The 144179-nt window shown below is 37.6% G+C and overlaps 3 protein-coding genes and 2 pseudogenes across 13 annotated transcripts; 3 read left to right on the top strand and 2 right to left on the bottom strand.

Annotated features, from left to right (window-relative positions):
• The first annotated feature begins 21172 nt into the window (after positions 1 to 21172).
• On the top strand, positions 21173 to 48820 carry BRIZ2 (zinc finger (C3HC4-type RING finger) family protein). 6 transcript variants are annotated; one of them, XR_016082491.1, is made up of 12 exons: positions 21173 to 21544; positions 21733 to 21848; positions 21958 to 22066; positions 22178 to 22292; positions 28364 to 28461; positions 30395 to 30501; positions 30623 to 30872; positions 30990 to 31043; positions 31311 to 31454; positions 31626 to 31685; positions 48253 to 48307; positions 48424 to 48820. XR_016082491.1 is itself a non-coding variant. In XM_010246561.3 (12 exons), the coding sequence occupies exons 1-12, from the start codon at positions 21323 to 21325 to the stop codon at positions 48541 to 48543; spliced, it is 1455 nt and encodes a 484-aa protein (XP_010244863.1). In that variant the 5' UTR covers positions 21173 to 21322; the 3' UTR covers positions 48544 to 48820. The 6 variants fall into 6 exon arrangements, 5 of the variants coding, with proteins under 5 accessions (XP_010244863.1, XP_010244864.1, XP_088754182.1 ...); XM_010246561.3 differs by having other exon boundaries at positions 31621 to 31685; XM_010246562.3 differs by having other exon boundaries at positions 31621 to 31685; positions 48429 to 48820.
• A 5607-nt stretch (positions 48821 to 54427) lies between these two features.
• On the top strand, positions 54428 to 57749 carry LOC104588572 (F-box/LRR-repeat protein 14 pseudogene; annotated as a pseudogene). Its single transcript, XR_016082230.1, has 3 exons — positions 54428 to 55263; positions 55340 to 55455; positions 56114 to 57749. The product of XR_016082230.1 is annotated as an F-box/LRR-repeat protein 14 pseudogene (transcript).
• A 12808-nt stretch (positions 57750 to 70557) lies between these two features.
• Positions 70558 to 85246, bottom strand: LOC104588571 (hydroxyproline O-arabinosyltransferase 1-like). Of its 2 annotated transcripts, XM_010246558.3 has the most exons (8): positions 84653 to 85238; positions 83280 to 83347; positions 82956 to 83157; positions 82773 to 82870; positions 82617 to 82686; positions 71484 to 71555; positions 71254 to 71367; positions 70558 to 70899 (listed from the first exon to the last, which is right to left on the bottom strand). In XM_010246558.3, the coding sequence occupies exons 1-8, from the start codon at positions 85055 to 85057 to the stop codon at positions 70840 to 70842; spliced, it is 1089 nt and encodes a 362-aa protein (XP_010244860.1). In that variant the 5' UTR covers positions 85058 to 85238; the 3' UTR covers positions 70558 to 70839. The 2 variants fall into 2 exon arrangements, with proteins under 2 accessions (XP_010244860.1, XP_010244861.1); XM_010246559.3 differs by lacking the exon at positions 71484 to 71555 and having other exon boundaries at positions 84653 to 85246.
• A 13043-nt stretch (positions 85247 to 98289) lies between these two features.
• Positions 98290 to 100528, bottom strand: LOC104588610 (F-box/LRR-repeat protein 14 pseudogene; annotated as a pseudogene).
• A 5780-nt stretch (positions 100529 to 106308) lies between these two features.
• LOC104588570 (uncharacterized) lies at positions 106309 to 121983 on the top strand. 4 transcript variants are annotated; one of them, XM_010246556.3, is made up of 6 exons: positions 106309 to 106905; positions 108254 to 109243; positions 109795 to 109968; positions 120597 to 120739; positions 121381 to 121491; positions 121620 to 121983. In XM_010246556.3, exons 1-6 carry the CDS (start codon positions 106786 to 106788, stop codon positions 121699 to 121701), a joined length of 1620 nt encoding a protein of 539 aa, XP_010244858.1. In that variant the 5' UTR covers positions 106309 to 106785; the 3' UTR covers positions 121702 to 121983. The 4 variants fall into 4 exon arrangements, 3 of the variants coding, with proteins under 3 accessions (XP_010244858.1, XP_088753909.1, XP_088753910.1); XR_016082432.1 differs by lacking the exon at positions 120597 to 120739 and having other exon boundaries at positions 106310 to 106905; XM_088897783.1 differs by lacking the exons at positions 120597 to 120739; positions 121381 to 121491; positions 121620 to 121983 and adding an exon at positions 114264 to 120579 and having other exon boundaries at positions 106310 to 106905.
• Positions 121984 to 144179: the final 22196 nt, after the last annotated feature.

Consider the following 144179-nt stretch of genomic DNA (forward strand, 5'->3'; position numbering starts at 1 on the left):
GTAATTGAATAAGAATTAATTAAAGAAATAGGCATTAAATGCATTATTTGAATTTAAATAGGGAAGTCAGCATTACATAAGTGCAATTTAAATGTCTTAAATGGGATGGGGGGATGCAATAAGGAAACAGCGGGATTGTATCAGTCCATATTAGTCAATATAAATCAGTAGTGGGTGTAGAGTCGATAATGTGGATATTGTCGGTCGGTTCCAATTCAGATGAGTTTGTTGGTCCATATGGGCTGAACATGCAACAGAGATTCAAAGTATCATCAAGGCAATTTCAATAGATGTATGGGGATAAAGCGTGGATGAGCAGAATGCTGGACACACACCAGATGTAATATTTTCTGTTTTATGAATTAATATATGATGTTATGTATATGCTTACAAAAAATGATTAAAATGAGTTTTATATTCTTTATAGAACTCCATAATTGGCATTGTTTTTGGTAAATAATAATCTTACCATTTACATCAAAGCAATTAGGTTTTGGATCTTCTTCAAACAAGCCTCTCAACAGGACACTATTAACCATCCATCGGGGCATTACCATAATACCATTTACATCAAGGGAGATGTTCCTGATGGGCAGCTGTAGTGGTTTGTTGGAGCATATCCGGCTTCAACAAATTGAGAGGAATGGAAGTAGAAATTTTTCCATCTATTATACAGGGAAGCAAATGCAGCCTACGCCAAAATATAAGTGTAAGAAACAATTTTTTTTTTTTTTTTTGGTATCAATTTCACAATGTTCATATGCTTTAGTTACTTCCAACAAAAGAGGTGGAAGGTATTTGCACTGTACATATTTGTAGAGTGAGTACAAATACTTCACTTAGGCTCAGTTTGGAGTGAGTACAAATACAAATTTGTAGAGTGCAAAACCTTATATTTTGCATTATTTTATATGTATTTGCACTGTACATATTTGTATTTGTACTCCTTCCAAATGGAGCCTTAGGAAAAATTTAATTGAAAAAAATCATTAAAAGGAAAAATAATGGAGAAGGAAGTAAAGCAATCTAAGTAAATAGCTTGTCCCTAGAGAATATGAGCGAAACAAACAAGAGAGTTATTACAACCTAGAAGAATCCTATAGATCATCTAACAACTTTCTCTCCCATTCATATATGATATATCTAATGTGGAGTAATGACTGCCTATAAGGTTGTAGAGAACCCTTCCTTCCCAATTGATGTATATTGTGTCCCACTTAGTGTCTCCTTTCCAACTTGTGTACTACGTCCATTATTTGGTGGTATAAAATCTTTCAGTACAATCAAGTTGTTATCATCCTCTTCGATATTCTTTATGTTAGGGAATAAAAACCTATTCCTAGCTTAAATGCTTAAGCTTTTAAATTTCATGGATCCTTGATATGGTATTAAAGACTCTTTGATCCCTAGTGTTCAATCATCATTGCCCCCATTATGATTAATTAAATTTCGGCACTAGGTATATATGATGGTATGGGGGTCATGCTTGTTCACGCTTCTACCTCGGTGGGCTTTTGCATAAGGGGGCATGTCAGGGAATCAAAACCTATTCAATGACCTAACTTAACAGTTTAAGCTTTTAAGTTGAATGGTTCCATGACACTTTGACGATGCTTAGTTGTTTAGCATTGATTCAACATTTTTATGGACACACAATGGAAAGAAAGTTAAATTTTCTCATGCTCATTTTTCTTTTGCATTTTGGAATGTTTTCTTCCATTGTTTTATTTTTTAATCAGTAACATTTTGGACAGGCTGGGCTGGGCCAAGCTTAGGGCCAACACCTTAAATGTGAAACCTGGTAAATGAGTTGAATGGGTTATTGATCAAGTCAATGTATGATACCACAACTAGGGTGTCAATGGATCGGTTTTGGAGTGGACCCGTCCAATCCAAAATCAATCTGGATGGATTGGATGAACCAACAAGACATATTGAATTGGACCAGTCCAGACTTAATGGTCCAAAGTATTTATTGTATTGGATTAGACCTGGTCCATTTGCGATGAATTTATTGGATTTAGTGTTTTAAAAGAGCAAGGCAGGGGTCAATTTGCACTTGAGGCGTAAGGTGCAAGGCGAGGCTTGTGCCTTTTTGAAGCAAGGCGCAAAAATACAAAAAAAAATGTCAGAAAATTCAAAAGAAATGTCAAAAAATTCAAAAAATATAAAAAATATAAACTTAAATTTTAAAATAATGTATTAAAAAACCTATTATCTAAAATTAAAATACATAAGCATAAGATGTAAAGCATATTCAAATGAGAATTTAAAAAAAAAATCAAACATAAAACATTTTCAAGCATGTAAAACCTCTATTCTCTCTTTATATTCAATTGCATTACTTCAAGTAGCTAATGTAATGTAAAACATATTACATTCCTGATTCTACGAGCTCCATTTGTGTCACGCCCCTCAAGGGAAGCCCAAACAAGTCCATGTTAAGTCTTAAATTCTTAGGGCATGTTCGTTTGCTCTGACGTTTGACCTCTGAAAGTGCAATAATTACATTAAGATGTATATTGGTATTGGTGAACTTTTCTTTCCTCTGAACTCTGAATGTAGAGAATATTGTTCTGAATTTTGAATTCTGAAAAAAGTCAAATGTCCAATTTAACCCCATATAAGAGAATTTTTATTTATCTATATAATTCAATAAAGAAACAATATTAAAAATTATTATAATAAATATTACCTAGTATTAATTATTAATAGTAATTAATTAATAATAAATTAATGTTTAATTCATTAATTATTAATCACTAATTAACTGATGAGGGCGGATTTGGCCCTCCAGTGACATTATGACATCTTGTCACGGTCTAACACAGGCTTAGCCTTGCCTACGCTTGGCAAGCCTACGTTAAGGGGCACCATCGTCATTTTCGCCTGTAAGATTATTGGGAGAATTGATGTCATCTTCAAGTAGACCTCTAAAAGCTTAACGTACTCTTTGAGGAGGGGTGGTCGACCTCCTTGGGTGCCTAACCTTGGCACTCCTAGACCAACTTCCCTTGCGGGACGGCCCTGGTTAATGGCTAGCGTGGCTACCAGGGTTCCTCATGGGTGCACACATGCTCATGGGGACAGTGCACGGACTGGCACTGTGCCGCCGACGCTCAAGGGAGGCTTGGCCTGCGGGCCTTGCTTAAGCATGACCCTTCACCTCGTCAGCCCTTTTGCCCAAGCTGATCGAGCTATCCCGTTGCCCATAGCACACGAGTGTGCTCCAACCCAAGCGGCTGTCCAATCATCTTGGCACATAGGTGCCCATCATCATCGGCATATAGGAGACCCATTCATATCGGTGCTAAGCCACCTCTTCAGCGCGTAGTCGCCTTGAATTACGGTCGTCCCCTTTTAGCACGCAAGTGGCGCCTCCCATGGACCGGCCAGAGCTAGCAGAGTGCCCCGACCATGCGACTTGAGGTCATGGCCCAGCGCTACCGACCATTGGGGAGCCATCCCTTCGGGCAACTCCTAGCCTCCTAGCATACAAAGGCTTGTCTTGGCCTGCCTTGGCCTGGACGCCGCACGGGTTTCTTCCGCTGTAGAACTACCCCCGTGGCAACCTGGAAATTCATGACAGTAAGTGCAGCCACTTGACAACCAGGCAGCTCGGGGCTTGCCACCAGGCAGCCCACCACCAAGGAGCTTCACTTCAGCCCCTGGGTCACAGGCCACTTGGGGGCAAACGTCACTGACGAGGTACTTAGCCAAATATTGGTACATCACAAAAATACTGATACGTGACAAGAACCGGTTACATCACTAATAATTAATTAACTAATAATAATAATAATTAATTATTACTTAATTATGAATAATTATTATTAATTAATTAAAGAAATATTATTACTAATTAACAATTAATTAGTAATTAATACTTAATATTAATAATTAATAATTAATTCAATAACTATTCATCACTAATTATTAATTAATTCAATAATTATTCATCACTAATAATTAATTAATCAATAATTATTACAATATAATAATATTATGGGGAAAATAAAATATTGGTGGTGGGTCCGATGGGTCTTCATATGAGATGTTATAAGTTAATTGAGCATTAGAGGGGCAATATGGGTAAAATCTATTAAAATAATGGCCTGAGTCATTTGTACTTTAGCTATAATTAGACTTTAGTGTTAAGAGCAACCGAACACCTCTTTAGCGTTGAAAGTGGTACGGAACCACTTCAGCATAAGAGATCAAAGGCATCGAACAGGGCCTTAGTTTTCATACAAAAAATAATGATTTTATAGTTTTAATTGCTTTTTAAGAAATTTTATTAGGATGAATGAATGAACAACATTACCAACTTGTTTGGGATTGCCTCGAGGGGCATGGCATGAGGGCCCAGCCGTTACGTTAAAAAAAAAAGCAAACAAGTGTCAAATTTTCAAAAGGCACACGCCTAGGCACACCAGGGGTGCACCTTTTGAAAGGGCTATGGCTAGGACCTAGGCGAGGTGCATACCCTGAAATGCGCCTCGCCTGTGCACCTAGGCGCGCCTTTTAAATCACTGATTGGATTGGGTTGGATGGAACCAATATCTAGTCCATTGATAGAAGATAAAAAATATAGGTGTCAATGGACTAGGTTTGGATTAGAATTAATCTAAATTAAAACAAATTTGAACAATCTAGACATTGAATTGGACTAGTCCAAAATGGTCCAAAATATACATTCGATTGGATTGGACCTAGTCCATTTGTAATGGACTCACATTGGACCGGATCAGATTGGACCAAATCCAGTCTAATTGACGCCCCTAACCACAACGAATTTATATACTAACAAACATTTTTAGCCTGAATACAATGTTGCTATCTAGGCCCAACCCTAGGAGTTGGATCAAAGGCAGAGCTTAGACTGAGCTTACGGTTAAGCCTGACTTGTCTAAAGGGGCCTAGCCCACATTGAAATTTGATCCATTTGGGTTTGGGTTTGGGCTCAAATTGGGCTTGGGTAGGTTTCTGATTCCATACAATATCTATCTATAGTCAAATTAGGTTGCAAGTTGGTCCAAGAACCAACAAAACTTCGACAATCGACTCTACATTTCAAATTATAAAAAACCCCATCATGTCATCGGAGTCTTATGTGGCTGCCAACATGGGACTCTTAATCCATGTTGGACACAACAAAAAGTTTATACGGAAATTACCTTTAGTGCTAGGTGATTTAAAAATAAAAAAGGTTTCTAGTCTCTCTCTCTCTCTCTCCCTCTCACACACACACACACACACAGTCGTCTTTCTCTGCTCAACGACTATGATTTGAAAATAAACAAAAAATGGTTTTTGGTTTCTATATTTATGTTAGGGGTGTCCATGAAAAACCAAAAAATGCAGTTAATCGAACTGATCGGTTCGGTTTCGGTTTGGTATTTTTGAAAAACCGAAGGATCAGTTCAGTTTTCGATTAACCTACAAAAAATCAACAGTTAACCGAACCGACTAGTATATATATTTATATGTATATTTTATATAAATATATATTCATTATATATATACATATATTATATTTATAATAATCTATTTATAAATATATTATATATTTATAATATATTATATATCATTTATTATTTATAATATAATATTATGCATATGTTATAAATGTAAAAAATTGAAGCCGGTGGATTGGTTAACCGATGGTACTGATTCATTTTCGGTTTGGAGAAATGGAAAAATCAGTGGTACCGGTTTGGTTTACAAAAATTGCCCATTGTTCAACTAACCGAACCATGGACACACCTAATTTGCGTTCTCTCAATCAATCAATCAATCTATTTGTGTGTGTGTGTGTGTGTGTGAATCTACCGTTCTCCCTCAATCTCTCTCATTCTATTTCTTGGTTGATCTCTCCTTCTCCCTCAATCTTTATCGTTCCCCTTTAGTTTCTCTCTCACTCCCTCTCTCATTCTTTTTTTTTTCAATTTCTCTTATACACTTATGCGATACTAATCAAACTATCTAAAAGAACATGAGACCAACTTGGTATGGTTCTAAAATCATTACATGAGTTTAATAAAAATTCACAAGAAACTCTTGGACCAACTTGATAGAAAATTATAACTTGATTGTATAAGTGGTTGGTCTTTTGACTAAATAACATATACGGTATTAATAAGACCATATAAATAAACATCATGCCAACTTGATAAAATTCACAAATCATTATACATTACAAGAAACTCTTGACTAACTTGGTGTAATGATTTTAGAACCATTCCAAGCAGATGTTTTGATTTGGCTATAGATCGAAACTGAGATAGTGGGAGAGACAAAGGGAGTAGGAGATCAAGAGACAATTGTGAGAGCGAGAGAGTGGGAGGGAGGTTGAGAGATGGAAGGAGTGGGAGAGAAACTGAAAACCCTTCTTGTTTATTTTCAAATCACCCAACATTAAAGGCAATTTTGGTATAGGCTTTTTGTTGTGTCCAACATAGATTAAGAGTCCTATGATGGTAACAACCACATAAGCCTCTGATGACATAAGAGGGGTTTTTATAATTTGGAATGTAGAACTTGTTGTTAGAGTTTTGTTGGTTTCTGAACCAACCTATAGCCTAATTTTAAATGTTAAGCCCACTTAGACTATAATTTTCTCTTTATTTATTTATTTTATTATCACAAGAATGAACATGGTTTTGTTGCTTAGAATCGCATTTAAGATGCAAGCCTTTGGGCGTGTTCTAGTGATCCGAGTTTGAATCATCATGCCTCATGCTTGTAATTTTTTATAGTAAAACATGGTGTATTAATGCGTATCAATCGATACAATGCAATACAAGCTGATACACATCTACATTGCTATGATACATATGACTCACGAGATACGCTTCTGTTCGTAGCATATCTTGTACTGCCATAGGCCGACACCGATACAATACGCCCCCATATCAAGTATATCGTGTCAATATTTAAAACCTTGATACTATGTATATTTTCGCATCTGTATCGCTATGATACACTTTTGTTCATAGCGTATCCCGTACCGCCATAGGCCGGTACTAATACGATACGCTCCGTATCAGGCGTATCATTTCAATATTTAAATCCTTGCTACTGAGTATATTTCCTCATGGTTCAAAATATTGATACACACCTAACAAAAAAATATCGATGGACCTCAATACCCATGAAGGTGTATATCGGAGGTTTGAACAATGCACTATCTTTTTTTTAGCTTTTTTCTCAAAATTTTATAGGGACCAGTCTTAGCAAGGACTTTGGATGGGCTCCCCACCCCCACAATATGTTCCCAATTCACAGAGGGGTTGTGTTGTGGGGTGCTTGGGGGCATGCCTTAAAGGGAGCCCTCCAAATTCTTTAAGAAGGCCTTCCCCCTCAAAAATATTAAAATTAAAAAATATATATTTCACAAATGGGGGTGGGGATGATTAAATAAGATGTGCCTGAAACGTGATAAAATTTTGAACCTTGTATTTTATAGAATTATAAATATTCAAAAATAGTATATTAAAACTAATACAATAAATAATCTATCAAATCCATGTTTGTATAAAAGGGTGGTTTTTAATATCAAGAAAATTATATAAATAAAATATTTAGAATAGAATAATTATTTAAATACTTAAAATTTAAAAATTAGCAAATGATATTCATATTAAAATTTTTATAGATTACTAATTAATATTTTAATTTATATTAATAAGTAATAACAACATATTTATTATTTATAAAAAAAGAAAAATATTGTTTATAAAATATTTAAGAATATAATATTAAATTGAATTTATCAAATCCATTAATCTACATTTATTTCAAAAAGTTATTTTTCATATTAGAAAAATTATATGACTAGAATATTAATAAAGGTATAACTATTTTAGTAATTAAAAATTATGAATTTTTATATGATATGTATATTATAAATTTTAACAAATTTGATATACTTTAAGTTAAGATTAGATTTTTATAAATTATTATTTTAATTTGTATTTGAGAACTTAATATTTAGTTGACTTTTTGTTAATATTAGAAATGTAAAAAAGTAAAATAAAATAATTTATATGATTATAAAAATATAATAGATGCATATACTTAGTGCCTTGGACTCTTGAGTGATGCATTATAAATAAAATTATATGATATCTATGCATCATGATATATTAATTATAATATATTTCTTTATATATATCACTAAAATATGCATTTCCTATATATTTATATATTATTTGAAATTATTTTGATCTTAAATTTAATGATATTATTGTATTTACAAAATCTGTATGCATTGTCCTAGCATAAACATGAATTTTCATATTTTTTTTCAGTATCGATACATTTTTAAAGTATATCCGGACTTATTGATTTCGAAGAAGCAATTGTCTTCTATTACATCATACTTGGCACCAACTTCTTCTTCACATTCTCCTTAATCCTTATCGTAGTAGGATTCTCTGGCCAAACCAGCTTCACAAGTTGTAGTAAAAGCTAGCTTTCCAAAAAAAGCTGTCAAATCTGCTACCTCAGACATTGCCCAGACTGCTAAATCTGCAGCTACCAGCGCTATGGGGTGGGTAGGCATCAACGCCCATGCTATTGACTCTACCACGCAAATGTCTAGTGGGTCGATCATCCAATTCAATCTGGAAGCTTAGCTGCTGGTTCTAGCAACCAATCACTTGATGGAGAAACTACCCAATCTGCTTTTGGAGCTATTGCAGCTTCAATTAAAACGCCTGGCGAAAATGGAATACAATAAGCCGCTGGAACCATCGTTCAATCACCTGATGGATTCACCAGCAGCCAGTTTGCTACCGAAGCTTCCATCCAAACGCCGGCAACCCAATTTAGTGTAGAAACCATCCAATCAACTTCCGGAGATATTGCAGCTTCAATCAAAACGCCTGGCGATTATGGAATACAGTTTGATACTGAAGTTGCTGGAACCGTCATTCAATCATCTGACGGATTCACGAGCAGCCAATTTTCTACCGAAGCTGTTGTCCAAACCCCGGAAGCTCAATTTAATTACTATAGAAGCTGCCGTATCTTTTATCCAGACGCCTGATGGAGAAACCGTTCAATCAGCTTCCGGAGCTGCTATTGCAGCTTCCACCCAAACGCCTGACGGAAAAGGAATACAGTTTGCTGCTGAAGCGGCTGGAACCGTCATTCAATCACCCGAATCTACCATCCAATATGCCGCTGAAGAATCGATCGATGGGGATACAACTCAATTTGCCGAGGAAGTTGCCTCGGTTTCTTTTGAAATGCCTGACGAGGAAACCATTCAATTTACTGGCGAAGCAGCGGGGAATTCCATGGAAATAATGCTTGATCAAGATACCATCCATTCTGCTTTCGAAACAGCAATCCAAAGTTCCAAACGCCTTTTGAAGCTGCTGCTGAGGAAAATGTGCAAAATGCTCTCAGAATTGCTGCCGAATTTGTTGCTGCATTTGGCTCTGAGGCGTGTGGGCTCTACCCAGGAGAACCTAACTCATCCATTGCAGCAATGCATTTGTCCATCCATCTGGTCTTAAAGTTGCGCTTGGATAGTTGCTTTATGTGCTTCTCGAACCACAGAAACATGAAGTATGCTTTTATGTTTTTATAATTTCGTAAATATTATCGTGTTTAAAATAAGTATTCGAAATTAAAAGTATAAGTAATTGTTTGGTACTTTAGTTATGTGATGTTGCTTTTGCCTCTAGGTCGTAGGACATTGGTTCCACTTTCTGGGTTGAATGGGTCATATCTAGACCTGTTCATGGGCCGGGTGGCCCGACGGGCCGGGCCGGGAACAGGTATATAGGCCCGTGGGCTTAACCTCGGGCCAAAAAGCCCGGCCTGCAATAAATTCAAGCAGGGCTCAGGATTTATCAAAATAGCCCGGCCCGGCCCGGCCCAACCTATAAATAAACCTAAAAACCCTAGTTGAATACCCCTCTTTTTTTCACCTTTTTCCCTTCTTTTTCCAACTAAATTCTTCTTCTCCACATCCTCTTTCCCTTCTTTATATATATTTTTTAATATAAATAAATTTTGAATTTATATATTTTTTTAATGTAAATAAATTCTGATTTATATTGATTATTGAATAGGGAAAATTTCTAATTTTTTTTATTAGGTCGGGTCGGGCTCGGGCTCGGGCCTAACATATTTCTGTTAATGAAGAGTAGAAGTCCGGCTCGAGCCCGGCCCGGCCCGGCCCATGAACAGGTCTAGTCATATCGTGTCATGATTGTTTGGCATGTTTTAATCTACTATCCATAAACTATTTCCATATTCCTAGATGTAGATCTGAACCCTTGTGGGCGACTTGTGAGTAGGGGTGAGCCAAAAAATTGAAAAACCAAATCGATCGAAAAAATTGACTGAAATTGAATAAAAAAATCAGTTAATTGAACCAGTTGGTTCGGTTTCGATTCGATATTCTTAAAAAAACCAACAGTTTCGGTTAACCATTTAAAAAAACGACGATTAATCGAATTGATCGATATATATAGAGTAATATATATTGTATAATATTATATATATTATATTACATTATATATTATATATTTTATTTTTATTTTTGAAAATCGAATAAAAAAGTTCGTCAATCTCTAGTCTCTTTGAAAACCGAAACCTTTCAGCCTTTCTCTGTTTGTCTCTTCGAAAACTAAACCTAATACCTTCTCTCAGTTCTCTATTTCTCACTCTCTCAGTCTCTCTTAGTCTTCGTATTCCCCAGACGGCCAGACCCCAATCCCACGTGGCCAGTTTGGCAGCCTACGCCACAGTTCCCTTTGCTTTCCTCTGGCGTCGGTCGTCCGACAGCCTCTCCGGCTCTCCCTTAGTGTCTCTGTCTCTGTCTCTCTATTCTCTGTGAGTGTTTGTGTGAGTATCTCTCTCTTCTCGCCTATGATCTCTGTCGCGCGACCCATTCCAACCACCAGCACCAAGCGACAACGCCGGTCGCCGCCTAGCTGGCAAGCAAGCACCAATGCCATGTCTGTATCTCTCTCTCTTCTCTCTCTCTCTCTCTCTCTCATCTATCCTCTATGCGGCTCTGCCAGGCGACAACTGACAACAACCATCGGCACCAACCAATTCGGCACTGGAAAATCGCCACCGACAGTTTTAGGTATTTTTTATTTTAAGTGCATAAAAAAACTGAAAAATCGAACCAACTAATCCACAAAGATGAATCTTAAACCAATGATAACCTAATGGAAGATTAATTAAGACAAAGTTGAATTGGTTAACCAATTGCATCGGTTCGGTTTGAAAAAATACCTACCGAAATGTGAGCACCCCTACTTGTGAGGCAATTGGCATTTCTATTGGATTCTCATCTTAGGCATGGTATTGTTAGGTATTCATTATATTTCTTTATTTCCTCTTGTATTGCTCTATATGTGATTACCATATTTGGAAACCTTTTGTGGTGGTATTTACCAAATTCACCAGGTGCTTTGATTGGTAAAAAATTATCCTATATCATGTTTTTCGAGTATCATAGATTTTCCCTTTGGAAATAGATCAGTGTCTAACATGGCCCAACTACTTTTTTTTGGCTTCTATGTAGGTCCATGTCCTACGATGTTGAACAGTTATTGGGCTGCAGCGAGCATATAGATCCACTCATCTACTTTGTTATGGTGCTCATAGTGGGAGATGCATATCACTTTTATTCCCTATTTGAAGGATTTTTCCCTCCTTGGCATGAACCTAGATTTCCTACTCACTTTTACTACCCACACTCTACCCGCCATGAATTGCAACCACACATCTCATAATTCATAAGAGAGATGTGTGGCTGCTCACAACGGGTAGAGAGTAGTGGGCAGGAAATCCCGTTTGCCGGCACATTACTTGCTTCTTCTAGGATTTTTTTTTTGATGAAAAAGGTGAGCTATGCAAGCCTGAGGGTAGCTCTTCCCCTTACATCCGCTTCACAAATAAAATTAAAATCACATGTCCTAAACTCATTACTACCCTCTCGATTATTAAGAGCTTTATGAGCTAACCAATCAGCCAACTGATTGCTTCCCGATACATATGCTTGAATCTAATATTAAGGTTAAAAAACTCAACAAGGTTTTGACTTTCCCTAATGATACTAGCTAATCTCCACGGAGTGAGACTTGGCCATTGAGACAATCTATAACCAGTTTAGAGTCTCCTTCAATGGTGATTTGTTGATCCTTGAAGTTAATCGCAATGTTGATAGCCTCCCATGCAGCCCACGCTTCCGCACGGTTGATCGTTGTGATACCAATCCCAATCGCTTTGGTCTCGAGGACATAACCTTGATGATTCCTAGCAACAAACCCAATGGCATAGTTGCCATTAATCGAACAGGAAGCATCAAAGTTGATTTTGATGTAATCAGTTTTGGGCTTATACCACTTAACAAGATTTAAACTTTTACCGTTAGTGTTACCCATGCAAGAAGAAACTTCTTTAATTTCATTATAGTAAGCAAAAGCTCTGCCAATGATATTTATTCTTTGCATTATTGAAGCCTCCATTAAAACATTTATTGTTTCTATTCTTCCAAATGAACCAAGAAACACAAGCAATTTTTTCTCTCAGGAAATTATCCTTGGAATAATCATTTGGCTTGTTAAGTAAAGACCATCATTGTCTAACCAACGAGAAAGAGTTCCCGGGAATTGGAAATTCTTCATCTAATATTTGGCATGATTTTTTGGTGTGATTCTCCCCCTTGTTGCTTAGTATTAGGGTTGTATTTTGAACAGTTGAGTTGAACAAAAATGTCTTTTTGACTTTAAAAAATGATTTTTTGGTGCCCATTTTCAGGTAGGTACATTTTTTATAATACTAGTTGGGCGCACGTGCATTGCACGTGTATGTTTATCATATTATTGCTAAAAGAATATATTTAAAGTACGAAAAATAATACATAAAAATAACAATGATTCAATTCTCCGTCAATTTATAAACTAACTTTAGCATATAATCAAATAGTTAAGATTATAAGTTAATCATCAGGGTGGGGACAAGCTAAATTGAACCAATTTGATAAACTACTCATAACCCTACATGCTTTACATGGTTAGACGAAAAAAAATATGATTGAAGATATAAATAACCCAATGAATGCTCATATCAAACAATCACCCAATACAATCAACTTTAAAACTCATTAACTACTAAAAACAATAAAGATCGATGTAGAGAACAAATAAAAGTTCTAGGTTTAGGGTTTAGGAGATGTTGCCATTAACTGAATCTATTCTTAGGACCTTTTGAGCTAAATTGGCTCAAAATTGAAGAATTGCTAGAACATCTTTTTTGTTCTACAATGTATGTGTCAACAACTTGGAGTTTGTCATTCAATCAACATATCATAATCCCATGTTGTGATATCTAACTCGGTTATGAACAAAACACCATCCTCCTATGCCTCTTAAAACAGTACAAAAATTCACAAAAATTGTTAAGAAATTGAAAACCCTTACTAACACCCTAAAAATGCCATAAGAAAACCATTATTTTCTTATCTAATAATTTGATAATTTATAATTATGCTAATTCCAATAATTACTATTATTTAAAGTGATTTTCAATAGTTTTATTATTAGAAATTATTGAAAATTATTTAAATTTTGTTATTCAAAACAATTATTTATAACCATTTTTATTCAATAATTTCATAATTTTATAATTATGCTAATTTTAGTAAATTTTCTTATTAAAATGACAATTATTGATGATTAAATAATATTAACACTAATTTTAAAACTAAAATTGTCATTATATTATTTTCAGTTTTTCTTTTTATCTATTCTCATTAAGCGTAATTATGAGAAGATTAGTAATAATAACAAGAACTATTGAATAATAATAACTGTTATAAAATAATAATAATAATAATAATAGTAATAAGAATAATTACAATAATTTCAAATATGATAGTTACATAATGATAACAATTATAATTTTCCCATAGAAATTATTGATAATTCAAAAATAATAACAATAATTTATAAAATAAATTTTATTATTCAATAGTTTTGTTAAAATTAATTTTTTATTCAATAACTTGTTATTTCAGAAATGTTATAAATATGGAAATTTGAGTATTTACAGTAATTTTGTTATCCAATAACTTGATAATTTTGAAATTATTGGTAATTTCAAAATTATTGAGGTTTTTAATAGTTAAAATTATATATAATTTTTTTTAATAATGACTAATAAATTGATAATAACAATTACTGAAATTACCATCATCATGAAATTATCAAAATTTGAATAACAAAATAATTATCAACAATTATTATTGAATTATCAATATTTTTCAATAGTTTTTTGTAATAATTGTAAAATCATTTTAAAAATTACTATTATTTTTTTAACTATTAATAACCTCGATAATTTCAAATTTATCAATTTACCAAATCATATTGTGGCATTTCTTTCACATCATAATCTCCATAGAGTCCTACAAATACATATGTGAAGTGGGTTTTCACTTCTTTGCATGTGACTTCTGCTCACTATAGAAGCAAATTGACATAAATCATGTAGACTCTCGCTATACACATATTTGTGTTTTTAGGACACCTGTCTTTGTTATATGTAGGGGCAAAATAGAAGGCTGAGAGTTTGGTCGTTAATTCAGAGATATTAAAATGGGTAAAATTGGTAACAAAAATCAGGGTGTTCGACCAAAGAAATTGATTCATTCTCATTTTTATAAATGAGAGATAAATGACGAGATAACAAAAATGGCCCTATGAATGCTGAGTTTTTAACAACAAAAATGAGATAGGGAATGCCAAATGCAACTTTAGCTTAGATGGTTAAATCTTGTGGCCAATAATTTTTTAAATGGTTCTTTCCTTCTTGACTCAACCTGAAGTTTCCAGATCTTTTGGTTAGTTACTATATATATATATATAGTAACCTGAAGTTAAATTTGGTTTGTCCACGTCACCATACCTCTCCTTGCTTCAAACCCCCTTCCTAATTTTCTGTTTTTTTTTTTAATTTTTAATTTTTTTAATTCAACATAATTACCCTTTAAGCCAATAAGGAAATCACATAGGCTTAACTATTTCTAACAACCATTGCTTTCTAATGTTTTGCCAAGTGGCACCACTTTCCCCCACTTCCTCCTAAATTGTCTCTAATTCCTATTTATCTCCTAAATTATCTCTAACTCTTATTTATCTCTTAAATTATCTCTAATTTAGTAGAGAGATTCTCTCCTAAACTATCTGTAATTCCTATTTATTCTCTCCCCCACTTTTTATCTATATCTATTTAAAGAAAGATTCAATTAAAAAAATTCAGAACTATTTAAATGTTATAACGAAATTATATACTAAATTAAAAATATTTATTCAAAATACAAAAAATTAATAGATTTAATAATATTCATATTATTAATAATTCAAAATCTTTACAAAATTCAACATAAAATTATGTAGTAACAATATAAATTATAATTTTACGAATTATTCAATTTAAATGTTATTAAAATAATAAAAATTTAACATTAAAAAATAAAACAATCTTTAAATATTTCAATAGCTAAAAGTCTTAAGTAAAAAACATTAAAAGTAGCTAAATAATGTAACAAATTATTTAATATTATGTAATAACATTAAAAAAAATAAAATACAAATAATGAAAAATTTTAAATATTTTACATATTATTTAAATATTTAAATAAAAATATTTAACATGACAAAATTTTAAATAGTTAAAATAACGAAATTATGTAATAAATTTAAAAGAAAAATCTTAAAAGCAGAAAAATAATTATAATAAAATTCATAATATTCATATTAATAATAATTTAATAGTTAAAATTATATGTAATTATTTTTAATAATGACTAATAAATTGACAATAACAATTACTGAAATTACCATCATTATGAAATTATCAAATTATGAATAAAAAAATAATTATCAAACAATTATTATTGAATTATCAATATTTTTCAATAGTTTTTAGTAATAATTGTAAAATTATTTTAAAAATTACTATTATTTTTAGCTATTAATAACCTCAATAATTTCAAAATTATCAATTTATCAAATCATATCGTGGCATTTCTATCACATTATAATCTCCACAGGGTCCTCCAAATACATATGTGAAGTAGGTCCTCACTTCTTTGCATGTGGCTTCTCGTCATTATATAAGTAAATTGACAGAAATCATGTAGACTTTCGCTATACACATATTTGTGTTTTTAGGACACCTGTCTCTGTTATATGGAGGGGCAAAATAGAAGGCTGAATGTTTGGTTGTTAATTAAGAGATATATTAAAAAAGGTAAAGTTGGTAACAAAAACCAGGGTGTTTGAGCAAAGAAATTGATTCATTCTCATTTTTTTCCAAAGAAATGGATTCATTCTCATTTTTATAAATGAGAGATAAATGATGAGATAACAGAAATGGCCCTATTAACACTGAGTTTTTAACAACAAAAATGAGATAAAGAATGCCAAATGCAACTTTAGCTTAGATGGTTAAATCTTGTGGCCAATAATTTTTTAAATGGTTCTCTCCTTCTTGACTCAACCTCAAGTATCTGGATCTTTATATATATATATACATATATATGTATATATTAAAATTTGTTTGTGCACGTCACCATACCTCTCCTTGCTTCAAATCCCCTTCCTAATTTTCTATTTTTTTTTGAATTTTTTATTTTTTTAATTCAACATAATTACCCTTTAAGTCAATAAGGAAATCACATAGGCTTAACTATTTCTAACAACCATTGCTTTCTAATGTTTTGCCAAGTGGTACCACTTTCACCCACTTCCTCCTAAATTGTCTCTAATTCCTATTTATCTCCAAAATTATCTCTAACTCCTATTTATCTCTTAAATTATCTCTAATTCCTATTTATTATCTCCCCCACTTTTTATCTATATCTATTTAAAGAACGTTTCAATTAAAAAAACTCAGAACTATTTAAATGTTATAACGAAATTATATACTAAATTTAAAATATTTATTTAAAACACAAAAAATTAATAGATTTAATAATATTCATATTATTAATAATTCAATATTTTACAAAGTTCAACATGAGATTATGTAGTAACAATATAAATTATAATTTTATGATTTATTCAATTTAAATGTTATTCAAATCATACAAATTTAACATTAAAAAATAAAACATTATTCAAATATTTCAATAACTAAAAGTATTAAATAAAAAAACACTAAAAATAGCTAAATAATATAACAAAATATTGAATATTACGTAATAACATTAAAATAAATAAAATTCAAATAATGAAGAATTTTAAAAATTTTACATATTATTTAAATATTTAAATAAAAATATTTAACATGACAAAATTTTAAATAGTTAAAATAACGAAATTATGTAATAAATTTAAAAAAATATTAAAAGCAGAAAAGTAATTATAATAGAATTCATAATATTCATATTAATAATAATTTAATATTTTACAAAGTTAATAATGAATTATGTAATAGTAGTACACTTATAATTTTATGGATTATTAAGTTCAACAAATAATTACATTTCAAGAATTAAAATAACAATATTATTTCAATAAGTAAATAATATTATAAATAACTAATTTCACTTATATCAATTAATAATTATAGAAAATAACTATCAACAAAATTATATTTATTAGTAATAATCTTACAATAGTAGTGTATATTCATTATATATTTATATATACTATAATTAATATTTATTTTATTTTCAATAATTATTTATGTTTTTATAAATATGCTTCCAATAATTATTTATAAATCTATTTTTAATTTTTATTTAATATAAAATTATCAATAATTATAAGAGATTAAACAACTATTATTTAACTTTTAAAATATAATTTATTGTATTTTGTTATAAATTTATTTTTAGTAATTATATATTTTTTATAATTTATAGATTAATACTTATTAGAGATTAAACTATTATTTGATATTACACTATTTATTGACTAACTTAGTATATTTTCAGTATTTATTATATTTTTGTAATTATTATATTTTTATTATATATCTATTATATTTTCATTATAAACTTATTTTCAATGATTGTGTACGTTTGTTATAAATTTTCAATAATTATTGGAGATTAAACTATTGTTATTTATTAGAGATTAGACTATAATTTTTAGTTGAAATTAGGAGTGTTCAATGATTGGTTCAGTTTAGTTGCGGGCTATTTTGCCAACCAAATCGATCTGGTCAAGTCCGCAGTTTGCCACTCAAAACTGATTGACCATTAGGGAAATCCCACCAACTCGGGTTGTATCGATTTGGGTTTATTTTCGGTTTAATTTGTTTGTTCAAATGATTTAAACTTAAAAATTAACTTTAAATTTCATAAATTATAATGATATTATTAAAAAATAAATTACAAAAATTAAATCTATGATCTAAAATATTTTAGACTAAGAAATATGGGAATTTTCCTACTTTCCCGTATTAAAAAATTAAATTTAAAATATAAAATCATATATATTTATTAAACCAAAGCCGATATGAAATACTAGAAATTTAAACAACTGAGGTTGAGTTTGATTACATTGTTTATTAAAAAGTAAAAATATAAAACAATTATATACTCTTATGTATTTCTATTGTTTAACTTTCGCTTAACAAAGCTCGTGCATCCGGTCCTCGTCACCATGCCTCTCATTGCTCCATTATCCCCACCCTGCATTCTCTTTGACTTTCTCTCCTCTCCTCTTCCCACTACTCCCATTAAGCCATGTCACCCAACCACCTAAAAATATTCATATAATCTCTCTCCTAATGTATCTCATTTAAACCAATAGGAAAATATCATGTTACCCCACTTCCTAATCAATTCCTAAAATGCATCCCCCCAATCTATATCCACTCTCCCTCATTTAAAATATTCATATTAATTAAATAGTTAAATACGGTTAATATTTAATCCCACCCATATTCAACGAGTATTAAATAGTGTTATTACCCAAAGTTAATAAATACAATTAATAAATATTGTTACTAATTAACTCATTAACAACATTTTATAGAAATTAAAAACTCTTTAACTAATTTATAATTAATAACCAAATACAAATGGGGGGACAAAATATTATAATGTTAGAAAATAAAATTATTAATTAATTTATAATGAAAAATAAAATATAAATTAGTGTAATTTTGTTAGTAAACTACCAAATAAAAATATATAGATTTAATAGCAATTAAAAAAAAAATCAATAAATCCCCATAGTTACACAAATGTAATAAATTTTTTCAAAAATTTTCATAAAACTACATTTTCGTAAAATATCATTTTTGAAATTAAAAGATATAGAGTATTTGAAAGTTTATTTAAAATGTATTAAATAATTATTGAAAATTATTAGAATATTTTGGAAATTTTAGGAAAATGTATTACATTTGATAGATTTTGGAAAACCATTGAAAAATTATGTAATTTTCATTGCAAATTATTAAAGATAAATGACTATGGAAATTGGAAACTATAATTTGAACAAATAATTACACGAATTATTAAGATAAATCAGTATAATATTGGAAAAATGAAATTATTGGCTAGTTTATATTAGAAATTATAAGATAAATTAGTATAATTCTGTAAGTAAACCGAATTGATACCCCAAATTATTCTAGAGGAGGGAGGCACGTTTCGAGATGCCTCGTGGGCCAGTACGACATGACTAGGGGTGTAAATGGATCAAATTCGAATCGGATCAAGCAATATTCAAATTCAAATTTGATTAGAAAATCCAATATCCGAATTCGATTCGGTATCCAACGGATATTGAAAATTAATATCTGAGTTCGAATCCGATTAAATATTCAAATATTTGATTCAATTCAAATTCGATTAATTAATTATTTTAGATAATTAATAAATATATAAAATAAATATTTTATTGATATAAAGTATATAAATTATAAATTATTTATATAACTTAATTATTATATATAAATTATATAAAACGTTTTATATATTATATATAAGAATTAAGTAATCGATCGAATTCAGATATTTAGCGAATCGAATTAGGTCATATCCGAATTAGGTCATATCCGAATTCGAATCCGATTAACTATTTAGTAAGAATGGAATATCCGAATTCGACTGATTAGATATTCGAATTATCCGAATTCGGCTCGATTATGTCAAATACTGAATTCGAAATTGGATTTTCGAATACCGTTGACACCCCTAGACATAACTCACACTTTTTGCGGTCCACATATAGGTCGTGTTGTGCTGACCCAGCATGACCCAATTTACACCTCTACTTGAACCCGCCCAATACTAGGGATGACGCTGGGAAATTCGAGGATTCTCCATCCTTGATGAAGAGTGGGGTGTCTTGCCCATGAACTTGCCCGACATTGAGGAGTGGTTACCTTGCCCTGAACCTGCGTGACACTAGGGACGGGGCGGGGTAGGGAAAGGGATGGGGTAATCCACCCCGTTGTCATTCCTATATAATTGTTAATTATTACTAGAATTAATAAAAATATTAATTTTATAATTATTTTTATTTATTTAAAGTTAATCAAAATTTTATTTAAAAATAATAAAAAAGATTAAAATTACTAAAAATTATTAATAAGATTAAATAAAAAATATTTATTCATATTCAATTAGCAATGACTATATTTTATAAATCAACATTAAATAAAAAATAAAATCATTAAATCTTTTAAAATTTTCCGTGCATGGCATGATCCCTGCTAGTAACTTAATATTATCTTTCACTTATCGAAAAAAGTCTTGTGTTGATTGGTGAGATTACTTACTTGTGGCTCCTCCTTGCTTGAAGTTTAAGTATCCATTTCCTTTGGTTTGATGACCAAAGCAAAGAATTGCGGATGATAGTTGGGTTTGGGATTATTGGCACACATCTGCCACGTGAACTCTGACTCTAATCCAATATGGTCGGATCAGTGCGGGTTTACCACTTAACCCTAGTCTCTCACCCTAATTTTGTTGAAATGAACCGGTTGGTTTGTTTTCTGGGTAAGCCGTCGGCTTAATCGGGTTTTGTGACTTTTGTCTTCTATCAAACAGAAAAGGCTCATTCAGTGAGTTCGGATTGGCTCCCCACTGGCGTCCCACTCTGTACATCTAAGCGTGCATTAGGAGCATCTTCAGTGGGATGTGCAGTGGGCCGCGTAGAAGAGTGCTATTGGCGAAGTAGCTGATGCGGAACACATAAATACTTCAACGAAGTCGGATCCTCGGGAGATGTTTTCAATACACGGCGGAGATGTGCTGTGGGACGTTGTGAGGGGCAGTCTAGTGGGGCTGATTTGAACTCCTGTCTGTTCCTCGACCATGTCAGCCACCTCTACCAGCGGCAGTGCCGCCGTCGGCTCCACTCCTGAAGATGTATTCCGTCCATCAACAACAATCGATCCCGGAGACATGAGTGAGCCTTCTGGCTCCGGTGTCACTCAGTCGTTAGCTTTTTCGTCTGGAAACCCTAGAATCGAAGAAACCAGGGGAATTATGATTCTTTATCGTGATGATATTTCTGAATCCACTTCTGAACTTCCTGTAAGCGTCGACTTCATCTCTCTTTCTTGTTTTGGCTCCATTTCGTCTTGAAATTCCATCCTCTTTGGAATTAGGAAGAAACAAAGAAATTAGGATTGCCTTCATCTGTTTGAAAGATGAAAAATTCCATACACGTTTTGACAGGATTGAACTTATTGCCTCGTTTGGTTTTCTTGAGCTTTGATTAGGTTGAGAGGAAACCACTAGTTTGCGTGCTAGCGGTGCCAAATCACATGACGTATGCGGACTTCTGTCAGTTCTGCGGATCGTTCATTCAGCATATATTGGAGATGCGAATTGTCAGGTCTTATTCCATGAAAATACTTAACCCTCTACAGGACTTATGCTCATTCCGTATTTTTTTTTAAAATTCTTTTCCTAACTGATTATTGGCGTGTTGAGTGGAATTTCAGGAATGATGGAATGGATGATCGCTACAGTATTCTGATAAGGTTCGATGATCAGAGTTCCACCGACAATTTCTACAAGCATTTCAGTGGGAGGCGTTTTTCGTCTTTGGAGGTTTGTTTTTTATTTTTTATTGTGTGCTTTTAGATTTTGATCACACAGAAATTCCTTTCATTGTATAACAAGGAAGCACGTTTTATTTATTCTTTTGGGGATTGGATGCAGACGGATGTTTGTCGTGTCCTTTTTACAGTGGATGTACAGTACACTGGGTTGATTGAACATGCACAGAACTCCTCTGCAAGTTCAACAGAGCAGCCATATTGTCCAGTCTGCCTAGGTAAGGTTTCTCGTGCAGAGCTTGTTGAAAATGGATATAAATTTAGTATTATTGCAGTCTCATTTTATTGCTGGATATGAACACTCTGGAATGTCCATGTAGTTTGAGATATTTTATTAGAGAGTTGAGAGCCTTGGCATCCAGATTGGAATCTCATTCGGATGGATATCAAGGTTTGCAATGTATCACTGAGCCATGGATTAATTGCAGTGACTTGTATTAGGAAAATACTAATTCTGGGTTAGTCTTGTTGTAATTTCATTGAGTTGTGGCCTTTCAAGGATGTTTCTCCCACATCCCTCTTTTTAGGTGGGGACTTGTCACAACCATGCTTAATCCTACTAAGTTTCATTGTTGGGTGAAAAAAAGGAGATAATTTGGAGTGCTATGAAAATTTGAGGATTTTTTTGGCAACATCAACAAAGTGACATTTTAACACCTGAGAAAAGAAAATTCTTGCTTTGAGTAAAACAAAGGAAAAACATTTGTATTTTGTGAAAAAAATAGGCAACAGTCTGCCAATGACATTATCCTGACTGACTGGCTCAAAATAATTAATAAAGGGTTATTGCGGATGAGGACAGTCAAATTTTTTTGGCTGATTCCACTTGTGGTGATAAGTTTATTTTGATTCCACTTGAACAAGAGATCAGAGATTACCATCTATGGGTCTATGCTTTACACTAGCTTGCAAACTTCTTGGCATGCAATTAGTAGTAAATTTACTTTGAAAGTTCCAAAGAGTAAGAAACCATAGTTCCAATAAAATATATGGGACAGGTCTCCTCAAAAACATTGTAAATCAATATAGGAATATAAGGTATAAGTACTCATATATTTGACATTACTTGCATGGTATTATACTACTATTCATGAGCCTATCTTTAAAGGTCGAACCAAAGCATGATTGCTAATGCTATTGCATTACGTCTATGAAGTTGTTTTCCGTATTAGAATAATATCTTGATTCTCAATATTTAGTATTTTGACCAAATTTGTTCAAATGATTTATATCCATGAAGTGTGAACAAGTGATTGAGTTGAACCGGTTTCCTTAATCCACCAAGGGCCCAAAGGTCTAGGAGTCAAAATGAATCACAAATCTTTCATTCTGAGATTTGTAGATTCCATAGCTTTCAAGGTGCCAAGGCAAGGCTAGGTGATAGGGGGGGGCGCCTTGTCGCCTAGGCGATGGATTTTTTTTTAAGTAAAAACATGTACCCTAGGGTAGTTCCCTAGGTTCCATAATTATATTTCCTTAATAAATATCCATAATTTTCACAAGAAAAGTATAAACTTCATGTTAAAGTATAGAAAATCAACATATTCCAACATATTCATGAGAAGAAAAAGAAGAAAGAAAAGAAAATTCAAAAAATATAGGGGCTTAACCCCTATTTCTGTTATGGGAAAAGACGAAAAGAAAAGGTGGAAGAAGAAGAAGAAATTAGTATATAAACACACAAAATTAGTAAATAAAAAGAAAAGAATGTGTTGATTGGACACATTTTATGTTCTTCCTTACTTATTGGTTCAGGTTTTGAAGTCTTTGAGGGTTCAATACAGCATTTAGCAATGTTTGTGTTAACTAAACCCTAACAAATAAGAAAACAATAACAAGAAATTAGTATATAAACACACAAAATGAATATTTTAGTTTAAAAATGTCTATATTATAATTATAACCTAAAAAATTAAGAACATAAAAGTTTTTTATAACACTCTATAGAGAACTGCTTGACGATTAGGCGAGGCGAGCCTCCAAGGGCGCCTTGTCGCTTAGGCGTCGCCTTGGCAACTATGGTAGATGCTATTTATGCTAAGGCACAAGTGAGAGTCCATTGTGTAGTGTAAAGCCTTGGGCTGGAAATTGTGAAAATGTGGGTTCAAGGCTGAGAGAAACCACTTTGTGGAAAAGAAAGAAAAGAAGTTGAAGGTTACGTCTGTATCCAGTCCATCCCTATCAAGACCCTAGATAACTAGGACCCACCTTGGGTAATGGCCTTTCAAGGCACATGTGAGTTGGTTGAGCTTGGGCCTAGATAGGTGGGGCATAATCATCAAGATATAATATGTTGTATATCTAAAATGTTTTAATAAAATAGTTAATAAAAAAAGAAAGAAAGGAAGAAAGAAAAAATAAGCATGATAGAAGTTGTTCAATGGTCCTGGGAGAAGGTGGTTTGGATTCTAGGGTTTGGGGCCTTAATCCTGATGGTTTATTCTCATGTAAGTCTTTCTTTAATTCCCTAGTAGCCACTTCCCCTTCTCCTTTCCCGGTCAAGGAAGTTTGGTGCTTTTCCATCCCCCCAAAAATTAGTGCTTTTTGTTGGGAAGTGTTTCATGGTTGTATTGATACCTTTGATTTGCTTCAAAGAAAAAGACCAAGCTGGTGTTTGTCCCCCGAGCTGGTGCTTCCTATGTAAGTTAAATGGTGAGATTGCCTTTCATCTCCTAATCCCTCGTCCTTTTGTTAGCTTTATTTGGACTTGGTTTTCTTCTCTCTTTGGATGCAGATGATCTTCTCTTGACAGCTTGAAAGGATTGTAGGATTGTTTACTGTACTGTTTTTAGTTGTACCAAAAGGAGGGGTAGGATTTTGGGGAGATGTACTGGAGCAGCAGTGCTTTGGACAGTTTGGGACAAAAGGAACTCAAGAATTTTTGAAGAAAAAGAAAGAAGGAAGCCTTGGTAGAAGTCATAACTCTAAGAGTGGCACATTGGGAAAAAAGTCTGAAACTTTTGTCAGATTTTAAGGTTGAGATTTTTTCAGGGCCTGGAGTGTAATTGTTGCCTCATTGAGGGTGATTCGAGAACTGTTGTGAACTGGCCGAAGAAGAGGGAGGGGGTGACATGACATCTAAGGAATAATTTCAGGCGATTTAAATGGCTATCAAAAGACGTGAGAATCCAAGTTAAATGGGTTAGGAGAACTACCAACAATCTGGTAGATGGTTTACCTAAGCAAAGGTTACAAAAAACTCACTTGTATCGGGCTCAATTGTAATTCTTGGGTTGGGTCAGCTTTTCTAAAGCTATGTTTTTCTTTTTTCCACAACCTCTTGTTGTAATTTTGCTTTCTATTATTAATGAAACCATTTTTGTGTTGCTGAACAAAAAAAAAAAAAAGACAGAAGTTGGAATCATTTAACATACACGCATATATATATTTAGTCGTACTTTCTTGTACGAGGGTCTTTAAGTTCCTTACTGATGTTTGCCAAAATTTTCCTCTTGCCTTTTTAATAGAAATTTCTAAGACATAGTAATTTAATAGGCGACCATTATCCAATGCTGGTTCCATCTATTTGGGGTCTTGGGAGGGGTAGGATGGGTATGGTCCTAACTATTGGGGCCTGCATAATTAACCACTTATCCCTGGTTTTCAGCAGTAGCCAGTAGGAACTACCATAGGATGGGTCCTACTCCTACTTAGAAAATTCCTATGCCAAAATTTAGGATGCACACAGTGATTTAAAAGGCGTGCCTAGGCACACAGGCGAGGTGCATTTTAGGGTAAGCGCCTTGTCCAGGTCCTAGGCGCAACACTTTCAAAAGGTGCACGCATGGTGCGCCTAGGCGTGTGCTTGATGCACCTTGCGCCTTGGCCCAGGTGTGTGTCTTTTGAAAATTTACGCTTTTTTGCTTCTTTTGAACCTAGTGGCTGGGCTGGGGGCGGCCCAGACCTCCCGACCATGCCCCTTGAGGTAAGCCCAAATAAGTCCATGTTAGGGTCTTAAATTCTTATTCTCACACAAAAAGTAATGATTCATCTTAATAAAATATCTTCTTAAAAGGCAATTAAAATTATAGAATCATTATTTTTTGTGTGAGAATTAAGAATTTAAGACCCTAACATGGACTTGTTTGGGCTTTCCTCGAGGGGCATGACACAAAGGTGACTCGTAGAATCTGGAATGTAATATGTTTTACATTACATTAGCTACCTGAAGTAATGCAATTGAGGAAAAAAGAGATTGTGGGCTTTACATGCTTGGAAATGTTTTATATGTTTGATTTTATTTTTTAATTTTCATTTGAATATACTTTACATGTTATGTTTATGTATTTTAATTTTAGATAATAGGTTTTTTAAAACATTAATTCTAAAATTTAAGTTTATATTTCTTATTAATATTATGTTTAATATTTTTGATTTTTTTGGCATGTTTTATTGAATTTTCTGACATTGTTTGCTTTTTTAGCATTTTTTTTTGTAATTTGCGCCTTGCTTAAAAAAGGCATGCGCCTTGTGCCTTTTTTTGTGCCTTGCGCTTTTAAAATATTGGATGCACAAAAGATTAGAAGATTCTTCTTCTTTTAATTTAACTGGATGGTGAAAAGAGGACAATTACTTGGTGTAATGGTAAAATCTTGGGCTGATAAGCACAAGGACATGGGTTCATCTGAGAGTGGCCACTTTATGCACCTACCCCAAGACCCTAGATAGCTGGGACCAACATTGGGTAATGGCTCTTTTAATTGGATGGTGGAAAAAAACAGTTTCTCTTGAAGTGAAATAACATTGATTACGGCAAGAAGAAAGATCTTGATCAAGAGATGAGAGGAGGAGAAGAGAAGAAGGAAGAAGATAGAAGAAGAAGAAGAGAGGAGAGAAGGAAGAGGCGAGAAGATTTAGACCAAAAACATAAGCTGGTGGTGCCCATGATTTGTATTTATATGTTAGGGTGACTACATAAAAATTAAAAAAGTAAAAATGACAAAAGTGCCCCTACGACACATAACTAAGATTACATCACTCCTCCTCAAGTTGGGGCATAGATATCAATCATCCCCAACTTGTCACAAAGATTATAGTGCCACATGGAATTTAATCCTTTAGTAAGGATGTCTGCCAGTTGTTCCTTAGAGCTGATGTAGGGGAGTGCAAACTTCTCATTTTTCCCTAATGAAGTTTTTGTCAACCTCTATATGTTTAGTTCTATCATGGAGAACAGGGTTGGTTGCAATGTTAATAGCAACCTTATTGTCATAGTATAATGACATAGGATCACTGAGAGGAAAGCCCAATTCACCCAAGAGATTCTTTATCCATAGAAGTAAGGCCACACCATGAGACATGGCTCTATATTCAGCTTCTGCACTCGATCTGGCCACCACACTTTGTTTCTTACTCCTCCAAGTAACCAAGTTTCCCCCAACAAAAGCACAATAGCCACTAGTAGATTTTCTGTCATCCACAGAACCAGTTCAATCTGCATCGGTGTAAACCTCAACTCTCATATGCCCATACAAAGATTTCTTCAGTCTAAATACTTTCTCCTCATCTCTCTTAGCATGAAAACCTGGAGGTTGGATCATATACCCTTCTTCTTCTAAGTCACCATTCAAAAAAGCATTTTTAATGTCTAGCTGATGAAGTTCCCAATCTAGATTTGCTGCTAAAGAAAGGAGGACTTGAATAGAATTCATTTTTGCTACAGGTGCTGTACCAAAGAAAGGAGGACTCGAATAAAATTCATTTTTGCTACTGATGTTTGAACTTTGAAATTGTTCATTGTTGCCCTTATATTTAAATTCTTTACCTTTAGTTTCCCTTCTTTGAACTAAATTTCCCTGCTATGCAAACCTCTATAATTCTACTGAACACTTTTCAAAAGAATAAAATAAAAAATTAAAATATATAGTGAGCCACTTGAGACTGCATGTCTAGACTTATCCAAAAAGAAAAGGGAAAATGTTTATGAAGGATAACAGTAAGACATTTCCTTGTCATTATATTTTTGATGTGATCTTTCCGTGTTAGGCTTGATAACTAGAGGAATGGAAGTGAGAGTTCAATGGGTACAAAGGGCAGCCAATAGCATGGCTGATAATCTAGCAAAACAAGGGGTGGATGAGATATGAAATGTTTTGTACACAGCTGTAAATTAATTGGAAATAGGGTGGAGATAAGAGGTTTTATCTCTAAATGATTGATTGTATCTCATTGTACATTTTAATGAATCATTTTTTGAAATAAGAGCTAACTGATTAAATCATGCTTAATCAATTGTTTCTATTATTGGCCAAAAAAATAATTTCCTTATTAATTTTCTCAAAATTTGCAGAGAGATTAGATCAAGACATGAGTGGAATTCTCACAACCATCTGCAATCATTCTTTCCATTGTTCTTGTATTTCAAAATGGACAGACTCTTCTTGTCCGGTGAGCTATTAAGGCAGTAGTTTTTCTACTTGTCAAAGTTTTAACTGATTCTATTTCCATTTTCTTCAACTTATGTACTTTAGTGTATTTTTTTCTCAATTGAATGTATCGTTGGTAAGTATTTATTTTTTATTCCTTTTTCCTTCACTGCAAGTTGTTTAGAAGGATGATGAATTAGAAAGTTAAACTCTTCCTTTTTCTTGGTATGAGACATCTTGTTTTACCATGAAGTTTGGCATGAGTAATCTGTAGCTTGAGTCCTGTCCTTTCAAAAAGTAAAGATCACCTATATCTTTTAAAGTCTTAACATTCCAAAATGACTATACAAAGTGACTCTAGTGCCTACACAGATGATTTTGTCTAAAAGAGAATATTCTGCTACATTTTTCTCTGGAATTTAAATCCAATGTAATTTCCATTTCCACTCCATATCCATGCCATGTCCTTTCTGTATACAGGGAACATCATGAGAAAGAAACAGAAATAGTTGCCTAAGGAAAAAATGAAGATGGAGAGGAGAATTGAAAAATATAAAAGTTAAGCTTAAAGGCAGTGATTCTCCAATAATTGTAAATAAAGTGGATTTGGGTCAGTCATATTATACCTATAAGCTATATCTGAATTTGGTCTAATTTTTACCTGTATGATGTGGTTTAAGATTCCATAAAATCATCAAGGACCTGCTACTACATTGCAAAATTATCTATGAAGTTTGGTTACATTTCTTGTGTCTATTCAAGAGAGATTAGGTACTCCAAAGGGACATTCCAATGTTGATTTCCTCAGGCAGCAAGTGGATTTTGTGTTCAATGTTCCATCCTGTGGAACCTTCTTTCTTTTCCTTTATGTTGGCACATTTGGAATGACTGAACCGATGTTTTTATGTATAAAGATTACCTCCTATTGGAAAAGGGTAAGAGGATGTTAGTAATTGGGTCTTAATTCTAAAGGATTTTGAAGGTTTTTCCCATGATCATGTAGAACATATTGTTTTTATGGGGTATTTAGATTAATATCTAGCTCAATTTGATCACTTTGAAACTGTGTTTTAAAAGGTGCTAAAAAATGGCTGGAGGTGTACACCTCCAGTAGCATATGTTCTTACCTTTTAAGCTAGTTTCTTATAATAGAAATATTATAAATAAAAGTGGGGGCGTTATTTTCTTGTGTTTCTCATTATATATTAACATAATACAGAGGATGAAAACTCACCAGATTTGTTTATTATAATAAAATGTTTTAAATATAAGTGGGGGCTTTGACTTCTTTTAATGCATTGCAATTATCTGAATATGAGATGACACAATTGTTCATGATAATGTTGTGCAATTTATGTTAGTTGTTAATTCTGAAGTTTTGATGTATGACTTTGCAAGTAATATAATGATGTTTGATGATACTTATATAATTATGGATGATGATACTCATGCTATGATACTTCAATTCTATATTTAAATGTGACGATTTTATTATTACAAAATGAAAAAGGAAATTTTCTAATTCCTATAGTTTTTGTATATTATGAAACATTTACTATATTTTTATTTATTTTATCTTATTTTTAATTATTTATTGATTAAAAAATCCAAGCTCGGGAGGCTTACACCTCTTGCAATCAGGTTTTAACCTAACACCTTAGAATGGTGAAATTCCTTGCTTCATGCCTCCACATTTTAAAACATTAATTTGAATCATGATTTGATCTTTTGACAGTCCTAAATTCACCTGTATAGATCATTTATAGGCTTCTTGATTTGCAGAAGGTTAAATTCATTCAAATTTTAAATACTTATTATTTCATATATTTTTACTGCTCATTTTGACTTGGTTCATAAGCTTCGGAGTGTTAGTTGCTTGATTTTTTTTTTTTTTTGAAAAATGAGAATACTCCGAGAAAATTATTTAGCAGTTCACATAATTTGTTACACTTCAGGTCTGCCGATATTGCCAGCAACAGCCTGAGAAGTCAACATGTTCCATTTGTGGAACTTCTGATAACCTCTGGATTTGTGTTATTTGTGGCTTTGTTGGGTGTGGAAGGTAATCAACTTTATTTTCCAAAATAATACAACTTAATGATTAATAATCCTTGTGGCCAACTTTTGTTTGCTTATAAAATATTTTTCTGTTACTTTTTCTTATTTGGAGCATTTTGCTTCAGGTATAAAGAAGGTCATGCTATTCGACATTGGAAAGATACACAACACTGCTATTCCCTTGAATTGGAAACCCAACGTGTTTGGGATTATGTTGGAGACAATTACGTTCACCGTCTGATTCAATCGAAAACTGATGGAAAATTGGTGGAGTTAAATATTCCTTGTTGTCATGCTGATGACAGCTGTGGAGGTTGTGGATACCGCGAAGATTCTGAAATCAGTGAGGCTCTCTACAACAGTAAAGTTGAAGCTGTAATTGTTTTCCTCTTTTCTTTTACTGAATGCTTCTTTGTGATTTGCATTTTCCCAATTTTATTATGTAAGACTTTTAACATTTTCTATTCTTTTTCCATCTAATTTTCTCAACAGATTGTTAATGAGTACAATGATCTCCTTATGACACAGCTTGAGAACCAAAGAATAGTAAGTATATTATCTCATTTTCTGAGCAAAGTGCTGTCAGGACCATTTGTCACCATTTGATCTTGAAGCATAATGTTAAGTTGAATATAGAAATGTGATTTGCATTATCCTACAATGTGAAATCATAATATTAAGATCAAGTTCAAGGCTTCTAGTATAAACTGTTGTTTCATTTGATGGATTTTGCAAATAATGGCACAATAGGTAATCTATCTTTGTTGGTCTGGATATTTGATTAATCTTTTTACCTTGTTTTTCCCCTAGTAGTATTTTGAGTCACTACTGCTTGAGGTGAAGGAGGAGACAGAAAAAGAAATTTCTGAAGCTATCAAAAAGGCAGAAAATTTCAGATTACAAAAGATGCAAGCCAAATTGGATAAATGTCTTAAAGAGAAGAAGTTTCTTGATGATGTAAGTGCCTCTCTGTTCCCTTACAGTGGCATATTTAAGTCTGATATATTCTCATGTGACAAGATATTAGTAGTATGCTATTTATTAATCTTTCATTTTTCCTAGTGAATTAATTACCGTTATTTGTTATGTGAGAAAAAGTCATACTTTCTTGTTCTATTTCTAGATCAGTGAGAATCTTTTAAAAAACCAAGAGATGTGGAAAGCAAAGATTCTGGAAATTGAAGAAAGGTATGCTCTCTTCATGTAAATTAATTTGTATAATGGTGAAGCAAAACAGAGTTCTATTAGACTAATATGTTTTTAGACCGTTGTAGTACTTCAAAGTTAGTTACTAGTTTCCCATTCTCTCATCATTATCACCTGGATCCCAATTCAGCTATTGGACAACTAGGGTGGTCTTAGATGCCATGTATTGTTTACTAGGCTCGAACACCTCTGTTTAGCCATGCTACTAAAACTATTGACAACAATGGATATGAAAATTGGGGTATTTGGATAACTTTTTTAAAAAATATCAAAAAAGGGTATTGTTTAGCCATGCTACTAAAACTTTTGGGTTTTATTATCAATAAAAATAAATTTTTAACATAATTTCTAAAATAGGATAACTTTTTTTTTTTTTTAAATATCAAACAAGGGTAGAAACACTATTCTCCTTCCTCCTTCCACCGAACAAACCTCCCCATCTCCAGTCTTCTTCCTCCTTTCCTCCTGTAATCGGCAGTTTACAGGGGTATCTGACAGAGGCCGTGGGGGAAATGGGCTGCTGAGATACGCGACCCACAGAAGGGCGTCCGTGTGTGACTTCCAGTTCCACTCCCCACCGGCTCCGCTGCTTCAAGCTCAAGCTCCAGGAACGATTCCAAGCTAGAGATCTGCTTTTTCAGTTCCTGGTGTGTTGATTGTAGAATATTTCCTCTTTGAAAGGAAAGGATGTGGCCGTGGCAGTATCCGATTGTCCTCCTGTGGCCGAAAAACCCTTTTGGGCTGAGTTGGGGACGAAGCAGCATCGTCTCTTTGCTGGTGGTGGTTGTGGTGATGGAATCGATACAGGCTTCATTTCAGAGAAGAGAAGTTTTTTTTTTGATCAATAACTTTGAAAGAATTTCATTAATTAAAATGCTTTAGGATACACAAGAAGTTGCAAAAGAAATCAACTTAGTAAGCTGACCCAGGACAGAATTACAAATGTGCCCTAAACATATATGTTCTTTGAACCCCTTGCGTTGCTAAGCTATCTGCCAAACTGTTGGCTGATCTCCTAACCCATCCCACCTGAATTGACATGTTCCTTGACATCCATTTAAATCTTCTGAAATCATTCTTCAACTGCCATTATCACCCCCTCCCCTTTCTGCAACCATTTTATCACAGTTTTTGAGTCTCCCTTGATGATCAGTCTATTAATCCCCAACTCTTTAGCCTTCTCAACCCCATATGCTGCAACTAGAAACTCTGCCCTTGCCACATCACCCTCCTCCACAGGACCGGAGTACAGAGTAATAATGAATCCATTTTTATCTCTGATAGCTCCCTCAATACCTGAAGGGCCTGGGTTACCCACACAACTCCCATCAAAGTTCAGCTTCTCCCAACCATCTGATGAAGCAGCAATAAGTCCCCAAACCCTGAAAAAGTAACCTAGAAAGCTGAAAACAGCTTCAAGCTTTTTACCCAATGTGCCACCCTCAATGTTATTGTTTCAACTAAAGCTTCCTTGCATTTTTCTTTACTTTCAAATATTCTATCATTTCTTTCCTCCCAAATAGTCCAAAGTATTGCTGCTCTAGTACACCTCCAAAGAATCCTTCCCCTCCTTGTCTTACCACTGATACCATTAGGGTTGAATAAACCTTCCACCCTGTCAGGAGAGGACCACCTGCACCCAAAAATGGAAGTAAGCAAGATATAAGGTGGAAAGCAGTCTCACCACTCAATTTACACAGGACACACCAGTTAGGGGACAAGCACCAATTTGGTCTTTTCCTTTGAAGTACATCAAAGGTATTAATACAACTATGGAAAGCTTCCCAACAAAAAGCACTGATTTTAGGGGGAATAGGAGGGCACCAAATTTCTCATTTCAGAGAAGAGAAGCTGAGCTTTTCCTTGTGATCTCGGATCTTCTTGGCCATCTGGTCGTAAGCTATTAGCAGTCTCTCCAGCGGTGTTATAAGAAGATGAACAGTGTTTGGAGGAGGAAGAAGATGAACAGTGTTTTGCCCTTGTTTGATATATTTTTAAAAAAAGTTAACCTATTTTAGAAATTATATTAAAAGGATTATTTTTATTGATATTAGGGCTCAAAAGTTACCCCTATCAGCTATAATCCCTTCTTTCTTTATTCTCTTAAATGGTACCAAACTGTTTGCCTAGGTGTAGGATAATCTAGAAGCCAGGGTACTGCATGCTTTCTGTCCATACAAAAAGTCCAACACAGATTCAAATAGATTTCAACACAAGCTGGAGCATAAATGTCATTGATGACTAGGTTGGAACATATTGTATTTATACTAATGGAACTGTCATTGATGCCTAGCTTGTTTATCAGCACTACAGTTTTTACCCCCTTTTTGAATAATCTTCATGGCCTCTTTATACCCCAATAGTTGTTTTATCTATTTATTTATTTTTCTTATGCATGTGTTGGGGTGTGATGCATTGAATGAAGTCCCAAAATGTCCTCAATATTGTTGAAACTTTGGGTGGAAAAATTACAAAATTAGCTGTTCTTTTTGGAGGGTAATCACTTAAAGGGCTTCTCCTTTTTCTCTTCACATGAAATTGATTGGCTAAAAAATGTAGGAGAGAAAATCCCATTTAGAAAATAAGCCCAATTGAACATTAGAGATTCTAAAAGAGATTTGAGAAGAAAGAGGGGTCGATTAAATCATCTTGGATTGGTTTTCAAATAGGCAGTAAGAAGGGATAAGCCTAGATATGAAGGTGCTCACACCTCTGACATTAATGAATTTCTCATCTAGCCAGTGATAACTTGAGAGTTTAACTCAGTGATGATCTTTTCAAAATCAATGGAAAAGGTTTCTGTGAGGTCATGCAAGATGAATTGGAACTCAGCCTCAACAAATCACCAATCCTAACAGTCTTCTTAACTAAGCTATTATGACCATGCCACTGTTATTTATAAAGCAGTGTCCAATCCTAGCTGGTATGCTTTGTGTGTGTGTGTGTGGGGGGGGAATTCAGAAATCTCTCAGAGAATTCAGAAAGGGGATCAACTATGAGGTGGGGGAAGGGTTGAGGGTTAAATTTTGGCTTGACACCTGGTATGAGGATAGACCCCTTAAAGAGTGGTTCCCTACACTGTACGAGATTACACAAAATAAAGATGGTTTGATTGCTGAAGCTTTTTCCAAGGAGAAATCCCAGGAGAGTGGTGTCCCTTATTTAGAAAAAATCTAAATGACTGGGAGGCAGGGCAGTGGTTTATAGAATTAATGCAAATGATCAGCAATGTCACACTTAATCAGTCAAAAAGAGATAAAGGGTATGACTGATGGAAATGCCAGAATCTTTTTCAGTCAGCTGATTCAGCTCTTTCTACAACAGGCTAATTGAGAGTATAGAGGATTTGAAAAGCTTCCCAGAGGCAAGAGTTTGGAATTCAGTAGCCCCTCCCAAAGTTGCTTTTCTGGTGTGGGCTGCAACTTTGGGGAAATGTCTAACAGCTGTTGGCAAGAAAAGGAATGGTGGTGTAACCCCACAGATGCGTTATGTGTACGGAATCTTCAGAAGACCCGAATCATCTGTTAATACATTGCAGGTTAACTAGAAGCTTATGGGCAAAATTACTAGGCCTTTTTGAAGCTCAATTCTGTTACCCAAAGGATCTAGCTGCATTATTAAGGGATTGGCAGTTAACAGGATTGTCTAAAGAAGACAAGGTGATATGGGGGGTAGGGCTGGCAGCAGTGGTGTGGAGATCATCTGGGAAAAGAAATAAAAGGTTGTTTGAAGAAAAATACAGCTCAGAAGATACTATACTGAGATTTTTGGGGAAAATAGCATTCGTGGGTAGGAACACACAAGTTTTTTAGGAACAAAATTTATAGCTCCTTTTTGATCTATACAAAATGTATAGGAAAGATATGGGCAGCTGCATAGTGCCTTGTTATGCAGGATGGAATATTTTGTTACAAGTAATACAATACTTTACCTTTATGCTCAAAAAAAAAAAAACCCTAGCTGGAATTAGACATCCAAGTTTTGGATACAATGTAAACCTTTGATAGATATCAGTTCAATCACCTCCTAGGAACACACATAGCTCTGGAGAACTATCATCAGAGGAAATCTTCCTAAATCTTTAGAAGACTGTATGCATGGAATATTTTCACTTAATCTTGCCTTGGTGCTGAAATGACAAAGGTGCTAACTCTAGAGGAAATCTTGCATGTCTTTAGGGGACAAAAAATCGACCCCAAAGAGATTGAAGTGATAACCCCAAATCAATAAGGCATATTGTGCTGAAAACAGCAAAGGACATCAGAGATCGAAATTTCCAATGCCCTTACAGAAACAAAGATTCTATATGATACTGCCAGTGTTACATGGATATGGACATAGGAGTTGGAATCCAATGTGTGTAGGGGTGAGCAAAAAAAAAAAAAAACACAGAACTTACCGAAAAAACGACAGAAACTGAACAAAAAAATCGGTTAAACGAACCGGTTAGTTCGGTGTTTTTAAAAATCGAAGGCACCGGTTCAGTTTCGGTTAACCAATATAGAAAACCGGCGCTTACCGAACTGACCGGTACATATATTTCTATATATTTTATATATATTATATATTATAAATTAATAAATATGCATTATAGATATAAATATATATTTATAATATATGATACATTATTCATTATTTAAAATATAATATTATATATATTTATAATTTTTTATTATATATTTATATATTATATATTGTAAAAATAAAAAAAAATAAAAAAATTGACAAACCGAACCGACGGTTAACCCAACCAGTTAACCGATTGGCTTCGGTTCTGTTTCAGTTACCGATTTTCCCAAAACCGGTAGTATCGGTTCGGTTAAAAAAAACCCTAAATGTATGTTGAAGAGTCTGGCCTGGCAAGATGAGAAAACATGGACTTGTGAGCACGTTTCTGGAAAAGTATATAGAATTAAAATAATTCATAATTTTTGAATTCTAACATTATTTACGTACAAAAAAATATTCCAATGTTACCAAGTGACATTTGACACAAAAATAAAAAAATTGACAAACCGAACCGACGGTTAACCCAACCAGTCAACTGATTGGCTTCGATTCTGTTTTGGTTATCGGTTTTCCAAAAACCGGTAGTACCGGTTCGGTTAAAAAAACCCTAAATGTATGTTGAAGAGCTTGGCCTGGCAAGATGAGAAAACATGGACTTGTGGGCACGTTTATGGAAAAGTATATAAAATTAAAATAATTCATAATTTTTGAATTCTAACATTATTTACGTACAAAAAAATATTCCAATGTTACCAAGTGACATTTGACACAAAAAATGTATTCATCTTGTAGATTAACTATTCATTTATGTCAAATAATCTCGGAGATGAAAAAGGAAATGTTATGTAAAAGTACCCTCAAGAATTTATGGAGCGTTGGACTTGGACACATTTTTGACATGGCACATTATCCATTTAGGAGAGTCCATGCCAACATTGGGTACCATAAAAATGTCATGACTTTTTTAGATGATCTGGTTTATTTTGTGAGTTATATTCTTGGTTTGTACTATTTTTAAGGGTAGACCAATTTATGAGTTTTTGCTCCCTTCTTCGGTTAATGGGTTCAGGTGTGTAGTGAGAATGGGCCGAATGGGCCCTAGTGTTCTTTATTTCTTTCTTTTTGATAAACTGTTCTTTATTTCTTTTAAGTAGTGTTTAAAAGTTATGTTTCTTAGTTATGGCCGCCCCATTAAGGGCATCCACGTAATTGTACTCAGACTTAGAATTATTAATAAAAGTGATGAAAGGGGGCTAGAGAGAGGTTCAAATTCGTCTTTTCTCTCTTCCCTTCTTTTCTTCTTCCACAACCTATTGTTAAAACTTCTTTTCTTCTTTTTTCTCTCTCTCTTTTCTTCTTTTCTTGCATTATCTGAATTACTGTAGGTGTAATTTTCAACTTGGTATCAAAGCGGTTCTCACTTTTGACTTTTTTCTCCTTTCTTTTCCCATACATAGTGTGTATGGAGAACTGATCAGTTGATCAATCAGCTACTTATGCAGCCCAGTTAGGAAGGTTTTTGGAGAGTTTTGTGGAGGTTTTTCATCCTTAGTTGAAGCCTAGGGCAGGTTCTTGGATATTTTTCCTGAAAACCCTAGATAACTGGAGAAACATTGTTACAGGTTGTAGAGACAGTTTGAACGAGGCACTTGGGGATCAGAGGTAAGCCTTTTGATTTCTATTGGGGGCGGTTTTGGTTGGTTTGAATTTTGGAACTTCTGGAAGGGGCGGTTGAAATTTCTCTCTTCCTTCCCATCCCACAGGACCTTGTGAAACCCTAATTTTGGGGGGGGGGGGGGTTAAGAGGTTGTTCTTTGCTTAGAATAGTAAATTTAGCATAGTGAAGTCCTAATTTGATTTTCATTTGCACTGGTTTACTCAATGGAGCAAACTGGAGGAGAGACCAAATATTCCACAGATTCCGAGTTTGGACATGGGGGGTTAATGGAAAATCTTTTTAGGGCTATGACTACTATGAAGCTAGATGGGACCAATTATTTAGCTTGGTCTCAATCTATGAAGATACATGTGTGTAGTAGAGAAAAATGGGGTTATATTATCAGGAGCAAGAAGAAACTGGAGGAGGATGATCCTACCTATGAAAGGTGGATGCAGGAAAACTACATAGTAGTGGGTTGGTTAGTAAATTCTATGTAACCATGTATTAGTCAGCATTACCTATGGATGGAAACTGCAAAAGAAGTGTGGGGTAGTGTCACAGAGACCTATTCCCAAAAGCTTAATGTTGCTTGGGCCTACAAATTGAAGCATGATGTGAATAATCTTAGACAAGGGGAGAAGCCCTTAGTAGTCTACTTTTTTTTTTTTGATCAATAACACTTTCATTAATTCATCAGTAGAAAATTTACAAGTGGAAGACAAACACACTTATCTTCCAAGAGTCACAAAGAACTTCAAGAAATGAAAAAAGAAAATACAAAGACACAAAGACACTAACGTTACAACTTGGTCCAAAACAAAGAATCCCTTTCTGCCCCTTGTTTTTCTAAACCGTCAGCTAGGGAATTAGCTGATCTTTTAATCCCTTTCTGCCCTTAGCAGTTTACTTCTCTATGCTGAAATCTCTTTCGAAAGAGATTGATCTAATGGAGACTGTTGTTTGAGGTTGCATAAAGGATGCAAAAACATATAGGAGGTTGGTGGAGAGAAATCGGGTCTTTGAGTTATTCACCGGACTTAACTCGGAGTATGATATTGTGAGGCAGAGTGTTTTAACAAAGGATGAAGTGACTTTATCTTAGGAATATGCTATAGTGAGCAGTGAGGAGAGCAGAAGATAGGTTCAGTCTGTTGAGTTGCAGGTTGATCACTATGCTAATGCGGGGATGAAGCCAAAGGTTAGCACTAGGAAAAAAGATGTTATCTGTGAATACTGCAAGAAGCCTAAACACACTAAAGACACATGTTGGAAGCTGCATCCAGAGCTCGTTCCTACTAGATTCAAGAAAAAAAATGGTGGGAATAAATGAGATCCCCCCTGTCAACTAATGTTATGCGTCTTTATTCTTCTTAATATAAAAGATTTTTATTAAAAATAAAGAATAAATGAGATCCCTCCTTTCTCTTCATCCTCCTCCTAACCTCCCCTTAAGGAGGCTTACACCTCCTTGTGTTCGGGAGGCTTTTACGCCCCTTGCATTCTAAACTACGCCTCACGTCTCTAGGTAGTGGAACGCCTTGCGTCACGCCTCCCTGTTTTAAAACATTGGGTGGGAAAATGGTTGAAATTGGAAAAGGTGGAAATGCAAATGTAGCCAGCTCTTCACAAGGTGAACAAGGATAGGGTGGAGAGAAGTCAGTGGGAGAACAACTTGCAGCCGCCAAGGTTGAATATGAGAAGTATGGCCGAATCATCAATCACTTGGAGTCCATTGTTATAGCTCCTTCAGAGACTATTCCTTCCTCTACATATGCTTACTTAGGTATTCGTGCCACTGTGCATCATGCTTTTGTATCAGGTACTCATAAAACCCCTTGGATAATTGATTTTGATGCTTCTAACCATATGACCAGTGTTCCACAGTTATTCACCTCTTACCAACTTTTTTCTTGATCGGGATAAGATATCCCTTGCTGATGGCTCCCTAGCCCCTATCATAGGAAAGGGAGACATTAAGACCTATAATGCCCTGACCTTATCATCTGTTCTTCATGTACCTGAACTTAATACCAATTTGCTTTTAGTTAATAATTTGACTAAATCCCTGAATTACAGTGTGATATTTTCCCTTCATATTGTGTTTTTTCAGGACATGGAATCTTAGAAGGTGATTGGGAGTGGCTATGAGGCAAATGGACTCTATCTGTTAGACATGCCTGAGCAGAGCCAAGTACAACCTAAGAGAACTACATTTGTTTTAGAGTCCACTAGTTGTATTATGTTATGTCATAGTCGTTTGGGTCATTTGTCCTTTTCTTCATTGAGTCGGTTGTTTCCAGAGTTATTTAAAGGAATTAGTCTATCGAGTCTTCATTGCGAGTCTTGTGAGTTCTCAAAGCATTGTAAGAGCACTTATCCTTCAAGTAATAAAAGATCAATTATTCCTTTTAATATTGTTTACTCTGATGTGTGGGGGCCTTACTATTTACCATGTATGGGTGGGTATAAATATTTCATCTTGTTTATTGATGATTTTTCATGATATACTTGGATTTACCTTATGCACTCTCAGGCTGAAGTGCCTAAACTTGTGCAATAGTTCCATGAACACATACTCACTCAGTTTAATACTTGCATCAAAATATTTCAGTCAAACAATGCTAAGGAATATTTTGAGAAGGACCTTACCTCCTATCTTGAGAAGTTTGGTGTTATTCATTAGACACATTGTGGAAGTTGCAAGGAGCATTCTTTTTGCTACCCATGTTCTTGTGAAGTTTTGCGGTGATGCAGTTTTAACAACTACATACCTTATTAACTGCATGCCTTTTCGAGTCTTGGGGTTAAAATCTCCCTTTGGAGTCTTCTTTCCTGATGTTGAGATTTTCTCTATTCCTCTGAGGGTCTTTGGTTGCACTTGTTATGTCCACATTCCCAGTTCCAAAAGATACAAGTTTGACCCCAAGGCTCAAGTCCACACAAAAAGGGTATTGTTGTTTTGATCTCATTAGTGTCACCCGGTTTGTTTCCATGGATGTCACCTTTGCAGAGTCAGTTTCTTTTTATAGCCATCCTTCTGAGGGGGAGAGATCTCTCGAGTTGTTTTCTTCATCTCTTCCTTTGCCAACTCCAGTTGAGTCTTATGTTGAGCCCTTCACAGTTACCCCCATTCCCGCGGAGGGATCTTCTCCTTTGAGGTCTTCCACTCCTGTTCCTCCCCCTCCTCCTGCTAGTCCTTAAGTTGTTTCTACTCATCCTATTCTCCAGAGGTGGTACCAACGGCAAAGGCTAAGGTAAACGTAGGTTGATCCCACACCTCCAGTTGAGACTCGAGCGCTCCCAATTGCTGAAGAGAGGACATGTCCATCACCTCCTCCACCAGCACCCTCGTTTCCAAACCTTGACCTACCCATTGCTTTGAGAAAAGGTAAGAGGAAATGTACAACTCATTGTATTTCCAAACACTTTTCCTACAGCTTGTTGTCCCCATCCTACCATGCCTTTTTAGCCTCCGTTTCCTCTCAATCCACCCCAAAGTTTGTTTCAGAAACCTTAGCCACACCAAATTGGAGGGATGCTATGATTACTGAAATAGATGAAAGAATGGTAGGATCCATCTAATGGACGCCATAAAGGTTGCGGAATGGGTGGGCGAATTTCAAAAATTTCCTACCTTCTCCCAACTGGGAATCATATTCCCTAAATTTAGAATACAATATTCAAGGATCTACTTGAACCCTAATCAAACCAGATCTGTACCAAAAGATAAATGGGAGGATTATATCTGATCCGGAGAAGCAGTATCTCCCAAAGTTGGTGTTCACGCCCAAAGAATGCTTCAAGATCTGTCCCTGCTGAAGATGACACAGCTGTGGATGGAACAAAACCAGTAGGGTGCGTCCTACACACTGGATCCTTCACAAGAATCCCCTGGATGTACTAAACACTGAATTCTTTCAGTCTTTCTTGCAAGATTGATGTCAAGAACTGGTTTCTTGACTTTCTTTTCTGCAAAGATCGAATCTTGCAATATTGCAGATGGTGGCGGCAGGAGGAGATCTCCAGAAACGAAAAGTGCTGAACTGTTTTTCTTTTCTGGAGAGTATGAGATCTAATCTCAAATCGCAGGAACCCTTCTTGCGATCTTGCTTGGTTCGAAATCTGATATTTCTCCCTCTTAGTTGGTTCGAAATCTCCTCCTTTCTTCTTGATTAAGAAATCTCCTCCTTAGGAGTTATCCCAATCCAAATCAGTATTTGGACAGGGGATGATCTTAATCCCTTTCCCAGATAGAGTTAGCTTACTCCTGATCTTATCAGGAGGTTACCAGATTCAAATCTGATTTGAATTTGGTCTCTAAGAGTGGATAGAGCTAAGAGCCCAATCCTTTCACTAACTTCAATCTAAAATTCGCCCCCTGGATGGGTGATCATATCAGCCCACCTCGAAATGGGCTTTTGGCCCATTAAGTGTTCAGTGTTTAATTAGCTTCCAATCTGCTGCCCAGTTGGGCTTCTTTGTATGGCGTGGGACCCAAGCATTGATCTACACACCAGCCACATGGGTTCGGCCTAGCCTTTAATACAAGGCCCAGCCGAATTCACTGAAAAACTCAATGAACCCCTTGAGTCCATCGTATGGACCCTATGGGCCCAACACTTACATTAAGTGGTCCCTGGGCCAAGCCATCTTATAAAAACCCAGGGACTGTGGGCAGGTGCAAGATTAGCCCATCAGGTATTATCCTTAATGGTCTTACACTTAACCTCTCAGCCCTTAATGATCAAGCACTGCCCGACAAGAGAGGACCTCTCCCTCGGCTGCAAGGAACAGTGCCGCACTCTCCTCTCACATGGATCCCGGGAATTAAAACCATTTGCAAACATTTTGAAACCGTACATATATATGTAAATATATTAATTTTGCAAAACAAAATTCCAACGATTGAAATCAACTGCCGGCAGTTTGGTTTCCATCAGAGAGAGTGCATTCCCGATCATTACCCTTTGTCCGACAAAGTGGCTGATTCTGTCACTATGACCACCCACTCAGATGAATTCTCAAACTGCCCCAACATACCCAGGTTTTGATCCCCACTAAGGATCTCACTGATTGACATATCAAAGGCAGCCTGATCCAGCACCTAGTGAAGTGTCATAATCGAGTCTAGGGGTCAGGTGTAACTTTCCAGTTTTGCCCATCTATCTCCAAGGTCCAGGGCAAGACTAGAAATCTGGTCCGATTCAAGGATTCAAGTAATCCCATACTGCATGTGCCTCGGGTCTTACCCTGATGGCTGAGACAGGCCATCCCAACACTTGGTGGCACACCAGCATCAGCCTTGGCAGGATAAATCTCCCCAGACTTATCCAACGGCTGTGAACATTTAAAACTAACATGAGTCTCTACAGATGTCCAGTTTTAGGGTTTTACACAGAATTAAACCAAACAACATGAATCAAACATGCACTTTATTTATTTCCACTAAATAACAAAAGTACATCAAATTAGATTGAAGCTAAGGGCATACATAAACTGTCTAACAATAGAAGCCCTTCATAAAAACAATACCTGGGATATTGTTGACTTACCAGCTGGGAAGGAACCTATTGGGTGCAAGTGGGTTTTCACTATCAAGTATCATGCAGATGGGTCAATTGAGAGGTATAAGGCCCAACTTGTTGCCAAGGGATATACCTAGGTATATGGGATAGATTACATTGAGACCTTTTCTCCAGTTGCTAAGATGACTTCGATGAGAGTTCTTTTATCTTTAGCTGTGAGCTATGATTGGCCTATGTATCAATTTGATGTTAAGAATGCATTCCTGAATGGTGATCTCATTGAAGAGGTATATATGTCCCTTCCTCCTGGTATATATGGCAAGGAAATGCAGGGTAAGGTATGTAGATTGAAGAAATCACTTTATGGCCCGAAACAATCTTCACGTGCTTGATTTGATAGGTTTAGGGCTGTTCTTGTTCAGTTCGGCTACACTCAGACTCAATCATATCATACCCTCTTTGTTAAGAGAAAAGGCACTTTGATGACATTCCTTATAGTTTATGTAGATGATATTGTGGTTACCGGAAGTGATACAAAAGAAGTTACTACTCTCAAGAAGTTTCTTAGTTCTGAATTTGAAATTAAAGATTTAGGGGAGTTGCAGTATTTTCTAGGCATTGAGGTTGCTAGGTCCAAGGAAGGTATCTTTATTTCTCAACAGAAGTATGTGCTAGGCCTTCTTACTGAGACTAGAAAACTTGGTGCTAAACCTGTCTCTACCCCTATTGATGTGAATCATAAACTCTCAGTTAATGATGGAAAACTTTTAGTTGACAAGGGAGTGTTTCAGAGATTATTGGGGAAACTTCTTTATCTATGTATGACTCGTCCAGACATTTCATATGCTGTGAGTGTCATTAGCCAGTTCATGGAGAGGTGTGCCTACCTTTCATTGCATTAGAAGAGAATGGCTTCAGGAGAGAGTGTCATCAGCTAGTTGGGGAAACTTCTTTATCTATGTATGACTCGTCTAGACATTGAGGTAGACAGACACTTTATACGGGAGAGAGTGGCTTCAGGAGAGGTTGCCTACCTTTCATTGCATTAGAAGAGCAGCTAGCTTCGACATTATGTAATCCCAAAGGCAAAGCTTCAACATTATTCAAGCTGCGCATGATTGACATCTATGCTCAGCTTGAGGGGGAGTGTAGTGAGAATGGGCCCTAGTGTTCTTTATTTCTTTTAAGTAGTGTTTAAAAGTTATGTTTCTTAGTTATGGGCTTTATGGGCCTTTTTTTTATTTTCTTTAATTATTTCTTTAGTTATGGCCGCCCCATTAAGGACATCCAAGTAATTGTACTCAGACTTAGAATTATTAATAAAAGTGATGAAAGGGGGCTAGAGAGAGAGGTTCGAATTCTTCTTTTCTCTCTTCCCTTCTTTTCTTCTTCCACAACCTATTGCTGAAACTTCTTTTCTTCTTCCTTCTCTTTCTCTCTTTTCTTCTTTTCTTGCATTATTTGAATTACTGTAGGTATAATTTTCAACTGGGTGGAAGCTAGGCTTTCGCAGAAATGTGAGGACACAGAACTGGGCCTTGTTTCTAACCTACTACACATTCTTGAGGGGGTTTTCCTTGACCTAAACAAACAGGATGATAGAATTTGGACTCTACATCCTTCTGGGGTTTTCAGCTGTGCTTCCTTTTTCAAATCATTGTCTTTGCCTCCTCAACCAGTTGTGCCCTTTCTAGCAATCAACACTTGCGATATGCTACAGAGAAAGAGACCCGGATGGTGCCTTTCCCCAAATTGGTGCTGCTTGTATGAATCTAACGGTGAATCTGCTCATCACATTTTCATTTCCTGTTCATTTGCTTGTGGTATATAGGATTGGTTTTTCTCTCTCTTTGGGTGCAGGTGGAATACTCTGGACAGATTGGACAAGTTGTTTTATGTTTCTACCTTCAGCTGGTCAAAAAGGAGGGGAAGAATAATGTGGAGGTGTACAAGGGCAGCGTCAATCTGGACTTTATGGGATGAAAGAAATAAATGTATCTTCGAGGAAAAGAAAAGGAGCAAATAAGCATTAATTGAAGGGATTATGGCAAAAGTGGTTTTCTGGATTAAGACACTGGAGTTGTTTTCAGCTTTCTCTATTGATGATATAATAAGGAACTGGAGAATAATTGCAGCCTCAACTTCAGCCAAGAGGAAGGCACTAAAGGTTTGGCACCCACCAGAGTTAGGATTCCTGAAATTAAACTTTGACAGAAGCACCTTTGAGAATCCGGGTCCGTCTGGAATTGGAGGGTTTTAAGAAATGAAAGTGGAGTGATTATGGGCATGTACTCAGGCCCCAGTGGATTGTGTGATTCTGTAACAGCAGAACTGAATGCAGTGATCTACGGGATGCAGAAAACTATGGAGATGGGGGTGAGAAAGCTAATAGCTGAAGGTGACTCCAAAACAGTAATAAGTTGGCTGGAACAGAATGAGAAGACTCCTTGGTTTTCTAGAAACAAAATCAAACAATTCAGGAGGTTCTCAAGGGGCATGCAGCTGATAATTCAATGGACTCCTAGGTCGGCAAATGATATAGCTAACCAGCTAGCAAAGCAAGGGGTAAATAGGGCACTGTGTTTTTGGGCTCAGTTGTAAGACTGAATATTAAATTGTCTGTATTTTCTTGGAGGTAGCCGAGGCTGCCTTTGATTTGTTCATTCCTCTTTCTCTAAGTAATAAAATTTGATTTTGATGCTGAACAAAAAAAAAATAAATAAATAAAAGAGTATAGCCTAACAAATCAACCAGACCATCCCAATTTACTTGATGGGTTTAGTGGTGAATCATTCTCCCAAAGATTTCCCAATATTCTAATGTTGTTCGTGAGAAAAAAAAATAATACCTGATATGGCACAAAAAGGTAAGAAGGTCAGATATGATTGGTTTCCAAGGATAGACAAAGGTAAACCTCTTAGTTGATCATGCATCCTATTATTCATTAGGGTTCTTTCTGTACCTGTTCTTAATTGTTGAATGCTGTAAATATTGTTTTCCTCCTCCATGGTAGGTTGTGATAATAAAGAGGTTGTCCACTAGCTTCCCATCCATCACTTTGAGGTAATTTAAACATATGGCTTCATTGAAAAGTATACCACAAAAGGAGGAGTTCTTCCTGTAGCTTGGGAAAATACTTTTAGATTGTACTACTAAACGATGCCAGTTGTTTAGGCAATGGACTTAGTAATGTGGAGGTAAGTGAAGCTGACATGGAACCTCAGGGAATAATGATATTTTAGAAACCTTGGAGTTTTTCAAGATTTGTCCTTTTAATTGGAGAGGGAGAATGATTCAGTCCTGTAGAATGATTTTTCTGTCTCTTTGAACCATATAACTTGTAAGGGGGAGTAGTAGATAGCATAGTCTTCAAGGCAACAAGGTGAGACTAGATGATAGGGCCATAGGGGAGATAGGATTGGCCGAAAGCAATAGCTGTTCAGCAGGCTGTGGAACCAATCATAACACTCCGCACCACTCATAAAATACATGGGGCTAGGGGCCATAACCATTCAACCTCTCACTGTGGGCCCCATGTATTTTGATCACTGGTGTTGGGCATTATCATTGGTTCCACAGCCTGTCACACAGCTAGGGCTGTCAATGGACAGACCCGAACCAATTGGGCCGGTTCTGGTTCTGGGAAGTGGAACTGACGGGTCGGTTCCGGGTCCTGATATAGGGTCCCGATTACTATCAGTTCGGAACCGGTTCCATCTAGTCCCGAACCGATTCAGATCCGACCCGGTATCTGTAATGTATAATATATTAAATAAATTATATAATATATATATATATATATATATATATATATATATATATATATATATAGAATATTTAATATATATTAAACATATATATTTTTTTTTTTATTTATTATAATCAGGCCTGTCGGGTTAGACCCGATTGTCCCAAGAACTGATCGGTTCGGTTCCAGTTCCAAAAATTACAGACCCTTTTTGGGTCCGGGTCCTCAACATTTCATGTTGGGTCAGTTCCGGTTCCAGTTGGTTCCGGCCTAGACCCGACCCGTTGACAGCCCTACACACAGCTAATACATTTAGCTAATCCAAATCCTCTGAGTACTGCCCAAGTTTCAAAATATCGATACAGACTGATACGTCGGTAGGGGCGTATCGGGCTGTATCGGCCCTTGCTACTCTTTCTTTTCTTTGTGAACCTGGTTCAGATTGGTCGGTCTAAGACCCTTCTACCCTCTGAACCAGGTTAAACCCCAAACACCCCCCGTAGGGGCATATTGGTAGCCTGCCGATACGTATCGAAATTTGGAACCTTGGTACTGCTTGTTGCCCAAGTGCTTAAATGCACACAGGAAAACCACCTAGGCGTCACTTGGGCAGAGGTATTCTTTGACAATAAAGCCTATAATTTATTGGATATGATCCGCATTTGCTATTTGATTTCTTGTTGTAAGAAATACTAAAAAAAGCCAGTAGTAATGAACTTTGCATATAATGAAACATTTGTATCATTTATTTTACAGGGCAATATTACATGTAATAAAAAAATTAAATATTCCATATAGAATTTAATCAAGTTCGATTCACCAATTAGCAAGGCTTATTAATCATTAAATTTCATTTAACAAGGATCCAAACAAATAATCAATAGGTCAATAGTGTAATGAGTCCAACTGTCCAAGCAAACAAGTATTATGATATCCATGTAAGTAATAATCCATTGAATCTGAATAATTTAAGTATTGCAGCAGGAATCCAAGTAAATAAGTAATGAACAGCATACTAATGTGTATAGCATTCCCCCCCCGGGGGGGCAAAACCCTACCACTTTGGCGTATTTAAGCATGATGACTATCAATGTTGATTGATTTCAGGGAAAAAAAGGCTCTGTCATTGAACGCCCAAAAAATACAGGAGTTGGAGGAACAGGTAAGGCACACTGGTCTATCTGTAGAGATTGGCATCATGCTTTATTGACATGCATTATAGTGCAACTTAAAATACTAATGGCTCCTGGGTAACTTCTGTTCTATGACTTTGGACAGCTCAGAGATCTGATGTTGCAAATTGAGGCAGAGAATACGGTGGAGCAATTACCAAATTCAAAGGAAATCAAAGATGGCTCAGTCTTGCCATTTACCAATAGCATCATTATCAAGAAATAGTGGCAAAAGTGCTACAAGGATCAGTAACAGGAGAAGATGCTAATGATGCCAAGGATGATCCATCATTATATGGAATCTGTCAGGTGATTGTGGTGTAATAATCTTCCCACAGCTTTTTCTTCTTTTTTCAGAGCTTGATTTTCTATATATATATATATACTGGATGAGAGCCATGAAGCCCATTTTTTTTATCAGCATAGCAATGATGATACATGTCCACATTGATCTGTATTGAACCATGGCATGAGATAAGATTAATGAAATGATTCTCATCCAATTAGTGTGCTATTGTCTTTTTGATCAAATTAGTGTGCTATTGTCTGGCTATTTCATACGTAGGTTATTTTTATTCTGGTTTTATGTATTTGGGCGGCAAAGATTAAAGTTCATAGTATTGATATGTATTGGCTGACATTGTTTGTATGGAAGAAATATTCGATGGCACCAACCAAAGAGTTCAAACGAGAATCTTTCGAGAAGGTCCAGCTTGAACTCAATCAATTCAGTCTTCTAATCTATAGTGTTGACTGTTAAGCAGCTGGTTGACGTTCCTGGTCATGACTACTTTCGGAATTGGGATCTGCTCCTTACAGAGCACTCCTCACACCGACCTCACAGCCACATGCCACTGTGTTGGGAATACAAGTATGGAAGATATTCCCGATGTATGGCCAGGACATAATGTGAAATTGGTGTGAGGAACGCTCTGAGGAGCAGATCTGGACTCTCTCTTGACTTGGCCAGAAGACCCAAATGGAGGCTGCCAACCACGTGAAAGGCTGACATAGTGGAGCCAAGCTCCAAGAGAATCTGGATTTGCTCATTACAGTGCACCTCACAGCACTTGCAACCACACATCAGGAATATGTCCTGTATTTGTATAAGATCATTCATGGGAAAATAATCAGGAGCTCATACTTGCATGTTATCATTCATGGGGAGATATCCTTGATACATAGCTGTAATGTGCTGTGAGGAGCAAATCCGAATTCAAAGTAGGCTGAACATTGCAGACTGCTGAATATCGATGTGGAAACAATGGTTGCAGCAACATAAAGGCAAGGAAATGGAAAGCAGGAAGAGATTAAGGTGACAAAAACAAAGGTGAAGATATGAGAATCGGAGAGAGGCCGACGTTGTCCAGGCCAATGCTAAGCTCACAATGAAGAAAGCTGGGTGGGCTAGACAATCTCAGATGGCAGAGGTGGAATCTGCAAAGTTGGGATCTCCTCCCAACAAAAGTTGTCCCAACACACTTCCAACATGATCCGTGTCATGGTGGGGTTCCAGTCTTATTTGGAGATGTATTGACACAGATCATGTTGAAACGGTTTTTTCTTAGTTGGGAGGAGATTCAGACTCAAATCCTTAAAGGCAGTGGTCATTCTTGAAATCCAGTTGCCAAATTATTGAGCAACCAAGGGCCAGAGAAACTGAGGGCCGCATTGCCAAATTATTGAGCAAGAATGACCACTGCTGAGGGTCATAGCTGTTTCTCTCTGAAGTGAGCAAGTAGATGTAAATTGTGTTTGGTGTTATTGCTGTTTCTTGCTGAATGGTTTTGGATTGATCAGTACAAATTGGTGAGAAATATATGTTGTGACATCATATGTAGAGTCACTCCAACTGAAAAAAATGAATGTTTTGAGGTTTGATAAACCCAAAACGTTTCAGGTAGAAACAGCAATAGTATCAAACACCACCCTAGTGAATATTCACCACAATGATCTATGCAAGGGAATCCAAACTATAAATAACTAAACATGTATTTTCATTAGTTTCCATAGGCAGCAGGAATCATCAGACAAGTGGTATAGTAATTAGACATATAGTAAAACTAGTAGCTATATATAGCATCATGACACAACATAAGAGATCAACATGAACTTCAGTAACAGAAGGAACCAGGGTGATAGAAAGTAGTAGCTGTGGGCCTGTAGTAAGAACAAAATACAAACTATAACGCAAGAGGTCTTCAACTTCTAGCGACTTAGCGAGGTGGTGGTGGCCCATGTGGCTTTTCCGGTCCCGGTGGGTGTGGATGGGGACCCGGAGGACCTGGTGGAGGTGCATGGGGAGGTGGAAGATCATGGTGGTAAGGAGGACCGGGCGGGTGTGCATGCGGTGGCTCAGGATGGGGCCGGTCATGGGGCGGACCGTGTTGCTCATGCGGTGGAGGGTGATGCATCTTCTTCTTCTTCTCAGTGCTAATTCAAGTCTTGACAAGAAAAGATCTCTCACTTATATAGCAAGAGGTGAAATTTGAGGATAAGATAAAGAAAGAGCTTTTGATGAAGGCTCAATCTTTTCATTGTTATTCACAACAACGAGTCATACCATACTTTTTCTTGGTAGGTTAATACCTACAATTCATGGGTGCCTCTAGAGCATCACCTACTTGGTCATTAAGCATGCTTGACTTGATAGGTTCTTTATCTTGGCCATTAAGCATCATGTTTAGTTGTTTACTACTGTGTAACTTTTACGTGGAAGCAAAGGGATGGCAATACCATGACTCCAATCACCACCTTATGACAACAACTTATAAATGCATCTACACGCCGAGCTGGAAATAGGAGTGATTATTTCAGCCCAGTCCGGAAATTCCGGACTGGGCTTGTGCCTGGGTTTTGTGTTCAGGCTCGGCCTGGGCCCGGCCTGTATATATTTAAACTTACATATTTTGTGTATAATGTATACATGTATATATATGTATGTTATTTTACATTAGATTATATATTTTATATATAAATATTATAACATAATATATACAATTCATATTATATGTAATATTTTATATTATATAATATATAAAATAAGTTTATATGCATGTTATGTCATTTAATATAAAATATTATAGATATGTAATATTTTATATATGAAAGACATTGGCCCAAAATCAGGTATAGACCTGGGTTAGGGCTTCAAGCCAGAACCCCAAGCCTAATGTATAGCCCTTATCATAAGTGCAAAGCCCGACCCGGGCCCGGCCCATGATCACCCCTAACTGGAAACATTTATTTAGAAAATTAAATAATTATTAAGTGTCATTATTACAAGGGCTAATGTTGTTTCATCATGGGTCAATAATTTTCCCCTCACCTGGGAGATAGACCTGTTCATGGGCCGGGTGGCCCGATGGGCCGGCCCCTAGACGGGCTTGAACGTGGTTATAGGCCCACGGGCTTAAATTTGGGCCAAAAATCCCGACCCGCAATAAATTCGAGTCGGGCTCGGGTTTTGTCAAAATAGCCTGTCCCGAGCCCAGCCCGACCCGACCTAATATTAGACTTAAAGTGAGCAATGTGATTATGTCCATTTGAATAATTTTTTCATTTAAGAATGTAAAACTGTGTTTTAAAATATAAAAGAAAGGGGAAAAAACCATCTCGTAGGCTCATTGTTCATTTAAATAGGAAGAAAAAAAACTATCTAAATTTTTAATTCTAATTTGAATAGGGAAAATTGTTTTTTTTTATTAGGTCGAGATTCAGGCTTTTTATCAGGGTCGGGCTCGGGCCCAAGTTATAGGCCCGTTGGTCAGGCCGGGCTCGAGCCCAAGTTATAGGCCCGTTGGTCGGGTCGGGCTCGGGCTCGGGCCTAGCATATTTCCCTTAATGACAAGTGAAAGCCCGGCCCGGCCCGGCCCATGAACAGGTCTACTGGGAGATAGGACTATAAATAAGTTGATCATATTCGATCCGAATTCGATACCGATCCGTTAAGAGGTGGATTTAGATATCCTCCCGATCTTAACAAATCGGATTTGATCGGAAAAACTGGTCTGTTAATTAATGAATCGAATTCAGATATTAGCTGATCTGGATGAAATAATATATATTATATATTATTTATATAATATTATATGTTTTATATTTTAATATATTATTATATAATATAAATATAATTTTAATCGAATCGGATTCGAACCAATAATATATCTGAATTCGAATTCGAATCACACTTTTGAAAATCCAATGGATCCTTATTGGATTTGGATTGGTCAAATTTTCTTAACGGATCGGATCGGATATACCCTTACCGAATCCGATCCAATCCGTTTGCAGCCCCCTATTAAGAGATGCTTATCACTTACTCAAGTACTTAGGGAGTGATTTTCTGTGGATTCCACATGAATCCAAAAAATGAATGTAGGAAAATTGGTCAATGAGAACCACAATCCCATTGATCGACTTTCCCCCTCCCCCCTCTCTAGAATTTGGGAAGGGCTATTTGATACCATTGCCTTTTCCTAGGGCTGTCAATGGGTAGAATCTACTTGACTAAGCCGACTAAAGTTCTAGTTTTGTGGTTTTTTCCCAATTAATAATTGATTTGTAATAGTTTCTTGCTCTTCTGAATCAATTATATATTTAATAAAGGGTAAATTATAGACAGGTACCCTGAACTTTCTTTTTTTTTGGTAATAAGTACCCTAAACTTTCAATTGTAACACTTGAGTACCCTAAACTCTCAAAAATATACTTGGGTCCATCCGTTAGTTAAACATTACATAATCTAAAAAATGCACTTCTTGTGTATTTTTTATATCATTCTACATTTCTATGGAATAAAATCATCACTAGAGAATGCCATTGTTGAAAAATTTGAATATGTTATTTACTGTCCATGTGAGAATGTCGCCATGAGGAGGTGTTTGGTTAATTGAGAATGATCTAAAAAATACACGAGAAGGATATTTTTGACATTATATAATGTTTAATTGATGGAATACTAACGGATAGACCCAAATGTCTATTTTTGAAAGTCCAAAATACTCATGTGTTGCGCTTAAAAGTTCAGGTACCTATTTATCACTGCCCCCAAAGTACAGGGTACCTAATTTACCCTTAATAATATATAAACGTCTTTTGGCTTTCTTGTATTTTTTATGTTTTATGTCTAAAAAATAAATTTAATAGACATAATAAGATAACTTTGATTAAAAACCCTTCTTTTATCAACAATTCAACATATATATATATATATATATATATATATATATAATTTACTATTTTACCGTCATTTCTACTTGAGGTTATATTACTTTTTTTAAAAGGCTCAAGGTTATATTATCAAAACTAAAAACAGATAAGAGTGATCTGATTTGACAATTCGACAAAAATAGGTTCAGATTTAGATCAGATCACATCATGATTCAGTCCATTTGCACCCTTAGGTTTGATACTAAGGAACCGATTAATAATTGATTCAGCAAAAATGTTAATGGGCTGGCTTGGCCGGACCTGTTATAATAAAAAATTATAATATATTAAAAACATATAATACATATATATATCATATAATAGTATATAATATAATATATTATTAATGCGTTAAAAAATATATATTACTAATTGTATATAATTAATATATCTTTCCAGAATGAGCTTCACGCTTTATATAAGGGACTCTTTCGGGCTCATGCCTGATCATTTTCGGTTAATAAACCTGAATCTGGCCGAACCCGTAAACAAGTATACTTTTGAACCAGATTCGACCCATTGACAGTTCCACCGTTAAGTGTAAACGGTGCCACATTAGTCCGACTTTTGAGCTTGTTTGGCTATTAAAATGAAAGACACATGGATAAAAAACACACGTTTCTCATCAAATGCAAATATGATAAACAATAGTGCAAAGTGCCAACAACCAGCGGGTTGGTAGGATTGAATTCCGCCTGCACCTGACCTGGGTTAGGGCTAGGGAATAGGGATGTTATCTGTTAATCTGTTATGGGATGGGGGATGGGGGATGGGGGATGGGCTAAGGGCTAAGGCCGGCCCCACTACAAACATTAGTGTTTATTCACGAGGTTTCAATTCAAACATTACGGGTTGAAAATTGAAAATCTAACGAAACCAAACACAACCTTCCCGCTCCCGAAAATGTATTTATTGGACTCGTCTCGGCCCAATTCAGCATTTGAGACAATATCAGACCTTCTCTTCTAAGTTCTAACAGCTAGCAAAGGAATGAAGGGTCTTCTTTAGATGAGATTAACAATGTCAACCACAACCACTTGGCTTCAGCTCTCTGCAGTTCTAGTTTAGACGTGGAGCTCACTAGCTCAGGACGCTTCGTCTGGTGTGCCTGGAAGCTCTTCACTTTCAGGCTTTCAGCTTCATCATCCTTTACTAGTTGTTATTGAGTCATCTGTCAAGCTGATCAATGATTTCAAAGCAACCGGCTCCTCTCCTTACTAACTGATATCAGGTTTCTAGCAGAACGGAGGGGGGGGGGGATAGCTTCATAGCTCCTTCTCTTTTGTTTATCGAGAGGCTAGAACTGTTGCCTATCGTCTAGCAGCGGAAGTTGCTTCTCGTCATGTTGCCGTTATGTCGCCTTCTGACTGGGCTTCTTGGATTCGCCCGTTTGCTCGTGATTCATACTCTGGTGCATTCCCCCCTTGAGTTTTATGAAAGATTTCGTTTTACCAAAAGAAAAAAAAAAAAAATCAACGTTGCAGTCTTCTTCGAATACATATGCATGATTTGCGTTGTGGTGAAGCAGTTGATGTTCTGATAAACCTCACCAACTGTTTGATCTGCTTCCCAAATCCTTATGGGGTATCCCTTCAATTGCCGTGAGTCATGTTGCTTTGACAATTTACACTGCGAGTTAACGGCGGAGAGTGATGTTCATAAATACAGACATAAAACTGGAATTCCAATTCTGGGTTGACGTGGGACAGGTGGTTTCCCATTTTTTCTCAAGAAGGTATGAGAGTTAGATAAATTTTGCCAATTTATTATACCGCAACTTTCGGATAAAATGGGTCATATTCCAATTACAGTTAAAACAACTCGAAAGCGAAGGAAGAGATCTACTTATATTGCAACAGCTATCAAAATATCTTCATGGCCGCCTTGTTGGAAGTTCGCGTGAATCTTCTAGCTTTCTCTATTTCAGGTAGAATTTGTTATGCCTTTGCTGATAATCTGTTCATAACATGTATTGCATGTGTCATCTTTCAAGTTCTTCGGTTCGTCTTCTTCTCTTCTGAAACCGCCATTTGTTATCAGTTCTTTTTCATTTTTTTAAGGCATTGTTGCAGAAAATTGCAGATATCTCACTTCTACATAATGATATTTATTTGAATGATTTTGGGTTTTTTTAGCTTTAAATCTCTTATTTCTACCATTTTGCGTTAAACATGGAAGAACTATTAATTGGATCGGAAGTGATTAATTTCGCATTATGGTCTGGATTTCGTTCAATTCAGATTTTGATACCTGTATGTGTTATTTTGGGGTGGAAAAACTAGAAAGAATACTTTCAAAAATATTTCTTTTTTAAAACCAAAATAGTTTTATTTTTTAAAGGAAATTTATGGAGATCGGATGCAGAAAGTATGATATGGCGCTTTCTCGAGTTTTGTCGTCTTGCTTCCGAAGGAAAAAAAAAGTAATTGGTTTTGATTTTGTCTAAAGATGCTTTTTGTGGACAGAAGCAATATCTTTAGTTGTTGACTCTGTAAAATTTCCATAACTGAGCACTATTTATAGAAATTACTTGTGGGTTGTTACCCTGTATTTGAGTTAAAATCTGGGTTTTGCCATAATTTCAGGTTGATAACAATTCCATTCAATTTTGGTAAGGAAGAAGAATTTGATCTTAATGGAGGATTTGCCAGATCACTTGGTTTGGGAGATTTTGGATAGGCTGAAGGAAACTGTAGATCGGAATTCCACTTCTTTAGCATGTAAACGCCTTCACAAATTTGAGAGAGAGCAAAGGGAAGTACTTAAAGTTGGTCTCGGATTACACCCTGTAAATGAAGCTTTAACCTCCCTCTGCAACCGGTTCACCAACTTGAAGAAAGTAGAAATTAATTACAATGATTACTGGTCTGAATTAGGAAAACAAATGGATGACCAAGGCCTTCTCATACTTTCTCAGTACTGTCCTTCTCTGGTCGACTTGACTCTGAGCCACTGTAACTCCATTACTGATGCTGGTGTCCGCCATTTAGCTTCTTGCAGAAAACTTGTGGCTTTCAGATTGGATTACACGTCAAGGATCACTGGTCGTGGTCTATTTTTTCTTGTTGTGGGGTGCAAGAATATAGCCACCCTCCACCTTACCAGATGCTCAAATGTGAATAGCGTTGAGTGGCTGGAATACCTTGGGATGCTGGGGACTCTAGAGGACTTATCAATTAAGAACTGTAAAGCAATTCGGGAGGGATACCTTAACAAGCTTGGACCTGGTTGGCAGAAGCTTAAACGGTTGCAGTTTGAGGCTGACTTTAGTTCTGCGAACGTGAATGATCTGGATGTATGGAAGGGCAACTGGATTTCCTGTGAGAACTTGCGGGAGCTTAGCTTGGTTAATTGCATTGTCAGTCCAGGAAGAGGGCTCTCTTGGTTATTGGATAACTGCAGAGCATTAGAGAAGCTCTACTTGCACATGTGTATTGGAGTTAGAGACAGTGACATTGTGAACTTAACACAGAAATCGAATAACCTTCGGTCTATCTCCCTCCACCTCCCCTCAGATTTCTCACGTTTTTTCTTAAACATTCCATTGAGGTTGACAGATGAGAGTCTGAAAGCAATAGCTCATAACTGTTCTATGCTTGAGTCAGTTAAAATATCATACTTGGATGGAGATCACTTCCCTTCCTCATTCTCTTCATTTAACTTAAGTGGTATCCTCACTCTAATCCAGATGTGTCCAGTCAGAGTGTTGATTCTTGACCATGTCTCTACATTCAACGACAATGGGATGGAAGCTCTTTGTTCAGCTCACTTTTTGCAGACCCTGGAGCTTGTGAGATGCCAAGCGATCAGTGATGAGGGGCTGCAATTTGTTGCACAATTTCCACATTTGAGTTTTCTCATGCTGGTTAAGTGTTTAGTTGTGACAGATGATGGGCTAAAGCCACTTGTGGGATCACACAAGTTGGAAAGGCTGACAGTTGAGGATTGCCCTCAAATCTCAGAGAGGGGTGTTGAAGGGACTGCAAGGTTTGTGTCATACAAGCAAGACTTGCCAAGTATTTACTAATACTGAATCTCCTTGCTTTCAAAATTGCTTAAATAATATAAATTCTCAGTTCTTGTTCTTCCAATTTTTGTTTCATTTAAAACATGATTTGTTGGCCTTCTCAGAAGCTTCTTTTTACATTTATTCCTAATTGCATACTTTTATCCATATACTCTCTTTATTTTTAATAGTGAAGAATGTATGTCCAACTGCAATTAAGTGTATCATTTTTCAGGTGTCAAGACAATCTGAGGGTATATGTACTATTGATCTCTGTCATATTTTTTCCTTTATAAACACACATTAGCTAAAGAAATGTTGAGTTACTTTTGGATCATGGGAATGGACTTTGCTTTCAATTCCATACCTCATTGATTCCCTGAAACAGTGAAATTGAAATAACCATTCCCACATTTTATTTCAAATTAGATGATTGCAAAAGGCTAAATTCCTTCTTGGCCAAATTTCTCTGTTATCAACTGAAGTCAAAATGGAGATTCTGGAGAATCATTGAATTGTCACATGGTGACTTGACCTTTTCTTCCCCAATTACTAATTTGAATGGAGATTGCAATAGCCTATTTTGAGCAAGGAATATGGGATTGGATTTGGATATCCAGGATCTCAAAATTCACAAACTTAGGAAGAACGGAAGAAGCAAACATCACAAAAAAAAGACTCAAAGGTCATACTTTTTTACTTTCTGTAGACTCCATGGCTTCACCCTTGAGCCCTATAAAGCTGAGACTGGATCTGCTACTAACACATATTGCGAACATTGGTTACTTGAGTTAATTAAGGGGCATACATGTGCTAAAGACAGGTGGAATACGGTGGCTGTGTTAGTATATAATGTTACAGCAAATGTCTGTAGCATATCTGAACTCTATAAAGCTTGGATTGAGGTACTACTCTTCACAAATAACATTAAGTTTCTGTCCATTCCACACCTATTCAACCCTATTTAAGTTTTCAAAGACAATGCAAAATGTCCAACCTCAAGCTCTTGGTTGAAGAATTTGAAGAGAGCAGGAAAATGGTATATAGTAATATGTGAATTGAGTGGACATAGAACCCTTTTTAGAGCATATTAGCTTGGGCCATATTCTACTTTGTTGGAACATAATGTCTATTTACTTAATTTATAACCTTCTCTACTTGAATAAGCTAATCTGTTTACTTAATTTGGATCTGTTCTGGTTTACTTTTCATTATAAGTTAATTTATAAATTTTTCAAATGAATGTTTTTCATCACATACAACTTCTTTGTTGGAACCAGATGACTTGTAGGCAGGAGTTGATAAAGAGAGATTGACAATTTTGCTGATTTTTTATTTAAATAAAAATATAACTATCATTTTTAGCTTGTAAATTAATGGTGCCTCCTATTGACATGTGTTATGGGTGGATGCATGAATGGGAATCCTAATTTCACTTGTGGTACATTAGGACATGTGGTAGGATACTAGTACTCATGTATTTGGTAATTAAAAGAGAAAGAAAGAGATCTTTCTGGGTAGTTAAAAGTTATGATAAAATTATGGTTAAAAATTGTTTGATTTATTGGTAGCTAATCAATTAATCAAGTTTCCTTAAGCCATGTTTGGTTTGACAGAAAATAAGAGAAACATAAAGATCTAAAAGAATTTTGTGAAATTCCTTTAGAAGTTAGAACTTTCCCTCAACATTTTGTTTCTCTCTTATCTTATATCAAACCAAACACGGCCTAAATTTTGAACAATATTGTGCATTCACATTTTGGTTTTTAATTTAATACAGTCTAAATGAAAGATATGGTCAAAGCAGGATTTGATTAAATAAGGGGAACTACATCGATTACCTAATGTTAGTCCCAGCTATCCGGGATTGAGTCTTTATCTTAGACATTTTTTTGAACAAAGTGTCTGCTATCAGACTCGAAGCCACATTTTTCACTCATGCCAGCCCAAGATTTTACCATTACACCAAGTAATGGCTCCTCTTGAACACATAATTCTTTTATTTGATATGATCTGTAATATTTGTGTTTATGTCTATAACATACATGTTTAATGATTCCACTCATTAAACATAAGCCTTAGGCTTAATACAATAATAAAGTAAAACCATTGAGTTAATTGATCTATTAGATGGTTTGAATGGTGCAATGGTTTTAATCCGAATCTTTATCTAATTTATACCTGAACTCAACCTTTTCTTTTTCGGTTTGCTTGAATTAACAATTTTAAAGCTGAACCATACCAGATATTTGATTAGGATGAAATTCCAGTAATTCAAAGTTAAAATTCCAGTTCTATCCTGATTTTCAAGACATCACACAATGGTAAGGCATATGAGAAAATAAAATTAATATGCTTGAAAAATTCAATATATTATTTTTTTTCTTTTTTTTTTATTTTTTAACTAGAAATGATAAATTCCCTCTCTCAGTTGAGCTGTGGATGCAACACTAACCAGTTTCACATGATCAAAGAGATGGAGATACCAGGGTCCAGATCCATTCTTTGAATGAATCTTGGCTAGACTTCATGGAGTTTGTCTTTTCACACCATAATATAAAACCATAAACAAATTAAATCTGAACTAGCAAAACCTCTGAATATAAAATTACAGAATGCAGTCCTAAATAAACTGCCTTATTATCCTCAACACAATTGAACTAGACTAATAACTAATTAAATGCATAGTCTATACTTGGAGGGATGGACTATTATCTGAGCCTAATATAGGATTCACAATTGTTTGAAATAGTCTGTAAATAAGTTATGTTTGTGGTAAATTTGCAACAGTCCGAATTCAATTAATATAGCAGACTTTATTGTTTGAAATAGTCTGTAATATAACAGACTTGCAACAGTCTGAATTCAATTAATTCGATTAATTAAAGGGAAAAAACGAATACAGCAGCTCTCTTCATTCTTCCTCAACATATCACTTCCCTGTCTTCACCTTCATCAATAGAATTCTGACCTCTAGCCATGATTTTCACTCCCTTCCTCTTGTAGATTCTCTTCAATCTGCAGCAAGGACCGTCCCCAACATGCCCTTCCTTAGACGATGAACATCTCGTAGGACTTGTTTGTTGGTTTCGATCGTATCTGAACATGATGTTTTAGTTGAACAAATTGGTGGACCTATTTTTTTTAACCAGTTTTATGATACGGTTTACTTCTGGGTGGACATATGCAATATGTTTTATTTTTAGATATTTTGGATATGTAATAGATGATACTATTTTATGACACTCGATGACTTGACATAGTTGACATTTTCATATTTCTCTTTGGCATGCTTGAATATTTGCTTTTAGATTAATTTCAATGTAGAATGATGTCTATCTGGTAACCAGTAAATATGTTGACACCTAGGATGAAGAGGTTGGGTATAATTATCATCCTATATTGGTATATAAAAAAAAAAAACTTTACAAAAGCGTATTCCAAGGATGCCGGATTGTGAATCTGCACTACCCGGTTATATGTATACACAATAACTATTAAATAGAAATGATACCCACACCATTGAGGTTATGAGGATGCCTATTGAAGCATATGTACGGATGTGTCCATTTTTGAAATCGCGGATGGTTGCATGATAACTAATACATATCAGTGGAAAAGAAGATGGTTATGTTTCTTTTGTGTTTGAGCCACAATGAAAGGTTCTCCATTTTGAAGAGACAGTTCCAACACTCCACTCAAACAATGCATAGATACTTTCATCAAGTGTTGGCTGCTATGATGGAATGTGCACAAGAGATGATCTGCCCAACTACATTTGACACAAACCCAAACTACCCAGGGCACCACAAACGACTTCGACATGTATTCAAGGTAACTAATTGAGAATGTCACATAGGTTTCATAATTTTTATTACAGGGGTTGAGCTCAAAACAAGTTTTATTTGTTTGTTTTCATTTGTTGAAGGGTGCTATTGGTGCTTTAGATGGCACACATGCTCATGCTGTGGTACCACCGGAGAAACAATTGGCATATTGAGGAAGAGGAGGGAAAGAATGTTTCCAAAATGTGCTAGATGTTTGTGATTTTAACATGGTGTTCACATATGCTTATGTCGGTTGGGAAGGAATAGCATATGACGCTAGGGTTTTACATGAGGTTGCACACAACCCTGCCAACAACTTTCCATTTCCACCTATCGATAAGATTGATGTTCTAGGGGTGTTCATTATTTTTTGGTGAATTCATTTTTTTGATGGATAAATTTGATTGACACAGACAAGTACTACCTATGTGATGCTGCATACGCTAATACATGACGCTTTATGGCACTCTATTGAAATGTACGATATTGGGCAACAGACTTTCAACATGTGCATGCTAGGACTAAAGAATAACGATTCAACCAAGCACATGCAAAGTTGAGAAATGTAATTGAGAAATTGTTTGGTGTCCTACAAACTCGGTTTCCAATTCTTAAACGGATGATGGCACATTTCAATCTCCATGTCCAACGAGACATAGTCATGGCACATTCCAATTCTTAAAGTTTAATCATTTTATTATTTTTTAATAGTGATTAATTATTTTTATTAATTATTATAAATTATTATGTATTTACTTATTTTTTTATTCGTGTTAGTCCAATATTATTATTATTAATTAGCAACCATTATTTTTTATTGATTATTTTAATTTTTATCAAGTTTAATCATTTTATTATTTTTTAATGGCGAGTGATTATTTTTTATTATTTTAATTATGTTATTTATTAATTCTTAATTCTTAATTATTTTTCGTAATTATTATTAATTATTATGTATTTAATTATTTCTTATTCGTGTTAGTTCAATATTATTAATTATTAATTAGTAACCACTAATTTTTATTTATTATTTTAATTTTTATTAAATTTTAATCATTTTATTATTTTTTAATAGTGATTAATTATTTTTATTAATTTAATTATGTTATTTATTAATTATTAATTATTCTTTATTTTAATAAGTTTTTGTATGATTTCAATATTATTTTGATTTTGATAAATTATTTTCTATGAAATAGTACAAATTGAGTTCAAATTTACCAAAAGTCTATTCTAGGGGTAAAATAGTAAAATCAATACATTTCAGATGTTAAAGGTTTGGTCCAACACAAACATTCTTAAGTATTTAGAGCCTCTAAAAAGTAAAAAAGCATCAATGCCTCTTTTCAGATTTCAGACACTTAATATCTTTTTAACTTTTCAGATTTTAGATTTTAGATTTATCAAATGCCACCTTGGTCAATGGGAATCAAAATCCCATTGACCAACTTTTCCCCCTCTCAAAATCCGGAAAAAGAATGTCCCCTTAATGTATTGGCTGATATTGTAAATTCAATTTTTTACTTTTTCAAAAATACCCCCATTTCCTCCTCTTCTAAGCCTAATGGTTGAACTGCTAACCCACAACCTAAAGGAAAAATGGTTCAACCTTAAGGTTGATTTTTAATTAATTAATGCAATAACATTTATGGAGAAGTACGGATAGGCCCAATGCAAGTTTCTGATTTACACTGTATACTTATAAACATTCAAAAGGTAAAAAACCCACATTCTATGCACCCATACCTCCCTGTGAATTGGCATCAATTCCGAGTTGGCACCTACCCCAAATGTACTTTGAGTCTATAAATTCTGACCCTGGGCTGAACCTTCATTCTCCCTAACATTTAATTAATATTTAACTATTAATTAAATGCTAAAACATTTAGTTAATATAATTAAAAAATTGATTATTAATAATTATTATTTCATTAATTATTTAATTTTAATTTCTAGATATGTATTTGTTTGAACTACTAATTAATTTTTGTTTTCAATATTTTTCACTAATGATTTAATTTTTTAATTAATTTACATTATTATTTTATTAATGTAGTTGATGTTGTTCGCACTAGGGTGGACAAGCAGCAAATAAAGGTCCAACTGAATTGGACGAGCTGAGCTAGAGGTATTGTGGAGAAGAAGTATTGGACGAATAGTGCTAGATGAAGTGATTGATACTTGACGACCTGTAAAGAACCAAACTCAAAAGCCTCGAGGTGGTTCCTCAGGGAGGAGCATTCCAACACTCAAGTCAAATTGTAGCTGAATAGTACTGAAGAGTAAGAGAGCGAGAAAGTAGAGAAACAAGTGAGCTAGAGTGCCAAGTAGAGGTGTAAAGTGGGTCATGCTAGGCCGGCATGGCACGGCCCATGGGCAGCCCGCGGGCTGCCATAGGTCGTGTCGTCCTCCCCGGTGGAAATTCTAGGGGTCGGCCCAGCACGACCCACAACCCAAGCCCAAGTGGTCCCGTGTTGTGCCGTGTCGGCATGCGGACTTGGGCCAGGCCGGGTTGCAAGCTGTGCCATGGGCTTGAGCCAGGCCGGGCTGGGCCATAGGACGGGCCTTAGGCTTGGGCCAAACCGAGCTGCATTGTTTCTTTTTCTTTTTTTTTTAATTTTGATTTCTTTTCTAAGTAAAATTGTAAAACTAAAATATTTAACTTTCTTATGAACTTTGGGAATTAAGAACTATTTAAAAAATTAAGAAATGAGAAATCTAAGTTATTTAATACATAAATGAAAAAAAAAATACTTAACCAAATTGAAATAAGAACGATGGAATAACAAAATGGAAGAAAAATAGGAATTTTATTTCATTTAAATTTGAATGGTACAAATTAGTGAATTGCAAATACAATGATTGGATCATTGTATACTTGGATGAATGAAATATAAAAATGGAATAAATTAATAAAATATAAAAAATACAATATGGTTATAAATTGAAAATACAAAATTACATTGTTAAAAAATTAAAAAAAAATATATCAAATAAATTAAATAAAATTTTAAAAAAATTACAATAATTTGAGAAAATGAAAAATTCTACAAGTAGTCAAATTCATGAATCATCATTCATGACTTTCATCATCTGCTTCGGGTGAAATGTCCGGTGCTGTATCATGCCCTCCCTTGTCTTGTAATCTATCTTTTGCATCTAGTCAATCCTTGAAGCAGATGCACTTCTTTATGCTCTCATTGTTCATGCAGCTTCTTTTGTCATCCAACACCCTATTACCTGCACTAAAACAAGACTCCGATGAAACTGTAGACACTGGAGGGGTTAGTAGATTATGTGTCATGGTGGCGAGAACTGTATAATTTTTCAAGTATTTACTCCACTATGCTAAAATATCAAAATTATTTGATACTTCACTTAAATTAGAAAAATTTGCTTGCAAATAAAAATTAAGTTCAGTAAATGAACTTGTTATAAAACTAGCAGATTTCTGCCTTCTACTTATTAAATAAAAAAGCTTTTCTCTTCTTCTAGTGGGCTCAAGGTCAAAAGTAGAAGAAGAAGAAGAAGAAGAAGAAGAAGAAGAAGAAGAAGAAGAAGAAGAATTTCCTACAACTTCAGATTCATACAAACTGTACATTTCAAATAATAAATTATTAATTTCTTCTTTTTTATTTCCTATATCAATATTCATATTTTCATAATATGTTTCAAGTAAAATATCTAAACCATCTTTCCTAATCCTATGGTCTAATATTGTAGCTAAACAATAAAGGGGAAAAATGTTCTCCCAATATTTTTTTAAATTTATTTTCCATAATTTCCACAATACATTGAAATTGTGGATTATTTCTATATTTAGCAAAACAATCACTAATTACCATTAATTGATATGGTATTTTACAACTAGTTGGATAATAAATTCCAGATAATTCATTTGTTGGATCATAAAAATGTTTTAAAAAAACTCTTATACAGACTGCAACTTCCTAGTCTTCTTCAAATATCATATCATTGGGCATTTTTGAATTATAAAAATCAGAAAGAATTTGTTTATGAGATATACAACTTTCTAATATAGCATAGGTAGAATTCCACCTATGCTTTATATCTAATATAAAATGTTTATATTTTAAACCATAATTTTGGCATAAATATTTAAATTCTTGTTTTCTTGCTTTTGAACTTTATATATATATATATATATATATATATATATATATATATATATATATAATACAATTTCTAATTTTTGAAATATGAGTAGAAATAATATTCAAGGCATATTGAATACATAAATTTAAGATGTGACTTGCGTGAAATAATTTACCATTTAAGCATGGTTTTATTTAAGATTTTAAAATATTTATTGCAGAATCATTATTGCTGGCATTATCAAAGCTAATAGAAAATACTTGCAACAAAGTATTTAAAATATTTGTTTTCTATTCCATAAACATGCAAAGTATTTAAAATACTTGCAGCAATAGTTGGGCCACTATGTGGCCATTCAAGCCTAGTAAAACTTAAAATTCTTTTATTCAAAAGCCAATTTTCATCAATGAAATGACCGGTAACACAAATATAACTAATATTAAATTTGGATGTCCAAACATCCGAAGTAATTGCAGCTTTAGAATTAAGATTTGCTAACAAAGAAATTAAATTTTGTTTATATGAATAAAAAAATTTTAAAGCATCAATTCTTATAGTATTCCTAGAAACTTTTTTATATTGTGGGCTTACAGAACTACACAACCATTTTTCTAGCTTTGGATCTTCAGCTAATATAAATGGTTGTTTTGCATGTACAATACATTTAGCAAGTTATTGTCTCATTTTTTCTTGTGAATATCTAAAAGTACCAAAACTACTCAAATGACCCGTACCACCCTTGCTACAATAACTAAAGTCTTTCTTACATTTTTGGTAAATGGCTCTTTTCCCCTTCCCCTCAATATCCTCTACTTTGAAAACTTTCCAAACTGGGCTACTCAGCTTAGAAGCCATCGACATCAATCGCATCAGTGCTAACACTATTGTGATGCGATTGAATGTCATCCATGGTGAACATGTTGGGGAATCAGTTTTGAGAAGAGTCGGCCATTTTTTTAATTCTAAAAAGATAAAAATTAATCTAATTCTACTTACCCGAGTTGTCGGTTCAAAATCCTAACTTGATTTCAACGGTTGAAGCCTTTCAACGTCCAAACCTCCCGAATTGAGATACTTGAGCTAGTTGAGCAAGCCTTATTGTTGAAAGTCGAAACTTCGATAAAGTTGAGACTTGATAATTGGAGAATGCAGAATCAGACAATCAGCTAATCAGAATTTCTCAGATTGCAAATAATTGAGAATGTATGAGTATGAGAGAGAGAGAGAGAGAGAGAGAGAAGAGATTAAGAGAATTGTTGAAATGGTATTATGAGAATGGTGGATGATAGAGCTATTTATAGGAATTGAACATAATTCAATTGCCCAAAATGCCCCAAAAAACTATATGTTATTTAGTTGTTGGGAGGGGTATTTTGGTCATTGTAAAATTACTTATAACTTTACCCAAAATGCCCCCCTAAACTAGTTGTTATATAGCTGTTGGGGGGCATTTATATCATTTTTTCAAATCCCATAAGCAAAATACAGAAATACCCCCTAATATAGCTATTTATAGCTGTTGGGGGGGGGTATTTCTGTAAACCTCCCAAAAGCTGAAAGTAGGGGGGGCCCAACGGCTATATTCCCGGGCGGGCCGAGCGCGGCCTGCCACGGGGACCTCCGTGCCGAACCTGGCACGGCCCGTGGGTCTTCATGCCATGCCTTGCAATTTACACCTCTAGTGATAAGGGAGTTGAAGGGAGAGATACCTTGTAAGCCACACTTAAATACTCGTCGGGGGTGGTGTCGTGCTCCTCACTTTTTGGTATGCGCCAAGATGGCCTTTGGACAAGGTCTTGGGGTGGTTCCGCACTTCCCATTGTGGAAGGCCATGAGCAGCTCATCGTTTGCCAACTATTGGTTCTGACGTGTGATGGTGCTCCACATCATCCACTCGGCCGAGGTTGTGACCAACTCCTTAGCCAGGTTAGTGTCAATGTGGCAATTGGGCCAGGTAGAGGTAGTACAACCCCCTCAATAGTATAATGAAATAATTATTTAATAGTTATTTACTATTTAATAACTATTAACTAATAATAATTAATAATTGACAATATTATTAATTATTAATTATTAAATAGTTAATTATTCTTTTACCTATTTATTTTTAATCATTTTATATTTATTAATTAATTATTAATTATTTTATTAAATAGTTAAAAGAAACTTTCTCACATCTAGAGTTAAAACAGTCAATTCTTTATTTTTCTACCTCAGTATTCAGATTTTAAAATAATATTCTTTACGTTCATATTTAATAATCAAAAAAAGTTATCCAACTCCCATACACCTATTAAAATAATTATTACAATTCTAGATGTCAGGCCAATAAACCCTTAGTTTGAAGGCAAAAGGGAGTATTACTTTAAATATACATACTGAGAGGAGGAATAAGTATATGACCGAACCACATAGGGAATCATGCATTAATAATTTAGCCTTATTAGTTTATGTAGAAAAATATAACGAATCTATGCAACTTTTAGAAATTTCCCCCAAGAAAGACAAGGGAGACATTTAGTTGCATAGAATCATTGTTTACTAATATTTTTCAAAACTTTGAGCAAACTTTATTTTATTTTATTTTATGTTTGGGTGAACTCCAAAAACCTTGCTGAACCATTGGGGTGTCGCTTCACACTTGAATAAATTATGAGAAGTTTCAAATACCCCCAAACTTTCACGTGTATCAAATAACATCTTCCGTTTGCCTTATGCCACGAAAATAGATGGAAGATGGTTCTGTGGCCAGTCATAAGTTTTTTGAATGCATTAGCTAGCTTGGTAAGGTCCCTGGCTCATAGTGGAGAGAGACTTGGGATAGCTGAATGGCTCAAATATAAAGGTGTGGGATCAAATCCTAATAACAGCAAAGTGCAAACTCTCCATCTCCATGGTAAGGTGAGTGATAGGGCTGCGAATGGGTCAAATTCGGACATAAGTATATCTAAATTTGATTTGTTCATATCTGAATATGAATCATATATTATCCATTGGATTTTTATACTAGATTCAAATCAAAGTCGGACTGTAATTAGATATTGAATGGTATAAGTAAATTAATTAAACTGAAAATGAACAAAATATTATATATTATATATAAAACAAATTAAAAATATTTTTGATATTGTGTTTCAGGCAAAATCTATAATGCATTTTATGATTATGAAGCTTGCAAACTAAATGGGTCTCACTAATATTTAGAATTGGCTGTAAAAGAAGATGGGCTTAAAGATCACTTACTCCCATCCAAGGTTCAAAATATCGATATGCCCGATATGCCGGTAGGGGCGTATCGGGCCATATCGATACTTTTTTTTTTCAAAATTGGTTCAAAAGGACCGGTTTAAGACTCCACTCCCTGAACCAATCGGATCCCCGATACACCCTCTGTAGGGGCATATCGGAGAGCTCCCAAAACGATACATATCAGCCGATACAGGTCGATATTTTGAACCTTGCTCCCATCCCATAATATGGTATTATAGACCCACTTGGTGCCTGTTTGGGAGGGCTCATCATAGGAAAAGCTGTGAAGCCATGTTTGGTGTAAACTCCAGAGACCCAGAAATACACTTAAATGAGGTGAGGAATGTCATCGACGTGAAACTATCTTTGTTAGTTTCTATTCATAGGACAATGCATGGCTGAGAAGGCTGTGACTTGTGAGAACGGCAGCTAAACTTCTTTTACTGGCTTCTCCCAAGCAGCTCAGTGAAAGCAGTTCAATCAAAGCTTCAACATTCCTAAACAGGCCTCTTAGTTTATCAAATGTTTTTTTATTAGGATTTATCAAATGCTATTCAGTTATTCACTATCTAATTTCTATCAGAATTTCCTTCTGATCAAAATCCAATACTAACAAAACAAATGTCATTTTACACTTGTGGTATCTGGCAATCAGGGTCTCTATGATCTTGGTCTCCGCTACCATTCCATATCACATCTCCAAGCATCACAATTGATCTTGGTCTCCATGATTTCTGGGATGTTTCATCGATCAAACCATTTTGAATCTCTTATTCATCTTCCTCCAATTTTCATATTAGAAATTGATGTTATTTCATTGGCACCGAGATGATGTGTGAAATGTGAGCATGTTGGTTGCCATCTCTACTCTTTTTGGAGGTCTAGGATCTTACCCTCTGAATAAAAGATCATTTCTCATCTTCAACTTCTATGAAGCCAAATTGCCTATAATACAAAGTTACAAACTAGAAGGCTAATTTCTCCCTTTCACCATCCTTCCTATGGTTCTACTAAATCTATTCCAGGCTTTCCAGCATCTTATAATTGATGAATCCTATCACAAAGGTTTATCTATTAGGTGCTATATTTGGGTGGTCAAGCTGCATTTATCCATTTTGGCTAATTCAACCCTAAATAAGTTACCTCCCTCTGGAACCTAGTCTGATTGAAAATTTTGACAAGTGTGCAATAAAAAAAAAATCCTTTCCTTGTCCCCTAACCCGTCATGAAAAAGAGAAAAGTGGGAAAAGAAAGAAGTCTTTTACCAGCAATCTCTTTATTTTCTGTTTTGAGGTCCTTTTCTCTGAAGTTTTGGCTCTCACATGAGTCAGGACTTTATCCGTTTGGGGCCCAGAAGCATTGTCGTACAGGATAACCCATTCCCTCTTCAGCATTGCCCAACCTGGTGCAAGTTGCAGCCCTAGCATTCCAGCCAAACAAGGAGTTAAGCAATAACGAATATATCAATTGCCTCCCTGTTACGCTAATAATAACTGTCACACCAGGTTCCCCAGATTTGAATCAATTGAATTAACATGACAGCATTCTGTATATCAGATAGCATTGAACCTCCCAGAGTTGCAGGAATTGTGTATTATACACACCCAAAAAAAGACGTGTGGGAATTGGAATAGACTATTCAAAGGACCCCAAGTTGTCTGCAAGGCCAAAAATAATGATTAGAAGGAATGGTCTAGATCACCTCATCATTTTTGTTTCTTGCGTGAGTATGTCTTGGCAGGATCATTTCTCCAATGATCCAAGACTCACACTGAAACCAAATTAGCAACCGTGCATTTAGCAAATGATATGATCACCAAAATCAAAAACATTTATGAAAAATACACAAGCATAGCTCTTTTCCCTTCTCATCTTCAAATACCGGATAGAAAAGTAACAAATCTGTCAAGAAGAGAAAAATACAAATATGATTGATGGTATCAGATGTCAGAATTTTCCATCCTTCTCGTGACCTGGATATAGGTAGTTGTTGAAGCACTGAAAAGACATGATAAAATTACAACTTACACATTACAACTCTGGAGCATATGGACTTCCACCATCCGCCAGGGCTGATCTATATCCTCCAGTAGTAGGTCAATAGTATTTTTACCTATATTCCCCAGTTAGGAATGTTTGCTGTTGCTTCATTCACCATTTTTACCAAGGTTACCTGCCACAGATTTTAATTTCTTAAAAAGATCAAGAGGAAGAAAATAGAAAGATGGTATGCATCATACCCAAGATCATGCTGCTCAAGACACTTCCAAGAAATTAGTTATATACGAAAACAAGATACTTTTTTGGGTAACCAAAGGACAGTTGATCGAAATGTAGCAATATGATAACTGCATAGTCTAAAATTATAGAGGGAAATATAAACTTCAAAAACAAGCTGAACAATTCAGGGATGCCAGATGGAATGGGGGAAAAACAAAGAAAGAAACTTCTCAATTTTATATTATTTTGTTTCGTCCACTCCAGATATATAGAAAAAACCAAAAATACGATTAAAAATGACACATACCACACTTTCTGGGACACCAGCTGGGGGCAATGGAAGATTCCTTGGAGGCCACGTTTGGTCATATGATCTTTTGTCAAACCTCCATTCTCCAAACTTTCCATACATTGGTTTACCCTGAAAACCACAAGATGGCATCATGAGATGTGATTGTATGAAAGCTTCTTTGTTCTGTAAATCTAAAAATGTATTAGGAGCCAGAAAACTAAAAGAATTTGGTGCTAATAATGTACCTTCATATCAAAATCACATCCATAAGTATAATGAATTATGAATTTGTTGCCCACTTCCTTGTCCCAAGGAGGCTTTTATACCACAAAAAATAAATAAATAAACAGAAACATGCTGGTCAATTGAAAAGTTGGAAACAAAAAGAAAGCAAGATAATAGCATACCATTCATAAAGGTGTACCTTATGTGCAATTAATGAGGCTATCAATCTTGATATTGCAACTTTGATGTCATCATGAACTCTAAAATATCCAGGGCACCTACTGCAGCTATCTATTCACAAATTATTTTCTAAAACTTCATAATTAGGGCATAAAACCAGCCATATCAGGAGCAGAACCAGATAGACCTCAATAAAGATCTGAATATGGTATCTACTTACCAGGTCGGGATCTAGAACCAACTCAGGTTTTGTCCAAAGACCCATATCTGGTCCTTCTCAACATGTAAATTGGATTTGGATTGAATTCTCAAGGGATTTCTACATGCCACTGATACAAATTGATTACAAAGTAAATTCTTATCCATGTGAAGATATTTATACTCGCACCATTTTGAATATGGTCCTTTAAGTCAGGAACAGATTTCAGCCTTGGCCCACTCCACTAGCCTATTCAGAAGCAAGCCTAAGGGACCATTTGATAACAGCTGAAGTGACTGATCTGAATGACTTTTGCTTTGTCTTGAAGTGAATAAGTTATTAAGTTATTAGCTCCTTAATAACTGAAACTGAAGTTGGGCTGATTGTTATACCCATGAATATGTTATCATACAACTATTATCCATTAAAAGACAAAGCAATGAACAAGGATTAAAGTATCGATATGATACTCCCAATACGGGGTATATCATATCCCCGTACCCAACTATCCATGGTCATCAATACAGGAGACACCATGACTGGGTATGTATCCCACAAGTCATGCATATCTGCATGATATGCCTCCATATTGGACTATATCGTTCTGTATCTATGGATATGGTCCAATATATATTGATACCAAAGTGTATCAATGCCTAGTTTGATGGATTTGTATATTGACCACTTTTGGATAGTTTTTGAACTTTAATAAAAATTGTAAACTATAACCATAAAAACTAAAATAGAGTCAAAATTATAACTGAAATAAATAATTTATGATTTATTTTTCTCCAAAAATTTAATAAAAAATGAAAACTATAAAAAACAATATAATTTATCTACCTTGAATGATTTCCATAGTTTTTATATGTTAAAAATTAAAACAATATTTATTATAATTTGAAAAATAGTGTTATTATTTATATAAAATACTAAATAAATAAATTTTCCCAAAAATTGTAATAAAAATTGAAAATTATAATTATAAAACTGGAATAGAGTGACAATTATTGTATGATGTGTACATGTTCTAGAGTCCCGGTATTGTTGATCATAATGTTTCTTTTTTATATAACCTATTAAAGTGTGCATTTCTCATGTGTTTATACCTCATTCGTATATATTTCAGCTCTAGATTTAATGTTATTAATGTACTAGTAAGTGTATACGTGCTTTCAGCAACATATCTTTTTTTTTCTCATTTACGTTGGTATCTTCCTTTCTTTTTCTTTTTCTTTTTTTTTTTGTAACTCTCATGAATCATGATACTAACACAAATGATAAAAAAGTGCTCGCGAATTTCTCACGCTTTATACGACGATGATGATAGTAATAATATGTTTCCAAAATTTTCAACAACTTTTATATTTCTATGTATAAAAATAATTATAATTTATCACACCTATTTTTATTCAATATGATGAATATATGATATTGGAGATGTGTCTAGATGATTTCTACAAAATTTATTCTTTTTTGTGTTTTCAACTTTTTTCAAAATTTATTATTTAATTATGGCACTAAGGAATAACATATTGACCTACCACCAAACATGAAAATAAGTTCCCTTTTGTGTTAATTTTGAAATTTGTATTTAATTACCATCATCAATAAAAACAATTCTTTTTTATCTCACTTTTTTTCTTTGATATGATTAATAAAATATTATCTTAATAAGATATTAGAGATGTGCCCAAATTTTTCTACATTTTTTTACTTTTTGTTTGATGTGATTTATATATATGACATTAGAGATGCCCCCAAATGTTTTCTAAAAAAGTTTGCATTTTTCGTAATTTTTGTGTTTTTTAATCTTTTTTATATTTTTTTATTATTTAATCATGATAGGGGTGTTCACGGGTTGGGTTGGGTCGGTTGTAGGTTTTTTGCTCAACCAAACCGACCTGGTCATTTTGATAAACAAATAACCCGAAACTGACCGGTTATAAGGGAAAACCAACCCAACATGAAGGATCGGTTTTTTGGTTTGGTCGGGTCAGTTTGGGGATGGTCAATTGGTCATCAAGGGTGATTTATTGATTTTCAATCTCTTTTACCTATTTTGTATATGGCTCTTATTGGATGATTTGGCTCATTGCATGTTTGAGTCAAACACCATCTTTTTCTAAGTCATATAGGCTACTGAGTAAGTAACCCCAAACCCAAAGATGGTTACCATTTTTGTGTAAGCCTCTTCAACTTCAAGACTATTACAAAAAAGTAATGAATGAAGGGGAGCCCGATTCTCTCCAACTTCAAGACTAATATAAAAAAAGTAATGACTAAAGTGGAGTCCAACTGTCTATAATTGTAAAAAGTATTGTGTAAAGTCTTAAAAGTGGAGAGTCCTATTGTTTCTATTCCAAAACCAAAAGTATTAGACTTTTATTAGCCATAGTCGGTTTGGTTTGGGTTGGTTCGGGTTGGTTTCGGTTTTTTTTTTTTGATAAATGTGTTGGGTTGTTTATATTTATAAACTGAGACCAACCAAAAGTTTCAAAAAAACTGACCAGATCGGGTTGGATTGGATCGGTTTGGTCGGTTTTATTGGTTTGGTTCTTCTTGTGAACACCCCTAAATCATGATATCAAGGGCTGACACATTTGACCCAAAAGGATAAATTGTTGACCCTCTACCAAATAGGAAAACAATTTAATATGATTAATATAAAATATTAGTGAGCTTCTGTAATTTTTTTTTTGTGTTTTTTACTTTTTTCAATTTTTATTATTTAATTCTGACATCAAGGGTTGACCCATTTAACCCAAAAGGTTGAACTATTAATTGACCGCCAAATAGGAAAACAATTTCATTTTTGGGCTGGTTTTAAATTTTCTATTTCATTTTTTTTATCAATATAAATTTTCTATTTCATTTTGAACATCAATAAAAACAATTATTGTTGAACACCAAAAAAATAATTATTGTTGAATACCAAAAAAACAATTATTGTTTATCATACATATTGTTCTCTAATATGATTAATATAAAATATTAGAGATGGCCCAATTTTTCTACAATTTTATTTCTTTTTGTAATTATTTTGCATTTATTTCAATTTTAAAAGTTTTATTATTTAACTATGACATCATGGGTATTGGGTTAACCCATTTGACTTGGATGGTTGAATTACTTATCCACTACTAGGGTGGAAAAATGGTGTCATTTTTTGGGTTGGTTTTAAACATGGGTTTTATATTGATAAAAGTCTTGGATATGGATCTAATTTACATGATTTATTTGAAGAAAAAATGACAATTTATTAGTGAAAAAAATAGCTTAAATATAGGATTGAGAGAGAATGGGAATTAATACCTTAAATATAAGACTTAATGAGAGGGAATTGAATGAGGCAAAAAGAAGTAGTTCAAATTACAGTTTTTGCCCTCACAATTAGAAAGGGACCAAATTGAAAGTTAAGGCCCAAGGGCATTGTAGTCAAGAATAGGATTCAATGAAAGATGATGGGAATTAATACCTTAAATATGAGACTTAATGAGGGGGAATTAAATAAGTTGAAAAGTAGTAGCTCAAATTACATTTTCTACCCTCACAATTAGTCAAACAAAAGTTTCACTCTCATTCGTATTTTTAGTAGTAGTATAGATTTATATGATTTGAATGTATTTTCCTAACATATCCAAGTGTTTCCATATTTTTTGTTTGTACCCATGTGTTTCCAAAGTGTATCCCTATCCAAGTTGTTTGATATAATATCCAATACGGATACTTTGATCCCTGGCAATGGGTACTCAGTTTAGCCATTTAAGCTGTTATTAGATGGTCCCAAAGGAAATAAAGACCGTCAAAGACTGCCAAAAGCTGTTAATTGATTGATTGCAATCAGGCAAGTTGGGAGCCTGGATTTATACACAACCCATAAGGGAAATCCTCAATATAACAAGGGAGGTTGGTGCTTGCTTCAAATGGACAAGAAGATCAGCTAATGGTTTAGCTGATACGTTGGCTAAGCAAGGGACTGTGAGGGAGAGTATGTTCTGGGCAGTCTTGTAATAAAGATTAGTTGGGGCTCAACACCCTATTTTAGGGGTTGACAGTTGTATTTTAATTTTGTATTAATGAAGTTACTGTTTCCAGTAAAATAAAGATTGTTGAAAATTGTAGAGAAGATGGGCCGAATGGCCCATAGACTGTCATTTTATGTTATGTTATGTTTCTCTCTGTTGTGGGCCTTATTCTGGGCCCATACTCTGTAATATTCTGTTTTTTGTATTTTCCTGCTCACTCAAGGGCTTCTCTGTAATTTGTCAAAGATTAACTTATTAATAAGATGTTTAGAGTGTTAGAGGGAGGTTATGTTCGAACCTCTTACTCTCTAACACTCATTGCCGCCAGCTCTCTCTTCTCTTCCTCTCTTGTTTGTTCATTTTCTGGTTTGCATCTAATCTCAAACAGTTCCATACATCAAGTGGGCTGTTTTTCAACTTGGTATCAGAGCGGGTCATTGCTTGGCGTGTCCCTTATGTGGTTCTAGTTCAGCCAACTACATGAGGAGGTTCTAGGGCTGAAAGTTTACAGTCATCCGCCTGGTTCTTGGAGGTCATTGGAGGGTGCCCAAGTTTCTATACACTTGGAGAAGGGTTCGGTGACCAGGAAGAATCAGAGAGCAAGTTGTTTGGCCTGATTTGAAATCAGAGAAAAGGACTTTCGAAATTATCTCAGAGAACAAGTGTTCGGCCTGGTTTATAGTTGAAACCAGAGACTCTCTTGCTGTAAGTCTTTTCTCAGTTCTTTGCTGAGTTATTCTTTTGTTATCTGGGAGGACTGTTAAAGCATTCAAAACACCTCCATTCGGCCCACTGTTGCTGGACTGATTTCTGGGTTATTCTGGAAGTGTGGTTCGGCTGTTATTGGGCTTCCAAACTGCTAAAAAAACTGATCTAAATTAAGTGGTACAAGCCTCTACTTAGTTCAGCTGCTTCTTGGACTTAGACAAAGTGTTCTTGAAGTGATTTCTGCTTGTTAACAGTGAAGTGTTGACTGTTGCATACATAGTGTTTGTAAAAAGTCCTCTTAGGTACTGTGGACTGTTTTCTTTGTTCTCCTTGGGAAATTATTGTTGGGAACCAAGAATACATATTGTTTGGAGGCCTACTGATTGTTCCTTGAAGGCTGAATCAGGGTTTCTCCTCTTTGAAAGTGCTGCCACCGAACTTGGTTCTCACGGCTGTCAGTTCTGAACTGAGTTTGTGAGTTGTTGTGTTTGCTCTGTTTCAACTCAATCTGAGTTCTTTGAAATCAGATTACTTTTAAAGGCCTGCTGAAACCCTAATTGAAGTTGTTACATAATGGACTTCTCAGAAATTGAGAACAAGAGCACTGCTGAATATGGACATAATTTGGGAACTACAACTGATTCCTTGTTGGCTGTAACTACAGTTAAATTGGATGGAACCAATTATTTGGCCTGGTCACAATCCGTAAAAATTCATATTTGCAGTAGAGGAAAGTGGGGGTTTATTTCTAGGAGCAAGAAAGCTCCCCCAGAGGAGGATCCCTCTTATGAGAAATGGGTGCAGGAGAATTACACAGTGATTGGGTGGCTTGTGAACTCAATGCAGCCACAGATTAGCCAACATTACTTGTGGATGAACTCGGCTAAAGAAATCTGGGATAGTGTTGCAGAAACTTACTCCCAGAAGTTGAATGTTGCCAGAGCTTACAAACTGAGAAGTGATGTGAAGATTCTAAGACAGGGGGAGAAGTCACTTGCAGCATACTTCTCAGCCCTAAAATCTATATGGCAAGAGATTGATTTGATAGAGGCCGTGACATGGGATACCTCTAAGGATGCTGAAACATATAGGAAATTGGTTGAAAAGAATAGGGTCTTTGAGTTCTTGACAAGGCTCAATTCTGAATATGACATTACAAAGCAAAACATCTTGTCCAAGGAAGATGTTTCATTATCTCAAGCATATGCTTTGGTCAGCAGTGAAGAAAGTAGGAGGAAAGTGCAGGTTCAAGGGGTCAGTATCAATGATCATTTTGCAAATATGGGAATCAAACCCAAAGGGGTTACAGGAGCTCTCAGTGGCACAGGAAAGAAGGAGGTGGTGTGTGAATATTGCAAAAAGCCGAAACACACTAAGAACAAGTGCTGGAAATTGCATCCCAGTCTTGTTCCTATCCGATTCTAGAAGAAGAATGACAATAGAAAGACAAGAAGTGCACATACTGCCACAAGTACAGATACAGAGTTTGAGTCTGCAAGTGCACAATTGGCAGCCATGAAAGCTGAATATGAGAAGTTTGGAAGGATGATCAGCCAGCTTGAAGGTGTAACTTCATCATCCAACCCTTCTGGAAGTCCAGGCACCACTGCATTTGCTCACTCAGGTATAAGGGCTTCTGCTAACCATGCATCTACCTCAGGTAATCCCAAGACCCCTTGGATCATTGACTCAGGTGCTTCTGATCACATGACCAACCTTTCCACTTTGTTTGTGTCATATGATTTGCTTCCTGGTCGTGACAAAATCACCTTAGCTGATGGTTCTCTTGCCCCCATTTCTGGCAAGGGAACTGTCAAGCCTACAGACTCTTTACTTTTATCTTCCACTCTTCATGTACCTAAGTTAAATACCAACTTGTTATCTGTAAGTAGCTTGACCAAGTCATTGGATTGTTGTGTAACCTTTTTCCCTTCTCACTGTGTGTTTCAGGACCTGAAGTTTCGGAAGGTGATTGGGAGTGGCCATGAAGCGAATGGAATATACTTGCTTGACACCCCTGGCCAATGCTTTGATCATCCCAAGAATGTTGCTTTTGGTTCTACTTCTTCAGAGTCTGTCAGTCAAATTATGTTGAGTCATTGTCAGTTGGGTCATTTACCTTTTTCTGCTTTAAGTCATTTGTTTCCCAAACTGTTTAAGGGAGTCAGTGTGTCTAGTCTCAATTGTGAGTCATGTCAGTTGTCAAAGCATTGTAGAAAAAATTACCCTGTGAGCAATAAAAGATCCTCTTTTCTTTTTCATATTGTACACTCTGATGTGTGGGGGCCTTACCACTTACCCTCTATGGGGGGCTACAAATACTTTATCCTGTTTATTGATGACTTTTCTAGATTCACTTGGATATACTTAATGAAATCCCGAGACGAAGTCCCGAGACTTGTGAGGCAATTTCATGAGCTTGTTTTAACTCAATTTGGTACCAGAATTAAGGTTTTCAGATCTGACAATGCAAAAGAGTATTTTGAGAAGAGCTTATCCTTGTATCTCTCTGACATGGGGGTTATTCACCAAAGCTCCTGTGTTAGAACCCCTGAACAAAATGGAGTTGCTGAGAGGAAAAATAGACATATTGTTGAAGTTGCAAGGAGCCCTTTATTTGCCTCACATGTTCCCACAAGATTTTGGGGTGATGCTGTACTTACTGCTACCTATCTCATAAACCGTATGCCATCTAGGGTTTTAGGGTTTAAATCCCCCTTCAGTCTTCTTCATCCAGATAAGGATCTCTTCCCAATTCCTCTTCGTGTGTTTGGTTGTACCTGTTATGTTCACATTCCAAGTGTGCAGAGACACAAGTTTGAACCAAAAGCCCACAAATGCATCTTCCTTGGTTACTCCCCCACACAAAAGGGTTATTGTTGTTTTGATCCAAAGACTGGCACCAAACATGTCTCTATGGATGTTACCTTTGATGAACTTTCTCCTTTTTATGGTTCATCTCAGGAAGGACATTGTCAACAGGGGGAGAGTCTGTCACAAGTTTTTGCTCTTCCCCTTCCTGTCCCAGTTCAGTCTCTTGACAAATCTGTATCCTCACAAAATGAATCAAAGGAGGATCAGCCACTTCATTCTTCTTGTCCTAGTGCTCCTATTTCTTTACCTCCTCGTCCTACCCATAATCCCAAAGTGTATCAAAGGCAGAGATCCAGGAATGAGCAAGTGGTTTCCCTTACAACAGATGAGGCTCATACCCTCCCAATCACAGATGAGATAACAGGTATTGCTTCAGCTCCCTTGGAATCCTCCTTTCCAGATCTTGATGTCCCCATTGCTGTTAGGAAAGGAAAGCGGAAGTGTACTGCACACTGCATTTCCAAACACCTTTCTTACGACCTACTTTCCCCTTCATATTGTGCCTACCTCTCTTTAGTTGCTTCTAACCCCATTCCTAGGTCTGTATCAGAAGCTCTTGGGATTCCAGAATGGAGAGATGCCATGCAGGCTGAAATGGATGCTCTACATGAAAATGGTACTTGGGAGGTGGTGGATTTGCCTGAAGGGAAGGATCCAGTTGGATGCAAGTGGGTTTTTACCATTAAATACAGGGCAAATGGGACTATTGAGAGGTACAAGGCCAGACTTGTTGCAAAGGGCTACACACAGACATATGGGATTGACTATCTGGAGACTTTTGCCCCTGTTGCTAAGATGACATCTGTGAGGGTTCTTTTATCTCTGGCAACTCACTTTGATTGGCCTCTCTATCAGTTAGATGTAAAGAATGCATTTTTGAATGGTGACTTACATGAGGAGGTCTACATGTGTCTTCCTCCAGGAATGTATGGGAAAGATATGCAAGGAAAGGTATGTAAACTGAAAAAATCTCTTTATGGCCTCAAACAATCTCCTAGAGCCTGGTTTGAGAGATTTAGAGCTGCACTTGTTAAATTCGGCTATGTTCAGACACAGTCAGATCATACTCTTTTTGTGAAGAAAAGTGGGTCTCTAGCAGTGTATCTCATTGTGTATGTTGATGACATTATAGTGACTGGTGATGATGCCTCAGGCATTCTGGGCCTTAAGTCTTTCCTCCGTACAGAATTTGAGATTAAGGATCTGGGGGAGTTGAGATATTTCCTTGGCATAGAAGTTGCCAGATCCAGGGATGGGATTCTAATTTCCCAGAGGAAATATGTCCTTGATTTGTTGTCTGAAACTGGCAAATTGGGTGCAAGACCAGCTGCAACTCCTATTGATATGAGTCACAAACTTTCAGCTTCGGATGGAACTTTGTTGGAAGACAAATGGGTCTTTCAGAGACTTCTTGGGAAGCTTTTGTACCTGTGCATGACTAGGCCAGATATTGCGTATGCTGTCAGTTGCATTAGCCAGTTCATGCATGCTCCTAGAGATACCCATATGGCAGCAGCAGAACGGATTTTGTGCTATCTGAAAGGCTCTCCAGGAAAAGGAATTCTATTTGCCAAACATGGTCATCTGAAACTTGAAGCCTATACTGATGCTGATTGGGCTGGAAATATTGATGATAGAAGATCTACTTCAGGGTATTGCAGTATGGTGGCTGGTAATGTTGTCTCTTGGAGGAGTAAGAAACAAACAGTTGTGGCTCGATCCTCTGCAGAAGCAGAATATAGAGCCATGGCACATGGAGTCTCGGAATTGTTGTGGCTAAGGTCCGTAATGGAAGAACTTGGGGTAGATCATGACAAACCCATGATGTTGTACTGTGATAATCAGGCTGCCATCAACATTGCTCACAACCCGGTACAACATGATAGAACCAAACATATTGAGGTTGATAGACACTTTATTCGTGAAAGAGTCTCCTTCAGTGAAGTGTGTCTTCCATTCATTACTTCTGAAGGACAATTGGCAGATTTTCTCACCAAGGGCATTTCCAAGGCAAGGCTTCAACATGACACTGGCAAGCTGGGCATGATTAACATCTATGCTCAGCTTGAGGGGGAGTGTAGAGAAGATGGGCCGAATGGCCCATAGACTGTCATTTTATGTTATGTTATGTTTCTCTCTGTTGTGGGCCTTATTCTGGGCCCATACTCTGTAATATTCTGTTTTTTGTATTTTCCTGCTCACTCAAGGGCTTCTCTGTAATTTGTCAAAGATTAACTTATTAATAAGATGTTTAGAGTGTTAGAGGGAGGTTATGTTCGAACCTCTTACTCTCTAACACTCATTGCCGCCAGCTCTCTCTTCTCTTCCTCTCTTGTTTGTTCATTTTCTGGTTTGCATCTAATCTCAAACAGTTCCATACATCAAGTGGGCTGTTTTTCAACTAAAATGCAAGGAAAAAATTAGTGTTTCATAGATTCGTTGCTTTACAGAATCATCATCATCATAACATGAATGCATAGTTTTCAAGACACCAAGACGAGGTTAGGCGACAGGGGGGCGCCTAGTCGCCTAGGCAATGGAGTTTTTTATGTAGAAAACATAGATCCTAGGGTAGTTCCCTAGGTACCATAACCATATTTTCTTAATAATTATTCATAATTTTCATAAGTATAGAGTTCATGTTAAAGTATAGAAAATCAACATATTAATGAGAAGAAGAAAAAGAAGGAAAAGAACATTCAAAAAATATAAGGGCTGAACCCTTATTTTTGTTATAGGAAAAGAAGAAAAAAGTAGTAGTAAAAAATGTGTTGATTAGACAAAATTATAAGTTCTTCCTTATTGGTTCAGGTTTTAAAGTCTTTGAGGGTTCAATACAGCATTTAGCAGTGTTTGTATTGATTAAACCCAAACAAATAAGAAAATAATAAAAAGAAATTAGTATATAAACACACAAAATGAATATTTTAGTTTAATAGTGCCTATTTTATAATTATAATGTCAAAAAATAAAGAATAAAAAAGTATTTTATAATACATAGTACAAAATTGCTTGGTGATTACGCGAGGCAAGCCTCAAACAGCGCCTTGTTGCCTAGGCGTCGCCTTGACAACTATGCATGAATGGTGTTCCTTTATTTTGCTCTAAATTATAAGAACAATGGGAGAATAATGGAAGAATCAGAGGGGAAAAACTTATAATACCTGAATCATGAAGTCCTTGTACAAGATGTTACCAACATCATGCAGAGCTGATGCAACAGCATAAGCATACCTTCATGTTCATGATAAAATATGAGGACATAAATCAATTAAAGTGAAATAGCACAATGTTGGGTTTGATTCCTACAAAATCCTTACATCTCAAGCACCCATCCAAATGCTTTATCTGCTTCAGGATCTTTCTTCATTGCCAAAGAAACATTCATCCACATGGGAGCAATCTTCCTAAGAGATGCCTAATACCATATGATACAATGATGAATGAAAACTTAAAAGAACATAACTTCTCTTGTAAATGAGACACATAGAAGAATTACATACCTTATCAATAATGACTGGAGAATTTCCTATGGGGTCAATGTTTGTGATTGGCCCCTTGTTCACAGGGAAGAACCTACGGAGAATTGTTTCAAACTTTTTGGGCTCAATATAGAAGAAAGGAAATGCAGCTCCAAGCCCATCCCTTGACAGGTTTGGTATTGGCTTGACTATAATATGGTCTGGTTCTGCCATTAGTATATAACTGCAGAAGAATGAATAGATATATCCAGAATTTTGATAAGTCACCGATTCACCATTTAACAGAAAACAGAAAATGGTCTGGTACATGTCTTTCACTAAAAGTGGGGAATTAATGTTTCATACTCTTCTTTTATGTCTGCCTCCTGAAGCCACTGTACAAATGCCCAAGGTCTATTCAGAACAATATAACCCTGACATTATAGCAACAACAACAATGATAAGGACAACAAATGACAGCAATAGTAGTATAAATAAGAGCATAATATAAAATGAAAATAATTTAGCATTAGTAATGATACCAAGAAATGTAATGAATAGCAAAATGAAGACAACCCAAAATAGTAGACTTCTGTTTTAAGTAGAGTATAGAAATAATAGAACCCTTCAAGCCTGACCTTATTATATACGACATCACTTTAAGGTATCGTTTGTAATAGAACCCCAAAATAGTAGACTTCTGTTTTAAGTAGAGTATAGAAATAATAGAACCCCTCAAGCCTGACCTTATTATATACGATATCACTTTTAAGGTATACAAGTTCCAGTCTATAGAAATATGTCACATTAATTGTAGTGCTCTGCTCTTTAAGCAAACAAATAGAATGTAAAATTTCTTTCCTCTGAGTTATCCAGTTAACAATATGGTTGAAGTAATATTAAAGCAATAGAGAGTTAACTGAAAGAAATTTTATCATTTCTTGAGGGTCCTGAGGCTTACAATTTTACACTGGAACCATGGCTCTAGCATAACTGGTCATGGGTTATGTATAGAAGTTAACATGTATGCTAGAGTCATGGATTATATACATACATACACACAGGTTCTACTCCTTGCTTTCGAATTGTGATAAGCAGTGGTATGAGCAAAGCTTTTCTTCTTCTTTACATTTTCCATATTATTACTTGGTTAATTATTTGTGGTTAGATAACTCCAATCAGTTAGTCTTCTGTTCTGGTTGATAAGGAGGTAACACAAGTCCTTAAGGCTCCTACTTTATATCCTAAAGAAGTACTGATTAAAATGAGATAGGCATCAAAGTCCTAATCCTAATTTAGAATAACAAATACAATAACAGAAGGGAGGTGGAGGATAAGAGACAAGATATAACTAACCAGAACACCCAATACAACTTAACAACTGCTTCAAAAAAAAAATAAAAACGTAAGTCTAAACAAATGGAAAAGGCATTACCACAAAAAAAGTACAAGAACTCCAAACGCCTTTAAAACAAGAATGAAATGGAGCAAGAAGTACTTCAAATTTCCAAGAACATATCCATAATTCGCCACAAAAAAAAAGAAAAAAAAAACATACAAAGCCGAGGACCTAAATCCTGAGTAATTCCTAAGTTCTTCTACAAAGCCATATCTACAGAGAGAGAACACTTCAAAGCTACAGAATATACCCAAAATTCAGTAATCAACAGAGAAGACCAATGAATTCATAAGGAAAAAACCGCGCCTTAAGATTGAAAAGAAAACCCCAATGAAAGTACCTGATCCATTCCAGCTGGGAGGGGCTGAGCAACAAAAGTGGGAATCTCATCCATGAACCTATCAGGCTTTCCAGAATGTAAAATCCTCGTAAACCCGCCCATTTCGGAATTGGGTCCATCCTTGAACTTCTTGAACCAGTAATACATAACCCTACATTGCCATGTGTTGTACACTGAATCCGAAGCCGTGACTGCCGTGTGAAACAGCCTCTTCTTGTAATTGGCTTTCAATCGATCGACCGGCATCTTGATGATGGGGTCCACCGAGAAGAGACGAAGTGACGACGACTTTCCAGGGCCAGGGAAGTCTTGCTTGAGAGGAGCATTTGCAGATATGATCACGTTGTATGTGATCAGAGCTACTGAGAAGATTATGAGCAAAGTGAATAAATTCTCACAAACCATCTCTCTCTCTCTCTCTCTCTCTCTCTCTCTTCCTTCGACTTACAGCAGAGAGAGGAAAATGGTTAAAGTTAAATATAGATAAACATTACAGAGAAGAGAAAGTCTTCTTCCTCCTCTCTCTTCTTCTTCAGTTTCCAATTGGTCTCTTCTCCTCCTTGTCAGACGGCAATCAATAAGAGAATCTTACACCTTAGGCGTATCATAGCAAGAATGTCGAGAAGAGGACAAGTGTGAGCCGATGTACAGTCAATTGTTTTTTAGTGCGATACTGAACTGAACAGTGTGTTGGTCTTATTCTTAAATCTGTTTGGCTGAGAATCGTAAAATATGAAAACCTCCCTGAAGTTTTTGACAATCATAAAACCTTTCCATAAAGGTTTTACTTTAATAAAACCTTTCCCTATAGTTTCACAAAAATGTGCAAGTACCCCCCTTCTATCTTTATCCTACCTATGAGACTTCAAACTTACAAAATTAGCCTTACAACTTATTAGGGCATCTTTTAATATAATTCAAAATGTCAAATATGACCCTCTAGACTTCATTAGATTTGACTTTTTCATAGAGTAAAATTACTTTATTCTTTTTAATTTTACTTGGGGAATTATTTTAATTAAAAGTGAAAAGTTATTTTGAGGGTATTTTAATAAATTTCCATACGAATTGATAGATATGAGGATAAAATGGGTATTTTTAAAAAATTAATGCATTTAACCAATGTTTTTCGTCCAAGACAATAATAAAAGGGTGGTAACTGCATGTTTTTTTAATAAAAGGGTATTTTAATAAATCCCATGCAATGCACGGGATTTATTAAGCAAAAGCTAAATAATAGAAAAGAGTCATTTACTAAAATACCTCTTATAATTTCATGGATTTACTAAAATATACCCTATAGTTAGCATTTTACTTAAACACCACTTATAATTTGCAATGGATTTAATCAATCTTCCATTAGATGATAGTGGAAAATGACAATGTTGAGCTTAATGTCAATTTAAATACATTTAATAAAAAGAAAATAAAAATAAAAGTACCTTGTTTCCCTTAATAAGACACAAACAACCACTTTATTGGCTATATTTGGTCAATTTTATTTTCTATACAAAAAAAAGTATTAAGGGTATTTTTGAAATATAAAATCATGGGCCTAATGGCGAAACAAACACTCCTTAATAAAAGGTTATTAAGTAAATAAGTTATAAAATATATGGGATGTTTTAGTAAAATGAAAACTATAAGGTTGGTTTAAGTAAATATGTAAAACTATAAGGTGTGTAGGAATGGTAACGGGGTGGGTTCGGGGTGGGGATCATATTCCCCGTCCCCGACCCTGATTCAAAAATTAACCCCCATCCCCGATCCTCGACGGGGATGGGTTCCCCGTGGGGACCCGAATCCCCAAAATGTTTTCAAATAATAGTTTTTAAAAAATTATTTGAAATAAATAAAAAATTTAAATTATAAATAATGTTTTAAATATATTTTGATATATATATATATAATATAATATAATAGTATATTTAATATAAATAATATTTAATATATATATATAATTAGGGTCGGGGCAAGGCGGAGATCTCAATCTCCATCCCTGACCCCGACCAGGGATTCCTATTAATCCCTATCCCCACCCTCGCCCCGCCAAGACTATCCCCATCCCTGGCCCCATTAGGTCGGGGAAGTTAGGTCACCGTCGGGGGTGGGAAAAATTGCCAACCCTAAAAGTGTGTTCTAATAAATGCCCCTAATAGAAACACATAAGAGTATACAATTGTTTTATATATTTCAACTTTTTCAGTAATTGATAATTATTCATATTTTATAAACTACTTTTAAAAAAATTATAATACAAAAATAACAATAATTAATTTCAGTTAGTTTTATTCATCAAACTGATGAAACCAACCAACCCGATTAACTTAACCCGAGTTGGCTGGTTTTCTAGTATTTTAGGTTGGCTTTGGTTCAAAAATTTCTCAATTCGACCAAGTTGGATTAGTTTCACTTTGGCCATTTAAAAACCAACCAAAATCGAACAACCTAACCATATATATATATATATATATATGTATATATATATATATATATTAATATTTTATATTTTAAATATAATTTTTAATATGGAAAAGTGGAAAACTTCTCATATTTCTTAGTTTAAAATGTTTTATATCATAAATCTAATTTTTAAATTTATTTTTTAATAATTGCATTGTAATTTGTAAAATTAAATTTAATTTTTAAGTTTAAATATTTTGAACCAATTTGACCAAACCAAAAAATCGACCCAAACCGATTCAACTTGAGTGGGTCGGCTTTCACAAAAGGCTAGTCAGTTTTAGCTGACCGACTCCCTAACCTGACCAAGTCAAATTTGTTGGACAAATAGCCTATGACCGAACCAAACCAACTCATGAACACTCATAATTTCAACTAAATTAATAGTCTCATCTCTAATAAATAACAATAGTTTAATCTCCAATAATTATTGAAAATTTATAAAGAAAACACACAATTATTGAAAATTTATAAAGAAAACACACAAATATTGAAAATATATTGATAATAAAAAAATACAATGATAATAGAAATTACAAAAATACAATAAGTAGTAAAAATGTATTAACTTAGTCAATAAATAGTATAATTTCAAATAATAGTTTAATATCTAATAAATATTAATCAATAACTTATAACAAAAATACAATAAATACAATAAGTATAATAAATTAAATTTAAAAATTTCAACAATAGTAATTTAATCTCCAATAATTATTGAAAGTTTTTTGTTAAATAATAAAACAAAATAAACTTATACATAATTATTGAAAATACATTTATCACAAAAAAACAATAAATAATTACTAAAATACAATAAATATTAATTTTAGTATATACAATTATATAATAAATATAGATTAAGATTTTAAAATTATTATTAATAAATATTAATTTTTTTGAAAGTTATTTTCTCGAATTATTACTTGATATAAGTGAAATTAATTATTTACAATATTATGTAAAAAAATTTAAATTATTATTAATTTCAATATTTTGTTATAATTAATTTTCTACTTTTTAGAGGTTTTTTTAATCTATTACATAATTTCTTTATTTTAACTATTTAAAATCTAGTTATGTCAAATATTTTGTTATTTAAAACACTTAGTTTTTTAACTACTTAAATAATATGTAAAATATTTAATTTTTTAATTATTAATTATTTATTGAATTTAACTATCCATAAAATCATAATTTATACTTTTATTACATAATTTCATTATTAATTTTGTAATATATTAAATTATTATTAATTTCAATATTATGTTATAATAATTTTTCTACTTTGAAGAATTTTTTTTAAATTTATTACATAATTTTGTTATTTTAACTATTTATAATCTAGTTATGATAAATACTTAGTTATTTAGATATTTAAATAATTTTTAAAATATTTTAAATTTTTTGTTATTTGAATTTTATATTTTAAATCTATTACATATTATTAAATATTTGAAAAACATTTAATTTGATAATCCAGAAAAACAAAATTTAAATTGTTAGTACATAATTTCGTGATATATTTTGTAAAAATATAAATTGATATTTTGTGTTTTTAATAAATATTTTAAAGTTATTATATAATTTTATTAGAATATTTAAATAATTCTTAAATTTTTTAATCCAAACTTTCTTTAGATAGATATAACTAAAAAGTTGGGGTGAGGATAAATAGGAATTAGTGATAATTTAGAAGAGAAACTCTCTACTAAATTAGAGATAATTTTGGAGATAAAAAAAATTAGAGATAATTTAGAAGATAAATAGGAATTGGAGATAATGGATTTTCCATTTCTCCTTAACTATGGAGAGGAGATAATGTTCAATGTATTGAATCCAATTGGTTATAGTTAGATCCAAATTTGAACCGTTTATATTCGACTTTGAATGGGATGTTATCTATGGAATTCTGGATTTGAATCGAATTCATATCACAATTAGGCATTAAATAGTATAAGTAAATTAAACAAAAAATATCAAAATATTATAGGGAAAAATCTATGATGTAGGAAATACATACTAAAAATGGGTTTGATATTGTATTTCTTTTTTGTTCATGATATTGTATTTCTAGAATAAAATAAATTGAGAATTATTAGTTTAAAATTTTAACTTAATGACAAATTAGTAAAAACACAACATTCAAATCATTGGATATAATATAAATTTTAAATATATATGAGCATATGTATTTAAATCAAATTGAAACAGATTGTATCAAATCAAATTGGGTAGAAATTATAAACAAATCAAATTTGAATCATCCTCAATGGGAGATAGGATTGTCTGAACTCAATAGTTGGTCAGCAAGTTGTGGAACTAATCATAATCCTCCACATCAATCATAAAATATATGGGGCCCCACAACCATTCAACCTCTCATTGTGGGTCCCATGTATTTTAATCACTAGCGTGAGGCATTATCATTGGTTCCACAACCCACCACATAGCTAACACATTCACCTAATTTGAATTCCCTTAATGGGATCAAATTAGGACAATTAGATAAATTGGTATTGTATAGAGAATTATTTGAGATCTTCCCTCATGTGGCAAATTGGAGTTGGCTTTCGTTTAGGAAACTGAACAAGATGATATGACTGACTGTAACAAGATCAATTGGAATTTTGGATACTAATCATAATGGTATCTTTCTCTCTTTACATTATAGAAATTTGAGGATTTTCATTGTCATTTGCAGTGCTTGCCTGTAACTATTGATGTTGGGACAAACAATGAGGAGTTATTAAAGGATGGATTCTATATTCAGATCAAACAAAAGAGGGCAAAGATGGTGTCAGAATTATGGAGAAAAAGTCCCCATACAAGTATCACCATTACACATTCTAGTGGATTGACAAATCAAGTAATTTTGATCTTCCAAAGCTTGACTAGAAGTTTCTTAATGAATGAATTTCTTAACCGTAGTTTGATGATTTTGCAAACCACATTGTCTTTGAGCTGCTTGCAAAATATAGAGCATCCCATCTTGTCTTCAGTGATGACATTCAGGTAACTTGACAAATGATCCTCTCATCAGGAATAGGATATTACGTCTTAAGGAAACAAATTTCTGATTTTCTTTTTTTCTATTGTAGGGGCAGCTTCTGATTTTTCTGCTTTGTTCTTTGTTGTTTTCATATTTTTGGTAGGAGGTGCGTAGTGAGGTCTTACAAAACTCACATTTTTAGAGAGATCAACAGGGATCATTGAGTTTTTGCCCCATCGATGAAATTTCAAAAATTGATAATACCTTGTTTCATATAAGATGATAGATTTGATTAATCATGATCATCTATTTATCAAACAAGGAAAGTTTCCAGATAGTAATAATTAAGGTTACCTTGTATGTAATCTCTATAATCCAAGTGTTGGGACTGATATTTTGACCAGTGACCACATGGTATGGTAATCTTTTGAAAGTTTCCAGTGAAGCATATGGGTCTATAGACCTTTTAAGTCCTCTTCCTCCCAAATGAAACAAAATCCTCTATAGATTTTTCAAAGAAAGAAATAAGAATTGGGAAGTTGGTTCTTAGTTGTAAGAAATTAAGAATCTATAGTTTCTTTATCAAATCTCATTTCTTCCTTCTCTTTTTATTTATTTGTTTGATTATCTCTTTCCTTTAAAAAAAGCAAGAACTACACTAAATTTTCTTTATTTTTCTATTATTGTAGGTTCAGACTAGGTTACCAATCTTTTCCCTTTTTAGCTCCTTAATAATTTATTTTCCTTTATGATTGAGCATGTTTGATTTGGTTTTTATTGAAGATAGAAGATGATTAGTTAGGACAACCGAAAGTTTGATTCTTTGTCATGGCGTTTAATCACAAATCATTAGTCATGGTGTTGAGAGACAAAATTGTCCATTGAAGAGCAATGTCTTCTATACAAGGTGATTCAAATAGCTTACCTCAAGTGGAAGATATTAACTTGTTTTTGTAAAGAATGAGTTTTTCTTCTTATTTTGTAACTTTACAACTTAATGTTTATCTCTTCAAATTCGTATGGGCATTGCTTATTACACCATTTCCAAATATTTAATTAATTTCTTTCAAAAATGTATTCCTACAATCCTTAATTAATTTAGAATACCTCTTACCATTGTCTTGGTAAACTATGGGGGTGGGGTTTGGGGTGCCTTCATGATGGTCCAACAATCAATATAACTTTACCTGAATCGCAGTGTACAGGTAATTTAAGCTTGGGTCATTATTATCTTGGGCCTAGCTTTCATTAAATTTTGAAATGGGACAAATCCAAGGCCTGGCCCGGGCAGCGTTGGCAATATACTGAACTTGGTCATGATTCATGATCACATGTTGACAAACATCTAACAGAGTTCATTTCGCTTTTTTTCTATTGAATGGTAGAAGACTAGAAGTACTCTTCCTATCACATACACACACAAAAAATAAAAAATAAAATAAAAGTATTAAAGAATGTTTTTAAAATCAGACCGGACTATATGGTCAGACTGAAAAAATTGGGAATTGGTTCTCTTTAATCCCAAAACTGTATTTTTGTCAAAAACCGTTTATTTGTCAGTGAACCGTCATTGACCCAGGTAGTTGGATTGTCAAATTATTCAACCCGAAAATGTTTGGCCGTTTTTTGGGTTTTTAATTTTTTTGTTAGAATGGGTTGTCTGTTTGGACAGGATGGTCAGACTGTTCAACCCAGAAACCGGACCTAGAAATGATTCCCTGTTCGGTCCGGTTTTAAAAACCTTGGTACTAAACATGTATTTTTACAGACAAGTACAAATAAGCTCAATGCAGATTTCTGAATTCCATTGCAGATCTATAAATATTCAAAATATCAAAATCCCCCACTCTATACATTAATGCCCCCTGTAAACATCAATTCCGAGCTGGAACCCACTCCAAGTGTACTTTGGACCTAAAAATTCTGACCCTGGCTGAACCGTCATTCTCCCATATTTTTATTACTCACATTTCATATCATAGATAACACGAATCATCGTACAAGTGAGTATATATAATTATATAGTCATTACGTGTATAATAGAACTAGCTAATAGCCATAGCAATACATGGTACTACATGAGACACTCATATGGACTTCAATAGTGGAAGAAACCAGGGTGATAGTAGTAATAGAAGTAGCAGCTTTAGGCCTGTAGTAGGTAGGAACTGTAATACAAGAGGCGTTAAACTTCTACCGAGGTGGTGGTGGTCCATGCGGTTCTCCCGGCCCTGGTGGGCGTGGATGGGGACCTGGAGGACCGGGTGGAGGTGCATGGGGAGGCGGAGGATCGAGGACCTGGTGGTGGTGGGTGTGGATGGGGACCCGGAGGACCAGGCGGAGGTGCATGGGGAGGCGGATATTGATGTGGTGGTGAGGAGGATTTGGTGGGTGTGGATGGGGACCTGGAAGACCAGGTGGAGGCGGAGGGTGGTCATGGTGGTGAGGCTTGGGTGGGTGGTGTGCATGCGGTTTTTCAGGCCCTGGTGGCGGAGGGTGTGTGTGCGGTGGCTCGGGCAGGGGTGGATCATATGGTTCATGCAGCGGAGGGTGATGCATCTTCTTCTTCTTCTTCCTTCTCTTCTTTTTCTTCTTAATTCTATGGCAGATCTTGTAGAGCAACTCTCTCACTTATAGCAATAGGAGAAATATGAAGATAAGATAAAGAGGCTTCATAACAACGGGTCATAGCATGCTATTTCTTGGTAGGTTTTGCCTACAATTCTTGGGCGTCTCCAGAGCATCACTTACTTTGCCATTAAGCATGTTTGACCCAACCCAGACCCGACCCATTGCAGCCTTACTTGCCATTAAGGCTCAGTTTGAAAAGAATATAAATACAAATATATAGTGTAAAACCTTATATTTTGTATGTATTTGCATTACATATTTGTATTTATATTCCTTCCAAACTAAGCCTTATATTCTTTTAGTCAAAAAGACATGTAAGCAATTGAGCCATTAAAGGGCTGAATAATTAATTTTATTTAGAAAAATTAGGTTTTACTTTATTCCTACCATGGTCTGATGAAAGCATCCTACCACTTGATTTTTATACCCTAAAACCTAAACTCTAAATCTCTGAATCTTTAAATTCTAAAATTTAAATATAAAATGAATATAATCGGATGCATGTCCTGTGCATGACACATTGCCATTAGTGAGTAAAAGGCAGGGATATTGAGTGGTAAGGCATCATGGGAAGAAATTAAGCTCCCAAACAACCCCCCCCCCACCCCCAAAAAAAGATAAATAAATAAATAAATAAAACTCGTTTAAACTTATTTTTTAGGGACATTTTTAAATTAAATAATACCATTTTAATGGCTGTTACCAATAATTAAGACAAGGTAAGGTATAGGGATGATATGAAAGGGGGGTTGAATACCTAGCCTATCTATGGTCCATAGATCCTCTCTCCCATGGATGGTCTAGTTACAACCCAGTCCTCTATTACATTATTACATTATCATTTCCTATAGCTCAGTTTGGAAGGAATACAAATATAATATATAGTGTAAAATCTTGTATTTTGTATTATTTTATATCTATTTATATTATATGTATTGATATTTGTACTTTTTTTCAAACTGTGCCAGTGTGTAAATTTAATAAATAATTAGGTTTACTGTAAAATATATGTATATAAAAGAAAGCAGCCCACATCTTATAAATTTTCTTTTTTTTTTTGCATTTTAAACTAAAAGGTAATCAATACACTTTAGTAGATTAATCGTCATTAATTGCAAAAGGTTTTATATTACATATAAGAAAGAATTAAATCCACATTACTAATTCAAATGCTGCCAAAATTCATTAAAAACTGTACTCAGAGTTACAATCAGACTATACAATATCAATCAAGAAAGATGGGGTAATAAAGCAAGTATGAATATTAGGAATGGACAAAGAAAACTTGGCTACTGATTATGGCCAACCTTCTTACCCCTGCTCAAGGTTTGAAATTTCGATATTTATCGTATCAGGCCGTATCAGTTGATACATATTGTATATTGTATTACGGGCTTCTCGATATGCCCTTCTAGGGGGTGTTTTGAGATTTTGACCAGTTCAGGGAGTGGATGGACCTTAAATTGGCCCCTCTGAATGGAATTTGAAAAAATAAATAAATAAAAGCTATCGGTACTATCGAATACATCTCTATCGATGTATCGGGCGTATTGGTATTTTGAACTAGGTTTAAAGTATCGATATGATATGCCTGATATGGGGCATATCGTATAGTATCTTTGAAAAGGAGATATGGGATACACATGAAAATCAGATGTATCATCTTTTTTTTCATGTGTATCGGTACCATATCAACACGATATGATAGTGTTTCGGGCGTTTCAATGTCGCATCGGTCGATCCGCTACCGATATGGTGGCATATCGATTGATACGCTACCAAAACAATATGGGGAAACTTAAAATGACAAACGGGTGAAAGAAGGCGCTTCTTTCTCCCGAAAAAAGCCTTCTCTTCTCCCCCCCCCCCCAAAAAAAAAAAAAAAAAAAAAAAAAAGAACCACTCCAAATCTTTGAAAAACTTGCCTACATTGCTAGATCTACAAAAAAAAAAAGAAACAACAAAGACACATCAAAAGTGAAGATTTGAGAAGATTTTTCAATTTTGGAAAATATTGCAAAAATATGTGAGTTTTTCAACTTTTTTTCATTTAATCCTTTTTATTTGTTGTTTTTTTGTTTGAATGATTAAATGTGTTATAATCTTGCCTGATCTACATTTCCCAAGTCAAAAATTACAAATTTTTTATTATATTTGTAGATGTATGGATTTTATGAGGAAAATTGGAAAAAATAAAAATAAAGAAAGAATTGAAAAAAATGTTTGCTTTTTTTATTTGAATGTAAGAAATTGATATGTTAGAAACCTATGGATAATCTACCATATCCATGTAAGATTTGAAATTCTTTGTGTAATATTAATTTTTTTGTAATTTTCAGAATTAAAAAATAAATATTAATTATTTATTTTTTATTGAGATTTGTCCATAAGAACTGCATAATGTTAAAATATGGCTGATCTATCATATTCATAGATCATTTGACATTTATTCCTCAAGTATGATTTTTTTTTGAATTTTTTGTAATTTTCGGAATTAAAAATTAAAAATTAAATATTTATTTTTTATTGTGATTTGTCCATAAGAAATGCATATAGTGTTAATATAAGGCTGATATATCATATCCATAGATCATTTGATATTTTTTCTTTAAATATGATTTTTTTGTAATTTTCAGAATTGAATATAAATATTAATTAATTATTTTTTATTATAATTTTCCCATAAGGGTTGAATATATTCTTAATATATGGCTGATCTATCATATCCATATATCATTTGTTATGTTTTCCTCAAATATGATTTTTTTTGTGATTTTCAGAATTAAAAACAAATACTAATTAATTATTTTATTGTAATTTGCCCATAAGGATTGAATATATTCTTAATATATGTCTGATCTATCATATCCATATATCATTTGATAATTTTTTTCTTTAAATATGATTTTTTGTAATTTTCAGAATTAAAAACAAATATTAATTAATTATTTTTTATCATAATTTGCCTATAATGATTGAATATATTCTTCATATATGGTTGATCTATCATATATAGATCATTTGATATTTTTTCTTTTGTAATTTTCCGAATTAAAAACAAATATTAATTAATTATTTTTATTGTAATTTGATCATGAGGGTTGGATATATTCTTAATATTTGGCTGATCTATCATATCCATAGATCATTTGATATTTTTTCTTCAAATATGATTTTTATTTGATTTTTTTTTTGTAATTTTCAAAATTTAAACATATACTTTTTAATTATTAGATATTAATATCTTGTGTTGGATTATGTTATATGTGTTGAATTGAATTATTAAATATTGATGTGATTATAATTTTAATAAGCATTGTTTAGATGTTCATGTATGTTTGACTATGATGTGGCTCCTCATAAATTCTATTAAAATATATTAATTTGATGTATATATATCTTATTAAAGCCTTATATTTAGTGTTATTGATGTATTTTTATGTTCTATTGATGTTTTTATAGTGTTTCTATATGTATCTATGTGTTTCTATGCATATCTATGCATATCTTAATTTTTCTACGCATGCGTATCCAAGGAGTATCTCGATACATACCTTAAAATTGCTTTCCCAATATGCTAAGTGTATCTGATACTTTGAACCTTGCTCATGCTAGCTAGGAGTCCACAACGTTGAGCACTCTTTGGCTTGGGGGTGTTTTGGGAATTCTTTATAATATGAAAGTCAAGGTGTGGGTATCCATCCACCCACAATGGTTTTCAAAACCAGATCAGATTGGAAAAATCGGGAACCGATCATACTCGAGCAGTCGAACTATTGACCCAAACAACAGTTTTTGGTCATTTTTTATTTTATTTATTTTTTTGTTAGAATGGTTCATCCTTTCGAACCAACATTCAACACAAGAACCGGTCCCTAGACGGTTCCCTGTCCGATGCGGTTTTAAAAACCTTGACACCCACATATATCCTTTTATAACCTCTCCATTTTAATATGTAAGTCAAGGTGTGGGGTATCCACCTACCATGGTTTTCAAAACCGGATCAGATTGGAAAAATCGGGAAATGGTCAGATTCAACCGATCGAATTGTTGACCCAAACAACAGTTTTTGGTCATTTTTATTTTATTTATTTTTTTGCTAGAACGGGTCGTCCATTTGAACCAAATGATCAGACCATTCAACTTGAGAACCAGTCGCTAGAACGGTTTCACGTCCGGTCCGGTTTTAAAAACTTTAATCCCCACCCTTTTATAACCTCTCCATTTTAAATTTCAAATAGTTGTAACTTTTCATTTCAAAATAAAACATTGAGGTTGACAGGCAATTTGTTAATGGCTCACCAATGCTAATGGGTCTATTTTAACTCATGGTCGTGTTTGACAATGCATACATTCTTATCATTCGTGTGATTTAGTATTCCAAGTGCATGGTTATTGAGTACTTTCAAGGTTGTTGAATCTTGGAGCAAAATGTCAGTTTTCCTATACTACATCAGACGATCTAGATGAGGCAAAATTATGATTAAGAGCAGCGTTTCATGCACACCTCAATCAATGAGTCCTCTAACTCCTATATTTACTATTCTTTTCTGTAGCATTTCACGTAAGCATCATAACCAAGAGTTTCATCGTCGTCAAATTCTTCAACCAAGAGATTGCTGAGATATTTTTCATTGCATTTGAAAACTTAAAAATAGGATTGAATAGGTGTGCAAGGAACAGAAGCTCATGCTATTCTGAATATATCTTAAGCCTAACTTTATAGAGTTGGGATCTACTATTACTTTGGCTGTAACAATATTGACCATTAACAATAACCACTGTATGCCACTAGTCCTTAGCACATATATGTCCATCCATTAGCGCAAGTAGCCAATGTTAGAAGCAGATCCAGTCTCAACTTTTATAGGGCTCAAGGGTGCGGCCATGGAGTCTACTGAGTATATTAAAGAGGCAAAATTTCGATTCACAAGTACTTTGATAACCACTTATCAAGACTTGATCGAGTCTGTTATTTTAGTGTCCTAAGTATGTGAATTTTGAGGTCTCCCAGTGGTTTTATGGCAAGTACTTCCATAATTGACAACCCTCTTTTGTCACAATAGGATATTGTAATCTCCACTGAAATTTGCAACTCAAAAAGAAAAGGTTAACTGGATCATTTGACAATTCACTGACGCAAAGAAAGCTTAACAATCTGTTGCTGTTGCCTTTGGAATTGGAGGCAAAAAGGCTGGAGTATAATTATCAATTATATGATTCTCCAGAATCTCCATTTTGAGTCCAATTCACAAGGGAGAGAAAATAAAATGTGGGAATGGTTTTTTCACTTTCAGTATTTCAGGTAATCTAAGAGGGAATGAATTGATACCCAAGTCCATTTCCATGAACCAGAAGCAACCTCAACATTTCTTTAGCTGATATGTGTTTATAAAAGAAGGAAGATGACAGGGCTAACAGTATGTGTACCCTCAGACACAGATTGTATTTATCACTATTGACAAAGAATACACTTGCAGAATTAGATGCGCATTCTTCACTATTAAAACTCAAATGTATGTAGATAAAAGTATATTGTAACTAGTAGGAACAAATGTGAAAAGAAGCTTCTGAGAAGACCAACAATTCATGTCTTAAATGAAAGAGAAACTACAAGGCCCCAAAAGAGACATCCATGTATTCTTTGGATCTCCCTTGTATGAAACAGACCTTGCAGCCCCTTGAACACCCTGCTGAGAAATACAAGGGCACTCCTCAACCGTCAACATTCCTAACTTGTGTGATCCCACAAGTGGCTTTAGCCCATTATCTGTCACATGTAAACACCTGACAATCTTTAGAAATCTCAAATGTGGGATTTGCCCCACAAATTGCAGCCCCTCATCACTGATCTCCTGGCATCTCACAAGCTCCAGGGTCTCCAGAAAGTGAGCTGAACACAGAGCTTTCATTCCATCGTCATCGAACATATAGACATTGTCAAGAATCAACACTCGGAGTGGGCACGTCTGGATTAGAGTGAGGATACCACTCAAGCTGAACAAAGAGGAGGAAGGGCATTTCCATTGACGGGTAAATGATATTTCAACTGATTCCAGCATTGGACAGTTCTGAGCCAATGCTTTCAGACTCTCATCTGTCAAGTGCATTAATGCAGTGTTTGGCATATAGTAGGGGGGTTTTAGAGGGAGATGGAGGGTGATAGACCGAAGGTTATTTGATTTCTGAGCTAAGCTCACAATGTCACTATCCCCAACTCCAAGACATATCTGCAAGTCAAGCTTCTCTAATGCCCTGCACCTCCCCAATAAACAAGAGAGCCCTCTTCCTGGATGGACAATGCAATAAGTCAAGCTGAGCTCCACCATATTCTCACAGGAAACCCACTGCAGGTTCTTCTGTAAATCCGGACTTTGCGCTCTGTAGATGCTATATAGATTAGCCACAAACTGCAACCGTTTAAGTTTCTCCCAAGCAGCTCCAAGCTTAGCAAGATCTTCCTCCTCAATTGCATTGCAGAACTTAATTGATAGATCCTCTAGAGTCCCCACCATCCCAAGGTACTCGAGCCACTTAATTCCAGTCACATTCGAGCATTCGGTAAGGTGGAGGGTGATCAGATTCTTGCACCGCGCAACCACAAAAAATAGGCCTCTAGCAGTGATCCTTTCTGTAGACTCCAATCTCAAAGCTGTAAGCTTTGTGCAACAGCTTAAATAGCGGAGACCAAAATCGTTAATGGAGTTACAGTGACTTAGAGTCAAGTCCACCAGAGAAGGACAGTGTTGAGAAAGTATGAGAAGGCCTTGATTACTCAATTGTATTCCGAATTGAGAACACCAACTAGAGTAATTAATCTCTACCTTCCTCAAGTTGGGGAATCGGTTGCAGAGAGAGATTAAAGCTTCAAATGCAGGTCCAGGGTGTAATCCACAACCGACCCTAAGTAATTCCCGCTGCTCTCTGTCAATGTTGTGCAGGCGTTTACATGCTAAAGAAGTGGAATTCCGGTCTGCGGTTTTCTTTAGCCTACCTAAAATCTCATAAACTAAGTGCTCTGGCAAATCCTCCATTGAAACCAAATTCTTCCTTCACAACATTGAATGGAATTAATTATGACCAAACCCAGATTTTAACTCATGCAGGGTAAAAAACACGATGAGTGATTTCTATAAATAATGCTTACTATTTTTCTTTGCAAGTAAGAAGGAAAGTAGAATTCGAGAAAGGGACATAACATGCTTTCTGAATCCAATCTACATAAATTTGGTTTGAAAAATTAAGCTATTTTTTATTCATAAAAAAAGAAAGTAATGTTTTTGTAAACTTTCATTCTAGTTTGCTAGTTTTTCCATCTCAAAAGGTAGAAATAAGAGATTTAGATCTAACAATATAAAGGCCAAAATCATCATAAAAATTAAAAATTTGGAAAGAACTTCGGTTGAGGAGGAAATAAAGAACGTGAACCCAAGAAAAGATTAGGGATAAGCAAACGGATAAAAAGACGCACCAAGTCTATAGCTGAAATAAATTAAACTAGAAGACTCGTTAGAACTCCCAACGAGGCAGCCGTGAAGATATTTTCCTTTGATACCTTCCCCTGTATAAATGGTTATCTTCCTCTTTCCAAGAGTTCAAAACTGTTATTGGAGGACATATATATATATACCATTGTCAAGAAGATTATCGAGGTTCTTGCTGGGATTTGGAGATTGGTTTGAATGCTCTCTTCTTTGTTGTGATGAACAGATTCAACTTGAAACCTGCAATACCACTTTCTACATTGAAAAATGAAAATTATGAGAGGAGAGACAGAGAGAGAGGGAGATAATCTTAGGTTTGAACTATCTATCACTCCATTGATGCCAGAGTGAGCAAGGTTTATACTTGTATATTCTTGATGAGATGTATATTTGTCAATGTATTACAGGTACAAGTGTATATACATGAATTTAAATTTACAAATACGAAAATAGATAAAGCTATATATCTTCACTGTGGTGAGTGGGTAGGATCGTTAACTTCGGTTATCCTTCTTATCTTCACGTAAGTCGTAACCACCTCCTATCTTCACGCAATTAACGTCCTATCTTCATTTACCATGAGTTTCGTTTACTTAGTTATTTCATAGAATATATAGTATATTAGTTGCTGACCGGAGAGTGAGAGGGCACTCAAGGTCAAGGACGAAAAGCAAGGAGAACTAACGGGCTGGCCTCTAGAGAGTAGTTAAAGTACTTGGTCTCGTGCAAAATTGATTTCAATATGCTCATTCTGAGCATGAAATAATGGGTTTTCTGTGAAATAAATTGCACTCAGATGCCATATTTCAGTAGTTACCATAGCTATACTACGATATTCACTTTCAGTAAGTACTGGATCGAAATATCATACCGGGTTTTTTGATGACCATGAAACGAGATTATTACAAATGGAAAATTTCCCATCCCATCCCCATTCCGTCTCCCAAGGCTTCGTTTGGAAATGATGCAAGTAAGTGTGAATGCAAATATGTAGAATGTAAAACATTCATATAAATTGTAAAGTTGGATTAGTTTTGCACTAATAAATTTACCTTGTTACCAAACAAATTTTTAGCTGTAATGGATGCAAACATGAATTTCAATAAAACATATGCCTTTTTTTTTATCAAAAGCCCACTTGAATGTAAATTTACTTATTTTTTATTGATGTACTTTTACAGCTTATTATCAATGTAAATATACATTGGTCTGTTATTTGCCAATGCATAAATGTAATGTTGCCAAACATGGGTAAAAGTGAACCAAATTTACCTTGAACAAGGATTTATACTCCATTTGCATCGTTTCCAAATGGAGCCTAAATATATAATATATATTATGTATTATGTCTATATATAAAATGCACATACATACATTGTTTTAAATTTGGGGTCAGGGATGAAAGTATGGTCTCCAGCTTGAACCAGTGTTGTTGCCATTCCTAGAGGTTATTACTAGACTTGTTCATGGGTCGGGTAGCCTAATGGGTTAACTCCACCTGACTCGTTCTATATCAAGCATTGACAAAGTTTTAATCCCATGGGCTCTTGCTCAGGTTCTAAACACTGGGCCCGATTATTTGCAGGCCAGGCGCTCTACCTTTCCCAAATAAGCTTGGCTCAACCTGGCCTATATATATACTCTATATATTATAGGGATAAGTAGACTGCACTCCACCTCAGAAATCTGAAATTACAGCCCCTCCTATTCTACTAGTAGCCCCCTATAAACCGCATCCTACCTGTGGATTTGACATCAATGCACGGTCAGGATTCACCCCACCTGTACGGTAGCTAAGATTTATGGGGTGAACTGAACAGTAAAAACCCCATTATTATAACTAATTAATGTATTTAAAATATTAAATTAGACTTGGGTCTTATCATTTTCCATTTATAAAGAGGCAAAGCATGGCCCAGCCCAATCCATTAACAGATCAATGTAATTATTACCCATAAACACACAATATCCTTATAACCACCTTGGCATTTCTTGTCATCTGGGCAGCTCGTCCAATTTAAATCTGAGTATTCATGCAACTAGAAGTCATTAAGAGTCAACTATAATCCAAAATGCATTATATTTCTAGTATCGAAAGATACACTTAAGGATGTCAACAAGTCGGTTTTGGCATGGGTTTGCCTCAACTCAATCCGATATGACCCACCTTAAAATATATGATTTTCAAACCCGACACAGCCTTATAGGGTTTAACTTGATACTGACCCATAGCATTTCAATTATATTTTGCTAACATGTTTTGAAGACCTAAAATCCATTAATTTAAGGTAGGAAATTGTTTTATAGAATTTAAGATGTCACTTTTTATATTAAAAGAAGAAAAAAAAATCAAAACCAACATATAAATAAATCTTAAACTTTAAAGTTATAGATTTAGAAGTCAAAAAATTACAAGAATACATTGTATATATGTAGGGTATCATGACGGTTGTAATCCGATTGGATTCAGCAACAATCCAATACAGTCCGAATTTGAATTTAATCTACATTAATCTTATTGTGTTTAAAATGACAAAAAATATTTTTTAATATAAATATAAAATATTAAATTTATTAATTATAAATACAATATTTTATCAAACTTGGATTATGTTTGGATCATCAGATGGCTTAAATCTGCATCCAATTAATAATTATTAATGGGATGCATATTTTATGATTTTGAGAGCACTGACATAAGGTATATCAGATCTGCTAATTATGACATAATGCAATATTGGTCCCCACTAACCACAATTCTTCAGCAAGTGGAAGAATCCTCGTGAGATAGTGGTACAAAAGATCTTTATAAGTGTAACAAGTGTCTACGGAAACACGGATTTTGGTTTTTATTTATCAAGAATTTTATGTTTTTTTTTTCAGATTTATGTGAGGATTAGGGAAAGTTTATTTTCCTGGATATCACTTATCTGGGTAAGTGATACCAATCTCTTAGGTGGATAAATAATTTTCTCACCTAGGGGAAAGTTGTCAATACTTGAATAGGACAAAAATGCCCTTTTTAATAATGGATTTTTATGGCTAAAAATGGCCATTACCTTATTTACATGTGAAATAAAAAAATATGGGTAAATGCACTTATCTATGTAAGCAACTTACAAAAAAGCGAACAGGGTGTTAAAGGTTTTGTTGCTGCTAAGTGCTAACTCAAAGCCTCTGTTGATCCGAATGCTGAAGCTGTGGAGGCAGATGCATTGATCTTGCTTCCTGAATTCCCAACTCAATTTGCAAGCAATTAGTGTCACATTGTGGGGGACTCTCCTGTAATCTGCTCAATTTGCAAGTTTTAAGTGTCACATTGTGGGAGATTCTCAATCTGTAATCTGCCTCAATTAGACCTGGCAATTGGGTTGGGTCAAGACCCTTCTGGTTGATTTCGGGTTGGGTTAAATATAGGGTTAGGTTGTCAAATGCTAAACCCTAACCCTAAATGTTTGGGTTAAGGTTGCCCCATGGGTTAATTTGGGTCATCCCAAAAAATAACTGAATTTTAAAAAAAGAAAAATATATATATAAAATGCCAAAATTAAAAAAATTAATCTTAAAATTCCAAATATAAAGTAAAAAACTTGAGCATTTAAGAATTTAAAGAATAAAGACTAAATAGAAAAAATAAAAAAATGGAAAGTTCTAATAATGCATAAATAGTCCCAATTATCCTTTGCTTGTATTCATGGATCCTCTAACTTGATTGTACATCGTCTGGTTAGATCCAATTCGTAATCATATCCATTGGCGATGTGGTCTATTCACCTTTGGCATAACATCACTAAACCCACCAACTGGTGGTTGTTGTTGCAGAGACCTGACCTGAAGGACTAGTGAATCAAATCCTGCTGCCATCAGGGCTGGGTGGGGTGGATTACCCCATTCTGTACCCCATGAAAAAAAAAAAACAAAACAAAACAAAAAGCCAATTGGATGGACCAATAAGATATATTGAATTTGAATAAATTGGATGGACTAATATGACATATTAGATTGGACTTAGTCTGTCCATAATGAATTTATATTTGATTGAGCCAATATCTGGTCCATTGATAGAAGATAAGAACACAGGTGTCAAACTGTCAATAGACCAAGTTTAAATTGAAATAAATCTTAATTAACAAGAATTTGAACAGATTAGACAGTCTTTAAACTGATCCAAAATGATCCAAAAATATTCATTGGACTAAATTGGACCAGGTCCATTTATAATGGACTCACATTAAACTGGATCGGATTACACAAAATCCGTCCAATTGACACCCCTAACATTTGTCCGCCTGCATTTAGTGACATTACCATTTCTACTTGAGACATTTGGAGAGACAATGCCATTTCATGTCAAAACATTTTACATGAAACTTGTATGCTGATTAAGCATTAAATAAGTGCTTTCAGCAGTATGTGTGTGATATCACAACTTCTACTTAAAAGTTTTTAAATTAAATGCTTAATTTTCAATATTGACACCATTCTACCACCCTATTATATTGTTTCACATCCTATGGTCATATTTATGAATAAATGCTTTTTTGATGAATATTTGTTACTTAGGCTCCTCAACACAATGTAAGTGTCTCATCTCGTAATAATGATAAACTAGTCCTAACAAATATGGAACTTTGGCCCCTTTGTTAACTTTTTAGTAAGTTGTGGGTCATGTGTTAATTTTTTCTTTTCAAGTGATACTTATCTTTCAAAAGATTAGGTACTTTTATTATCGGGGAAAGTTGATAAAATATAATAAGACAAATTTATTTATTCTAATAATTAATTTTTATGGGTAAAAATGCCATTGTATGTTTTACCTTGAAATCAAAATAATATTAATAAATTTATTTAGATAAAAGTGCATTTTCCCAAGTAAAATGGCCTTTTATGAAAGGAGGGGCACTGAACAAGCTAATTAGTGCATTGGGTTTAGAAGAACATAAGAGTATGATTCTCGATCTCTTACCCACGAGAATTTTACCTATGCTTACCCATAATACACTATCTCCGTAAATTGGGAACATCTCCCCCTGCATAATACTATGTAGAGTTCTCGCGGGCAGTTGATTTGGACTCATAAGAGTGTTGGAGATAAGTTCACATTGGCATCCCACATAACATCTCAGTGATAAGTACAAGGTATGTTCTCAATGCACACTGACATAAAGTATGTACACATGCATTTTATAAATAAAATTTGTATATATTTTCAATTAATTCTACTCTTAAATTGGATTGTAAAACTCAACCAATCCAACCAAGTCTGATTAAACTGGTATGAGCCAATGTAACCTAAGCCTGAGCCCAACTTGCTGAACTGTATTGGATTAAACTTGAATTGGCCTGCATTGATAAACTTGGACTTCAACTCTTGTTGGGCCAGGGCCGAACCCGTGGTTTGTACCTTTAGACTATGTTTGGTTTGAAGGAAAATGTAAGGAATCCTTTTACAAACCTTGTATAGGTTTCCTTGCATTTTCCTTCCTTTCCCTACTTTTTCCTTCAAACCAAACACAGCCTTAAGGTTTGGCTTGGATTATGCAAAAAAACGCTCCAGTTGCAATTGCTATTAGCATTGGCATGAATTTGTTTGTGACTTAAGGCTCTGTTTGTTTGCGATATAAATGCTGAATCGGGGCATTTATGTACCCTGATTCACATTTATTTGATACTTAACAAAGTAATAATTATTAGAGCAAAAATGTATTTTTTTACAATTTTGTACATTGAAAAGAATACATTATTGTACCTATTTTTTTAATACAATTTTATGTAAAGTTAAGGTATTGAAGCATAAGAAAGTTGGGGCATTTAATGATGGACCCACACTTTACACCAATTTCAAAACAAACAAAATAAATGTAAAAATGATTTAAAATGTGAACCATATTTACAGTCATAAACTGAAAAATTGGATAAACATGTAATGTATATTTACGTTTGCATTGCAATCAAACGCAGCCTTAACAGTTCAGCGTCGAGGACGGATATGCAAAAACCGGCCCCCACACCGCCCTGTTGCCAATGCGAGTAACAATTGCAATTTTGTCTTTTCCCGTGTTTGTATCCAATCTAATCTCCGACGTCCGAAAGGAGTGTGTAGACTATAGAGCAATGTATGGTGTCTGTCAGTCTGTCCGCTGCTCCTTGCTCCTGTGACTGCGAATGAAAGAGGTTGTTGACCTTTTTGAGTTTTGAGAGCGCACTTGCGCAGAAGACGCTCCCCGACACCGAATATCACGTAATATGCTCTTTGTTTTTTTAGTACAAAGAGCGTATATTTATCATCGACATAAAATGATAATTTTATTTAATTTTGAGATCAGAATTTGAAAGCAACCTCTGGCTCAGTCTAGGGTGGGTGATTATATTTTGAGATCAGAATTTGAAAGCAACCTCTGGCTCAGTCTAGGGTGGGTGATTATTCTCCATTATCATTCACCAATACTCACCCTGAGCTAGTATTGTGTATTGAATTCTCATACAAGTAAAGAAGAAGAAGAAGACAAGCTCTCTCTCTCTCTCTCTCCCCCTGTCTTTGTAACTCTGTAGGTTTTGGTGAGATGGGTTCGGGCAGCAGTCGGCTGGGCTCCAGCCATTCACGACCGCGGGACAACTGCGGGGAGAGGAGAAGACTATCGTCATTCATTTGCGGTGGCTTCTCTTCTGCTGCTTCGGCTGAGGTGATACTATCAGGAATCTGAAATGAAAAAAAAAGAGAATATTTGCTATTCCATAATGAATTCTGGAGCTGTTTCAGCTGCTTCTATTGATTTTTTTTTTTTTATTTCCCTCTAATATATGAACCCTAACATGGATTCTTATGGTCGGAGGAAGGCCGGTTGACAAGGGAGATTGCCTCTCGTTTGGGAAAACTTTGTGGATTATGTTTTATGTATGTTTAATTATTCGTTTATTTGCTGAAATTCAATTGAGGCCTAGTTTTGGTGAAATTTGTTCATTTTTGAGTAATTTCAGGATGAATTTGACTTGGCTGGAAGGATATTATGTGCAGTTACGGGGATTTTCATTAATGATGTTCTGGGGATTTATATATTGGGTCCTGTTATCCTCCAGCGTCCATTTGATGGTTAATTTTTGTTCCGCGAATATAGGTCATTCATCACTGTTCTATTGACTTCGAAGCTAAGAATCGTCAATGATATGCTCTTATGTAGAAGTAAAATCTATGTAAATATGAATACCGTTTTCATGCATACAGAATCTTTGTGTGCCTGGGCTATTGCTAGCTTTGAGCTGATCTCTGCCTTCTTTATGGAGCCTAGTATATACTCCTGACTTCTTTATTGGGTGATACAGCCTAAGCCATAGTTGGATGCTTAACTTTATCTTAGGTGGTTCACAAGGATTTGGTATACTTTTCTTTTGCAATGAAACTTATCCTTTTCTCAAAAACTTTATCATAGGTATAACAAAGGTGTTCCATTGGAGTGGCACACTCAATGGAATTAGCTTTACATGATCAGTGAGATCAGTCATTTCCACCTTTCCAGTTGCTAAATGAGTAGAATTGTATTCTAAGGCATTATACTAAACTTAAAGCCTGAAATTGAATTATAAAAGTCTTTTTAATCGGTAAAGCTTGAATTGGAAATACAAAGTAAAAAAATATGTGCTATGATTAGAACCTTTTTTATGGTACAATGGTCAAAATCATGAGTAATATAATTAAGGTAATTCTGGCCTTTCAGGAGAGAAAGTGAACAATACTTCCAATGAATTTTAGTATGTTGGACAAATGTGCTTATTTTATTTGACCTGAAGTAGTATTCCAAGTTCAATAGGAACAGGATAGATTCATTTTTAAGCAATGTTGGTTGCAACATGATGGTCAGTTGTTATGAAGGTTGACAATGAAGTGCTTTTATTTGCTTGTTCAATAAATTATTAGTTTCCTACCAACAATATCTCATTCTCTGCATGTTTTTTTTGTAATTTATTGCATTCTATGCTTGGTGATGTCAAATGCGGTGGAAAATGAGATTGACATTTCTGATTCTTTATTTGCAGATCGGAGATTATCCAGCCGAATTACTCACTAATTCTCAAGGAGGTCATGGTCCTGTTTCTAGCAGTGAACTTCAATGCTCAAGAATGAAATTTTCTTCAATCATTCATGCAGTAACTGAGTGTTCCAGCTCCAAGACTGAAGATGGGACATCTGGAATGTCATCTGAAAGCAGTAATGGTCCCAGTAAGGACTTCTGTATGGAACATGCTTCAAGAAGCATTGGAGCTAGTAATAATGTTAAAAACTTTACCAAGAGCAAGGAGTCGGTTCCTTGTCAGGTTAAAGCCGATAGTAATCCCATAGATGTGGCTAGCACCTCATTTAAAGGGCAGCAATCTGTGGATTTAGTCTCCGTAAATGTAGGGAATAGTTTAGATGCGATTGTGGAGGTTGATGATTCTAAAGATGAGATTGAATCTTGTATATGCACGGAGAGGACATGTTCAAGTAGTACCGCTCATCAGGAATTTGGAGATTCATCTGCAGATGTTACACCATCTGTTGGAAATTCTACAGGCGAAGTTCTGGGTGTCCATGATTCTGATGCAGATTCTGTTCATGTTGTTTCTGATTCACCAGTTGCCTTGCAATCACTAGGAGACGATAGTCCTCATGAGGCAGCACTGCTAGGTCTGGGATTCCCACTGCCAGATAGGCACCAACAAAGAACTGGAAGTGTTCTTCATGTTGATATGGTGAGTATCTCTTCCAACTTCTTATCTAGTAGCTCCGGGGATATAAATAACCGTGATGCAAGAAGAAACAATAGGAGGCTGTTTTGGGATGCATTTTCCAGACAAAGTTCTAGAAGGCATATTGATTCCCCAACCATAGTTTTCTCAACCGAAGATGCTGACGATCTGGGATCTCCCAACAGATGGCTACTTGACTTTAGTGGTGATCTCTTTGAGGATGGGTTTGGAGGTGATTTGGGATACCTGGGCAGAAGCCATGGAATTTATCAACACAGATGGAATTCAGGACCTGAGGTGATCTTTTCTCTAGTCTATTTTTCTTGTTCTGCAAATGATTTGACTTTTATCCTGGCAAACTAGAAAGCTACCATCATCTAGGATGTTAAGATCATCATGTTCCAAGGAAATTTCATATCTTAGGTTCAATCAGGTATTTTTATATTAAAATTCGACAATTTGTTGGATAACTCACCCTGCCTAATGCAGCTTTGTTATTATCATATTGTTAGCTTATCTAGGCATTGCCAAGGAACTTTTGTTCCATCTTAATTCTCATGCTTCTAGCAATTCTCATTAAAATATATAATTGCAGAGGAAGCTAAGAAACCCATCTTTATCTTTTGTTTTTTTTTTTTTTTTTTTTTTTTTTTTTTTAATTTTTGAATAATCAATTTTGTATTAATTGCCTGTAACATTTTTAGTTTTCTTGTGCACAACTACAGGTTCCATTTTATCTTTTCTATTTCAGAAATACAATGGGCCAGAAGAGTTTCTGTTGACATTCTTTTAGTTTTCCTCTTCTCCTTATTACCTTTATTATGTCCATTCTACATTTAACTTTTCAGATCTGGGAAAGACATCGTGGTGATCTTGATGAGAGTGGTCGACGAACAACCTTTTGTGCATCTGGGCTCCACCCTGATGGTACATGCTCATGTGGGAGTTTCCTGGTCACTGAAGAGTCTGGTACTCGTGCAAGTATTTCTCGAATAGTCATGCTAGCTGAAGCCCTATTTGAGGTAGATTCCTTTGAATCTAGTGATTTTTTTTTAATTATTTAGTGTAATATTTTTTTGACACTTTTCTCCTTTCAAACTTTGATGATTTTCTAGTATGTAGATATCAACTTACTATATGAATCTATGATTTACAGATAAATCATATATAAATATATGATTAAGCAAGTCTGAAATGATTCCTATGATTTACATATATGAATCTCAGATTGAGTCCGAAATGGGTTTTTTCTATTCAAGAATTAATATATTTTATCATCCATGCACCATATCTTTAGGGACTCATGTCAAAGAAATATCAAAATCTTAAAGCAGTTGTTTCTGCCTCCACCTACTTTATAGCTTCAAAAAGATGATTTCAGCTTACCTTTTTTTTTGTCTAACAGAAAACCTTCTCTCCATTACATATCTGTTTCTCTCTTAACAATCCTCTTTCCAATTTAATGAGGTACACTGAATCATAGTTGTCAAGGCACCAAGGAGCTAGGCCATAGGAAGGCACCATGTTGCCTGGGTGTCACTTAGATGATGATTTTCTTTTAATAAGGAATAAAGAAAACATGACTAGTTTTATGTTGTTTCCCTAGTTTTTTATGAGTTCAGTTATTTTCTTTAGTTGATGTAGCACCTAGCAAATATTGACAATGATCTTGCATGAAAGAATTGAACAAGAAAAGTAAAAGGAAATCAACATTACATCACATATAGAAAATAATGGAACCTATTTTGAGAAGAGGTAAAGTATCAATTCATTAAATAAAAACCATGTACAACCAGTGACTGTATGTGTTTGTAATACATCAAAGAGCAGAAAAAAGGAAAAAAACAAACAAACACACAAAGGGAGTGAGCATATTAATTAGAAAGTAGATAAAATGAATAGGTGGGACTCTGTTGTTATCATGGTTAGAAGTTAGAAACAAGAAGTGGTGTCATTACAGGGTGAGAGGAGGGGGAAGAACCATTAAAAGGTTCTTCCATGGAAACAGAGGTTATGCTCTATTTTGCTCAATGGAATTGAGAGAGAGAAGGGAACTAGAAAAAGAAGCCTCTTGTAATTAACATAATGATGGAAGGCCACTAGTTGAAGCCTTATTGCAGTGAAGACATTACTCTTAAATTTCTGTGATGGTTTTCCCTAAACCTATTTTTATGGCTCTTAATTTGTTGCCATGGTTCACCCTCGTTTTATATATGTATGCATATATGATGATGATGCATACATGCACTCCATGGATGTTCCATAACTTGGGTTTTAAATTTAATTCTCCTACGATATTTTACCAATAAAATAATGCTCCAATGATTTGCTCCAGCTCCAGCTCCATCTCCAATCTCCATCTTGCACTCTTGTGCACTAGCAGTCGGTCAAAATTGTTAATTGTCTGCTGTTTGTTTTTATTTTTTTTCTTTCTCTTTGTGATGATTATATTCGTCAGTTTCAGATCTGAACTTCTTGTAAAAGAGAAGAAGTAAGAGAGAGAGGGAGAGAAGAAGAGAAGGAGAAATCGAAGAAGAAGAAACCTGTTCAAACCCAAGAGAAGAGTATAGTTCTCATTCTCTCTTAGGTCGGCCAGGATATATAGTTTACTAAGATAAATATCAAATGTCATTTATGCCCCTATTTAAGTTGGGACACATCAGCACCAACTAAAAGACACATCACCATATTAATAAAACCCAAATGACTATTATACCCTTATTTAGTTGACACTAACACTCTTAAAATCATGGTGGCAGGTTTTATCATTATAGATTTAATTGGGTTTATCAGAATGAGTTTGATGATGATGTGTAATATGTGGATGTTCTAATCACAAGTAGCTAAATAATGAACTTTATTGATTAATAATGTTATAGGGGCCATTGCTTGATGTAATGGTAAAATCTCAGGTTGACAAGCATGAGCAGGTTTAAGTCTAAGAGCAGTCACGTTGTGCAAAAAATGCCGAAGTTTAGGTCTGTATCCGGTCTACCCTCACACTACCCAAGAAAATTGGGCCCAATATTGGGTAATGGCCTTTTTATTGATTAATAGTGTTGTGTTAGGTTTGATATAATATAAATTTGAAACACATCAAATGGAGTATGTTGAGTGGGCCGGTTTGTTTTGTTGAGTGGCCCGGTTTGTCTTTAGTTTGTTTTATTTAATTAGGAAGTTGTTGGGCCTTTGACCCATTAGTTTTTTATTTTTTAAAGTTGTGACTATTCAGTTTTAGTAGCCACCCTACTAAGGGCATCCTTGTAATATCTCATCTTTAAGTTAAATATAAATATAATGAGGGGCTGGCGGCTAGGGTTAAGTTCCTCATAATCCTAGTTGACCTCCTACTCTTTTTTTCTCTTTCCCTCTCTACTGCTGAAATCTTCATCTTCCTCCTCTTTCTTTCACAAGAAGCTTGACCGAATCAACAAATAGTGATCTCTACTTCAGAGCAGGTTGAAGGTTCTTGAAGTTGTTCTCTCATGCAGCCCTAGATCGGCCGACTGCATGGTGATTTAAGAGGCTGATCGAAGCTCTCAGGTAAGCCCAGTTTTTGGATTTTCTTGATGGATCAATGTGCCCTGTATCTGGTCTAGGGTTTCTTATCAAAATCAGGAAAAACTGGAGAAAGGGGAAGAGTCCTGTTTTTGCTGGACTCTTCAATTTTGACCTAGGAAGAGGTGCCCTAGTTTTTTAGGGTTCCTTGGGGTTTTTGTAAGGGGCGATTCAAGTCCTACGTGGTTTGGAGGCTTCTAGAGAGGGAGGTTGTCTTTTCTCTCTCTTCTCCCATCCCACAGAAAAATCTTTTGTGGGAAGAAAGCGCAGGACACCAAGAAAGTGTTGTAGGTTCCAAAAGATGTTTTGTTTGATCTTGCTGCAATTTTTAGTTATTTTCTTTACCATTTTTTAGAAGCATGGAGGGCCATAGAGTTGAAAATAAGCCCGGGAGTGAAATGAGACCAGTGGGAGGGGGTGCTGGAGACCCCTTCGGGGCTGGAACCATTACTACAGTTAGGTTGGATGGTGCAAACTACTTGGAATGGTCACAATCTGTAAAGATGGCCATTGGGGCTCATGGGAAATTAGGGTATATCACTGGTGAAGAGGTGAAACCCGAAACTAGCAACTCCCGGTGGGTGCAGGAAAATTATATGGTGATGACTTGGTTGTGTAATTCCATGTTGCCACATATAAGTAAAAATTTCTTATGGGCAAACACTGCTAAGGAGATATGGGATGGGGTTGCAGAAACCTATTCACAAAGGGAGAATGTTGCTAGGGCTTATCAACTGAGAAATCAGATTATTGCTACAAGGCAGGGAGATAGATCTGTTGCAGCTTAATTTTCAGCCCTTAAGACCCTGTGGCAGGAGATTGACCATTTGAAGACCTTTGCTTGGGAAACCACCAAGGATGCAGCTACCTATCAGAGACATTTAGAGAAGTATAGGGTGTTTGAATTCCTTGCTGGCCTTAACCCTGAGTATGATATTGCACGACAACATCTTCTTTCCAGGGATAGTGTCACTCTCTCCCAAGCATATGCTTTTGTGTCAGGGGAGGAGTGCAGGAGGGATGTGATGATGAAAACCCAAATTTCTGATCAGTTTGCCATGGTAAGTGCTGTGAAACCTAAACAAAGTGGCGGTGAAATCAAGAAGGAAGACAAAATAGACTTGGTTTGTGACTACTGTAAGAAGCCTAAACATACAAGAGATACTTGTTGGAAGCTTCACCCACATCTTGTGCCGACTAGATTGAAAAATAAGAAGGGAAATGCGCACATGGCAGTTACCGGTGATACTCTGGCCCCTCCTACTACAACTGCTTTGGAGTCTGTCGCAGTTGTTGCAGTAAGGGACGAACTTGAGAGGTATGGGCTACTTCTGAACCAACGGGATACAGCTAGTTCCAGTTCAGCCGCAAGTGGACAACAAGGTACAGGTGGCACTGGTGGAGCTCACTCTACCTCCTTTGCTCACACAGGTAGTTCACACGTCACTGCAAATTATGTTTCCACTTCAGGTAAGGAGGGACCTCCTTGGATTATAGATTTTGGAGCCTCAGAGCACATGACCCATAGCTCCACTATTTTTTCCTCTTACCAGCTCTGTTCTGGCAGAGATAGGGTCTCCATAGCTGATGGATCCCATGTTGCTATTGCTAGAAGGGGTCTGTCAAGATTAATGATTCTATTTGTTTACCCTCTGTCCTTCATGTTCCCAGATTGAGCACTAATTTGTTATCTGTTATTAGTTTGACTAAGAATTTGAACTGCTTAGTAATTTTTTCTCTTGAACGTTGTATTTTGCAGGATCTGGATTCAAAGAGGACGATTGGGAGTGGTCGTGAAGTGAATGGAATCTACCTCCTGGATGTTCCCCCTCACCAGAGTCATCATGTTAGCAGGGACAACGTGACAGGATCTATGAGTCAGATTATGCTCTGGCATAATCGTTTGGGCCATTTGTCTTTTTCTTCTTTGAGTTCTTTGTTTCCAAAACTTTTTGAGTCTGTTAGTCTGTCAAGTCTGGAGTGTGAAGGTTGTCAACTTGGAAAGCATTGTAGGCATTCTTTTAAACCTAGTAATAAAAGATGTTCTTTTTTTGATGTTATTCATTCGGATGTGTGGGGTCCTTACCATGTTCCTTCTATGGGAGGCTATTGCTATTTTCTCCTATTTGTGGATGATTTATCTCGATACTCTTGGATTTATCTGATGAAATCCCACGATGAAGTATCATCTTTGGTGAGGCAATTTCATCAGATGGTGCTAACACAGTTTGGAACAAGAATAAAGGTGTTCAGATCTGACAATGCCAGAGAATATTTTGAAAGACATCTTGCCTTGTATTTGTTAGAATATGGTGTTGTCCATCAGAGCAGCTGCTCCTACAATCCACAACAGAATGGTGTTGCAGAAAGGAAGAACAGACACATTGTTGAGACCACAAGAAGCATGATGATCACATCTACAGTTTCGATTCGGTTTTGGGGTGATGTAGTTCTCACAGCAGTATATCTGATTAACAGGGTGCCTTCTCGTATACTTGGATTCAACACTCCATTCAGCCTTCTTTTTCCTCAGGGGGAGATGTTTCATGTTCCTCTCAGGGTGTTTGGGTGTGTTTGCTTTGCACACATCCTTGGTCCTCACCGCTCGAAGCTTCATCCCAAGGCAAAGAAGTGTGTTTTCCTTGGATATGCAGAGAATCAAAAAGAGTACCACTGCTATGATCCAGTCTCTAGGAATCGATATGTTACCATGGATGTCACCTTTTTTGAATCCACGTACTTCTTTTCACAGAATCCTTCTCAGGAGGAGTGTTTTGGGGAAGTAAGTCAGCAGTCTATCCCTCTCCCAGTTCCAGTCCCTGTGTCACCTCCTGTGCTTGACCACCACCCAGTGCCACCTACCTTGCCACCTCCTTTGCGCTCTGTTTCTTAGCATTACTCATGACAGAGACTTCACAAGGCGGTTGATTCCACTATAGCAGAACTCACACCACTTCCTGTCGATCCCTTGAAAACTCCAGATTCGGCTGATATGGATTCAAGTATTCCTCTTGATCCCGCTACTATTTCAGTTCCCATTGATCTTACTAACTCTATTACAAATAACCTTGATCTCCTTATTGCTCTTAGAAAAGGGAAGAGAAAGTGTACTGCTCATTGTATTTCATAGTACTTATCCTACAGTGGACTTTCTCCTTCCTACTGTGCTTTTCTCTCTTCTCTTGATTCAGTGTCTATACCCAAGGGTGCTAGTGAGGCTCTCTCCAAACCTGAGTGGAAGACAACTATGCAGGAAGAGATGGAAGCTTTGATTAAGAATCAGACATGGGACATTGTGGACCTACTAGAAGGTAAGGAGACAGTTGGATGCATATGGGTTTACACAGTAAAATATAAGGCAAATGGAAGTATAGAGAGGTACAAGGCAAGAATTGTCGCAAAAGGATACACACAGACCTATGGCATTGATTATTTAGAGACCTTTGCGCCAGTTGCAAAGATGACCTCCGTTCGGATACTCCTTTCCCTTGCTGCCTCATACTCTTGGCCCTTGTTTCAACTGGATGTGAAGAATGCTTTCCTAAATGGGGATCTACAAGAAGTGTATATGGATCTTCCTATTGGTTTCTACAATGATACTGAAAAGTGAAAGGTATGCAGGCTTAAGAAGTCACTATATGGCTTGAAACAATCTCCCAGAGCATGGTTTGACAAATTCAGAAAGGCCTTGATTGATTTTGGCTACACTCAAACTCAATCCGATCACACTTTGTTTGTGAAGCGTAGGGGATATTTGGTGTCAGTCCTAATTGTTTATGTGGATGATATTGTTGTCACTGGGAATGATCTGAGTGAGATTGATAGTCTGAAGAGGAACCTGCATAAGGAATTTGAAATTAAGGATCTTGGAGAATTGAGATACTTCTTAGGCATTGAAGTTGCAAAATTGAAACATGGAATTTTTATCTCTCAAAGGAAGTATGTCTTGGACCTTCTTCAAGAGACAGGGAAGGGAACAAAGGCAATTAGCACCCCTATTGATCGTAACCATAAAATCAGTGTAACAGAAGGTGAACCAGTAAAGGACATTGGGAGATATTAGAGACTTGTGGGTCGGCTGCTATACTTGTGTATGACAAAACCAGACATCTCCTATGCAGTGAGTGTAAGTCAATACATGCATGCCCCACGAGTCTAGCATTGGGAGGCAGTTGACAGGATCCTTGCTTATCTGAAGGGACATCCAGACAGAGGCATATTGTTTACTGATCATGGACAGTTGAAATTAGAGGTTTATACAAATGCCGATTGGGCAGGATGCCTTGATGACAGGAGATCAACTTCAGGAGTGTGCACCCTAGTTGGGGGTAACCTAGTCTCATGGAAGAGTAAGAAACAAACAGTGGTGGCAAGATCAAGTGTTGAAGCCGAATATAGGGCCATGGCGAATGGAGTTTCAAAACTTCTCTGGATCCGTTCTCTGTTAGAAGAAATTGGTGTACAGGCAGAAGAACTCATGATGCTATATTGTGATAACCAGGCAGCAATTAACATTGCCCATAACCCAGTCCAACATGACCGAACTAAGCACATTGAAGTGGATAGACATTTTAACAGAGAAAGGGTAACTTCTGAAGAAGTCTGTCTTCCATACATTGCTTCTGATCTATAGCTCGCTGATGTTCTCACAAAGGGTGTTGCAAAGAACAAGTTGGAGCATGATCTACGCAAGTTGGGAATGTGTGACATTTACTCCCAACTTGAGGGGGAGTGTTGAGTGGGCTGGTTTGTTTTGTTGAGTGGCCCGGTTTGTCTTTAGTTTGTTTTATTTAATTAGGAAGTTGTTGGGCCTTTGGCCCATTAGTTTTTTATTTTTTAAAGTTGTGACTATTCAGTTTTAGTAGCCGCCCTACTAAGGGCATTCTTGTAATATCTCATCTTTAAGTTAAATATAAATATAATGAGGGGCTGGCGGCTAAGGTTAAGTTCCTCATAATCCTAGTTGACCTCCTACTCTTTTCTTCTCTTTCCCTCTCTACTGCTGAAATCTTCATCTTCCTCCTCTTTCTTTCACAAGAAGCTTGACCGAATCAGCAAATAGTGATATCTACTGAGTGAAATAAGAGTATGCAAGTTCAAATCATACTAGTCCACTTATATGATATTGTGGGAATATTCTTTTTTTTATCAGTAAAAACAGAGAAAGCTTTATTGATATAGAAGAAATTAACAATGGAGAGCAGCCTTGGCTACCCTTGTAACAACAGGAGAAAACAAAAAGACAAACCCAGAGTTTGCTTTTTAGAATTACAATCATACCCAAAAGTTTGTTCTCTTCTAACCCTCTGTTTTGCTAATTGATCTGCCAAATTGCTTGCCAACCTTGGAACCCACTGGATTGATATTTGCATATCTTTTGACAGATTTCTGAATTTCTTTATCTCATTTCTGAACCACTAAGGACTCTTTTCCTCTCCTCTCAACCAGCTTAGGATCACTTTAGACTTCCCTTCGATTATCAATTTCTTAATGCCTAACTCCAATGCTTTTTGTAAGCCATACAAACTGCTTCCAACTCAGCTCTTATGTAATTCCCTTACCCAATTGGTCCCGAGAACAACCCCAAGGTTTCTCCCTTAACATTTCTTAACACTCCTATTTCAGAAAGGCCTGGATTACCAACACTGCTCCTGTCAACATTCAGCTTAAGGAAATCATGTGTTGGTGGATCCCACTGTTGCAGAAGTTTTCTCTTGGAGGAGGAGGACCCTGCAATCACCCTCCACTTTCTGAGTAAATCATCAACAGTAAATTCAGAGAACAAATTCACTGTTTTTACCCAATGCACTACTTTCACCAGCACACAGTCAAGCACAAACTCTACACTTCTTTCCTTCTCTTTGAATATTCTGAGGATTCTTTCTTCCCCAAATTGTCCATAATACAGCAGCCCTTGTGCATCTCCACATCATCCTCTCCCTTTTTCTTGGCCACCTAAAGGTAGATGGATCAAAAAGCCTATCCAAACTTTTCGGAGTAGTCCACCTGCAACCAAAAAGTGCAAAACCCAAATATGACCTGCAAAGGGGCAAGAAATGAAAAGATGAAAGGCAGATCAACCGTCTAAATTGCACAAGATACACCTGTTTGGAGAGAGTCACCAACCAGGTCTTTTCCTTTGCAGCATGTTGCATGTGTTGATTGCACCATGGCTTAGGAATATTCTTTATTTTTGTCTAGTGAAGTTATAATAAAAAATTATACGATATTTGGGGTCCAACACATCCCCAATCAGATCCTTAATCATCCTTAGATATGCTACCAGAGTTCTGGGAAGAAATTTGGTATCTATAAAGGCTTATGAGAGCAATTGGGGATGGTTTAGCATTTGAGTGGTCTCTTTAGTTGGTTTTAAGTTCAAGTCTAGAGTTTAGATATTGTTGGGATTTTGTTGATTGTTGCCTGTTGGGGGTTGGTTTTTGGTTCTGGTTTTGAGAGGTTGTATATTATGCCTTAGGGTTGATTTTACAATAGAATTAGTAGGGGGTCAATGTTTTATGGAATGGTTCAGTTTGCACTCTGCATTTTAGTTCGGTGAGGTTGTTTTGCATTTTGGTTGGCATGTTGAGGGTTTGGTGTTGGGTTTATTATTTCTTCCCTTGGGTTACTTCTGGTCACCTTTCTTGTAATTTCTTTTTTCTTCTAATGAAAATTTCATTTTACTACAAAAAGAAGTTTGAAATAGGAAAACTTTGGAGTTTTATTTAAATTAAAAAAAAAGAACATACTTGGATCAATTTCAGTCCTTAGGGGTTAGGGGTGCTGAATGAACTTGTTGACTGATTAGCTTGTGGGATATTGATGGCTATATAGGCTGCTTGTAGAATCAAGGAAGATGCAAAGAAGTAGAGAGAAAACCCCAAATCACTCAATGGAGACCTAGAATCACTCTAGGGTGTAGGAACCACTACCACTTTTAGCATAAAGTTGTAAGAATCTATATAAACTCAATTCATTGATGTCAAAAACATTCCATACATATTTATGGACTGTAGACCAATAAAAATTCTAGTAGAATTAAGAAGCAAAAGATTACAGTATTGAGTATTGTCACTATATTACTCTTAGAAAACTCAATAACTCCTAAACATCTCATGCAATGACTGGGGGAAATTTAAATGTAAACCAACTACAATTGGCACATCAAACCCAATGGCCGGGAGACACATAAAAATTAAATTACCAGTTCAGCCCAAATTACGAAGTACCATATCATGCTATATCAGGACCTGTTGTAAGGCCCTCTAGAGTAGGTCTTATGAAGTGTTGATTGATCCCTGTTGTAAGCCTTTCTCCAATTTTTGCTTCACTTACATGAATTGATTCACCAATTCTGATTTCTCGTCTTGCCACTTAAGCTGATTTAGCAAATTACCGAGGAGCAATATCAGGTGGTATTTGGTAAGAGGAATTGATTCACCAATTCTGATTTCTCATCTTGCCACTTAAGCTGATTTAGCAAATTACTGAGAAATCGCATTTGGTAAGGTGGTTTCTCAAGAATCAGATGAGGAACCAATCTCTTGATTTTCATGTTTAGGGGTAAGTCTTGAAGTTGAAGACAAAGGCTTCCTGGAATTTTTTTGTGTGTGGGGGGGGGGGGGGGGGCTAGATTCTCGAAATTACATTGGTTGTGACGTGTTCGTGCCAATAATATGCGAACACCCACACTAAATTTTTGGAGAGATTGCTATGTCAGCACTATTTCTACCAAACATGTTTTTTCTAGGGTAATTGATGATTCCCCAAATGCCTCAAAATTGGTGATTCCTGAGGAAGCAATTTTGAGGAATCGATTTCTTTTACCAAACACCATCTCTGAACACCCCTTTAGTTCGCAAACCGAGATCTGGCTTGTGCAGTACTGCACTGTGCTAACCTACCACATGGTATCATTAAATTGGGTTAATTGTATTGAGGATGACTTTTGGATGCCTACTTATATTGGAGAAACTTAAAATTAGGTTTATGATGCTTTTGTTAACTACCATCAAATGATATAATTATATTCCTTTTCCATCAGTCTGGGTTCTCACTATTATTAGTTTCTGTCTCTTTCTATGATACACAGGTCTTGGATGAAATTCATCGCCAGCCTGTTCCACTTTCACTATCAATGGTTTCAGTCCCAGCCCCCGAGTCTGTTGTCAACTCCTTTCCTCTTAAGAATCACAAAAAGGCTAACACAGCTGAAAATGGAGCCGATGTGGAACAGTAAGTTTGTGGATTTATTAATTTTGAAGCATTATGAGACCATGGTTCCTCATTAAAGAGAAACTACAATATCAGGCTGAGGCAGGCTGGAATCCAATATGGATGGTTGTTTTTGGTGGGAGGCATGTGAGGCAAATGCACTTCTCACAGTGTTAACTTAGGTGCAAATCTGGGCTGGAATTGATTGTTCACAATATCATATCGACTGATGGGTGCATGGAAAGCATGCTTGGAGATGATTCCAAGTTGGGGCATTTTAGGAAAATCAGTTTTTGCATATTGCACATTAGAGTAATTAATGTGCTTCTAAAGGGAAGTCTTCTTGCAGCAATAGAAGGCTATATTACTCGAAGGTGCAGTAGATTTTTAGATGTGATTGAGAAAGGAACCATAAGATGTTGCAAATTTTAGGGAGACCCATTTTTAGCAAGCTGATGGTATTTCTGCAAAGTAATTAATGAACTCCACCTAATAAGTAATAATTTATTACCTTAACCATCATCTAAATAAGGGTAACTTAGCTTATTGCTATGTTAAACAAAAACAACTATATGGTTGTCATTCTTTTTGATTCTATGTTCTGTAATTCTCACTTAGCATCGTGGCTTATTTTATTCTGTAAAAAAATAAATGTGATGCAGGTGCTACATTTGTCTGGCTGAATACGAGGAAGGGGATAAAATAAGAGTTCTACCCTGCCATCATGAATATCATATGCAATGCATAGATAAATGGCTCAAAGAAATTCACAGGTACTGTGTACTGTCATCACCATCACCATCACCACCTTTCCCCCCTTTGTCTTTAAATTTTTCTAATGGTGCCTTCCGTCTATTTTTGTATACATTACAAATTCATTGTTCCTGTGCTGGTGTTTCAGTGTGTGTCCTCTCTGCCGAGGAGACGTTTGTGAGGGGGTCACTGAGGGATTTGCTTCAAACTCACAAGTCTCTTTTCTTTGAAGACAAATTGTACATATATACATGTTAATAGTGTATCTTTGCTCTTAAAAGTTTTGAGTGCCCCTTTCTTAAAGAAATTGCAGTAATAACATCTGCATTTTTATTTTAGCAGTAGCCATGTCTTGTAGCATCTTTATCTTTACCAAGAGATAAAAGCCAAAGAATACTGTAGCATCTTTACTGTCATATCATCAGCCCTGTAAATTTTGGTTGTTTTTGGTACAATTGTTGTTTCTACCTGAAACGTTTTAGGTTGATAAATGAAATGTGTTATTGCATCACATTTTGAGAGCTACTTCATCCAACGTGATTTAGAGGGTGTTTGGTTCTGTTTATGTTTATGGGTGGACGTTTATTTGTGTTTTTTCACTTTAAATGTTTATTTATACTTTTTCACTTTAAATGTTTTTTACTTTAAACGTTTTCTGTGTTTGTTGTTTGGTTGGGCTTCACTTTAAACGTTTTTTATTCTCCATCTCAGATTAATACCCATGAAAATGTGACACATCTGCATTTGGTTTCAAGAAACATTGGGGCATTGGGGGAGACAAGAATTTGGCATTTCCCCAAATGCCCTATGCACAAAAATCAAAGCATTTCAGTTTTTACCATTTATTTGATAAACAGTGAAACCAAAATAGTTAATTCATTTTGCTTCATATGCAATAAACGCTAATGCCTATGTGGTGTTGATGTGGTGGCATTTTTTCAATAAACGCCAACAGAACCAAACACATACTTAGATTCCATTCTCTAGCAATTTGACTTTTCGCCTGTTTTAGCTATTAAACCGCCTCAAAAATATCATGGAGAAGCAATAATGATACAAAATATATCCTTTGTAATCTTCACTTAAGAGGTTTCTCCACTTGTATAGTCTGTTACTCCACGTGGACAATTTATTACTGCAAATTGATTTTAGTTAGGGTTGTTTACGGGTCGGGTTGGGTTGATTTATTGATGTTTTTCCAACCGACCCAACCTGGTCAGGTTACATGAAATTGAAACCAAAACTGACCATGTGTTAAGCAAAATTGACTTGGTCAGTTTGAGTCGGTTTGGGTTGGTTTCGACTCTATGTAGTGGTGACTTAGTTGTTGTTCATTTTTGGCTCTACATTCCCAAAGGAAACCGACATTTCCTTAATGTTTTGTGGCCTATCCATGGATCCAGATTTTGTGGAGGGAGCAGAGTTTGAGAGTACTATTTGCTGGAGTAAGATTTCAATCTACAGGAAACTATATAATAGATGGATCAAACTATCAAAGTCGGCCGGATCCAACAAAAGCTAAGAAGATGCTCTTTGCTACTGTAGATAAATAGTGGTGAAATACTGAAATTTAAGGCAAACATTTATTCATGTACTCTTTTATTATTCACTGATGGAGTGATGGGTCTTGGGTCATCTTTAATGTTTACAACATACCTCCTGATGAACTCGGTAGTGAAGAACTAGGTTGTAACTACTAACTAAGAATTAACTATTAAGTCGGTTCGGATGAGTCGGTTTCGGTTTTCACACATGAAAACTGAAACTGAACCGATTATCGATTTATGATTTTTTATAACTCAAAACTGATCGGTACTGAAAAAAACTTGACCGACTTGGGTTGGGTTGGACCGGGTTGGTCAGTTTGGATCTTCTTATGAATAGCCCTAGTTTTAGTTGGCATTTGGCCAGCTTCTCACCTTGGATCTATAAATACCTTATACTGTTTAATACAAGATTATTTTTTTTATTTTCTTGATCCGATACAAAATTCTGGTATTGTATCAGAGCAACACATGTGCTTTGCCCTCACTGAATCTCCTCTGTTTTGCCTCTTCTCTCCAAATCTCCTCTATTTCCTTTTTTGTCTTCACTGAAACTCCGCTCCTCTCCTTTGTTTCGTCCATGTTTCCCTCCCTTTTTAAAATGGCGATGAACATCGAAAACAGTGGCAGGGATCTAGAATTCACAGATCCAACATTGTCTATTACTTGAATACGTCTGACAGCCCTAGAACTGTTCTCGTTTCTTGTCTGCTCAACGACAAGAACTATGCTAGCCAGAGGCGAGCCATGGAAAACACACTTTGGACCAAGAACAAAATTGGCTTCATCGACGACACCCTCAATAAACTAGATCCAATGAAAATGATGGAACTCTAAGCTTGGAAGAAATGCAACTCCACCAAGGAGCTTGAGTGTAAGGACCAAAAGTTACAAGAAAAGGATGGACGAGCTCGCTCCAACCGAGCAGGAGTGGGGAACTTTATGAACTATATATAGATCCTCCTTCCGACTGACCAAAAAAAAGGGCTATCTTATCATTTCTTTTAGAGTCATTTAGATTGATTCTTGTTAGAGTGACTTTATCTACCTACGGAAAGGAAAGAAGGCTACTGCTCTATTGCCTGACTTGACTGACTGAACTGCTCTTTAAGGGAAGGGCCGCAGGGAAAGAAGGAAAGGAAGGAAGTCTTATCTCATCTTTAAAGGCAGAAAGGCTAATCTTTTATAGTTTAGTTGAGTTTAGTCTATAATGATTGATAAAAGTAACTTACCGCTCTTAAAGGGGAGGGCCGGAGGGAAGGCTAGCTATATACACATACACCTGCCCACCAGAGATGCCTACGAGAGACCGAACCGAAGGGAAAGCTAGTCTTTCTTCTAGTCTAGTCAAGATAGTCTTTTCTGGTTAGAGGGACTAACCTACTCTCCGACTCTGCAAGCACACGCTCGCAGGCGGGGATATTTATTCCTTCGGCCTACCGATTATCCCCTTTTGGTCAGGTTGCCTACGCTTGGTGAGGTTGCCTTAGCTCGCTCCGTCTTCCTGAGACGGATGCTCGCTGCGGCTGTAAGAGTGCTTTCACCTATACAAAAAAATATTTTTACCATATGAAATGCCATTTTCTATTTGTTTCCCTTAATCCATCAGGAGATGAAATCCCTCATATCCATTTTTATTTTACCTTTGCTTTGGGGGCTATGGCAGTCGAGTGGAGGCAACTTCTGGACTTAAACTACTATGATTGATGCACTGGACCTCAACCCATTACGTATCTATTTCTCCGTACAGGAAATGAGGGAAGGAAAGACTATCTGGGGTTCTTATCTCCCCTCCGGCCAACCATACCAACTAGTGAGTAGTCGTCCAATTCCGGTATTTGTTCCGTTTCCCCGGCAAATACAAATACTACAATTTCTTAGCCGGGTTGGGCATGACGGCTATTCCTTCCTGTCAATGGCCCTCCATCATTGAACCCCTATCCCGGCGGCTATGTCGCCCTATCCCCCACTCAATTGTTCTATTCTCTATTCCCCGGCCTCATCCGAATCAAATGTCCAGGTCGGTTGCCACTTGACCATCTTTAGCTTCTTCTCTCACTCCAAACAATTCTCTTCTTCATCGCCCGACCGAACCGAATAGGGAGATGGTTGTACTGCTGGTGCCCCATCGTGATCTTCGCTATACCCTTCTGATTTCCCGGCCGGGACGGAATAACCAATTGAATATCCTCGGAAAAATTGGGGATAGGGAAAAAGGTAAGCTTATTACTTAAGGTTAGAACAGGTGAGGTTAAAGGTGCCGAGCTTGAAATCCCTAGCAAAGCTGAATCTCCCCGAACCTGAAGCAATGGCTTTTCAATCACGGGTTGGAAACTCTTCCTTCTCCAAGCCTGGCTCACCTGCCAAATCAAGGTATGAACTCGGCTAGGATTCCCCCGCATCGAAGAAGCTACTTTTGTGCCTCCCCACGTCTCTTTCCCCCAATCGGTGGTGTCTCCCCTAGTGGTCTAGGAATGAATGGCTTGAATCAATCTAAACTTCTTATTTATAGGAAGGATTCGATCTGGTCACCCCACCCGGAAAAAGGATAAACCTATCTTTCCCAGCCGGTACGCTGCCGATGTCCCACAACTCCAATATCCCGAACCATAAGGACTCGAATGGAATGCTAGCGTTCTGTTGGATTTGCATCCGACACTTTATAGGGAAGAGGGGTTGGCCGTACATGAGAAATCAATATTGCGGAGATCGCGATGGCGGGCATTAGAGGCTCAGGAATACAAAATCGTTGTCTGCCGGAATGGAAGAAAGCCGTTGAAAAGCAGGGGAAGTGGTCAGCCAGCCAGCCCGGGAGGGATTGTCGGAATTCGAGAAGTGATGAATGATGATCGCATAGCTGCCGGAAACCGTGATGACCAAATAGGTTCGACCAGCAAGCGTAGGCAACAAGCAACTCCATGAGCGCTAACGCCTAACCAACAAGCAACGGATGAGCGCTGACGCGCGAAAGCCGTTGCAACAAGCGAGAAAACGGAAGCGCAACAAGCAACTCCATGAGCGCTAGCGCTCAAGCCGTTGCGCGGTAGCGCAGCCGAGCAAGCGATTCAAAGCCGTTGCTTGTCGCGCTAGCGCGTGCATCCGTTTTGAATCTTGCTGCAACAACAAAGCGCGTTGCGGCGCCCTAGCGGGCGCCTGAACTTGCTGCCGGAGCTTGCTTGAGCGCTGACGCACGAAAGCCGTTGAGCTAACACGCATCCGAGCAAGCGAGAAAACGGAAGCGCGCGCAGTAGTTTTTCATCATGCTGTCAGCGCAGCCGTTTTCTTGTTGGGTCAGCGAGGGTCTTTATATGCTTCACCTTTGATCGCTTTAGCGTATAAAGAAGTCAAGGTCAACCTTGATCGCTTTAGCGTATCAACACTAAAGGGGTGGGCCAAACAAGATGAACTGACTACACAGTTGTTACGGTTCAAAACAGGCTTAGCCTTGTTTATGCTTGGCAGGCTTACGTTAGGGACATGCCCGTCATTTTCGCCTGTAAGATTTTTGGGAGAACTGATGTCATCTTCAGGCAGACCACCAAAAGCTTAACGTACTCTTTGAGGAGGGGTGGTCGACCTCCTTGGGTGCCTAACCCTGGCACTCCTAGACCTTCATCCCCTTGCGGGGTGGCCCTGGTTAACGGCTAGCATGGCTACTAGGGTTCCTCATGGGCGCACACTTGCTCATGGGGACAGTGTTGGACCGGCACTGCGCTGCCGATACTCAAGGGAGGCTTGGCACGCGGGCTTGGCTCAAGCATGTCCCTTCACCTCGCCAGCCCCTTGCCCAAGCTGATTGAGCTATCCCGTTGCCCCTAGCACACGGGTGTGTTCCGGCCCAAGCGGTTGCCTATCATCATGGCACACAGGTGCCTGTCATCATCGGCATACAGGAGACCCTTCACATCGGTGCCAAGCCACCTCATCGGCGCATGGTCGCCTTCCATTATGGTTGTCCTCCTTTAGCACGTAAGCGACGCCTCCCATGGACCGGTTTGAGCCAGGAGAGTGCCCCGGCCATTGGACTTGAGGTCATGATCCAGTGCTACTGACGTTGGTGGAGCCATCCCATTGGGCAACTCCTAGCCTCTAAGCGCATAAAGGCTTGTCCTGGCCTGCCTTGGCCAGGACGCCGCATGGGTTTCTTCCGCTGTAGAACTACCCCCGTGACAGTTGGTATCAGAGCCAGGTTGGCCAATTGCAGCCGCAGTTAGTTTTCAGCAGATTAGCCCAGAGCAAGTTGAAGCGGTCATTTCGACAAGCAGCATTTTGTGGGGTGCGGCCCCTAGGCACTTCCACCCAGGATCGAGTAGAATTCAGATCAGGCCTGGCAAGAGGCCATTTCATAGTTTGTGTCCCCATTCCAATGACACTAAAACGGCTTCCCTTGCGGTTGCAGACGCGATGGTCGTTGTCCTCATGCGGGGGCAGACGCGTGAGCCTTGATAGGAATGTGGGTACACTACTCGAGCAGATTGTTCATCAGGCCTAGCAAGAGGCCATTAAATATTCGCGTTCCCATTCCAATGACCCTAAAACAGCTTCCCTTGCGGTTGCAGACGCATTGGTTGTTGTCCTCATGCGGGGGCAGACGCGTGGGCCTTGTTAGGAATGTGGTTACGCTAGCTGTTGGAGCATGGCGGCCCTACACCGGCAAAGTATCAGGTGGACATGCTCAGTTTTCAGGTGGAACACTTGCAGCGGCAGAAGCTTATCACAAGGCGAGTGCATGTTTGACAACTCATGGGTAAAAGTTGCCACACTCGCGTTTGAAGCGGTCAAGTCTCCTTGAGGCAGCAGCATTGGGACCCCCTTGGAGTGAACATGTAGCCCGAACCAGCGAGGTGAAGCATAGTTTCGAGGGCCGTGAGAGCATAAGCCATGTCTAGGTTTGAGTAACCCGCACAGGGCGAGGTGAAGACCGCAAGCCAGCATGGTGAAAGGGTACACCCAGCATCCATCGCCAACAGCAGGAGTAGACCTATCAGCGTGTTCGGTAGCATCACTGAAAAGCTACCAAGAAGACGGTTGAGCCTTGAGGTAAGATGATACATGGGGCAAACCTCTGCGAAGCACCACACACATTTCTTCGAGGACCCTTCTTTCACAGTTCAACGACATAGCCATTGCGCGGTTTGAGTAACCTCGACATTGGGGGTGAAGTCCAGGCAGGCCGGCATGGTGAAATGGTTCCGTCCCCATAAATGGACACCAATATAGGCAAGACCCGGGTTGGCCAGGCGAGCCCTGGAACTGGCTGAAGAGTGGATGGCGCGAGACTCAAACGCCCATTCACAGAAGGAGTCATTGTCGAGGACGACAATGAATTGAGTGGGGGAGCCTATTACGGTTCAAAATAGGCTTAGCCTTGCCTACGCTTGGCAGGCTTACGTTAGGGACATGCCCATCATTTTCGCCTGTAAGATTTTTGGGAGAACTGATGTCATCTTCAGGCAGACCACCAAAAGCTTAACGTACTCTTTGAGGAGGGGTGGTCGACCTCCTTGGGTGCCTAACCCTGGCACTCCTAGACCTTCATCCCCTTGTGGGGCGGCCCTGGTTAACGGCTAGCATGGCTACCAGGGTTCCTCATGGGCGCACACTTGCTCATGGGGACAGTGTTGGACCGGCACTATGCTGCCGATACTCAAGGGAGGCTTGGCATGCGGGCCTGGCTCAAGCATGTCCCTTCACCTCGCCAGCCCCTTGCCCAAGTTGATTGAGCTATCCCGTTGCCCTAGTGCACGGATGTGTTCCGGCCCAAGCGGTTGCTTATCATCATGGCACACAGGTGCCTGTCATCATCGGCATACAGGAGACCCTTCACATCGGTGCCAAGTCACCTCATCGGCGCATGGTCACCTTCCATTATGGTTGTCCCCCTTTAGCACGTAGGCGGCGCCTCCCATGGACCGGTCTGAGCCAGGAGAGTGCCTCGGCCATTGGACTTGAGGTCATGATCCAATGCTACTGACGTTGGTGGAGCCATCCCATTGGGCAACTCCTAGCCTCTAAGCGCATAAAGGCTTGTCCTAACCTGCCTTGGCCAGGACGCCACACGGGTTTGTTCCGCTGTAGAACTACCCCTGTGACACAGTGGTAGAAGCAGTGATGGGTAAGGCGGCCCTCCAGGGAAGCGAAGGGAAGTGGATTTCAACGATAGGGGCATGCCGGGCCTTCCTCAACGACTCAGGTATTGGTCCGTCATTCAACCAGCGGTAAGGCAGTGGTATGGGTATACTCATGGGTCTTGTCTTGGTCTCGGGCTTTCAGCAGGGGCGGGTCTTTCCCTTTATACGCTAAAGCATATAAAGGCAAGCATAGGCGGAGGTACCACCACTGGTAGCGTAGCTAAGGTAGTACCATAGGTGAAGGCGGGATGGACGCTGAGAATGCAATCCGATGCCCCTGGTTACACTACTGATTCAACAAAGTGATTCAATCAGTCAATCTCGAGCTTTTCAGTCTCGCTCATCCGTGTTTGAGGAAGCGGTGGACTATAGGGAGAACGAAGTTGTTATGCCGATTGGAGGACGAGATCGAGGACCACGGATCGATACACCCATCTGAAAGCGGGGAATCGAATCTTCCTTGTTAACGCGGAGTGCTTCGTTTCGGTACCAAAGGAAGGGAGCACCCTCTGAAAATGAGAGAGAGAGGTATGTGATAGAGTGGATTCGGAGTGCGTAGCGTAAAAAGGAGTGCAAAGTAAGTTTCGTGCTTCGCTTCAAGTCCGTGCATTAGTAGAAGCAGGGTTCGGTTCCGTAACTGAAACTAAAACCTTAGATTCTTGGTAAGGAGGGCTTAAACGTCTTTTTAGAATTTATTTGAATAGGAAAAGAAAAAAAGCTCATAGAGGCCAGTTTCTGACCGATCGATTTGACGATTGTAGATCGGATGATTTTGACTCAAGCGAAAGCGAAAGGTGAAAAGCTAAGAAAAGAACAGTTCAAGCGAAAGGGGCTTTCTCAGGGGCAAGCTCACGGTTCCTTTCCCAGGTTCAGTTTACCGAGTTGTCCGAGCTCGAGTCATTAGAAATGAAGCGAAGGCTTAGTAGACAAAATCGGTCTGAGCTGCTTTAGATAGCATAAACAACGAGGACAGGGCCCACAATATACGGGGTTGAATCGGCCGTTGCCAAAGGTGCGAAGCATTTAACGGGGTGCGGCGAAGCCCAATTCGAAAGTCAATTCTTAGGATAAAGTCATGTCAACGGTTTAAGTTCAAGGTACGCTTCGCTTAACGAGAAAGATTCTTTTCTTGGTAAGCAAGCTGAGGTCTTTCTCTTCTCGTCAAGAAGAGAAGACCGAAGCGTGATTCGGAGTGCTGCGCACCTTTAGCAACGGGCGAAGCCTACCGAAATGAAAGGGAAAGATATTGATTGTTTCAGGGGAATTTAACTTTCTTCCGTAAGGCAAGGTTATGGAATAAAGCGGCGAAAAAGCCGTGTTTTGGGCGCGTCCACGTGGTCATCTTGGAAGATTCCCACTCTCTTACCGGCAAGGCAGGTCGGTCCCGGGCGAAAACTATGACTCGTTCTGGAGTACAGAACAGGTTGAAGCAACGTGTAGAATTCGACCGAAATCTCCGGCTAGCGTCACCTTGACCCGAAATCTCTCCAAACAGACCCCGATATGCACCGGGACAGAGCCAGTGTGGGTACTAAGGTCGGACCCACAGATAGACAACTAAACCATGACTTCCACCGTAGAAATGCCGGTGAGATTGGATAGCCGTCGCCCCAATAGAATGATCCGGGCTGCGGGCCACGAACAATGTTTCGACCTAGTGAGTGTTGGTCAGCATACGATTTCCCTTCATCTCACGTGGAGGCTTCTTGCCTTTTTCGGGATCTAGGCCGATTGACGGGTTCAATCTTGGCGAGAAAGATATTCGTATAGTTTCAGTCGCCTCTCATTCTTGGTACGGGCATGGTGAATTCCGTAGTCCAAAAACTAAGGAATAATTCTTTCTTTATTCCTTAGTCCACAGGCGCTGAATTTTTTCATATAAAAGGACGAATCCCTCTTTTCTTTCCCTCTTTCGTTCTGCCTCTCTTGATGATGGTTGCAGGTTTGTCGATTCTTTCTCTGCCGGTTTCTTTTTCTTTATTGGTGCTTAACAACACTATATCGATCGTAGGGCTCCGGGTCTCCGTCTTCCCATCCTCCCACCCCGAGCTCTTCCCTCACCTCGCTCCCCAGTATCGTAGGAACTTGACAGACGTGAAATCGATTGTCAACTTGAGTTTATGGTTTTTTTCCCAGCAGGCCCGATTTTTCCTCTTTTCCTTGCTTTGGTACGGCCGTGACACTGAAACCTAATCTTTCATTTTTCTTTTCTTTACGAATGGATGAAAAAACGATGTCTTCTTTGATGAGTTTGTTCTAGGTCTTTTTTCTGCAGAGGAACCACCGCCCAAAGTGCTTTCAAGAAAGCCGGAAACCGGTTGGCTAATGCTTTGACTTTTGAACATCATGCTCTGTATTTGTCTACACTAAAACTTTTCGAGCTTGGGCTCTCTCTCTTCTATCGATTGAATCGAACCAGTCCGGGTTTTTTCCGGTTCCAGATATGAAAGATCGATCAGATGAGGTACCAGAAGCTGTTTCAATGGTAACCAAGTCTTCGAGGGTGTTATGGGCCCGAGCGTAGGATCGTGTCACGGGTCGTTCTGCCTTTGGAGCCTCAGACCTTTCCTTGCCCTTGGCCTTGCGTACAGACCTTTCCTTACCCTAGCCTAGCCGAATCCAACAAGGAATTCTCTTCTGTAATCTTCTATTTAAGAAGCTACAAATTGAAATAAAGCATTCAGTTTTCGCAGTCAAGAAAGAGAGTAAGGAGAGTTCGGGTGATCTCTTGGACAAATCACCCACGCGATTGCCGCAATAGGGTCTGCACGCAAGGGAAGGCGCAAGGGAAAGTAGGGCTTTCGCACCGTGGGCCGACCCGTGACGGGATCCTATGCGCGGGACCATAACAATTTGGTATCAGAGCCAAACGTCACGAGCGATATGGAGCAGCTATCAGTCAAGGTCAACGAACTGGAACATAGGCTAGCAGAAACCAGCATGGAGGTTCGTGAAGTCAGGGAAGACGTCCGGGAGATGCGACGCCTGCTGGAAGCATTCCTCCCCAACAAAGAAATGAGTTCTGAGGGAATCACCAATACCAACAGACATCGTCCAGACTGGGCAGAGGCATCCAGCGAACAACAGATCGCTGCCCCTACAACCGCAGTTATTTCCAAGGATCAGCGCACGGAGGATGGAACTGTAAAGTCTCCTCCTTTGGCCGGGGACAATGTCACGAACATTATAGTAGAACCTGCAGAATGCGCTCCTTTGACGAAGACAGGTGGGCTTGGCGATGTTGCTGGGGCTTTACCGAAGGCCTTGGCTCGGCGTGGACATAGAGTTATGGTTGCGGCACCACAGTATGGTAACTATGTAGAAATCCAAGAAACAGGAGTGCGCAAGAGATGTAAGGTGGAGGGGTAGGATATAGAGGTAACTTCCTCTCAAGCTTATATTAATGGCATGGATTTTGTGTTCATAGACAGCCCTATGATCCGCAATATTGAGAAAAATACATATGGGGGAGGCCGAGGGGATATTTTAAAACGCATGGTTCGCTTCTGTAAGGCTGCTCTTGAGGTTCTCTTCTGTAAGTATACCCGGTGCGTTCCTGTGATCCACAACAAAGCACACCGGGGCCGTGGTCCAGTACGTGATTTTTGTTATGTGGATCTTCCACAAAACTACTTCAAACTATATGACCCAGAAGGTGGGGAACACTTCAATGTCCTTGCGGCTGGACTGAGTGCAGTAGATTGTGTAGTCACTGTAAGCCATGGTTACGCCTGGGAGCTGGAAACTAAAGAAAGTGGTTGGGGTCTGCATCAAATAATCCAGCTTTATGCACTGAGATACGGAGCAGTCCCTGTTGTTCATACTGTTGGTGGACTGAGAAATAGTGTGCAGCCGTTTGATCCATTCGCAGAGTCCCAAGCCAAGTGTCCGGAATACGAGCTTGAGGACAAGCTCGTAGTCCGGGAGGGGTGTAATGTTATGGTCACACCATCCAGTAGCGCACTGTGGCGCAGTCATAGGCAGCAACACGCACAGCAGGCCGCACAACAGCACGCACCGTCAGGCAGTAGCGCGCATCGCACACACCGCGCACATGCCCAGCACCGCACGGCAGTGGCACCATGGCGCGCAGCACGCACCGCCAGGAAGCAGCGCGCACCGCACACAAGCCCGACACCGGTAACCCCTCCAGACCGGTATCACAGACAGGGAGCAGCAGGGTGTCACCCCCCATCCGGTGTCTGTCCCAAGCCGAGGTGGCAGAACGGCGCGTGAAGGGACAATGTTTCAATTGTGATGATCTATACTCCGCAGGGCATAGATGCAAGAAACTATTCTGCCTTCTAGTAGACGAGACTGAAGAGGATGAGGAAGAGCCGTCACCAACTGAACCAGAAATCTCACTCCACGCCATCACAGGTATCAGAACCTCCCAGACAATTTAGCTAAGGGCTCAAGTGACGGGGAAACCCGTGCGCATTCTGGTGGACTCCGGAAGCACCCACAACTTCATCAGCAATCAGGCGGCCCGCAAGTAAGAGTTGCCCATGGAAGTCAGGTCACAACTACAGGTAGCCGTGGCGAATGGGGAAAGAGTCCACAGCCCCGGTATCTGCAGGAACACCGAAATTCAGGTTGGAAAAGAATCCTTCAGGGCAGATTTATTTGTACTGTCCTTGGACGAATTTGACATCGTCCTTGGCGTCAAATGGCTGATCACCTTAGGCCCAATCCTGTGGGACTTCGCTGCCCTGACTATGACCTTCCACTTGGATGGCAAATCGGTTACTTGGCAGGGAACCAGGACAAGGACCAAGACACAACTGCATGCACTCCAAGGGGAGAATTCACGCGCCACGGATGTGGAGAGACTTCTCACCGATTACTCGGTTGTTTTCCAAGAACCCAAGGGCCTCCCTCCTCCTAGAGCCTGCGACCGCCGGATCCCTCTAATTGTAGGGTCAGACCCGGTTGTGGTTCAGCCCTATCGCTAACCCCATCGACAGAAAGATGAGCTAGAGAAGCAATGCGCAGACATGCTACAGCAGGGGATCATTCGGCCCAGCCACTCCCCTTTTTCCTCCCCAGTTCTGTTGGTACCCAAACAGGATGGGACTTGGAGATTTTGTGTAGACTATAGGGAACTCAACAGCCGAACCGTCAAGGATAAGTTCCCGATCCCCATCGTAGACGAATTAATGGACGAACTCCACGGTGCACAGTTCTTCTCAAAGTTAGACCTCAGATCAGGCTATTTCCAGGTCAGGATGTCTTCCGCGGATGTAGAGAAGATAGCCTTCAGGACGCATCATGGCCACTTCGAGTTCCAAGTTATGCCATTCGGCCTCTGCAATGCCCCTTCCACATTCCAGGCCCTGATGAATGAAGTCTTCCACTCTCAACTCCGAAAATGTGCTAGTCTTCTTCGATGACATCTTGGTCTATAGCAAGACGTGGGTGGAACACATTCAACACCTACGGGTCGTGCTCGAGCTCCTAAAGCAACACCAACTCTTCCTTAAAAGATCTAAGTGCTCCTTTGGGGAACACCAAGTCCTTTACCTTGGACATGTAATCAGCGAACAAGTTGTATCTGTGGACAACTCCAAGGTTCAGGCCATTAAGGACTGGCCCCGGCCACAGTCCGCCAAGGCCCTCTGTGGGTTCCTAGGGCTAATAGGGTATTACCGAAAGTTCGTTCAGAATTACGGCCTGCTAGCAGCCCCGCTTACCAACCTGCTCAGGAAAAACACAATCCACTGGGATAGCACAACCAAGGCAGCCTTCGTAGGCCTAAGGGAAGCCCTCTCCTCCACACCAGTCCTCCGGCTACCGAACTTCGACCTTGATTTCACAGTTGAGTGTGATGCTTCCGGCACAGGCATAGGAGCCATCCTTCAACAGCAAGGGCACCCGATAGCCTTCTTCAGTCGCGAGCTAGCTGACCGCCATCTCAAACTACCCGCCTATGAACGCGAGCTCATTGGCCTAGCCAAGGCAGTACAACACTGGAGGCCGTACATATGGGGCAGACCCTTCGTCGTCAAAACAGACCACTATAGCCTCAAATACTTGCTAGAACAACAACTGACCACCTCTCCACAGCAACATTGGGTCAGCAAACTTTTGGGGTTCGACTTCTGAGTGGACTATAAGGCAGGATCCCTGAACCGTGCAACAGATGCCCTGTCCCGACGAGAGGAAGATAGTATGATCCTCCATGCGATCTCCCAACCACGAGCCACCCTGCTAGAAGACATTCGGAACTCACTGCTGCAGTCTTCCGAATGGAACGACCTAGTCCAACAAATACAGTCAGGGTCTGCTAACCCGAACTGGTCTTTCTACGATGGGCTGGTATTTTACAAAAAGAAGATCTACCTACTCGCCGATTGCCCCCTCATCCCCTCCATCATCGCCAGCATACACCACTTGACACTCGAGGGCATTTAGAAAACGTTGCATCGCATTCACGCTGACTTCCACTGGCAAGCTATGAAGGCCTCGGTACGGGACTTTATCCAGAACTGTGCAGTGTGCCAACAACAAAAATGGGAAAATCTACACCCTGCGGGCCTGCTACAACCCCTCTCCCTTCCAACGCAGATATGGGCCGATATTGCCATGGATTTCATCGAAGGGCTGCCCAAGGTTGGGGGGAAGTCAGTCCTGTTCGTGGTAGTAGACCGGTTCTCCAAATATGCTCACTTCCTCCCTTTATCCCATCCTTATACCGCAGTCTCGGTCGCCCATACATTCTTCACCCACATTTTCCGCTTACATGGACTCCCCGAGTCCATCGTCAGTGACCGAGACCCGATCTTCACAAGCACATTCTGGAAGGAGCTCTTTAGATTACAAGGCACGGCCCTCGCCTTCTCCTCAGCCTACCATCCACAGTCAGACGGCCAAACAGAGGTGGTGAACCGGACAATTGAGATGTACCTTCGCTGCTTTGTGGGCGACCAGCCGCGGCGCTGGGTGGAGTACCTCCCATGGGCTGAATACTGCTACAATACATCCTATCACTCCTCCCTTGGAATGACTCCCTTCAGAGTAGTGTACGGTCGAGACCCTCCACGCCTTCTGTCCTACGAGCCGGGCTCAACGCGACTGGAAGAAGTGGACCGCAGCCTACAAGCTCGCGACGCCCTATTGGCCGAAGTCTCCTTGCGCTTACAGCAGGCGCAGGCACGTATGAAAAACGCCTATGATCAGTAGCACCGCGAAGTCACCTTCAAACCAGGGCAGTATGTTTGGCTGAAACTCCGACCATACAGGCAGCTGTCCCTCAGGAGCCAGGGGCCCCCTAAGCTGGCCCCCAAATTCTACGGGCCTTTCAAGATCCTAAGGAAGATAGGAAAGGTAGCTTATCAACTCATGCTTCCGGAGCACAGCGGGATCCACAACATCTTCCATGTATCCCTCTTAAAACTTTATGTTGGCACTCCTCCCGACCATGTACCTCCCCTACCCCCTTTGCAGGACGGTAAACCTATCCTCCAGCCTGGTGCCCTCGTCCGGTCCCGCGTCCATCAAGGCACCTTCGAGGTTTTAGTCGAATGGGAGGGACTACCCCCAGCAGAGGCGACGTGGATCCCCTGGACCGTCCTCCACAATGCTTATCCAGACCTCGAGCTTGAGGACAAGCTCGTAGTCCAGGACGGGAGTGATGTTATGAGCACTCGCACCACACAGCAGCAGTTGAGGCAGCAACGCGCAGCACCGCACGCACGCACCACGCACCGCGCGTAGCACCGCGCGCACGCACCATGCACTGCGCGCACGCACGACTGTCTATGAACACAAAATCCATGCCATCAATATAAGCTTGAGAGGAAGTTACCTCTATATCCTGCCCCTCCACCTTACATCTCTTGCGCACTCCTGTTTCTTGGATTTCTACATAGTTACCATACTGTGGTGCCGTAACCATAACTCTATATCCACGCCGAGCCAAGGCCTTCGGTAAAGCCCCAACAACATCGCTAAGCCCACCTGTCTTCGTCAAAGGAGCGCATTCTGCAGGTTCTACTATAATGTTCGTGACATTGTCCCCGGCCAAAGGAGGAGACTTTACAATTCCATCCTCCATGCGCTGATCCTTGGAAATAACTGCGATTGTAGGGGCAGCAATTTGTTGTTCGCTAGATGCCTCTGCCCAGTCCGGACGGCATCTGTTGGTGTTGGCGATTCCCTCAGAACTCATTTCTTTGTTGGGGAGGAATGCTTCCAGCAGGCGTCGCATCTCCCGGACGTCTTCCCCGACTTCACGACCTCCATGCTGGTTTCTGCTAGCCTATGTTCTAGTTCGTTGACCTTGACTGATAGCTGCTCCATATCGCCCGTGACGTTTGGCTCTGATACCTAATTGTTATGGTCCCGCGCGTAGGATCTCGTCACGGGTCGGCCCACGGTGCAAAAGCCCTACTTTCCCTTGCACCTTCCCTTGCGTGCAGACCATATTGCGGCAATCGCGTGGGTGATTTGTCCAAGAGATCACCCGAACTCTCCTAATGGGTGATTTGTCCAAGAGATCACCCGAACTCTCCTAATGGGTGATTTGTCCAAGAGATCACCCGAACTCTCCTTACTCTCTTTCTTGATTGCGAAAACTGAATGCTTTATTTCAATTCGTAGCTTCTTAAATAGGAGATTACAGAAGAGAATTCCTTGTTGGATTCGGCTAGGCTAGGGTAATCCAACTAAAACTAAAACTCCTAATTTCCTACTCAAACTAAAACTCATAACTCTTACTTAAGAAGATAAAATAAGTTAAGGATAAGATAAGATAAGGGATAAGGGGTAAGGGATAAGATAAGCTAGTGGCGAGTTGGCTTGATGTGTCCAGATAAGGGTGGGCCCACCCTTATGAGCTGTCGTGTGGGCCCCGCTCTGCTACTGTTGCCGGGTGCGTGCGCGCGTATCACCCACGCACCTTCGGAGCCTCAGACCGCCTTACCCTTGGCCTTGCGTACAGGCCCTATTTTGACGATCTCAGGGGTGATTTGTCCAAAAGATCACCGAACTCTCCTTTACTTCCTTTCTTGACTGAAAAATTCGATGATTTTATTCAATAATAGCGCCTCCTTAAATAGGCGATTACAAGAGGAGGTTTCCTTGTTGGATTAGGCTAGGCTAGTCCTAGCGGACTCAATACTCCTACTTCTAATTAGACTACTTACTTTTAATGGTACTACAATTCCTTCTAAGACTAGGGGATAAGATAAGGGAGAATGGGATAAGGGAAAAGGGGTAAGGCGCGATCTCTTGACGTGTCCGGATAAGGGTGGGCCCACCCTATGAGCTGTCGTGTGGACCCTACTTTGCTGCTGCTGCCAGTGTGCGTGTGCGCGACACAAGGTGCCGCCGCCACGCGGTGCGTGCGCGAGGTGCCGTTGCCACGCGGTGCGTGCGCACGGTGCCGTGTGCGGCTCATGGTGCCACTGCCGTGCGGTGCCTATCGTGTGCGCGCTGCTGCCTCAACTGCTGCCGTGTGGTGCGGGTGCCCATAACATCACTCCCCTCCGGGACTACGAGCTTGTCCTCAAGCTCGAGGTCTGGATAAGCGTTGTAGAGGACGGTCCAGGGGATCCACGTCGCCTCTGCTGGGGGTAGTCCCTCCCATTCGACTAAAACCTCGAAGGTGCCTTGATGGACGCGGGACCGGACGAGGGCACCAGGCTGGAGGATAGGTTTACCGTCCTGCAAAGGGGGTAGGGGAGGTACATGGTCGGGAGGAGTGCCAACATAAAGTTTTAAGAGGGATACATGGAAGATGTCGTGGATCCTGCTGTGCTCCGGAAGCTCGAGTTGATAAGCTACCTTTCCTATCTTCCTTAGGATCTTGAAAGGCCCGTAGAATTTGAGGGCCAGCTTAGGGGGCCCCCGGCGCCTGAGGGACTGCTGCCTGTATGGTCGGAGTTTCAGCCAAACGTACTGCCCTGGTTCGAAGGTGACTTCGCGGTGCTGCTGATCATAGGCGTTTTTCATACATGCCTGCGCCTGCTGTAAGTGCAAGGAGACTTCGGCCAGTAGGGCGTCGCGAGCTTGTAGGCTGCGGTCCACTTCTTCCAGTCGCGTTGAGCCCGGCTCATAGGATAGAAGGCGTGGAGGGTCTCGACCATACACTACTCTGAAGGGAGTCATTCCAAGGGAGGAGTGATAGGATATATTGTAGCAGTATTCAGCCCTTGGGAGGTACTCCACCCAGCGCCGCGGCTGGTCGCCCACAAAGCAGCGAAGGTACATCTCAATTGTTCGGTTCACCACCTCTGTTTGGCCGTCTGACTGTGGATGGTAGGCTGAGGAGAAGGCGAGGGCCGTGCCTTGTAATCTAAAGAGCTCCTTCTAGAATGTGCTTGTGAGGATCGGGTCCCGGTCACTGACGATGGACTCGGGGAGTCCATGTAAGCGGAAAATGTGGGTGAAGAATGTATGGGCGACCGAGACTGCGGTATAAGGATGGGATAAAGGGAGGAAGTGAGCATATTTGGAGAACCGTTCTACTACCACGAACAGGACTGATTTCCCCCCAACCTTGGGCAGCCCTTCGATGAAATCCATGGCAATATCGACCTATATCTGCGTTGGAAGGGAGAGGGGTTGTAGCAGGCCTGCGGGGTGTAGATTTTCCCATTTTTGTTGTTGGCACACTGCACAGTTCTGGATAAAGTCCCGTACCGAGGCCTTCATAGCTTGCCAGTGGAAGTCAGCGTGAATGCGATGCAGCGTTTTCTGAATGCCCTCGTGTGTCAAGTGGTGTATGCTGGCGATGATGGAGGGGATGAGGGGGCAATCGGCGAGTAGGTAGATCTTCTTTTTGTAAAATACCAGCCCATCGTGGAAAGACCAGTTTGGGTTAGCAGACCCTGACTGTATTTGTTGGACTAGGTCGTTCCATTCGGAAGACTACAGCAGTGAGTTCCGAATGTCTTCTAGCAGGGTGGCTCGTGGTTGGGAGATCGCATGGAGGATCATACTATCTTCCTCTCGTCGGGACAGGGCATCTGCTGCATGGTTCAGGGATCCTGCCTTATAGTCCACTCGGAAGTCGAACCCCAAAAGTTTGCTGACCCAATGTTGCTGTGGAGAGGTGGTCAATCGTTGTTCCAGCAAGTATTTGAGGCTATAGTGGTCTGTTTTGACGATGAAAGATCTGCCCCATAAGTACGGCCTCCAGTGTTGTACTGCCTTGGCTAGGCCAATGAGGTCGCGTTCATAGGCGGGTAATTTGAGATGGCGGTCAGCTAGCTTGCGGCTGAAGAAGGCTATCGGGTGCCCTTGCTGTTGAAGGATGGCTCCTATGCCTATGCCGGAAGCATCACACTCGACTGTGAACTCAAGGTCGAAGTTCGGTAGCCGGAGGACTGGTGTGGAGGAGAGGGCTTCCCTTAGGCCTACGAAGGCTGCCTCGGCTGTGCTATCCCAGTGGAATGCGTTTTTCCTGAGCAGGTTGGTAAGCGGGGCTGCTAGCAGGCCGTAATTCTGAACGAACTTTCGGTAATACCCTGTTAGCCCTAGGAACCCACGGAGGGCCTTGGCGGACTGTGGCCGGGGCCAGTCCTTAATGGCCTGAACCTTGGAGTTGTCCACAGATACACCTTGTTCGCTGATTACATGTCCAAGGTAAAGGACTTGGTGTTCCCCAAAGGAGCACTTAGATCTTTTAAGGAAGAGTCGGTGTTGCTTTAGGAGCTCGAGCACGACCCGTAGGTGTTGAATGTGTTCCACCCACGTCTTGCTATAGACCAAGATGTCGTCGAAGAAGACTAGCACATATTTTCGGAGTTGAGAGTGGAAGACTTCATTCATCAGGGCCTGGAATGTGGAAGGGGCGTTGCAGAGGCCGAATGGCATAACTAGGATTCGAAGTGGCCATGATGCGTCCTGAAGGCTGTCTTCTCTACATCCGCGGAAGACATCCTGACTTGGAAATAGCCTGATCTGAGGTCTAACTTTGAGAAGAACTGTGCACCGTGGAGTTCGTCCAATAATTCGTCTACGATGGGGATCGAGAACTTATCCTTGACGGTTCGGCTGTTGAGTTCCCTATAGTCTACACAAAATCTCCAAGTCCCATCCTGTTTGGGTACCAATAGAACTGTGGAGGAAAAAGGGGAGTGGCTGGGCCGAATGATCCCTTGTTGTAGCATGTCTGCGCATTGCTTCTCTAGCTCATCTTTCTGTCGGTGGGGGTAGCGATAGGGCCGAACCACGACCGGGTCTGACGCTACATTTAGTGGGATCCGGTGGTCGCAGGCTCTAGGAGGAGGGAGGCCCTTGGGTTCTTGGAAAACAACCGAGTAATCGGTGAGAAGTCTCTCCACATCCATGGTGCGTGAATTCTCCCCTTGGAGTGCATGCAGTTGTGTCTTGGTCCTTGTCCTGGTTCCCTGCCAAGTAACCAGTTTGCCATCCAAGTGGAAGGTCATAGTCAGGGCAGCGAAGTCCCACAGGATTGGGCCTAAGGTGATCAGCCATTTGACGCCTAGGACAATGTCAAATTCGTCCAAGGACAGTACAAATAAATCTGCCCTGAAGGATTCTTTTCCAACCTGAATTTCGGTGTTCCTGCAGATACCGGGGCTGTGGACTCTTTCCCCATTCGCCACGGCTACCTGTAGTTGTGGCCTGACTTCCATGGGCAACTCTAACTTGCGGGCCGCCTGATTGCTGATGAAGTTGTGGGTGCTTCTGGAGTCCACCAGAATGCGCACGGGTTTCCCCGTCACTAGAGCCCTTAGCTGCATTGTCTAGGAGGTTCTGATACCTGTGATGGCGTGGAGTGAGATTTCTGGTTCAGTTGGTGACGACTCTTCCTCATCCTCTTCAGTCTCGTCTACTAGAAGATAGAATAGTTTTTTGCATCTATGCCCTGCGGAGTATAGATCATCACAATTGAAACATTGCCCCTTCGCGCGCCGTTCTTCCATCTCGGCTCGGGACAGACGCCGGATGGGGGGTGACACCCTATTGCTCCCTGTCTGTGATACTGCTCTGGAGGGGTTACCGGTGTGGGTCCTCTGCTCCTTGTTGGGCGCAGGGGTTGACACTCCCGCTGGCCTTGACGGTGCCCAAGTCGTGGCTGGCCGTCTAATGCTGAAGGGTCCCTGAGTGAGCTGCATCTTTCGTTTAAAGGCACGGGCGAGGTTCATTGCCGTAACCAGATTTGGGGGGTGCTGCATCTCAACGTCTACCCTTAGGGGTTCTATCAGCCCTGCTGTGAACATGTCCACTTGCTGATCTGGTCTAACTGTGCCCGCTCTGGCAAGCAAGGTTTGGAACTGGCGTTGGTATTCAGCCACGGTTCCCACTTGCTTGAGATTGATTAGCTCACCCAACGGGTTGCTCGTCATTGGGGGTCCAAACCTGAGGAGGCAATAGGACTTGAACTGCTCCCAGCTAAGCCCTGTTTCTTCTTGCTCCACGTGGTAGAACCAGAGTTGTGCCTCTTCCGTAAGGTGGAAGGCTGCCAGGCTGACCTTGTCTCTGTCATCCGTGCGCTGGTTGCAGAAGAACTGCTCGCAGCAACATCCTTCTCCTACACACTGGGCAGTCCATTGCTAAGGACTCGGTGCTCAACCGTGCCCATATGCTAGTTGAAACTAATCTTACCTTATTTACGATAAACCCCGAATGAAACTGCTCAGCCTATGTCCTCCAACGTTAGGTAGTATCTTGCGCTTAAATGGACTGACCCTGCTTTTAGGGTCACTTTTTTGTTACCTTCCGTTAGATCTGAGGGCGGCAATGTTGAGAGGGCGAAAGCACACTAAGGAGGCACGCCAGCCAAAAGGGAAAGGGTCTGGAGTCGGAAATCGAACCCCTTGTTGTTGACCTGTGACAGTCTCAATGCTCTTATGGCAGGGCAGTAGGACCGGGATCTCATAGAGGCGGCATTTTACTGCGGCTCCCTATGAAGGCACCAGTCGAGTAGCAACCACTTCGGGAACAGGATTTCTCCCCAAAGCGGGCTTTTATTCGTCCGCCAGAACGAACCGACCAAAGCGGTGAGGGCACGGTTAGCCCAACTCACCCAGCGCTTGAAGCAAGGTTCATAACTTTTTGCAGGTTTTGACCCCGCCTTCTTCCTTCGCCACTAATGCGGGTGGATCGACAAGATCAATGGCTACTGGACTATCGGGCTCTGCCTTCGCTGCTGGATTAACGCTAAGGAATGCTAGAACAGGCAAGGAATGCGGGTAAGGAGGTAAGGGAGTCCCTGACTTCCTGGGTTTATCCGTTCGCGGAGCTCCTTGCTACCCGAGAATGAAATAAGAATGGAATGACACAAGCCCCAAAGAGGCGTACAACCAAAGCTAGCAAGCACGACAAATCAGTCGACCAACTAGCTACCGTGGACATGCGCCTCCTACGTTGCGAGGTGACAGTGGGAGAAACCCGAGATCGGGTTGATGAACTCCACCTCAACCTAGAGACAGTTGAGAATGCAGTGGTGGAACTAGAAGGACGTTTCAATGGCGCCTTCAGAGACATGCAAACCACCATACATAATTCAGGAGCTGGGCCTTCCCAAAGCAGCCTACAGGGCTTGCTAGACAAATTCCAAGCGCAATTGGATGAGATGAGAGATGAGATGACTCTCCTAAAGAGGGCAGTGACCAACACACCAAGCACTCCCTCCACCCTAGCTTCCATGAACATCAAGATCCGAGAGCCAACACCTTACTCGGGTGCTCGGGATGCTAGGGAGCTTGACAACTTCTTGTGGCAATTGGAGCAATATTTCTCTACCACTGGCATCATTGACAACCAAACTCAGGTACGTACAGCTGCTATGTATTTGACTAATATCGCAATGTTATGGTGGCGTAGGTGTTGCCAAGACATTGAACGTTGAAGCCGTACCATCGACACTTGGGTTGGATTCAAGCGGGAGATCAAACGGCAGTTCTACCCAGAAAATGTGGAGTACTTGGCGCGCCGAAGAATGAAGAATCTCAGACATCAAGAATCACTACATGACTGTGTCAAGGAGTTTTCGGCCTTGACGTTGGAGATCACTGACATGTCAGACAAGGATCTTCTGTTCAATTTTATGGACGGTCT

The sequence above is a fragment of the Nelumbo nucifera genome, chromosome 2 (genome assembly GCF_055504915.1).
Source record: "Nelumbo nucifera cultivar China Antique chromosome 2, China Antique-T2T, whole genome shotgun sequence".
NCBI lineage: Eukaryota > Viridiplantae > Streptophyta > Magnoliopsida > Proteales > Nelumbonaceae > Nelumbo > Nelumbo nucifera.

Coding starts and splice junctions, on each gene's coding strand:
- BRIZ2 (XM_010246561.3), top strand. CDS start 21,323: ATGTCAGCCACCTCTACCAGCGGCAGTGCCGCCGTCGGCTCCACTCCT. Junction 21,545..21,732: donor AATCCACTTCTGAACTTCCT/GTAAGCGTCGAC, acceptor AGCTTTGATTAG/GTTGAGAGGAAACCACTAGT. Junction 22,293..28,363: donor ATATTGTCCAGTCTGCCTAG/GTAAGGTTTCTC, acceptor CAAAATTTGCAG/AGAGATTAGATCAAGACATG.
- LOC104588571 (XM_010246558.3), bottom strand. CDS start 85,057: ATGGTTTGTGAGAATTTATTCACTTTGCTCATAATCTTCTCAGTAGCT. Junction 82,871..82,955: donor CTCCAGTCATTATTGATAAG/GTATGTAATTCT, acceptor ATATGGTATTAG/GCATCTCTTAGGAAGATTGC. Junction 70,900..71,253: donor CTGGTGTCCCAGAAAGTGTG/GTATGTGTCATT, acceptor AATCTGTGGCAG/GTAACCTTGGTAAAAATGGT.
- LOC104588570 (XM_088897783.1), top strand. CDS start 106,786: ATGGGTTCGGGCAGCAGTCGGCTGGGCTCCAGCCATTCACGACCGCGG. Junction 106,906..108,253: donor CTTCTGCTGCTTCGGCTGAG/GTGATACTATCA, acceptor CTTTATTTGCAG/ATCGGAGATTATCCAGCCGA. Junction 109,969..114,263: donor TAGCTGAAGCCCTATTTGAG/GTAGATTCCTTT, acceptor TGTATTTTGCAG/GATCTGGATTCAAAGAGGAC.